The sequence below is a fragment of the Diceros bicornis genome, chromosome 15, assembly GCF_020826845.1.
Source record: "Diceros bicornis minor isolate mBicDic1 chromosome 15, mDicBic1.mat.cur, whole genome shotgun sequence".
Taxonomy (NCBI): Eukaryota; Metazoa; Chordata; class Mammalia; order Perissodactyla; family Rhinocerotidae; genus Diceros; species Diceros bicornis.
Window position 1 is genome coordinate 42,854,097 of NC_080754.1, and position 144,179 is coordinate 42,998,275.

The 144,179-nt window shown below is 38.2% G+C and overlaps 1 long non-coding RNA gene across 2 annotated transcripts; it reads left to right on the plus strand.

Moving 5' to 3' along the window:
* Positions 1–2,248: 2,248 nt before the first annotated feature.
* On the plus strand, positions 2,249–97,187 carry LOC131414943 (uncharacterized). Of its 2 annotated transcripts, XR_009222270.1 has the most exons (5): positions 2,249–2,479; positions 2,862–2,948; positions 6,427–6,482; positions 84,513–84,631; positions 96,937–97,187. It is a non-coding gene; the product is annotated as an uncharacterized LOC131414943 (long non-coding RNA). The 2 variants fall into 2 exon arrangements; XR_009222269.1 differs by lacking the exons at positions 2,249–2,479; positions 2,862–2,948 and adding an exon at positions 5,735–5,937.
* Positions 97,188–144,179: the final 46,992 nt, after the last annotated feature.

Here is a 144,179-nt window from a genome sequence, read left to right on the forward strand (position 1 = left end):
GCGTGCACTTAACCACTTGCGCCACTGGGCCGGCCCCTAAACATATTTTTAACTTAAGCTAGTTTGAGTAAGTTTCTCTTCTTAAGATACCATGTCAGTGTGTATCAATAATGACTAATTTGCTATGTGAAAGACATCGTTCCAAGCATTTTGTGTTCATTTATCTCATTTAATGTCTTTTAATCTTCATATTAACCCTAAGAGGTAAGTATTATCTTAATATTAAATTTGAGGAAACTGAAGCTTAAAACACTTAAGCAGAAGGGACTATTTAGGAATGGCAGGTTTACTGGCCCCTCTACACATGCACTTTTTACCTTTGTCACTTCCTCAAACCCTACTAAAATGACAGAAAGTGGAGTTTTTTAAAAAGGCTTAGCCACACCAGGACTAAGAGCACAAAAACAATGAAAAGGTGTAATTGATTGAGTAAATTCGAGAAAGCAGAACCCTAAACTTGCAGTGAGAAAATTTGAAAAGCAATTCATTTTGCCTTTTGTAACTGACCCCAAAACTCAGGAGAGACACCAAAAAGTGGAGGAGAAGGTAGGGCTAAAAACTAGAGAAATGGTTGATAGTGTTGAAGCAGCAGTTCAAGCCCCAGATCTGGAATCCTGCTCCACACATGGAGGTAACTGCTCCTCTCTCCCCTCTCCTCACCCCTCTCCAGCAAGATACTGGAGGTTTAGTCCAGGGAAAGGGTAAAATAGAGGGTCCTTCAAATGGGAGACCAGTGCTTTTAAGGGTGTGGTTGCTGCGTCAGAGCAGGGGATTTGGATACCATGTCTACCTCTCTTCACCTACTTGCCTTCCAAAATGCTGGCAGTCAGACTCTTCCTGTTCAGGCAGGAGACTGGAATGCTTATCTCTTAGGAATCAGCCTAGCCCAAGAGAAAAACTGAAAGATACCGACAGCAAGAATTCCCTAATGAAACAGCCCAGCCATTTCACTACACAGATGCCCAGTCAACAAGCTGCACCCACCTGTACACCACCCTTCCGGGCAAATTTCTAATACAAATAGCCTGTGACCACCAGATAGTACATATAAAATACTAGTGGAAATAAAAACAGCAACTTGGATTAAACTTTTTAAAAACTCAAAACATTCTGATTAATGTGCATATGAATATATGAGATATATTCGTGAGATAATAAACCTCTGGGGGAAAAAACCCAGAATGCTTTAAAGAAGTACATTCAGAGGACACAAAGAAGAGCTCTTGGATATTAAAATATAATAGAAATGAAAAATTTAACAGAAATTTTGCAAGATAAAGTTGAGGAAAACTTATAGAAAGTAAAGCAAAGAGGCAAAGCTATGGAAAATAGAACAGGCAGAGAATAGAAAGTGAACTCTAGAAACAAGAGAACAGAGAAAATGGAAGGGAGGAAACTAATACAGAAATAATTCAAGAACCTTCTCCAGGGCCGGCCCTGTGGCTTGGCGGTTGGATGAGCGCGCTCCGCTGCTGGCGGCCCGGGTTCCCATCCCGGGTGTGCACCGACGCACGGCTTCTCTGGCCATGCTGAGGCCGCGTCCCACATACAGCAACTGGAAGGATGTGCAGCTATGACATACAACTATCTACTGGGGCTTTGAGGGAAGAAAAATAAATAAAATTAAAAAAAAAAAAAAAAAAGAAACTTCTCCAGAACTGAGGCACAGCATTTCCACATTGAAATGGCTCATTGTGTATTCATGATAATGAATGAGAAAAGACCCACCACAAGACACAGCCGTGTGAAATTTCAGGATACTGAATGCAAAATAATAAAAAAAATAACAAAAGTATTCAGATTAGAAGTTCACACTTCATTGAAAATATCACTAATCAGTTTGTCGGTGAGACATGGAGGTTAAGAACATGAGCTCTCCACCCAGCTCACCTAGATTCTAATGCTGAACTCTGTACTGACAAGCCCTGTAACTCTGGGAAAGTTATTGCAACCCTGTCTCAACTTCCATATCTGTAAATTGGAGATTAAACGTAGTACCTACCTCACAGCTTTGTTGTGAGAATTACATAAGGTAATAAACATAAATACGTGCAGAAGTGTTACTGACACATAGTGCTGAGAAAATGTTAGCTTTTCTTATGGAGCCTGTTATTAGCAACTCTAGAAACTAGAAGGCAGTTGATCAAAGCCTTCATAATTCTGAGGGCACATGATTTCTAGTCTAGTTTTCTATTCCCAGCCAACTATTAGTTAAGTATGAGAGTAAACTTTTTAAAATTTTAGACGTACACAGTCTCAAAAATTTTACCTCTTATGTGCACTTTCTCAGGAGTCTGTGCTCTGCCCAAAGAAGAAAACTAAGAGAGAGAAAGACGCAGAATCCAGGAAAAAAGAAATCCCATGCAAAAGCCGGAAAGAAGACCCCAAAATAATAGCTAAGCTTCAGCCAGTCCAGATGTGGGAAGTCGGAAGGCTCATGGGAGAATTTATTTAGGAGGATGAAATTGATGTTTAATATGTATGTGCATATTGAAAGAAGATTTGCACAACTGGGGAAGTGTTTGTGAATAAAAAATTTACAAATACGTAGGAAGCCAAGAATAAACAATAACACCACTTAAAAAACTTTTTAAAAAACCAAAACTTGCTCAGAAAAGGAAAAGTAATAATAGTACCCAATATGACTCATCAAGGTCTCATGTTTATATGGTCATAATACTATACACACTGTAGTGATGTAACCAAAATTATGATAAAACTCTTTTGGGAGAAAGGGGAAAGAGTAAGGGTGTATGTGTATGCTGGGGATAGAGGCGGTGAAAGAAAGCTAAATTATAATTTTACATAGTAGAAAGTCAATAGATAATAGCTTGTTTGCTTCTTTCTTTCTTTGTTTTTAGAGTGGTGGAAGTATGGAGGCAAATATCCTAAGAATCAGTTAAAACGGCTGAATGTGGCTGCCTCTGGGGAACAAAAATTGGAAAGAGGTAGTTAGAGTTCTGCTGTTTTTCTGTAATAAGCCTTGTACAACAAATTGACTCTCTAAATTATGATCATGTGTAACTTGGATAAAAATGAGCACTGAGTTCAAAAACAAACATTGCCTAAAAAATTAGAGCACAATTAAGTTAAAATAGCAACTTGGATTAAATAAGACCCTTGTTCAAGGTCATAGAACTTGAAAGTGGAAAAACTAGAATTCAATACCTCCCCTCGACATATATAGATAATTCATTTTAAGGGATGGATAATACTCTATTGAGTGCATATTTCCTAATTTATTTAGGCAGTCATCTATTATTAACCATTTAAGTTCTTTCAAAATTTTCAGTATTATTATGTAACAGACATCTTTATGTCCTCAAACACTAATCTCTGACAAAATCTCTGATGATTTATTTTAGGTAAATATCTAGAAGTAGAACTCCTTTGTTAAAAAAGAAAAAAAAGAGTCTATGAACTCTTTAAGCCTCTGTGTATATATTCCCAAATTATTTCCCAAAGAAGTTGTATCAGAATACTCTGACACCAGCCGTAGAGGAGGGTAACTCCCTCAGCATATTCTCACCAGCATTAAGTATTAATTTTCAATCGATTTTGTCATTTAGTAAAAGAAGATATAATTTTACTGACTTATCAAAAGAAAAATTTGTTTCTGTTCACATGGGTAGCAGCCTAGTGGTCAGTAAATTTTCGTGACTTCCTGGAGGCATAGCACAGAGGTCAGTTATCAGCGTCCACTTTTGGGGCTCTTGCCTTCGATCAGGATATTTGGAAGAAAACATGCTATCACACAGTTATGCAATACAGACTTTATTATACTTAGTCTCATAAAAATAAGCTTTATTCTGACCTGAGGGAAATTAATGATCTTAGACTTTAGACATGGCCTTTCATTTTGGATGTAGTTGTGTATTTTATGACTGTCTTAAATTCACACAGTGCTTCTCTTTTGAAAACATTTATTCAGTATTCATTTAGCATACATTTGTTAAGTGTATACAATGTTCTAGAACGTACTAAGTGCTGGGTCATAGTCGCAAACAAAACAGTTTCTGGAGCTCAATCATTGTTTAGGATTTACAGAACAGCCTCAGAAAGTCTAGATAATCTCAGCAATTGAAGGAGAAAATTATGACTGAAAATATAAATGTCTCTATAGTATGAGAAATAGGGGTGAATAACTCGACTTCATGATTACCAGCCAAGAACTCAGTCTACTTAGAAATCTCTGCACATGAGAATATTTAAACTAATCGTGTTCAAGGGTATCATATGATACAATTAAACATATGGTATGCACATGTGACTCAGACACCAAGTAGTCTCTATTCTGTTTATGACAATGGATAGAAAAAAGGCTTTTCTTCATATGAAATATATAGAATGTCCCCAAACTCTGTTTTATCTTTATACATTCTCTGTAACTTAGCTTTTTGTCAGAAGGGAGATTTGATCCTAGTTCAGAAAACACAACTCAATACTGTTACATGGTCATTTCTGTCTTTGAACTGCATTGTCAATGACACTTCAAAAGAACAGTAGATAAGGGACTTGACACATACTTTAAAATGTCATCTCTAAATTGCACCTCCATGGTAAGAAGGAAAACCTCACAGAATTTTCACTCACCAGACATAGACCATCCTGTTGCTCTGCTTCTCAGCCTCAGTGACAGTTTCTCATTTGTCCGAAAGCTATTTCTGTGACAGAAACATACCTTCTCTTTATTAGGCAGAGCTAGAGTTATAACTCTCTTAAAAAAAAGAAAAAAACAACACTGCTTAGAAGCTATCTCTTGGCCGCAAAAGTTCAGATAAAATCACTTTCATCCTCTACTCTGCCCTCACAGTGCTCCAAGGACTTGGTTTCCCTTTGGAAAAATGGCTTAGTGATGAGAATAGAGTCTTATATTTGTAGAAAGAGAGATAGACAGTGAAACCATGTTGGGACAATAATTGGATAGTGTTATAAACATCAAGGAGCATCACTCTCCAGTCCCAACGCTAGTGAGTGGCAAGTTAAAGGAATCGTTATCTGAATATCCGGTATCAAGGGGCCATACCTCCCTACATACTTCAGTGAAACAACTCATAGATATATCCTTCTATTTTTCTAACCATTTCCCTATTTTTATGCTTCTTTTTATGTAGTACTGAAAAAAGAATAGTTTTATAAATCAGACAGACATGGGTTTCGAACTTCATGCCACTTAATAACTATGTCAACTTGGGCTTAAAGTCTCTAAGCCTCAGACTCCTCCCCAGTAAAAAGGGGGAAATGCCCTCAAGGAGGTGGACCATAACTCCCCACTCCTGAAGTGTGGGCTGTGCGTCGTGATTTCCTTCCAAAAAGTACAGTACAGAAAAGAGCAGCAATAAATAACGTTGCAGTGGAGAAATCTGACAAGCCCTCCCCCAAGGTTAACATCAACAGTGATGGGTCATGTTGATAGCATATACCCTTGATATCATGTGATGAGAATGGCACTTTTCCTCTGTGGTCTTTCTCCCAAAAAACCCATAACCTCAATCTAATTATGAGAAAAGCATCAGAAAAACCTAAACTGAAGGACATTCTACAAAATACCCTGACCAAAACTTTCTATCTTGCCTTTTTGTGAAGATCAAAACGTTTTTAGTTATTACATGTTGTTAGATAATTATATATTGTTCAGAATATACATTCTTACCCCATTGGCTTCAGACTTGGCCATGTGACTTGCTTTGACAAATGAAGTGTGATCGGAGGTGAAGCATGTCCCTCTGAGCTTCTGTCTTGTGATTTCGTCATGCTGTTTCCCCTCTGAAATCTCCAGTAAGGCCTCTCTGTCAGTCAGCGAGAATCCTAAGTGAAGACCATGAACTGCCCAGTGGCAGTTGACCTGTGATACACATGCAGCATGAGAGATAAATGTTATTGTTGTAAGCTACTGAGATGTTGGAGTCATCTTATGACAGCAAAACTGTGCTTAAGGTGAGGACCTGCTCTTATCAAGTGATGAAATTCATTCCTTTTTCCCTTGTTTCTCTCCCCTTCTCCTTCTTCCTCTGTATTCTTTCTCCTTCCCTCCTCCTCTTCTTCTACCAACTTCTCCTTCTCAGGTTACACTTAGCGATTTCTGAGTTTCTCTTTCCTCTAATGATTCTCTTTAGACTTGAGCATTCCAGCTTCTCTTCTTAAATTTGCTCTTAGCTGTTTACATCACTTTCATTTTTCTGGTATTTTCAGCCAGAGGCATCAGTGAATGATTGAGGCTCAGATAAAATCCTTTGCTACTCATCTGCCTTGCTCTTTATTCCCTCCACGTTGGTATCCTGGTGAAATCAGATTAAAATTAACATCCAGAAACCCTTTGGATGCGAAAAGAAACTACCACAAGGAAAATTAAGGGTGTTTTTAAAGAGTTTAGGAACTGATCATAGGCATGTAAGTCTCATACTTTTTTTTTTTTTTTTTTTTTAGCATCAGCTACCTCCTGAATCACTGCCCAGTTGCCAGCTGCAAGTCCCAGCTCCAAAGTAAGTCTGGCCAATTCTGAAATTCTAGTTGACTCATCCAACCTTCATGTTCACCCAGGACTTACTTAAGCATCCAAAATAACTTAAAATGTAGATCCCCTCATCCCAAGATATCTGCACCTGGTGAATGATGCGAAGGGAAAATGGGCAGAAAGGGCTCCTCTTAACCATGCCCAATTTTAATTTCACATGCATATAACTTGTATGGGAAAATAATATCATTAGATTCGTCGAACCTTCACAAAATCAAACTATCCAATCAACTATCTATCCAGAAATCAAATGTCCACAGCACAAAGCCAGAAGAACCTCAGAAGGGGTGGTGCTGTCAGACAACAGCAGAAGGAGCTGGTATTCTGAAGTCAGGCACAGTTTATGTCAGCTTCAAGATGAATTTCACTGGCACGGAGAGCAAGCGTTGCTCACTGCCATCAGGTAAATGCACACAATTTTTTCTAGTCCTGTAAAAAAGATTGAAGGGTTTGATTTTCCTTCTCAATTTGAATCTTAGAAGTCATATTGCCCTCTAGGAGTTCATTTCTCTCTCTCATCTGAAGATATAGGATATGTCTGTCCAGGCAGGCGCTCTGGGCATCTAGGAGCAAAATTTGAGGAGAAAGTCAGTCTGCAAGGTAGTTGGTTGTTCAGGGGTCGCCCGTGTTCTTCCTCCATGAAAAGTCCTGTTGACACTGCTGTGCTGGGTTTAAAGGAGACTACTGCACAAGGATGGAGAGGGAAGAACATCATAGGGTTTCAGGAAAATACAAAAGTTTTGGAAAAGAACCTGGTATAGGATACATTTTTCTGGTATAAAAACTTAAATGTATAGTTCAGAAAGACAGAAAACTGTCCAGTTGATTTTGCCACAATTGGCAACTAGACAAAATTTGAACAAATCTGATTCCAAATCCTATGAAGATCTGATGGTAATTGGAATTCTGTAACTTCTAGAAAGCTGACTGGGCAATTTTCACAATGTATAAGAATCTCGGCAGAATTTCCACTACTGTTCCTTTCTAGGCTAAGAAAGAGGGAGAAAAGAGGAGAGTGATGGATAGAATAGTCTACTTGGAAAACATTTAATTGCCTTACAGATTTTGTTTGAGTCAGCAAACTGGTCCTTAATTTTTCTGATCTCACTATGAAAACCTTTGCTCGTCATCACATTTCTGTCTTTTCCTATTCCTTGCTCAATTGTTTTTGTTTGTGTGTGTGATTTTTAGATTATTTTATAATCTAGTTTAAATCTTATTTTTAGAATTTCTTTATGGGAGCAAGAGCCGATTTGCTAAATACTTTATACCTGTTTAATGTGCAAAGTTCATAACACTGTCTTGATAAGAATTTTTTAAAATATATTTTTGAACACGACTTACACCATCTCCTTGAAGGCAAAGCAGGAAAGTCATGTACTAAATATTCTGATCACCATGTACAATTGCTATGAAGAATAAATCAATAGAAACAATTAAAAGTGTGTCAAACATAATAAAAAGAACAATTACCAATCAAACAGATGGTTATCATCTTGACTGTTTGAGACAGAGGTTAAGCCCAGAAAGTACAGCATTTGAATTCATGAGAGAAAGGAATGCACTCTTAAAATATCGAAAGGCAGAACCCAATACTTGTCAGAATGAATTGTTTCGTGTCTTGTTAGGGCTTGACGTAAGGCACTCATGAAGTCTAAATTAAAAATAATGAATTGCTAATGTGGTGTGTACTTTTGGCTAGGTCATTCATAGAAAATTTTATTATTTGGAAAACTTTAACATTCAAACATTAGCATATTACTTAAAAATATGGGGTATAGACAGAGCACTAATGGCTAAGGTGAGTTGCTTAGGGATAAAATTCCCTGAACTGATTCTAGCCTCAAAGTCTGTGGCTGGGCAAGATCTTTGAACTGAAGGGGAATGGGAAAATAGCCTGAGATTTTAGGGATATGGTGAATGCATTCTTTCTTGGAATGGGCACTAGACCACTCAGGGATATTATTTATTTCCTTGTATACTAAGTCTAGATGTTTCAGGTATTTGGGGTTATTTGATAAATAACATAATATGCATATAATAAAGAAATAATAAACACAAATAGAGAAATATGTGTTCTGGACATTTGTATTAGACAATAGTATTAGTCATATCATAGGACTGAACTGTAAATTTGTTTAAATTAAATGTACATATTTTTGTTAGTAACTTGCCTCGATATTGAATCCTCTTCCCCAAACCCCTCTAATCTCCCTCAAAAAAAAAAAAAGAAAATTCAGAACTTTTTATCCACTCTACCAGTACTCCTAAGTACTTATTTTAACTTCAATTAATCATTCCATCACTCATTTCATTGGAGTAGTGACCCCTCAGCTTTTCACTTTAGGAGCTACATTCTACCCATTCATGGTGATCTTCTTTGTGTCCTGATGGAATAAAAAGTAATTGGCACACCATCAAAAGATGAATGGATAATGAAGATGTGGTATATATACACAGTGGAATACTACTCAGCCATAAGAAACGATGAAATCCAACCATTTGTGACAACATGGGTGGACATTGAGGGTATTATGCTAAGTGAAATAAGTCAGAGAGAGAAGGTGAAATACCATATGATCTCACTCATTAAGTAGTAGATAATAACAACAACAAACAAACACATAGAGACAGAGATTGGATTGGTGGTTACCAGAGAGGAAGGGGGGAGGGAGGAGGGCGAAGGGGATAATTAGGCACATGTGTGTGTGATGGATTGTAATTAGTATTTAGGTGGTGAACATGAGAACATGATGTAATCCATGCAGAAATAGAAGTATAATGATGTACACCTGAAATTTATACAATGTTATAAACCAGTGTTACCACAATAAACAAACAAACAAACAAAAGTAATTGGCATGTTTGTGCCTTTGCTTGTGTGCTCCTTCCACCTGGAATGCCCATGGCTCTAAATTGAGTAAATGTTATTCATCCTTTAAAGCCTAGGTCAATGGCATCTTCTTCTTGAAGATTTTGCTGTACAGAGTAGGCAGTCAATAATTAATCTGTTTATTTACATTTATTAAAATATTGTGGTCAAATACGTAAATCTTTCAATCAGATTTTTTTTTTACAAAACTTACCTCATATAGTTGCTGATTTTTAGCCGGTGGTCTTGGATTTAAAACTAGCAGTGAGTTTCAAGGATTTTAATTGAAAGCTTTATACTGCCTCTACTAGTTACTAGTTAAAAAAAGAATTGTAGGCTCTTATGTTCCAATGGTAGGTTTTTTTTTTGTTTTTGCTTTTTTCCTACAGTAATGTTTTAGTTTCTTTCTTTTCTTTCCTATTAGTGTGGCAGAGTTGGCTTATCTTAGTGTGTACCTTATTTTATCATGATTGTGAGTTTTTAAGCATTCATCACATGATAGGTTAATGCATTGATGTATTATAATCATATCTGAGGGCATGTCATATCCAGGAACTGTTCTTATACTCCTTTATTATAGCTCTTTATTTATTTATTTTTTTTAGAGGACAAGTCACCCTGAGCTGACATCTGTTGCCAATCTTCCTCTATTTTGTATGTGGGTCGCTGCCACAGCATGGCCACCAACAAGTGGTGTAGGTCCACACCCAGGAACCAAATCCAGGCCCCTGAAGCAGAGCGCACCGAACTTAACCACTAGGCCATGGGGCCGGCCCCATATTACAGCTCATTTTTTAACAATAGAAGTAAGCATTTTTACTAAAGAAACTTTGGCTTCTGAGGTTTTTTTTTTTTTCATTTAAGACAAACTCTTTTTTGTGTGTGTGTGGAAGTTTGGCCGTGAGCTAACATCCATTGCCAATCGTCCTCTTTTTGCTGAGGAAGAGTGGCCCTGAGCTAACATCTGTGCCCATCTTCCTCTATTTTGTATGTGGGATGCCTCCACAGCATGGCTTGATGAGTGGTGTGTCAGTCCACACCTGGAATCCAAACTCATGAACCCCGGGCCACCAAAATGGAGCGTGCGAACATAACCACTACGCCACTGGGCCAGCCCCCCAAGACAAACTCTTTGACTGTTTTTATTATCATTTTGGTCATTACTGCTACTTCTCATACAATTTTATTTTTATAAATAAATTGCCTGAGATGGTGACTTTGGCGTCCCAGGAACCATTTATGCTTACTTTCTGGTTTATGTTAAGGTCATCAAACAAGTAATTCCCAATTAGCAAGGTATTAGTACATTAAACATGAAATGAGATTTTTTTAAAAAGTGTATGTTAGTGAATGGCGTCTGAGTTCCTCTTAGGGAGACAAATGTTTTTGAAAAGGAAACTGCCTATGGTGTGGAAGATGGTGACCGAGGATTATGGTCTGGAAGGAAATATATGGAAGTATTAGCTAAATGGTCCAGCATGGAAAGTTGTCACAAATTTGGGGGTTTTAGTGAGGAAGAGAAAAATGAGAGAGAGATTAGTCAGACAGGAGAAGTGCTCAAATTATATGGCAGGAGACTGGAGCCTTCATGAAGAGAGCCAGTGGTGAATAATTCCTGCTAGCAGGACTATTGAAGGAGTTTTAAGAAAAGGATTACCTAACATTCAGTTTTAAAATGTTTTCTATGCAATTTTGTGTGGTGACTCCTCTCTTTCATTGTCTTAAAATTTCAGAGAAGTCATCTACAAAAATAATTGACATCATTTTGGAGAAATCAAGGAAAAGTCTTTGCCCTTCCCTGTTTTGTATAAGAGCAAAAAGAATACCCATTGGGGATAACAGTAAGACTCAGAGTTCAGTGAGAATAGGAAATGAGAACTACTGGTGTCCATGAAAATGCCAGGTAATAGAAATCTCTCTAAAGATGGGGTGGTGGGGAAAGGGAGTGGGTTTTCTACTTCCTGAAGGGATAGAAGGGTTGAGTTGATTTTAGATTAATCTTAAAAAACAGTGTTAATTTGATTGACATTTGGGATATACCTATAAATGATAAATACCAAACCTATAAAAATTATTTTTGAAATAGAAGATGGTACTATCAATGCAAATATATTTTCTTTGTAGAAGACAGTGCTATCAATGCAAATATGTTTTCTTTGTCATCTGATTATGTCATATTCCTTATGTTCTCCATGTGTGTGGTTTGGAAGAATATCATTACTTTCATTTTCAAAATGCAGACACTGGGATGTGAAGAGAGTTAGTGATTTTCTGAAGGCCAGTCTGTAAGTTGGAAGTGGAATGGAGCAGAATCCAAAACCCATGGCTCAGGTTCAGCTCATGATCTGTAAATACTGTGGTGAGAATTGTTAATGCCGGGCACTTCAAGAGCTGTCTGACATTGGGCGTGTATCTCAGTAGCGTCATGCTTCATTTTTTGTTTTTTGTTTTTTAATAAAAAAGTAAATAATAACATTGAATAGTTTTGAAGATTAAATGATATAACATATGTAAAGCATTAAGCACAGTGCCTGCAACCAAGTAAGCATTCAGTGAATGCTAGCATTATTTATTTGTTTGTTTTTTGTTATTATTTGGAAAATAAAGATTAATATGAATAAAATTATCTACATTCCTTTCAGTTACTATCATTCCAGAAAACATTGTCTGTAAACATTTGAAAAGCATTTTTGGAACTGAATTTTAAAGCATTCTGGTTTTTCAGCCCACATCAATTTCAATCTCATGGATACTACAAGTTTGTTCTAATTGTATAAGGTCTAAATGGAAATCTGAAAGGACCCAGGGGCTCAGATCCTTTGAATCCTCCTGCCAGTTGATTATTATCCTGGGATCGAGTCGGCCTGGGCTCAGGCATAATCTTCCACAGATGCCTCACAAACTGAGAAATCAATAAAAGAATCCATGGCAGCTGATGGTACAAGAGCCAAAGTCAGAGTCTGCATGTCAAATTATAATACTGCCGCCCCTCCTTATCCCAGAAAATTTTCTTTAGCGTTAAGTATCAAAGTTTAGGACTTCCTCTGTCTTCTTGAATTTGGCTTATATATCATAGATTAGAGATGAGGAAAGGGACCTTTTATCATGGTAGAAGGCAACTCTGTTCTTAAAATTGAGAAAATTGAATCCCAGGGGTGTTAGTAACTTGCTCAAGTTCCACAGCAAGTCATGGGCTTCTTTTTAATGAAGTAAAAGTAGAAGACTAATACGGTCACCAAGAATGACAGGTAATTGACTTTTGTTAAAACTTTATTGACGTATAATTGGCATACAATAAACTACATATATTTAAAGATTATATTTTGATGAGTTTATGTATAGACTCATGAAACCATCACCACAATCAACATAATGACCATACCCATCACCTCAGAAAGTTTTTTCACGTCTCTTTGTGATCCTTTCCTCCTGCTTCTCCTTGCTCCCTGCATCCTCACCCCTGTTGTCCCAAGACAACAAATCCAGGGTCATATATTATGTTATTTTCTAATGTGAATTTTTTTTTTACTTCACTGTTTATCCTGAATATCTTTCCTATCCTAAAGCACAACTTTACCTATACTTAGGCTAATGCACCATGCACTCTCTGTACCCACTGAAATACAGGGCTCACAGACTTATGCAAAGTTCCAGACTCATGTATCTAACCATTCATGGGATATCTCCATCTCTACCTTTGATGCCCCACAGGTATCCCCAACTTGTTGCATCCAAAGTTGAACTAGTATCTCTGCTACCCCCTCAAACACACATAGGTAGAGGCTGGTGATCTGTATTTTTTTTTTTTTTTTTTTGCAGGGAAGGATTTACCCTGAGCTAACACCTGTTGCCAATCTTCCTCTTTTTTTTTTTCTCCCCAAAGCCCCCACAGTGCATGGTTGTATATTCTAGTTGTAAGTCCTTCTAGTTCTTCTAGTTCTTCTAGCTGCCACCCCAGCATGGCAACTGACAGATGGGTGGTGTGGTTCCACAACCGGGAAATGAACCCAGAACCCTGAAGTGGTGAGAGTGCTAAACTTTAACCACCAGCCCATCAGGGCTGGCCCCATCTGTATTTTTTTTAAATCTCCTCAGGTGGTACTAACATGCAGCTGGGACGGTGAACCACTGGCCTAGAGAACATAACCCCACATCCTTAGTACAGAACACAAAGCCTCCATGATAATTCTAGGCCTACCTCTCCAATCTGATCCTCTGCTGCTCTGTGGCTGACACTTTGTACCCCAGAATCGTAATATCTGCAGTTTATTGAACTTGACACATTCTTTCACCCTTTTGCATGTTGTGTTCCTTCTCTTTTCTCATATACCTAACAACTCTTATTCATCCTTCAAGACCCTTCTCAAGCAGTGTCCTTTGGGTGAAGATTTCTCTGACCTCTCCAGGCAGAGTTCATGACTCCTTCTTCTGGTCCTATTTTACCATGTATATTATTCTGTTATTGCATTTATAATAATGACTTTCTTAAATGATTATCTCCCTTATTGGACTGTTGGCAGAGCCATGTCTTGTTCATATTTTTTGCATAATGCGGATGGAGTTTTTCCTGTCTACCACCATTTCTCATTTTCTGCTCTTTGACTCAGTACAAATTTTTCTGATTTTGTAGGACCACTCTTTCTCCTCTACATGAAGGAACCGTGAACATAGCTCTAGGGCATCTCCTGCATATTATCTGTAACAGAATTGCAGGGATTGGCAACAAAAGCAAATAAAGTCAGCAATCTAGAGAATGATGACCGCAGCCTGAGTCACTGTTAGTTGATCAATTAAACAACACATATTTATTATGTGTCTGTTGTATGCTTGGCACTTACTAGGCATCCCAGCATTGCAGCAACATGTAATCTCTGCTTGAAGTTTCTAACTCTCTAGTTTGCTATTTTGACCCATATAAAGGATTTGAGGTATGTCAAGCATATTTGCAACTTAACTGATGAGTAAACAGAGCAGGTAACATTTACCCCCAAACCTTAAAATAAGAAGAATAAGCAATACATTATAGGATTTGTTTATAGGATCTTCTCCAAACCTCTGGCAGCTGCCTCCAATTCCTCCATTAGTCTCTTGTTAACATAAAGGTTTGATCCCTGTTAAAATGCAAATAACCTCAGAAAGGAAAACATTAAGTTATTGTTAATTAAATATGCCTTCCTGTTAATGAAATACATAGGAGTAGATTTTTAGGAAGACAGAGGATGAGAGCAAAAGAGTGTGGAAAAGAGACATTGGGCAAGTGGCAAAAAGTCAAAGAATAGAATGCTGAGAAAAGGAGCAATTCCACAGGGCTTCGTCCAATAAGCTATGAATCATTGTTCTGCATGAGCAAAATTAAGGTGGGTTGTTATGTGAGGATAGAAGAAGACTAAAATTTGACTATTTCTAATAATTTTCAGAAATTTCTGTGCTAATATGAAAAGTAAATATGTACCAGAGTGAACAAATCAAAAGGTATTGATGATAAAGCCACTATGTCAGAGACAACCAAATTATCCAGCGATAGGGATAGTTCAATAAATTATGGTATTTGCAAACATTGCACTTCTATGCAACCATTACAAATTATACTCTAGAACAGTATGTAATTTCTTAAAATATTATAGGATAGGAAATATGTTCAGGATAAATAGTGAAGTAAAAAATTATATTATAAAATAACATATAATATATGGTCCTGGATTTGTGAAAAAAAAATATATGCATACACATATATACATAGAAAAAGGTTCTGACCCTGATGTTAACATTGCCTCTCTTTATAGGAGTGGGGGAAGAGACTATAAACACTCATTTTAAGGAAATAAAATTTTTTTGCTTATCTGTGTTCTTTAACTTTGTTTTGAATTGCAATTTAAAAACTATTGTAGGGGCTGGCCCAGTGGCGTAGTGGTTAAGTTCACATGCTCCACTTTGATGGCCTGGGGTTCGCAGGTTCGGATCCTGGTCGCGGACCTACTCTCACTGCTTATCAAGCTATGCTGTTGCAGGTATCCCACATATAAAAAAAGTAGAGGAAGACGGGTACAGAAGCCCAGGGCCAATCTTCCTCAGCAAAAAGAAGAGGATTGGCAACGGGTGTTACCTCAGGGCCAATCTTCTTCACCAAAAAAAAAAAACACAAAAAATAAAAACTATTATAAACTTTTTAAAGTATGTCCAGTTAGAAGTCATAAAATTCTAATGCATTCTGTCAGCTCACATTGGATTATTAATTAGAAGGGAATATGGGGGTGAATATGTGCAAATCTGTACATGACTAAGAGGCCCAGTGAGGACTCTCTATAGAAGAGAAGTGCTGAAGTTGGCCAGAGGATCACTGTATGCAAGATCCTGCTTATATGACAAAAGAAACAAATAAACCCAGAGTACACACATAATTTAAAAATATTTAAAGTCAAATCATATTTGCAAGATGAACAACTCCATTCATGAAAATTAACACCTGTGCCAACGAAGAAAATTCAAAACACCTGACCATTGAAGATACTAGTGAGAAATGGTGCCAAGAGCCAAAATAGATGATATACGAATGTGAGGAAGATTCCACATGTAAGTGAAACTACACGCACCCTGCATGCTTCCGCTTCTAAGTCTGGGGAAATTAGCCATCCTAGTCACACTACTAGTGGAAACCATAAAAACCAAATGTAAAATTCAAAAATGATTGCATGGGAATATGTATTCATTATGACATTTAATCAACTTGTAATGCAGTTCATTATGTCCATCTGTACTTGTCTTATTTCTTCCCCCTTCTTGAACTCTGAGGATCAGATTTTGGGAGCCCGTTCTACTTCTCCAATAATTAATTCAAGGAAACAGTAGGTCAGATATTAAAATCTCCTCATATAGGTCTTGGATTCTCATTTTTTTATTAAGCTCACTAAGCGTCAATGGCATTATAAAACACAAAAGTCTAACTTTTCCACTAACTCCTAAAATGCCTGCTGCAAGCAGAATCAAAATTAACAAAAGAAACAACTCAGAAACACTACAAAGATCTCTGTGGTGCATTAACACTGGGAGGAATTTAAGTACCACATGCAAATATCAAATGACATTTGCAAAGAACATACCCTGTCTAATTCATCTGTGAGCTAATGTGGTAATTACAGATTTTATACTTTCCAACAAAATCACTATCAAGAATACAGCGGCCAGGAAAATTTCAATCATAGGGGAAAAGCCACAAAGAATTACTGAAACTATGACCTACTCAGATATAAAGTTCAGAGCGTTGATTCTTCTTATAATGACTGACTGATCCTTTTTCTCCTTGAAGATGAATGTGAAGAGTTGGGTACCTGTGTACAATAAATATCCATATCTATATCTATGTCTATGTCTATATCTATATCTATATCTATATCTATATCTATATCTATATCTATATCTATATCTATATCTATCTATATCTGTATACCTGTCTGTATATGTATCTATATATCTGCATATCTGTATGTCTATCTCATTTGGGCTTCAGTCTGACATATTGAGTAATCTGTTGCTATGGAAAATTGAAAATACCAACTCTAGGGCATACCCAGTTCATAACCAAAGACCACACCTTAACAAGCAAAGCCAGGGCCGGCCCCGTGGCTTAGCGGTTAAGAGCGGGCGCTCTGCTACTGGCGGCCCAGATTCAGATCCCGGGTGCGCACCGACGCACCGCTTCTCTAGCCATGCTGAGGCCACGTCCCACATACAGCAACTAGAAGGATGTGCAACTATGACATACAACTATCTACTGGGGCTTTGGAGGAAAAAAAAAAAAGGAGGAGGATTGGCAGTAGATGTTACCTCAGAGCCTGTCTTCCTCAGCAAAAAGAGGAGGATTAGCACGGATGTTAGCTCAGGGCTGATCTTCCTCAAAAAACAACAAACAAACAAAAAAAAAAACAAGCAAAGCCATACTCTAAAACAGTTCTGTTTAATAGTACATTCTGCAACGATGGAAATGTTCTAGAGCTGCACTGCTCAACACTGTAGCCACTAGCTACATGTGGTTATTGAGCATTTGAAATATGGTTAGTGTGACTGAAGAACTGATTTATTTTATTTTATTTTGGTTAAATAGCCAGATTTGTCTATTCCCTACCATATTGGGCAGCGTAGCTCTAACATAAAGAAGCTCACCAAATGACAGTGACGAAATGCAATCCAAGTAAGGAAGCCTCCATTTGCTTGCCAACTGCTTGCATATTAACAAGCTGAGCTTCTCCTCCTTTCTATAGAATTAAGCCATCCACATGGATTGGTGACAGGGAAGAAAATGAACAGAAGACACACAAGCTATTTGGGATGCTTAAGATTGTTTCTTGAGGGTGGGGACCGTTTATTATTTATCTCTGTGTATGCAGTAAATAGCACAGTGTCTAGAACAGAATAGGTCGTCAATGTTTGTTTTTAATATGTTGAATAAGGTGCTTCCGTTTATCAAAATGGGAGACAGGGGCCGGCCCGGTGGCGCAAGCGGTTAAGTGCGCGCGCTCCGCTGCGGCGGCCCGGGGTTCGCTGGTTCGGATCCCGGGCGCGCACCGACACACTGCTTGGTAAGCCATGCTGTGGCGGTGTCCCATATAAAGTAGAGGAAGACGGGCACAGATGTTAGCCCAGGGCCGTCTTCCTCAGCAAAAAAAAAAGGAGGAGGATTGGCGGATGTTAGCTCAGGGCTGATCTCCTCACAAAAAAAAAAAAAAAAAAAAAAAAAAAATGGGAGACAAATCCAGGCATCTGAATTCTGTAAATATAAAACAAACAAACAAAAATTAACTATGTTCTCCTATCCATGATTTGCATTAGACTAAATTTTGGCTATTTATACATACCCTGTAAATATTAACATATTGAAAATCAGACATTTAAAATTTTATTACTATTAAACTACATAGAATGTGTGCATAACAATATCTTCACAGAGATTTGGTTTAATTTTTTCCTTGATTTTTTTTCCATACCTGTATAAGAAATGGCTATATGAAAAAAAAAATCCCCATATTCTGTAAAACTCTGAATACTTTATCTATTATGTCATTTAATTTATGTTCTAGGTAAGATTCCAAGTGCCTATTTCACCTTATAACTTAGGGCAAGAAAAAAAGCTTATCTCAATTAACTGTCATGCTCCATTTTTGAGGAAAGCTATGTATTTATTAGGAGGAATATGTACCTCTTGGTCTTGGTAGCCAGGAATCTCTGAGGAACAAAATAAAAGGGACTGCTCATTGTTGGGAGACAATTGCATGGCTTTCTCATGTTGCTGCATGTCTTGCAAGTGAGACACTAACTACTCTTTGTTCTGGATTATCTTTCTAAGGATGTTTTTTATAGCAAACAGCCTTGAATGGTAGAGATATTGTTTCCCTCCAGAGCAAAGTACGGGCACGCTTATTGCCCATTATAAAAGATTTGGGTTCTCTGAGCTCAGAGTTCCTCTCCTGCAGTGCAACCCACTGTCTGTGGAGGCATCACCTGGCTCTCTTTGCACCACCCTGTGGCAGCTGGAGCTCAGGGACTCAGTGCAGGAAAACGTAGATAACTCTGGCTACTGCTATTGCTGTGAGTAAGAGCCCTTTGCCTCTGACTGAGGGATCTCATCAATTCTTCCAGCATCCAGGAAACTGTGGCAGGCTAACTGTTAGCTTGTGTGTAGGTAAAACCTCGGACTCTTCACGGTTCTTGACACTCTTACGTAGCGAACATCCCAGATCACTCTCTTCCCCTGGATTACATAGCTCTTAATTGTCATTTTATTGGCCTTATTTTATGTGTCTTTTAAAAGTTGGAAGTCAGATCTTTCCTATCATTTCAGAATTAACAGAATGATGACAAATTTTATGACTGCAACTTTCTACACATTTTTAAGGACAAAACAAGCTCTTAAGGCCTTCATTAAAACATGAGAGAGGGGGATCCGGGGGTGAAATCAGTCAGGAAAGCTGGAGCATGATTATAGAACCCTGAGCTCATTGTTACAAAAACTGGAGTGAAAATCAATACGAAGAAGAGATGATGGCTCATGCTCATAGCAACCGGGCCTGGAGTCAATACTAGAAACCACGAATTCAGGGCGGGATCGGTCATGGTAGCAAAACACAAGGCAGGGCGCATCGAAGGACGCAATCAACAGAGTGAACAGGTGGCCCACAGGATGGGAGAAAATATTTGCAAATCATATATTTGATGAAGGATTAATGTCCAGAATATATAAAGAACTCAACAGGAACAAACAACCTGATTTAAAAATGGGCAAAGGACTTAAATAGGCTTTTCTTCAAAGAAGGTATAAAAATGACCAACAAGCACGTGAAAAGATGCTCCACATCGCTATTCATTGGGGGAATGCAAATCAAAACTACAAGGAGATGCCATCTCACACCCATTAAAATGGCTACTATTGCAAAAAAGGTAACAAGCGTTGGCAAGCATGTGGAGAAAGTGGAGCTCTTGTGCACTATTGGTGGGAATGTAAATTGGTGCAGTCGCTATGGAAAACAGTATAGCAGTTCCTCAAAAAATTAAAAATAGAATTACCGTATTATCCACCAATTCCACTTCTGGGTATATACCCCAAAGAATCAAAAGCAAGGTCATGAGGAGATATTTGTTCATGTTGATAGCAGCTTTATTCACAATAGCCAAAGGTGGAAGCAACCCAATGTACATTGATGGGTGAATAGATAAACAAAATGTGGTATATACGTACAATGGAATATTAGCCTTAAAAAGAAGGAAATTCTGACACATGCTACAGCATGGATGAAACTTGACGACAATACGCTAAGTGACATAAGCCAGTCACCAAAAGACAAATACTGTGTGATTCCACTCATAGGAGGTCCCTAGAGGAGTCAAATTCATAGAAACAGAAAGTAGAATGGTGGCTGCCAAGGACTAGGGGGAGGGGGCAACAGGGAGTTGTTGTTTAATGGGTATAGAGTTTCAGTTTTGCAAGGTGAAAAGAGTTCTGGAAATTGGGGCTATACAGCAATGTGAATGTTCTTAATGCTACTGAACTGTATATTTTAAAAATGGTTAAGATGGTAAATTTTGTTATGTATATTTGACTACAATTTTAAGAAAACACAAGGCCGGGAAGAATACTGCTTGGTCAGGTTGTCAAAGTGGGGTGCAGCTCAGGAGTTTATAGCCATGAGTCCCAAAGTGAATCCCCATTTACGTCTCAGAGTCTCTTCTCACTCCATCTAGTCATAGTGGGCTCAGGGGGCATCTGGATTTTCCTCTTATGCAAAATTTATAGTCTGGAAGTCAATTAGACACAATTTGAAAGTGTGATAAACATTTTAAGGTTAGTAGCATCTCAAAAGTAGTAGCATCTCAAAATTATCCCCTTTTTTTACTTTAAAAATGACTTTTAGTTACACAAATAATATATAAATTCATCCCCTTGTAAAACATTAAAACATTACAAATTAGGTCAAAAAACTTTGATGACTGAGACAAAAGACCTCAGGTGTCTACGCCAACATCCATCTTCTCTTTTTGACTTGGTAATAAAACCCCTCACTTAAACTTGGGTTGTGGCCAGGTGAAATAGCGACAATATTTCCCAGCCTCCCTTATGATTAGAATTCACCACCTGACTAAATTCAGGCAAATAAGATGTAAATGGAAATGTTATATGACAGCATCTGTGAAATTGCCTTAAAGGATAGCTGGCACATGTGTTGTGTTCCGTTTTTTTTTCCATTCCTCCATCCCATTCCCTGGAACTCAGAAGTACTGGCTGGCACTCTAGCAGTCATATTGGGCCATGGGAATGAGGGCCACAGCCTAAGGATGACAGACAAGAAGGCTAGAAGCAGCCTATCTCCTTATCTTCATAGAATCTTCATCCTTATACTGTCTATCTCTGGACTTCCCTTATATGAGAGAATAAGTCACTATTAATTTGATTTATTTGTCACATAATGCTGAAACTAAACCTGATAGACTATGATCACTATCTGGGTCCCCTCTTTGAGCTTTCCCACTCTCATCTTAAGGTAACACTATCATCGTTTGGTGTGTAATCTTCTATACTTGTCCTATGGGTTGATGTGCACCCACAGAAAATATATAGTATTGCTTTTCGAGATTTTATGATTTAGTTTTCTTTTCTTACCAAAATGTCATCACAGTTTATAAACCGTACATATTGTTCTGCTACTCACAATTTACTTATTCTTAGGTTTAATATATTCAGAAGCATATGCTTTCAGATGTAAAAACATGATATGCAGCCTGAATTCAGCTCAGAATGTTTCCCAGGGACAACTGCCTTCATACACTACACAAGACCTACGACTGCTAAAATAATGATGATAATAACCTGATAAACAAATGTCTGGAGAACATGAAATGGCTTCTACTGGTAAAGTGACTTTAGAAAAGCAGTCCTGTTACTACTCTATCCTAGATTTGCTAAAAGTAACTTAAGATGATAGCTTATGGAGGAAAGTCTGATTTGCCCTATATAAATGGAAATCAGGTTGGAAATGGAGAAAGTATCCCATATGGAAGGGTCTTCTCTTCTAGAAGTTTAAGTCAGAGGACTTGGCTGCTTCAAAGCAGCTATTTAAATATTAGAATCCTATGTCAGTGTGGAGCTTAATAGGAGACTACAGCAGCAAGTCTGCTGCGACACATGCACATATTTCCTGTGAGCACTGAGGCGCGTCCTCCTGGAGTTGTTACAGTGGAGACATTCTGCCCAACAAACTAATGCATCTCCTCTGATTTGTGATTTTCAGACCATGACTTGGAAATTGCTAATGAAGCCTGTTTTGTGACAGACTAAAGCTAACTCTCCTGATATTTTTGTTTCCCACAATGCTTCTCATTGGAATTTCTGCAGAATTCCAAGATAATAGAAACTCAGCGCTAGGCTACAACAGGGCCTGGCACATTTAAGGTACTCAGTAAATGCTTTTTGAATGAATGAAAGAATGAATGAATGATTAGTTAATGAAGCAAACTAGTCTCTTAAAAGTATTTTCTCGGTTCTGTAGAATAAAGACATGCTTCCTTCCTTGCCCTTGTTTTGAGCTGGAAATTCAGTTATTCTAAAACAGAATGATCATCTTTCCTCACAAGGCATAGATCAGGCTCGTTGACATTTGCTTTCTCCGCATGGAGACTTTCTGTCATATTCAAGGAACATCAACAATTTCAATTCTGAGAATTGCTCAACCCAGTCCTCAGTAGAAAAAGATTCTCTTTGTGCTAATAGAACGCCATTGGCAATTTGTCTTTTGTATTGTAAAGAAACATAGAGCTTCTCTGCTAATGAATGAAATTATTCAACAATTTGCATCACACGCTGAAGTTTATGCACAGGTAGATTATACAGAGGGGGCTCTGACAAGCCATCCTACTTCTCCTTCAAGTCTAGATTCACTTTCACGCTTTTGCTGGCTGGCTCCCGAACACGGACCTCTCCCGGACTGTCTTCCGCTGTCAGGGTCAGGGAACAGATGCAGAATGCAACGTGTGGTCTCAGCCTGCATTAAAGAATCCTGCGCATGGCCTTGGCACTTTATTGTTTACAACATACTTTCCCATGACCCATCCTCCTCCTCACAACTGCCAAAGAGGACACTGAGGCTTCCATCATGGTAGCACTAACGCTCCACCAGGCAAGGCGCTATATGCTTTTGGCCATCATCTCATTTATGAGGCTTTACAATCTGAGGCAGGATCTCAACTCCATCACTTTGTAGATGTAACCTTGAGTAACTTTTTAAACTTCTCAAAGCTTCAGTTTCCCAATGTGTAAAAATGGGCAGGTGGTAATAGTATAGAACTTAGACTTGCCAGAAGAATAAAAGGAGATAATCTACATAAAGCAAATAACACTGCGTCCAGCACATAGGAAGCCATCCATGAAGGTTAACTGTTATTATAATGATTTCCACTGTACAGAATAAAAACTGAGGCTCAGGCTGGTTAATTACTTTGCCCAAGATTACACAGCCAGTAAGTGGTGGGGCCACAACTCCAAGGCATGTCTGATTGAAACCAGAATCTAGTGAAATCCACCAATGCTATATTGCTTCTCTGAGAATTAAAGTGGCACACCCTCATCGTCAGCCCCTGCCCAGGTGAATGTAATGAGTACTCAGTAGACTGAAGGCTGCCCAGCCCTCTGTCAGAGGTAATAGAAAACCGCTGAGAAGGAGGGCATTCACTTTTGCTCTGTTAACTGAGGGACTTGGGAAATGGTCTACTGATACTCTGCATCTAGGGGACTAAAGAACATGGGGAGCTGCTTGATGCCTCGAGCATTTTGACGGCCTTATGAGTTTGCAATTTCTCTAATCTAAGCCCAACCTTATACCTCCTCCCTCCCACCAAGCACTCTCCCTCTGGCTTCCTCCTGTCCTAGTGTCTTGGCAACCTGGAACTACTCTGCCCTTCAGGAATGTGGCACCAGGAGGAACTAGCCCTGGGAATCAGCTAACCAGCTGGGACCTGCTAGATTCATTTATGACTCTGAAAAAAATGCAAGCCATCCTTGGGTGCTATGTGCTAAACATTTATAGGCACTCAAGCCCACATCTGCCTGGCTCCAAGGTGGGCACTCTTTTCTACTCCACAACAGTACTGTTTCTAAGAGGATGTAGGGACAGGAGTGCAAAGTAGGTTCTTGATCATGAAGCAGCTACACAGCGGTTGGATTCATGATCACCAGCTGAAAGCTGGGGGTGCCAAGATGTCATGAGAATGGGTTTCCAGCTCCTTTAAACACAGAGGTCTCAATCTCAACGAGGGAGGGGCTGCCTTTATATTCGGCTTTCTTGGGAATTGACCCTATGCACTGAGTTGAAAAACTCCTTATTTAGTTATATATATATATGAAGAAATTTATTATATGGAATTGGCTCATGTTATTATGGAGGCTGACAAGTCCCAAGACCTGCAGGTGCCCCAGGAGTGGAGACCCAGGAAAAGCCAATGTTTCAGTTTGAGTCCCAAGTCAGGAAAAAGTGAATATCCCAGTTCAAAGGCAGTTAGGCAGGAAGAATTCTCTCTTATTTGAGGGAGAGTCAGCCTTTTTGTTCTATTCAGGCCTTTAACTGATTGGAAGGGGCCTACCCACATTGGGATGGGGCAATCTGCTTAACTCAGTCTACCTAGTTAAATGTTAATCTCATCCAAAAACACTCTCACAGAAACACCCAGAATAATGTTTGACCAAATATCTGGGCACCCCATGGCCCAGTCAAGTTGACACGTAAAATTAACCTTCGCATTTGGGATGGTTTGGGAAAAAAACAGATTGTTCTCATTTGGAATTGTTTGCTTCTTCTTTTTCCTCATGAATGACCTCAAGCCAAGGTGGGTTCCTTTGGAGTGGCTTTAGGCTGTTGAGACTTCTCCACAGTCCAAGGTAGCCTCTTAGCCTTGACAAGAAATGGAGACTCTAAGAGTTTAAGTAATTTGCCAAGATTACAAAGAGTAGAGCCAGCATTTGAACCCAGTTCTGCCTATCTCCAAACTTTTCACTTTTTCCATTCTTCCTGCAAGGCACCTGCCTCCTATTCTGACTAGTTTTCTATTTTCTGTTTAATCTCCCTGTCAACACCTGCCTCTGAGCACTGCCCATTACTCCTCACATCTTCTGAAGAAATGACTCCCTTCAGATTGTGAGCCTACCTATAACTGGACTGAGGTTGCCTTTCTCTTATTGGGACTTGATTTATTTTTTTTTATTTTTTTTTTTTTAAAGATTTTATTTATTTATTTATTTTCCCCCCAAAGCCCCAGTAGATAGTTGTATGTCATAGCTGCACATCCTTCTAGTTGCTGCACGTGGGACGCGGCCTCAGCATGGCCAGAGAATCGGTGCGTCGGTGCGCGCCCGGGATCCGAACCCGGGCCGCCAGCAGCGGAGCGCGTACACTCAACCGCTAAGCCATGGGGCCGGCCCTGGGACTTGATTTATGATTATCAGCCTCTCCCTGGCCATGACTCTTCTTTCCACTAGCTCCCCTTCTCTATCACCTCTTCTCTCTGCAACCCAGAATGCTGTGCAACTGGAGTTGTGCTGCGGATTATCCCAAACCTTCCTGGGAACTAAAGCTAAGAAATAGTAAAGCCAGGAGTCAAACCCAAGTTTTCATATCTTGAGCCCAATGCACTGGCCTCATGGCCAGGGATCTTCAAAGTGGATGTGTGCTCAAGATGATCCATTGAGGCAACAGCAAGAAATTTCTAGAATGTCTATTTTTACCTTATTTTTTTTGCTGAAGAAGATTTGCCCTGAGCTAATATCTGTTGCCAATCTTCCTCTTTTTTTGCTTGAGGAATTAGCCCTGAGCTAACATCTTTGCCTATCTTCTTCTATTTTGTATGTGGGTCACTGCCACAGCATGGCTGACGAGCGGTATAGGTCCATACCTGGGATCTGAACCCGTGAACCTGGGCCACCAAAGTGGAGCACGTCAAACTTAACCACTATGCCATGGGGCTGGCCCTTATTTTTACCTTATTGTTTTAATTTTTATTTTATGCATTCTTTATAAAATACGTAATGCATCATGTTACAGTAGTACATATATAATTTATAAATCTATACACCCTTATTGGAAAGTATTACTTTTTTTTAACAAATAGGGATGCCTGATTTAAGAAAAGTTTGAGACTGCTGCTCTGCATTGGTGCTTCAAGAATGTTAATGTGCATATAAATCACCTGAGAATTTTGTTAAATTCAAGTTCAAATTCAGTGAGTCTGATGCAGCTGAGAGTCTGCATTTCTAACGAGCTCCCTGCTGATGTCTATATCTTGGTCCGAGGATACGCTTTGACTAGCAAGCGTCTGTGCACCACACTGCTCTTCTTGGTCTAGTGCTATGGGGCTGCCATAAGTGGTCAATACATGGACATTGGATGAATAAGAACAAACAAATCAAAATATATGTGCTCAAAGATGATTTTCAAAAATTTCAAAATGTGTCTTATTTAAGAAAACGAGTACTTACTTTTTTTAAAATAACTATTAAGATTGATATGAAATCAGATTAGGTATTATATTATTACAAATCCATCCCTATGACAAATTTTGTTTGCTTTGAACCCCCATTTGGGATAATATTCTAGATTGAAGAAAACAACAGCAACAAAGTGACCAAGTAATGAGTTTAATTTTGAGCTCTGAAATAAACTTTCAGAGACCCCCTTCTTCTTCCTCCCTCATCCCTAGCAGCTTTCTGGGGAGTGTGTTCAGCCTAGGAAAGGCACTTCTTTTCCATAGCATTGCCCAAAGCCCACACTAACATTTCTAAATTCAGCCTCTCTCTTCCTGGGCTTGAGCACTAAAGGAGGTGATGGATCCGCTCATTGATTGGTAGCAGCTTCCTTCCAGCTAGTTCTAGGGAGTGAATGGGGCTGGAGGCATTAAACTTAATGAACACGTAGGCTACTGTTGGAAGGGTTAGAAGGCAGTCAGAGGGCATGTCAATCACCCTCCAGTTGCTGCAGTGCCAGGGCTGAGGGATGGCTGCATGGCGACAGGCAGCTGCATTAGGAGGCTAGTTGGGGTTATTTATGCCCAAGCTTTGGGGGCCCCAGAGTCATTGCAGAATGTAAGAGATAAGGGGCAAGTGCCCTGTTGGAGCAGCAGGTAGCTTCTTACTAAGGACTTTCTTATTTGGCTAATTTTTATTTTACTTTTTAATCTTCTTGGTACTTTAATTTTGTAAGGAAACAATGCATTGTTTTTAAATGACTGCTTCATTCTTCTGCAAGAAAGGAATTCATTTCTATGAACCAAAATGACATATTTGTGAATGGTCCTATTTAGTAGCTAGAGGTATTTTAAGAATCCACAAGTGGATGATTTAGAAAACAAAGACAATAATTTTTAAGAATGTTGCTACTTTGAAAGCCCAGTTTGCATGTATTTTCTATTGACTACATGGGAAAATTAAAAATATGAAAATCTAGGGGCCAGCCTGGTGGCGCAAGCGGTTGAGTCCGCGCGCTCCGCTTTGGCGGCGCAGGGTTTGCAGGTTCGGATCCCAGGCGCGCACCGACGCACTGCTTGGTAAGCCCTGCTGTGGCGGCATCCCATGTAAAGTAGAGGAAGATGGGCATGGATGTTAGCTCAGGGCCACTCTTCCTCAAGAAAAAAGGAGAGGATTGGCATTGGATGTTAGTTCAGGGCTAGTCCTCCTCACAAAAAAAAAAATACAAAAATCTCTTTGGGAGTGATAAATTCATAGCAGACAGATGAGAGTAAATATTTTCACCGAATTTTAAGCTCTTCTCCCCACCCTTTATTTTAAATTTTTGTGTTGTCTTTATAGTCACAGACTATATAAGAATTCAACTAGTAAACATTTTCAACAACTTCAAAAGCATTTGTAGATCTTTCTTCCTTACCAATTCTTGGTTCACATCCTTTATATTCTTAACTTGCACTTATATTAATATCAGGTCTAATACATTTATAATATATTTTATAAAATGGATTTATATTTTGTTCTATATTTGACTTACAATATTAAATACATTATTTCAACTAACTAGTTTCTCATAGCTTCATTATTCCAGATTTTTGGCAAGTCATTTTGGATTCCTTTAACTGATATTTCTTAAGCAATGTTCAAAAGACTATCTCCTAGGTTCTGAGAATACAGACGTGAATGGACTGTCCCTACCCTTAAGAACCCACGATTTGAGGGCCAAGCTTTGAAATATTTTTACACAAGAATTCCTTTCTCTTAATCATGGCTTCTCTTGTTTTTCATATACTTTGTTTTATCTATCTTACAGTTATTTCATTCTGTTAATCTGTTAATTGATGGGAACTATGATAAGAATATGCACAGACTCATCTTTACAGTATTTCTGAGAATTGGCTCATAAACTCCATATCACGAAAGCAGCTGTGGCATTAGATCCACATATTGTACCTCTCCTCTGAGCTGATAACTTCACTGTAGGCCAGGGACTCAGAATGTACCTCTAATAAAGTCAAGGTTCTGAATTCCAGCTCCTTGTGGGCCAGTTATCTTCACGTGACTTGTGAAGACCTCACACCCTGATCTTTTGTGGATGATATTGTGAATGTCTTCCACTGCTTGCACGGGAAGCAAGTGAAAGAGTTGAGAGTATTGTCCCAAATCCACCTCCACTGATAGAAAAACAAAACAAAGCTCAGGTCCTACAGTCAGGGAAATAATTTTTATCTAACTATGAGGCATTCTGCACAGCTTTTATGGCACAGAGTCAATGTTTTCTGGATGAATAGATGAAGTTGGCCCAGAGCCTGTTCACCGTGGTAAGGCTTAAGGGGCATGGGAGACCTGTCCTCATTAGAGGGAGAGAGGCCACCATGAGTGGAAATTACACAGGTGATTGCCTTCAGTGTGGGGGTTAGGAAACAAGGTGGGTTGCTAGGATCAGAGAACGTGAGCACCCCCCACCCATCCCCAGGACACAGCACAGGAAAGTTATTAACAACATCCCTGCAAGGCATTTTCATTGTCAGCCTTTGGGATCTGTGGTCACTTTCTCCTGCATCCAAAGCCTCAGACACAGGACTCTCTGGGGTTGCAAAGCTGCAATACCAAAGGGGAAGGTCTACAGAGGAGCCCTGCCTGGTCTCTGCTCTCTGCTTCTCTTTCTCAACACATCTCATGCTGTATTGTTATAGTTGGTTTGTCTATTTTCTCTTCTAAACTCTGAGCTCCTTGAGGGCAATGACTGAGTGATGCCAGTGTCTCACCTGGTACTTAGTAGGCCCTCAGTAAATATATGTGGACGCTGAACAGGGACTCTGGGAAGTAAGGGGTCAGCTGGCTAGAGGAAGGCAAAGCTAGAAGGTCTCTGTAGAGGTGGTGATGACAGCTGGTGGGGGCCTCAAGGAAGCCCCAAGGAAAAAAGGAATCTGCAGTGAAGTGCTTGTTGACTGGGGGCTGGGAGGGAGCCAGTGGCAATAGCAATGCCGAAGAGAGCTCTGGCCACAGCGCAGGAAGTACAAGCGCAGGCTCCTGTAGTGGCTTCTGGGGTTGCTCAGCACTGAGTGGACTGAAGACCTCAGGAAGCCACAGTGATGAGAACCCAGGGACCAGCAGCTAGAGTGGCAATGCAGGTTGGAGGCAGCTAAGACCCACTGGAATTATCCCTACAGGAATACATGGAACTCATATTGCCCAAATACTGATAGCATTCAGAAAGAAAGAATGTCAACTAAGTGATAAATTTAAGCTAACAGAAATAATGCAATGTAAACTGATAGAAAATTTAGAATACAATAAATATAATAAAATCACTGTCTTTCTCTATATGAGTGTAACTTTTCTCCTAAACCCTACTAGCCAATGGGTGACAGAGACTATGTTCTTTAACACATGAGCCCCTACATGGAGCCTGAGACCACTACTTGCTGGTCACTGAGAGTATGTGTCCTCTGTCACCCAGAAGATACCACTTCGGGTTCTCCAAAGCTGAGATGCAAAGCCTCGTTCCCGGAGACAGAGACATCCACTTTCTGCTCCAAGTGGTGGGGTTCAGGTGTATTGGTCCAGGCATGTATGTTGCAGTAAAAGTAGCATTGAACATGAAGTCATGTGATCTGGGTTTAAAGCCCAATCCTAACATTCCCTGGTTGTGTGCTCTGGTGAGTTCTGAGCTTCAGTTTCATCTGTATAATGATTGTAATAACACTGTTTAAGGCTTCAACTATTCAGACTTCTATGCTAACGATATCAGCTACAGACCTTTTCATTCATGTTATATTTGCTTCTTTAGCAGAGAACAAAAAAGAAAACACTATTACCTAAAAACTGAAATAGAAATAAAACTTGTTCATTTCAAAATTTCCTGATCACCCACTACTGGGTACAAAGGTTGGTTGCTTAGAGATAATAAGACATTAGTCTCTGTCTTCAAAGAGCTTGCATGTAAACAGCTAAATCAGAATTACATGCTTGCTAAGTAGAACTACAAATAATATAGCCATGGCAGCTCAGGGAAACAGTTTATCCTAACAGCACCCTGAGAGTCAGGGTGTAATAATGACTCTCATCTTAGTGGAACCTTGAACGCTGAAGTATGAGAAAGATTTCGAGGGTTAGAGACTCAAGCAAAAATGGCTCTACCACTGCCTTGCAGTGCGGCCTTTTGCTAGCTTTAGGCTGTATAGCTCAGTGACTAAAGGACTTGAGCCAGGTTACCTGCATCCCCATCCTGGCTTCTTACCCTGAACAAGTCACTGATCTCTCTATGCTTCAGTTTTCTCATTGGCAAAAGGGGGATAATAATGGTTCCGACCTTGTTAAGGTTGTTATGAGGAACTGAATCCATCAGTATATGCAAAAAGTATTTGAAACATTACCTGATACATAGTGTTATGTTAAGCCTTAACTACTGTTATTCTCAGTGCCCCTTGGTTTTCTCATATCTAAAGCAGAGATAACAATACTGACCTCACTGATTTGTTGTCAGGATTAAATGAGTTAGTTTAAGTACCTGGCACACAGTAAACATTAAAGATCCGTTCCTTTCCTCCTTTCTTAAGAGAAAATTTATTTCCTCAGTTTAAAACAGACAATAATATGCCCATACAAAAATAGCTTAATGGTTGCCTTTTTGGCAATTGTCATGGTGAAGCTTTAGAAATTTGTGAACCAACAGAAGTATTGGCTCAAGTTTTGCTAGGCAATATATTATTTATGTCCAACTTCCAAAGTTTATCAAGTTCCCAAAATTGACATGGCAATTTCCATGGTAGAGTCAGTGAAGCCTTTAAAGAGGTTTATTTTTGTCATCATTTCAGAAGAAAACGATCCTATCGATGTCTATAAAGCCTTGCAACACTCACTCCTTCCACCCACTCTAACGGCTTTCAAGTCTGTAAGCTTGTCAAGAAACTGTTGTTTTTCATTTCACTTTGGAACTCTCCAAGTTAACAAATGAGAAGGCCTACATTAAAGGGCATTTATAATAACAGTAATAAAACACTCATACATTTGGAGATAAACCAGCTTTAAAAATGAGTTTTGGCTGTACACTTATTCTTTCACATTAGCATATATTTTGAACAGGGGCCGCCACAAAGCCCTGCAAATGTTTGAGTGTAGGCAGTAGTATTTTTTTTATTATTTTCTTAATAGACTTTTTTAGAGCAGTTTTAGTTTCATAGTAAAATTAAGCAGAAGGTATAGAGATTTCCCATATAACTCCTGCCCCCACACATACATAGCCTCCCCCATTATTAACATCTCCCACCAGAATGGTACATTTATTACCATCGATGAACCTACATTGACACATCATGACCACCCAAAGTCCGTAGTTTACATTAGGGCTCACTTTGGTGTTGTACATTACATGGATTTAGACAAATTTATTATGGCATGTATCCACTATTATAGTATCATACAGAATAGCTTCACTACTCTAAACATATTCTGTGCTCTGCCTATTCATCCCTCCCCCTGGCCCACCCTCTGGCAAGTCCTGATTTTTTTACTGTGTCCATAGTTTTGCCTTTTCTAAAATGTCATTTAGTTGGAATCATGCAGTATGTAGCCTTTTCAGACTGACTTCTTTCACTTAATAATATGCATTTAAGGTTCTTCTATGTCTTTTTATGGCTTGATATCTCTCTTTTTTTTTTTTAGCACTGAATAGTATTCCATTGTCTGATGTACCACAGTTTATTTATTTGTTTACCTACTGAAGGACATCTTGGTTGCCGCCAAGTTTTGGCAGTTATGAAGAAAGCTGTTATAAACGTCCAGGTATAGGTTTTTGTGTGGACATGTTTTCACCTCCTTTGGGTAAATACGAAGGAACACCATTGCTGAACTGCATGGTAAGAGTATGTCTAGTTTTGTAAGAAGCTGCCAAATTGCCTTCCCAAGTGGCTGCACCATTTTGCATTCCCACCAGCAATGAATGAGAGTTCCTGTTGCTCCACATCCCTGCCATCATTTGGTGTCATCAGTGTTCTAGATTTTGGCCATTCTAATAGGTGTGTAGTGGTATCTCATTGTTGTTTTAATTTGTATTTCCCTGATGACATATGATGTGGAGCATCTTTTCATATTCTTATTTGCCATCTGTATTTCTTCTTGGTAAGGTTACTATCTTTGGCCCATTTTTTAATTAGGTTATTTATTTTCTTACTGTTGTGTTTTAAGAGTTCTTTGCATATTTTGGATAATAGTCATTTATCAGATGTGTCTTTTGCAAATATTTTCTCCCAGTCTGTGGCTTGTCTTTTCAGTTTCTTGACAGTGTCTTTTGCAGAGCAGAAGTTTTTCATTTTAATGAAGTCTAGCTTATCAACTCTTTCTTTCATGAATCATGTCTTTGGTGTTGTATCTAAAAAGTAATTGCCAAACCCCAGGTCATCTAGGTTTTCTGGTATGTTGTCTTCTAGGAATTTTATAGTTTTGTGTTCTAAATTTAGTTCTATGATCCAATTTGAGTTAATTTTTGTGAAGGGTGTAAGGTCTGTGTCTAGATTCCTTTTTTTTTTTTTTGCATCTGGTTGTCCAGTTGTTCCAGCACCATTTGTTGAAAAGACTGTCTTTACTCCATTGTATTGCTTTTGCTCCTTTGTCAAAGATCAGTTGGCTATGTTTATGTAGTCTATTTCTGAGTTCTCTAGTCTGTTCCACTGATCTGTCTGTCTGTTCTTTTGCTATATACCACACTGTCTTGATTATTATAGCTTTATGGTAAGTCTGAAAGTTAGGTAATGTCAGGACTCCAACTTTGTTCTTCTCCTTCAATATTGTGTCAACTATTCTGCGTCTTTTGCCTCTCCACATAAACTTTATTTATTTTCAAAATAATTAAATCTGTATTGACTTAATTTGAAGAACTATCATTTTTTTTCACAAAAGTGTGATTAAAAAATTACACTTAGGTAAGATAATAAATTTTAATAAATGTTGACACATTAGTCGGATAGAAAGTATTTCAAAGTTATACAAGTTCACAGTGTAAAGGAAAAAATGTGCCTAAACTGACATTTAAAATTAGACTGAGTATTGTTATAACTGTCATGACAGGTAATTCAATATGCCAACTGATTTGTCTGATCAATTATCACATGGTAATAGAGCCGAGTTTTTGACTTTCAGATCCATCCACACGGAGCTTCCAGCAATTCGTCGATTATAGTTCAGGTTTTCCTATCCCAGCATTGGATCCCACGGAGGTTTCTGCTCCAGTAGGTTGTGATTCTCTGTATCTTCCTGTCTGTCTCTCCTATTTTGCAGGCAGCAGTTTGCCCCGTGACCTCATCTTTCTTAAAGATCTAAGAAAAGCTGTTGATTTTTCAGTTTTTTCAGGTTTTTACTTGTTGTTAGAATAGAATGGCAGCTTCCAAGCTGCTTACATATCTGACCAGAAATCAGAAGTCAGCAGTACTATTTTAAATTCCAAATCTATTCCACCTATTTTTTCTCACTCTGAATTTCAGGTTTTTTTTAAAGGAGATTGACATTTTGCCCTTTTGAACAAGGGCCAGTGCCCTTTGTTTGTAGCATTTGCTAATTTGTTCCTCTCTACCTATTTTAACACCATTTCTCTGCCCTTTTGCTTGATTCTTATTCTTCTTATCAAAACTTTTCTTAGGAAAGGCTCTGTTATCAGTGGTTGAGTAGCGCAGAAGAACCAGAAACCATTAGAACTAGGAGTGACCTTAAAGATCACTTATTAGAACTATACTTGAGAGGCTTAACATTCTTCTACAACATCTGTAACAACCTATCACTAACTGCTGGCACGTGCTAGTGGTGTGGAACGCACCACCACCTGTAACCAGTATATTGAACAAGCACAACTCATGGAATGTAATTAAAACACGACTTTTTACTTCTCATTGTCACTTTAAAATGTACTCAGTGGGAGAAGTTTTCTCCAGCCTTTAAATAGAAACTCCAGCAGAACCCATGATGTTCCTGGTCGCTCATAGCTGATGCAGAGTGCTACAGTCTTTTTAAGTCACAAAAGTACATTCTCAATTCTGTAATTAACTATTCAATTTAAAGTGTTAGTCAACACTTCAATCTTCATACAAAGGCACAGACTTCTTCCCACCACACCCCACTCCAGCAAAGCCCTTTAGTGGAGTGATCTGCCCCTTTCTTCCTGGCCTGTCTAGCTAATCTTGGTCTCAGACCCTTCTGGAGTTGGAGTATAGAAAGAGGGAAGGGGGAAAGGGAGCAGAAAATTCTTACTTCATGGACTTACTGTAAACTACCGAAATCAAACTTTATTGTTCTTCATTTACAAAGACCTCTTCCAAGGCCTTCTAGCTAATTTTGTATTTATGATGCTTTGTTTTTTTTCTTAAAGAGAGTCTCTCAAATTCTATAAGTTTAAGACTCACAAAACCTGGATCCGCTCATGTGTCACAAGTTCTGACTTAAGCTGGCTCCACAGTTTGTGGTTCTGGCTAATGGTTAAAACTGATGGTTCCGGAGTAGATGGAATTGGTAGATGCTTCAGAGGCTCTCCTGCTGGGCCCCTGTGAGATGGCTCCCAGAATTCCACAAGTTCCAATTTTTGGCTGGTTGCTCTGCCTCCCTCCTCAGTTTCTGATTTTCCAGTGATCCTCCCTATCCAGACCCTCTACTACTTTCCCATTCATCCTCCAACAGAAGTCCTCTTAAGCAGAATCTTATTGCAGGTTCCACATATGTTTTCTGGGCTTCATGTACCTTTGACCTACCATTGGAGAGAGGACAATTTCATCCAGCATAGAACATCTCTTTCTTTTTGCGCTACCCGCTAAGATGGATGGCCAAAGCCTCTTCCTGGTCATACCCCAGTCCAAGGCTCCTCTCTGCTTTTCAGAGTGGTCTCTTTGAAGCCCATTCCCTCTAGGCTGAATGTAAAGGAGAGATCAACCTCTCCACATCCCCTTTGAGGAAGAAAGAGGATAGAAGCTCCCTTTAAAGAGATCTCTTCGTAAATCTTTCTCCATCTCCAATCTCTTGACCCCCTTATAGTCTCCTGTGGAGTCATTTTCTTTGCAAATCCATACTTCTGCCTAGCACTTCTCTTTGGAATGTCCTAAGTGTTATATTGTGGTGCTATAGTTGCAATTCCAGTTTAACATCTTGTCACACACCCAAGGGAATCCTCTCCACTTTTGGAAAGTGCTAATGATCCAAACTACTTCCTTTCAAATTTCAAAAATTCATCTTGCTGTGGCTAATTATGTTCAGGGTCACACAAAACAAGGTTAATTCCTCTTCTACTTGCTAGCTCTTTGTGGGAGGCTGAATAATTACCCCCCCTCAAGGTATCCACATCCTAATCCTCATAAATTGTGAATGTTACCTCATATTGCAAAAGTGACTTTGCAGATCTGATTAAGATCTTGAGATGAGGAGATTATTCTAGATTATTCAAGTGGACCCTAAATGTAATCACAAGTGTTTTTAAAAGAGAGAGACAGAGGGAGACTTGTCTACAGAGGAGAAGGTGATGTGATCATGAACACAGAGATTGGAGTGATGTTCTTTGAAGATGGGAGCAGGGGCCACCATCCAAGGAATACAGGTGGCCACTTAGAAGCTGGAAAAAGCAAAGTAATAGATTCTCCTTCCAGAGCTTCCAGAAGGAGCCTACTCTGCCATCACTTTGACTTTAGTCCAGTGAATCTGATCTCAGACTTCTGACCTCCAGAATTCTTAGAGAGTAAATTTGTGCTGTTTTAAACCACTAAGTTTGTGGTAATTTTTTACAGCAGCAATAGGAAACTAATACACCCTTCAAATACTTGAAGAGCATGGTAGCTTCTTGAGACCCTCGGTGAAGAAGCCACATTGCCCAGAAGGATTGGGGGTCCTGTTTAAAGATATTTAAGCAAAAAGCAGTGGACCTTCCTGGGACCCCAGTGTCATCCAACTTAAATAAACATCACTGTTCTAAAGTGGTTTCTTATGGATTTTTTTTTTGAGCTGTGTTTTCCCAACTAAAGCCTACCAGTTAGTTTTTATCAAGTCAAATTTCTACCCTGCCTGGTCTTTGGGGCCTTCCCCAGCTCTGAGAAAATGAAAATAAAGGAAAACAAAAATACTGATGGCACCAGTACATGGCTCCAATGCTGCAGACAGTTTCAAAGTTTCCTTTAACTGAAACTTCTTTTGTTCTAAGGAGTTCAGCAGGCTGCAATACTGCCTTCTGCTGAAGAGTTTTAAATAATCCCTGCCCCACACTATTTTTGGTATCCAGGACAATAGATTATTATAGGCAAAAGAAAAAATTCAGGGCCGTACTCCAAAAATAGGCCATCTCATTTAGAAATGAATTATTTCTCCCTTGGTCCCAGAGTGTCTTGCAGGGACAAAAAAATTCCCCAGAGGAGCAAAGCAAAGACCTTGATGGTATTTTGGGGCAGCAAGTTTGGGTTAATTCTATTTTGTTCATTCTTTAATTTGATCAATTTCCTGTGTCCATTTGCATAACTCTGCATTTTACCACATTCCCCCAATAACTGGATACTCTGGCAATTTTAACTTAGCACTCTTAATATAGCTCTTATTTTCTTAGCAAAGCCCAGAATGCTAAGAAAATTTCAAGCAGCAGCATCTATGTTCTCTGCCTTGCCATAGAAATTATGTTATTTGTGTTTTAATAGATGTATGAATTTATATACATGTTGTTATACCATTTGCAAACAAAGACACAGCAGTGACATAACAGCTCCAGGGTAGCCAGTGTTATGCTAAGCACTTTTGTTGGTGTCTCTAATTATTCTATATATAGGCAAGTTACATTTTATTCGCTATTTAACTTTTCTCAGAAGAACAAATTCAATTGAATTCACGTCAGCCTGCGTTTGAAGAGCACATACGATGTACTACTGGATGACATGCCTGACAGTGGTTGCAAAAAGAGCACGCACATGCTCCCCTTCTTAAGGAGCTCACGGGCAGGAAAGTGATACAGACACGCAAGAGAAACCCATTCCAAAACGTGAGGATAACTAAGATGCAAAGAGGACACAGATGAGGAAGCTGTCTCTTCTCTTTGGGAGGAGTAAGGAGAAGCTACAGTGAAGAAGTAATCTTTGATCCGGGCCCAGGGTTTTTGTTTTGCAACTGTTTTGTTTTGTTTTGTTTTGCTTTACAAGGCCAGGAATGCAAAGGGGAAGTATATTTCAGAAGAAGCTAACAAAAGGAGCAAAGACAGTAGATAGTCCAAACGCTTAGTGTATTTGGGGGAAGGCCTGTGCATCAACAGGGTTATAGACACTGCCTTCACTTTAAGCCCCCCAGGAAGAAGTGCCAAAGGTAAGCGAGGTGCAGTGCAGGGGACCTTCTAGACTACATTTGCCCACTTCCTTGGCGCTAATATACAGATATACGTGAGCAAGCAGGCAGAAAGATGAGACTCTTCATCTTCCAACACATTCATCTTCAGGCCAGTTCCTTGCTTCCATGGGCAGAGAGAAGGAAATGAGACACAATAGATAGAAGGAAGAAAATTGGGCTGGAAATCCAAAGACGTAAATTCAAATCTAAGTCACTAGTGATTGGATTTTTCGTTTTGACCTTCCCTGAGCTTCCGTAGCAATATCTGTAGAACGGAAATGATGTTAACTTCCCTGCCTGCTTTATCAGATGAGTGTGTACATCAGTCATAAGGATGAGCTGTCAGTTCTGAAATCCCATTATGTATTAGTCTCTTTACATGCATTACCTTAATTCTTACAACAATCCTCTGAAGTGAGAACAATTAATCTCATTTTACAAATGATGAAAGAGAAATAAGTGAGATTTTCTCCAGCTTTACTGAGATATAATTGACATATAACACTGTGTAAGTTTAAGGTGTACAGCATGTTGATTAGATACACTTACATATTGCAAAATGATTGCCACCATAATGTTAGCTAACACCTCCATCACATCACATAATTCCATTTTTGTTTGTGTGTGGTGAGAACATTTAAGATCTTCTCTCTTAGCAACTTTCAAGTATATAATACAGTATTGTTAACTGTAATCATCATGTTGTACATTAGATCCCCAGAATTTATTCATCTTATAACTAGAAGTTTATACTCTTTGACCAATATCTCCCCATTTCCCCCGCCACTCAGCCCCTGATAACCAGCATTATATTTTTCGGCTTCTATGAGTTTGGCTTTTTTTAGATTCTATATGCAAGTGATATCATACAGTATTTGTCCTTTTCTGATTTATTTCACTTAGCATAATGCCCTCAAGGTCCATCCATATTATTGCAAACAACAAGATTTCTTTCTTTCTCATGGCTGAATGATATTCCATTCTATATATTTACCACATCTTTTTTATCCATTCATTCATTATGGACACTTAGGTTGTTTCCGTATCTTGGTTATTGTGAACAATGCTACAATGAACCTGAGAGTGCAGATATCTTCTTGGTATGCTATTTTTATTTCCTTCAGATATATACCCAGAAGTGGGAGTAATGGATCACGATAGTTCTACCTTTAATTTTTTGAGGAACCTTGATACTATTTTCCATAGTGGCTGTACCAATTTACATTCCCACCAACAGTGCACAAGGGTTACCTTTTTTCCACATCTTTGCCAACATTTTTCTCTTTTCTTTTTGATAATAGCCATCCTGACAAGTATGAGGTGATATCTCATTGTGGTTTTGATTTTCATTTCCCTGATGATTAGTGATGTTGAGCACCTTTTTATGTACCTGTTTGTATGTCTCTTTTGGAAAAACGTCTCTTCAATTCCTCTGGTCTATTTTTTTTTTTTTTTTTGCTGAGTATTTGCCCTGAGCTAACATCAGGTGCCAATCTTCCTCTTTTTGTATGTGAGCTGCCACCACAGCATGGCCACTGACAGACGAGTGGTGTAGGTCCACCCCTGGGAACTGAACCTGGGCTGCTGAAGTGAGGAACGTGCTGAACTTAACCACTAGGCAACTGGGGCTGGCCCCCTCTGTCCATTTTTTGATTTTGCATTGTTTGTTTTTTTTCTATTGAGTTATATGAGTTCTTTATATACTTTGAATATTAACCGCTCATCAGATATATGATTTGCCTCCAGCTTTGTTCTATTTTTTCCAACTTTATTGAAGAATAATTGACAAATATAATTGTTTATACTCAAAATGTGCAACATGATCATTTGATATATATAGATACATTGTAGAATGATTACCAAGATCAAGATAATTGACACATCCATCACCTCACATAGCTAACATAGTTAACACTTTTTTTTGGTGATAGGAATACTTAAGGTCTATTCTCAGTAACTTTCAAGTGTACAATACTGTGTTATTAACTGTAGTCACTCATGGTGTACATTAGATCCTTAGAACTTCTTATACCTGAAAATCGTACCCTTTGACCTACATCACTCCATTTTCCCCTTCTCCAAGCCCCTGGAAACTCACATTCTGTTCTCTGTTTCTATGAAATTTTTTTTTTTTTTAAGATTCAACATATCTCTATCAAAATTCCAGTGGTATTTTTCACAGACATAGAAAAAACTATCATAAAATTTGTATGGAACCACAAAAGACCTCAAATAGCTAAAGCAATCCTGAGAAAGAAGAGCAAAGCTGGAGACATCATATTTCCTGATTTTAAGATATATTAGAAAGCATTAGTAATCAAAACAGTATGGTAGTAGCGTAAAACAGGCATATAGACCAGTGGAACAAAATAGAGAACCTAGACATAAACTCATGCATATATGGTCAAGTAATTTTTGACAACAGTGCCAAGAACACACACTGGGGAAATGATAGTCTCTTCAATAAACGGTGCTGGGAAAACTGGATATCCACGTGCAAAAGAAAGAAACTGGACCCCTATCTTACATGAGTCACAAAAATTAACTCAAAATGGATCAAAGACTTAAGTATAAGATCTAAAACTGTAAACCTCCTAGAAGAAAACATAAGGAAAAAGATCCTTGACATTGACCTTGGCAGTGATTTCTTGGATAAGATACCGAAAGCACAGGCAACAAAAGCAAAAATAAACAAGTGAAACTACATTAAACTAAAGAGCTTTTGCACAGGAAAGGAAACAATCGGTAATTTGAAAAGGCAAATTACAGAATGGGAGAAAATATTTGCAGGCCATATATCTGATAAGGGGTTAACATCCAAAATATATAAAGAATTCATATAACACAATAGAAGAAAAATAATCCAATTAAAAAAGAGCAAAGGACTTGAGTAGGCATTTTTCCAAAGAAGACATACGAATGGCCACAGTAACATGAAAAGTACTCAACATCACTAATCGTCAGGGAAATGCAAATCAAAACCACAATGAGATATCACCTCATACCTGTTAGAATGGCTATTATCAAAAAGAAAAGAGATAACAAATGTTGGCAAGGATGTGGAGAAAGTGAAACAATTATACACTGTTGGTGGGAATGTAAATTGGTGCAGCCACTATGGAAAACAGTGTGGAGATTCCCAAAAAAATTAAAAATTGAACTTGCATGTGATCCAGTTTTGTTCTTTCCCAAGGTTGCTTTGGCTAGTCAGGGTCTTTTGTGATTGCATACAAATTTTAGGACTGTTTTTGTATTTCTATGAAAAAAGCCATTTGAATTTTGATCAGGATTGCATTGAATCTGCTGATTGCTTTTGTAGTATGGACATTTTAACAATATTAATTTTCTAATCCATGAAAATGGAATCTCTTTCCAATTATTTGTGTCTTTTTAATTTCTTTCATCATTGTCTTATAGTTTTCAGTGTAGAGATCTTTCATCTCCTTGGTTAAATTTTTTTCCTAAATATTTTATTCTTTTTGATGCTATTGTAAATCAGATTATTTTCTTAATTTCTCTTTCTGATAGTTCATTGTTAGTGTTTAGAAGCGTAACTGATTTTTGTGTATTGATTTTGTATCCTGCAACTTTACTGAATTCATTTATTAGTTCTAACAATATTTTGTGGAGTGTTTAGTGTTTTCTATATGTAATATGTCATCTGCAAATAGAGACAATTTTACTTCTTCCTTTCCAATTTGGACATCTTTTATTTCTTTTTCCTGCCTAATTGTTCTGGCTAGGACTTCCAGTACTATGTTGAATAAGAATGGTGAAAATGGGCACCCTTGTTTGTTCCTGATCTTAGAGGAAAAGTTTTCCACTTTTCACCATTGAGTATGATGTTAGCTGTGGACTTGTCATAAGTGGGCCTTTATTACATTGAGGTATGTTCCTTTTATAGCCAGTTTGTTGAGAGATTTTATCATTAAAGGATGTTGAATTTTGTCAAATGCTTTTCCTGCATCTATTGAGATGACCATATGACTTTTGTCCTTCACTTTATTAATGTGATTTGTCACATTGATTTGTGGATATTGAATCATCCTCTCATCCCTGGAATAAATCCCACTTGATTATGAGGTATGATCCTTTTAATGTACTGTGGAATTCGGTTTGTTAATATTTTGTTGAGGATTTTGGCATCTATGTTTCTCAGGGATATTGGCTTGTAATTTTCTTTTCTTTAGCGTCCTTGTCTGATTTTGGTTTCAGGTTGATGCTGGCCTTGTAAAATGAGTTCAGAAGTGTTCTCGCCTCCTCTTTTTTGGAAGAGTTTGAGAAAGATTAGTGTTAATTCTTCTTTAAATGTTTGGTAGAATTTACCAGTGAAGCTGTCTAATCCTGGACTTTTGTTTGTTGGGAGGTTTTTTGATTATTTATTCAATCTTGTTCCTAGTAATTTGTCAATTCAGATTTTCTATTTCTTCACTTTCCAGTCCTGGTAGTTTGTGTATACCTAGCAAATTATCCATTTCTTCTAGGTTGTCCAGTGTGTTGGTGTATAATTCTTTATAGTAGTCTCTTATGATCCTTTGTATTTGTGGGACATCAGTTGGAATGTCTCCTCTTTCATTTATAATTTTATCTGAGTCCTCTTTCTTTTTATCTTGTTGAGTTTAGCTAAAGGTTTGTCTGTTTTATCTTTTCAAAAAATCAGCTCCTAGTTTCATTTGTCTTTTCTATTTTTTTAATCTCTATTTCATTTATTTTCACTTTGATCTTTGTTATTTCCTTCCTTCTACTAACTTTGGGCTTCATATGTTCTTTTTCTAGTTCATTGAGGTGTAAGGTTAGGTTGTTTATTTAAGATCTTTCTTGTTTTGTAATGTAGGCATGTATCGCTATAAAATTCCCTCTTAGCACTGCTTTTGCTGCATCCCATAAGTTTTGGTGTGTTGTATTTCCATTTTCATTTGTCCCAAGATTTTTTTATTTCTCTTTTGATTTTTCTTTGACTCATTGGTTTTCAGGAGCATGTTGTTTAATCTCCACATTTGTGAATTTTCTAGTTTTCTTCTTGTAATTGATTTCTAGTTTCATACCATTGTGGTCAGAAAAGATGCTTGATATGATTTCAGTCTTCTTAAATTTATTAAGACTTGTTTTGTGGCCTAACATATGATGTCTCCTGGAGAATGTTCCATGGGCACTTGAGAAGAATGTGTATTCTGCTGGTGTTGGATGGAATGTTTTGTAAATGTCTTGTGATTGTCCAAGCAGCCTTATTTGTTCTTAGTGGATCCCAGTATTTAAGGGTGTGCCAAGACCCATCAGTGTCCCAAAGGGGAGGATTGCAGTTAGCACCTAGATACAGGCTGGTTGCAAGCCAGACCCTCATACAGCAGCTGGAAAAATGTGTAGTTAGACTCCTTCCAGGTAGAAACTGGAAAGTGGGCATTTTCATCTGCTCTCTCTGCCCTAGGCCCAGGTATATAGCTGTAAGGGAAGGGAGATGTTTCTGAGTCCATTAAGAACTTCTTTGTTTGCTACAGTTCTGTGGGAATCTTGAAAGCAAGCCACATTGGCTATTAGCCAGGCAATCTGGGGGCCCATTTCTCAGGCAGCAGCCACAAAAGCTGACATACCAGATGTGTGTACAATTTCTTCCAGAGAGATACTGGTGACTTGGAGCAGGCTAGAGGGAGAGAGCAGAGGAGGTGCCTGCCAGCTTCCCCAATCTCTGGGGATGATTGCTGTCAGCCCTAGATGTGTGCTAAATTAGAAGCCTAAACCTCAGGCAGCAGCTTTTAAAGTATGCAAATAGACCGCTTTCAGAGAAAGACTAGGAGATGAGCATTTTTTTCCTACTCCCTCTGCACTGAGCCCTGGAGATATAACCAGTTAAGAATTGCTTCATTGTTTGCTACAGTCCTATGGGACTCCTGAATGGAAGCCCCATTCAGAGTCAGGTGATCTGGGGACCTGTCCCTTGGGTGGCAGCTGCAAAAGCTAGGGTGCAGACATGTGTATAAGCTCCTTCCAGGGGGATACTGGTGACTTAAAGTGGCCCATTTTGATATGGGTATTTTCTTGTTTGCCTGATGTGTAGGAGTCACTCAGTTTCTAGATTTGTTTCAAAGGGAATTGTTCTACATGTAACTGTACATTTGGTGTGTCCATGGGAGGAGGAAAGTTCAGGAGCTTCTTATGTCGCCATCTTTAAAGACCACTTTGAGAAATAAATGAGATTAAGTAATTTTTCTCAAGGCCACAGACCTAGAGAGTGAGGAGTTTGGATCTGAACTTACTCAGATTGGTTCCAAAGTTGATACCCATCTCTTCTTACCTGCAGGTTATCAAATGAGATAAAGTGTTTTGTTGTTTTGTGTTGGGGGAAGCAGGCTCCAAAGGTAGGTATTGTAATTATTGCCTAATTGACTACCAAGATTATTAAGAGATTCTGCAAACATGTTGAAAGTTTAAAATTGCCAGATGAAATTAAAATCAATAGAAAACAAAACTATTATGTAGCCATAACTATTTTGTTATAGTATACCCTGCGCTATATAACCTTTGGTACAGACTTTTCACTTCTGTTGTGTTTGCCACATGTTAAGTGTGATTGAATATGCAGACCTGATTTAGATTACCTAGTGGGGGTCCACACCATTGCTGAGAGTCCAAAGGAGTCTGATGGTGTAGGGGCATGGTAATCACTAACAATGAGTCACCAAGTGAGGAAGTCATTTCCTCTTCAATTTTCTTTCAATATATTTGGACTACATGAAAGAGGGAATCTTATTTTCATGCTATTTTCTTTAACATCTCCCTAACTCTTGATAGTCTCCCTTTTTATCAAAGAAAGGTCAAATTTAGGTTCAAATCTTTCACCAGGAAACTATCTAGCTAATATTTTTTTTATAAATTACCTCTGTTTTTGTTTATTTTCACAGTTATCTTCTATTTATGGCAACTGATTCTGGTTTTCTACTTATGGCAGTGGCATATCATTTCCTTTTATAACAAATTTATTTGAATAAAATAAAAAGAGTCAATTTAAAGAGAATATTAGGTAAATAATAGCCCACATGGTACTCAGATATGGCAAAAATCATCAAGATAGTTCACAAATGACTGAAGTTTGTGAAATTGTGTGCTATTCCAACCCCCTCAATTTATAAATAAGAATCTAAAGTGAAAGGCTAGGTATGGGCAAAATTTGAGCTACAACCCATATCCTATCTCTTTGTTGTCTCCATTATCTCAGCCTCCCTTCCCAAGTTCTGAAGATCTTTTCCTCCTTCCCATTCTTTTCTCTCTAATACTTTCTTTTCTACTAGACAGCTATTTCTTTTACTAAAATTTAAGTGACACTTGTCTCTATTGTATCCAATTCAGAATGTTGGCGGGTACATCTTAACTGGGTTGTCAAGAAGCTTTTCCATCACTTAAACCACATAAAAATCTACATTCAACTGAAATTCACGTGTTCATGACTGAAGATATTTTTATTTTATTAACAAATTATATAAAAGTTTATAGTACTAATTTTTTTATGTTATGTTCAAAACAGCCCTTATCCTTGATTTTAAGGAACTCAACTAAGGTGGGACGATTCATTATTAAACATCAGGAGTTGTGGTAGCCTGAGATAAATGGTGTGAACATAAATGCAGTAGTATTCAATTAATGTTTATTAAATGCCAACTGTTTGCCAGTCATGGTGCTCAACATTGAAGATACAAGATAAATTTAATATCCTAATAGCTATAATTTACTGGGCACATTTAATTTATTATGCCATTTACTTTTTACAATAGCCCTCTAAGATAGAAGACTGTTATACCTATTTTATAGATGAAGGAACAGGGGTTCACAGAGTTTAGGTAACTCGTCCAATGGCATGCAGCTAGCAGGTGCCAAGATCAGAGTTTTAATCTGTTAGAGGTAGATTAGAGGTTAATCCTTATGTTCTTTGTGTTACACTGTTATACCTCTCAGAGTCCCAAACTCCAGTTGCTTATAATTCAGCAAGATCTATATGTGGTTTCTGCCCTCAAAAAATTAATAGTCTATTTGGGAAAGAAAAAAAATGAAATATAAAAGCAACAAATAACAATTGAGAATATTCCAAATGCCAGATTAATGTAGTATCTGTCTACATGGCGAGTGCTCAAAACTGCATTTGTTACCACACAACGTGGGGCCTTCTGCTCGCCGCAAGACATGCCAATAGTCAAGAGGCAAGGTGGTAGGAAAGAAAGGACTTTTTATTACAGCTGGCTAACAAGGAGAAGATGGACGACTCGTGTCTGAAAGAACCATCTTAAAAGGGCACAAAATCTTACAGCAGTTATATGGGCCGGTGGGTTATAGGGGAGGGGGTTAGGAATGTTGACATTCTAGTGTTACAGACTGAGAGTCGACACACCAGATCTTTTGGTTTTCATTGATGATGGCTATTAGCATAGATTCTCTGTTGGAAGTCATCACATTCCTAAGGAACTCAAAAGAACAAAGTTATCATCTTATCAAAGCTGGGAGGTATATGCACAGGCAGGGGTTGTAAAATCAACAGCAGTTAGATCTCCTGGAGGGTGCATATCCAGCTTGGTTAGTTTGTCAGAGGTCATTTAAAGTTACAGCAGGGTTTATTTTCTACAACATGGCTTCCCTTATGTCAACCTTGTCTTGAGCCGGTATCACATTGACGGTGAACACATTGGAGGAGTTCTCTTGCCTCAACTGGAAAGGAAGTCTAGGGTTCAAAGAAGTAAAGATGATTTGGAAAGGTGTTTAAGGCAGATAAATGAGAATGTGCAAAGGAATAGAAGATTAGAAGAGAGAAGCCAGGGAATGGTAAACTGTTCATTATGGTAGAGCAGAGAGTATACATTAATAAGCAGAGGGACAGGAGTAGAAAGGTTGACCAGGACCAGGTCATGAAGAGCTTGAATGCCAGGCTTTAGGTTTTATTCTAAAGGCAAGGAATCCATTGAAGGTTCTCGAACAGGGGAAACGTGTAAGAATTATGCTTTAAGAAGATCCACCTGGCGAGAGTATGTGGGTTGAGTCAGGAGGAGAGATGACTGAGGAAGCTGCAGCCATGAAACCAAAACCAAACCAAAACCATCATCATCAAGTTATTATTGATCATCAATAACTTGATGATGATGAAGGCTTGGACTGAGTGGCAGCCATGAAACCAAAAGACAGGACACCCTTGACTGGTCACTCAGTAACCACCCAGAGATTTTACATCCAGGATCTCCTCCACGTTCTGGATCTCTAAGTTTCCTCTTTAGAAAAAGGCCATGATAAGGAGATTGGGGAGGAGATGAGCAGAATAGAACCTCACCAAGGCAGGAACATCAGAAGAAAGAAGCTAAAAATATCTTAAGATGATGTATTTCAGGGCTAAGTGAGACACCAATGCGGGTGACTCTAAAGGCAGTACTTCAGGGAACTAGCCGAAGGGGCTGGTGAAAATCCTCCCAATCACACACACTCACATAGGTATGAACTACACAAAGAGAAATATATGTAATGTAAACAATGATTGTTTGGTAACTTTCCGAAGGCCTTGCTGAAACCAAGACTAAGAAAAAACATCATTTCAAATCTTTGGAATTCTACCTCAACAAGGTATTATCTAGAGTGTGTTTGCTGCATATTGACAGGAAAGTATTATGTGGTTGGAAATGGCTGCCTGTTCTGACATGTAACTGCTGTGTAGTAATTTGCAGTCATGTATTTTGTGTTTGCCTTATTATATGACTGTCCGTTTATGAAGCGTAATTAGGGCCTAGTAAGCTATAAATAAGGTAGAGTTTACTTTCTGGCAAATTCTTTAATGTGACTGATTACCCTTGGCACAAAAACTACAGTTGCATGAGCTTCTTAAATAAAAACCGCATAATGATCTTTCCATCTGTCAAAGTCGCATAATTAAAGGGATCAGCAGCGCATAGAATTAGCACTTCAGGTTTTGTTCACAGGTTTGGACAGCATCCATCATCAGTTTGACAGATGGAATTGTTTTTTATTTCTCCATTTTGCTCTCATTTCTGCAGCTACATAAGTCCCTATTGAGGGCCGCTTGGAAGAGTAAGAAACATGGGCCTGGGGAAATTGACTGCCGGCAGGATCTGTTAGCTTGCTTTATTATTTATCACCAGACGTAAGCCAAGACTCTAACTGTGTGCCAGTACAGAGGAGATCAATCTGCCCTGTTATCCCCTTGACACAGGAGAAAGCTATTATAAGGGCACAGGAGGACACCTGGCATTCTCTAAGATGGAAAGAGGAAAAGGTGACTTCTTTGCTTCTTGGTGGCATTTTCTGAGCACCTGCTATATACTCGGCTGTTGGAGTTAGTACAAGAATTACAGATGAGTCATCACTTTCACCTGCATATTCTTGCTCTAGTTCTCACATTAAATAATAATAATAATAAGTATTATTAGTATAATTGCCAATATTATTGAGTTCCATGTCACAGGCAAAATCAACAAGCATTTTCACATTTTATAGATGAAGGAACTGAGACACAGAGAGCTAAAATCTTGACCAAAGTCATACACTTAGTGACAGACCCAAAATTTGACTCTCTACTCAGAATAGTCTACATAAATAGAAAAAATGTGGCTAAGTAGTTGGCAGCGTGATTTATTTCTTTCCCATACATAGAAGAATGTCCATAAGGAAAAGAGAAAATTAACAAATCCATTATTCAACTCAAGGTGGAAATACAGAAAATCTTCAAATCAGTAGAGGATTGTGTTCTAAAAATGTATTTGTAAATTAGCTGTTTGGCATTTATTCATGCAACGATATGATGTCTGGGATTTGTTTCAAAATAATGGGGGTGAGGATGAAATAAGATTGGTCATGAGTTGATAACTGTTCAAGCTGGGTGATGGGTACATGGAAGTTTATAATACTATTCTCTCCACATTTGTATGTGTTTTAAATTTTCTGTAATAAAAATAGTTAAAAATAAAAAGAAACTGATGAAAACCTAGTTGCTTCACTTTGGAGAAATGTACAGATACATATATGGAAATGCGTATATGGAACATTCCACATAAAATTCCCAAGAACCTTTGTTGCGTTAGCAAACACTACATTTATACAATCTGTTTCAAATTGTAAGATGGCTCACTCAGATGACTATCATATTGTAAGAATTGGTTTGAGGAGTAAAATAGTTTCTAAGTTCTCTTTCATCTCTAAGAGTCCATGAATATCTGCCTAGGTCCCTCTTAGTCTGGGTTCTCCAGAGAAACAGAATCAATATTTTATTTATAAAATATTTATATAATATATAATAATATTATATATAGATAGAAAGATACGGATATATACAAAGAGGTTTATTATAAGGAATTAGTTTGCTAGGGCTGCCATAACAAAATACCACAGACTGGGTGGTTTAAACAACAGAAATTTATTTTCTCACAGCTCTGGAGGCTAGAGGTCCACGATCAAGTTGTCAGTAGGTTTGGTTTCTCCTGAGGCCTCTCTCCTTAGCTTGTAGTTGGCCACCTTCTCACTGTGTCCTCGATATGGTTGCCCCTTGGTCCATGTCCTAATCTCTTCTTCTTAAATCGACCAGTCATAGTGGATTAGGGCCCACCCATATGATCTCATTTTACCTTAATTACCTCCTTAAAGGCTCTATCTTCAAATAGTCACATTCTAGGTACTGGGGGTTAGGACTTCAACATATGAGTGTTGGGAGGACGCAATTCAGCACATAACAGGGACCATCCAGGAAAAAGGGGATGGAAGTAGAATAGGAAATACATTGTAGATTTGATGACAATGGATAAGGAAACTCTTATCTGATAACTTCTATTTTCTCTAAAATGTCTTAGGCAATGTCATCAGCAGAAAATGGCAATGGTGGGAGGCGGGGAGGGGAGGTCAGAGAAGAATAGAGAATGTAAGAACTAGTAGTTACTATGGATGGAAGGTCAAGCTTGTTGGAAGAGCAGATTTCTGGGCAGTGTCAAGGACTCAACTGAGGCAAGTAAACAATATAAGTCTGCCTGGAGCTGTAGTTTTTCTCTACCATCTACTTAGTTGCCCTGTGAAGCCTCAGCAAAGGTGAGTAATGGATTCATTCAGGATGGGGTTTTGCTAGGGAGATGTGATTGGATAGGGACAAGGGACTAATTGCCATATTGGGCTGTGGAATCCAAACTAGATAATTATGGAGGTGAAGGAAGGTAGAGAATGATGGATATGAAGGAAGTGGAGAAATTAATGAATTAGAGGTAGGAAATTCATTTAGTGATACTGTATTTCCTAGGCTATTAGACACCCAGAAATACCCACTTTATTCACAGACAATAATCTCTAACGGACCCTGGAGCCACTTTCACTATAGAGCTGGCCATATCTCCCCAGAAAGGTTATTTCCACTCCAAACCCCTGAATCCAGAGGCTGAAAAACATCCCCATGATCTCCCCAAATAGTATCTAGTTAGGAAAATTCAAATCACTTTCCTGTGTTGGTGAGCATACTGGTGAGTCCTAGGTCCAACTTCCCACCTCCACCTTCCTCCTCATGCCCCATTGCTTATCAGTTAAAATGGCATCCAAAATAGCTCTGAAGGAGTACCTTCAGTTATCATAGATTTACAAAAGAGGAGGTTAGTGTGAGAAACCTTGTTCGTGCTAAGACTATAGATCTAAATGTCAAACGCTAACAGAAATTCACTAAAGAATCTGCTTTAAAAAAATGGTGGAATTTATTATTTTCAGAATTTCAATTACTCATTATTTAAAGTTTCTGGCTTCTCTCTGCATTGTAAACACCTACAAAATTTATTTTGCTCAAGTATGTCAAGTAAGGCTTTCTGACCAAACTAGACTTGATCTAATGACTGTAGGGATAGGCCCAGTCCCTATTGCATTAATTGGTAAAATATTTATGACCCACAGTATCATAATGTATGTGCAAATGTAAGTGGGATGTTGGGTGACCCAGACACTACTGAGAGTGCCTTGTCTAGGATTGGATTAATTCTTCTAGACCACGTTTTTTGATACTATTTGGTGCTGAGGACAACTGGACAGACACTCCAGGGAGGGGGCAAGACAGAAAAAGCTAGGAAAACTCCTTCAAGGCTGTGTGCATAAAATCAGCACTTAGCAGCTCACTTTCAGGTAGAAATAGCAAAAGGATATCAATTTGTGACTTGTCCACCATATGTTAGGTCTTTTTACATCCATCATTCTGTTAATCTTAACAACAACACTGCAGGGTAGATGTTTGCTGATTAGAAAACTAAGCTTAGCGAGGATAAGTGACTTGCCCGAAGTCATATGCCCAGTAAGTGGCTGGCCATGATTCCAACTTAGGTTTGTCTGGTTTTTGAAGCTCTTTCCCCCAACCTTTACATGCCCCCACCCTGTGCTTGAGAATAGCCCTTTCCCTACTTTCATAACTGCTCTTCTGTCTGCCCTATGGTGATTTACATCTCCAAGGCTGTTCGTCATATTCCTCATACCTGTTTTCACTTGGATAAAAATGTTGGAAGGGGCAGGAGACAGCACAAATTCAAAATTGTCCACTTAGCCCCTACTGTCTTTCTTGAGAAAATGGCCTGTTAAAGTAGATCATATTCAATTCACTTATTTTATTAATGATGCCTCCACCAATTCCATTGCAAGAGAGAAAGGACACAAGGAACTGACAGATTGGCTAATAATCCTGAATATTCATTTATTTGAGACTCATTTATTTTATTGTAATAATAAATCCAAAATGTTTGACTCGTTGTGACCATCATTTAAAAATATTTAAGAAAGACTAAGATAATATACACTAAAAGCAAGAGTGTTTGTAGGAAAAGTAGTGAACAAAGTTCGATAGTAGATTAACTAACAATATCCAACCTCTGCTAGGTCTAACAAGGCCTTCATACTGAAGTGTGGCAGCCTCAACAGCTCCTGAGAACTCATGAGAACTGCAGAAGCTCAGGCCTTGCCCCAGACCTCCTGAATCAGAACTTGCAGTTTAACAAGATTCCTAGCTTATTTGTACATACATTAAATTTTGAGAAGCACTGTTCTAACACATTTACTTTTAATAGCCAGCACACAAGTGTACATGGAATCACTCTTGCTGGAGTAGTTTTTGAAATAGTGGAAAGAGTAAGAGTTTAAGTGTCAGACAGACTCATATCAACACTTACTAGTTTTGTGATTTGGGGCAAGTTATTTAAACCTCTTTGAGTCCAGGAGTGTTTATCTATAAATGTGAGAAAAGGTCAAAATGAGGCAGAGTGGCAGTCAAAAGGAATACCAAGGCAAAAAGGCAACAGGAAGGAGAAATGGATTTTGACATAGGGTCCACTAGAATGAAGAGGTGGAGAGCAGATTGTTAAGAATACTCCTTCACCTGTTCCTGGAAATGTATACTTGTAAGATTTAGTTGACATTTAGGAAATAGATGAGATAAATTTTGACTTGGGTTTTACTATGCCTTTTTGCCTTTCAGCAGTTTAAGTTTTGGATAAATAGTCATATAAGATAGGAAAGCAAGAGAAATGATGAAACAGAGGTGACTTAAGGATAGACAATCAATTTAATGGAAAAGTTCTTATAAGCAAAACAAAAAAAATGTCTTACAAAAATACATCTGCATAATATATCTCTCACAATTGCTCTTGTGGTCAAATGAGTTGAGTTTTTTTAATATCAAAGTCTATGATTTTTTAGAATCTGATTTTTTAAATTCTAATGATTTAAAAAAATTTATCAGGGATATTTTTTCAGGCAGAATAATGGTTTAATCAAAATGTCTCTAATTTCTTTGATCTATTGATATGATTCCAAAAATGAGGAAATGAAACAGAGGTTCATTTACTTCAGCATTGATGAGACAGAACAAAATGTAGAAAATTATTATATTGGAGATACCGTTCAAGTAGTTTCCCAGTCAGACAATTTTTCCATAATTCCCTTGCCGAAATACAGATGCTGCAAGTTTTTCTTTGAATGAAAGCATTTCAGCAAATATTATTAAGATGGTGTTTTTTAAAATGAGAAAATGATGCTCATATTAATAAATTGTAAAATACTCTTCCCACTCTATCTGACATTGTCCTTGACGGTTTTTATTAGAATATTTTTGCACATATGCATTGCCTAGAATTCCAGGCAAATAACCCATTACCTAGAATTCCAAAATAACATGAAAAGAAAAAAGAAAGTCTTACCATTGTTTGATGTTTGTTGGGACAAAAATGCAATAATATGCTATATTTTTAATGGAGAATTTTACTTTGATCAGCCTGGATGTTAGCATGAGGATGTTGTTTTTCTGACCAAAAGAGTCCAAGAACATGAAACCTAATATATTTGAGCAGACCTGTGACAATCCTGTGCACAAAAATTTAAAAATAAAATGCCATTTTAAATACTGGCACCAACACACATAAAGAAAAACAACAAAAACAACTTTGTGTGACTTAAGGCACTTAGAGATTTTTGTGTGTGTGTGTGTGAGGAGATCAGCCCTGTGCTAACATCCACCAATCCTCCTCTTTTTTTGCTAAGGAAGACTGGCCCTGGGCTAACATCCGTGCCCATCTTCCTCCACTTTATATGGGACGCCACCACAGCATGGCCTGACAAGCAGTGTGTCGCAGTGCGTAGGTGCGCGCCCAGGATCCTAACCGGCGAACCCCGGGCCACCGCAGCGGAGCACACGCACTTAACCGCTTGTGCTACCGGGCTGGCCCAAGGCACTTAGAGATTTTGAAAAAGCTTCATTCTAATTTTAGCAAATCATCATATTTTGTTTAATCCCTAGAAAAAGCTAGAACAGAAAAATGATTCAAATAAAAATATATCAAAAACTAGAGGAATCATGGACCGGCCCCGTGGCTTAGCGGTTAAGTGCGCGCGCTCCGCTGCTGGCGGCCCGGGTTCGGATCCTAGGCGCACATGACACACCGCTTCTCCGGCCATGCTGAGGCCGCATCCCACATACAGCAACTAGAAGGATGTGCAACTATGACATACAACTATCTACCAGGGCTTTGGGGGAAAAATAAATAAATAAAATTATTAAAAAAAAAAAAAAAAAACTAGAGGAATCAGAGCAAGATTTATAGCATATATTTCAAAGAAAATAAGGAGATTATAGAAATCTAAAACAATACATAATTCATGACAAATCTTGGCATATTTGAAATGCCCTTGAATATTAATTGGATATTCAGATAGAAGTTTCTATAAATTCTGTCCTATGATGAATCTATGGAAAACTTTTTATATTTGTATAAGAATTCAGAAGTGTCTTTGCAAAGAGAAAGCTGTAAATTGGGGATTTTCTAATGTAAAGTATATCCTCCTATTGAAAGACTGAATTGAAAAGTTGGGAGTACTTCATAAGAATGACTTGTGAATTACAGGTACATTTTTTATAATTGAGAAAAGGGGGAAAGGTTGTATACCAACGGTGATTGCAAAATTGTTGATATGGAGCTTAAAGTTGCCTTAACAACAAATGCCATTATTTATGATTCAATGATATCCACAATATAAATGTACCAGTCATATTGCCCCACGAATTCTGTGGACCCAAAGTAATCTCTCTTAAGTGACTACTCCAGTCTTCAAATCTATGTGCTCACTAAGTGTTTTGAGATAGAGTTATATCAGCCCACTGACACCTCAAGTTTAAACTCTACAGGCAAGCAGTAGTTAACTATCCAAGTTATGCCAATGTCAGACTGTAGCCAGAAAGTTGCATATGACGAATAAAAATATTTATTTTCAGACAAGACAGGTATCTGAAAATATGACTTGTACAGTGATCAACCGTATATCTTTTGGGAATTGTATAATATTATAGGCCTATTAACATCTAAGTAGCATATGTTAAGAAATGGTTTAGATGAAAGTGATTGTTTGGCAGAAAACAGAAGACCATGTAGACAGTTGTGTGGGCTTAAGATTATATTGTCTAAGACAGAATTGCTAATGCTTAAGAGATACTGCTGTTTGCCTTTATGATAATAAAGAAACCTCTGTTATAACAGTTAATTGTTCCATGCATTCATATAGGTCAAAGTAAATCAAATTCTCTCCAAAATAAAATTTCTAAATATGAAGACTGAGATAAAATATTGATCCCCTACATTATCATACATATGGGCCATGTTGTTCGAGATCCTGGCTGTATCAGTTTCCTAGGGCTGCCATAACAAAGTACCACAAACTGGGTGGCTTAAAACAGCAGAAATATATTTTCTCACAGGCTACAAGTCTGAAATCAAGGTGTTGGCAGGGCCATCATCTCTCTGAAGGTTCTAGTAGGGGATCCTTCTTTAACTCTTTTAGCTTCTGACGGTTGCTGGCAATGATTGCCTTATTAATGCATCACTCCAATCTCTGCCTCTGTCTTCACATGGTCTTCTCCTCTCCAACTCTGAATCCAAATTTTCCTCTTTTTATAAAGACACCAGTCATTAGATTAGGGCCCAACCTAATCCAGTATGACCTTATCTTAACTTGATTATATCTATAAAGACCTTATTTCCAAATAAGGTCACATTTTGAGGTCCCAGGGCTGGGACTTCAACATATCTTTTTTGTGTGTGTGTGTGAGGAAGATCAGCCCTGAGCTAACATCTGTTGCCAATCCTCCTCTTTTTGCTGAGGAAGACTGGCCCTGGGCTAACATCCATGCCCATCTTCCTTTACTTTATATGGGACGCCGCCACAGCATGGCTTGATAAGCAGTGCATAGGTCTGCCTGGGATCCGAACCTGCGAACTCCCGGCCGCCAAAGTGGAGTGCGCGAACTTAACCACTACGCCACCGGGCCGGCCCCCAACATATCTTTTTTGGGAACACAATTCAACTCATAACACTGGCCAAGTGTTAAATAGTCCAGGAATAGTCATTAATTTATTCATTTACAAATATTTATTGAGTGTCTATTATATCAGGCACTGTTATGAACAAAATAGACCAAATCCTTGCCCTTAAAGAGCTTACGGCCTGCATTCAACCATATCCTATAGCTGTATATACGTTATCATTTAAAATGATATGTAGTTTATAATTTAGCAAAATCTTTTAGTCTACATTTCTGTGATCTTCAGAATCTTTAGAATATCCTGCCATATGTACTAAGTAAGTATTAGTAGCTACATTTTTTTTTTGCACAGGGAAACTAAGACTTAGGTTAGTACTTGTCCAAAGCTATCCATCTGGTAAAAGCAAAGTTGGAACCAGAACTGAAGTCAGAACATAATAGCATATAAAATGCTGGACGGCATCCACTTGCCATTTATAATTAATGACAAGGAGCATGACTGCGTATTAGGATGTTTTACAGCTCATCATATAGAACCATGATTAAAAAATAAAGGACACTAGCTCACAGAGCAAAATTTGTTTCCTTTTTGACAAATTTATTTTATTTTTAATTATTCATGATACTCCAGCAAATATTCTGTGGTATATTTTCAAAAAAACAGCAACACCTTAGAAGTGTCAACAGCCTGTTTTCACTGAGGAATAAAGTGAAGCTAGATTTTAATGTGAATTCATAGAATCATAGTTACATAAGAATTTCAGTGTTAAAAATGTTGCCAGGAATCTTAAAGCTCATGTCATTCAATTCCACATCCCCTCCACAACAGAGATCTAGAAAGAAAATCATGACAATAAATAATGAAAAGATGTGAGCATGGTGTAGTCATTCCTCTATAATTAATTTAGGTAATGGATGATATTTTACATATTCTAAACTATAATGAACAGTAAAAATATGCCAACATTTTTCTTTTTTTTTTTTTGGTGAGGAAGACTAGCCGTGAGCTAACATCCATCACCAATCCTCCTCTTTTTGTTAAAGAAGACTGGCTCTGGGCTAACATCTGTGCCCATCTTCCTCTATTTTATATGGGACACCCCCATAGCATGGCTTGACAAGCGGTGTGTTGGTGCACGCCTGGGATTAGAACCCTCAAACCCACGAACCCCGGGCTGCCACAGCAGAGTGCACCCGATTAACTGCTATGCCACCGGGCCGGCTCCAAAAATATGCCAACTTTTAATGAACCATCATCAGATCTGATGAGGTAGTAGTGGTGGCAGGGGCTGGGGAGATGGTGAGGCAATGGATGAGCCCAGATTCTATTCCACAATTGTGTGTGTGTGTTTAATTTTTCAGACTTGTTTCTGGCACACTCACTTGTGAGAAATGCTTTAGCTGACACATGATTCTTAGCCCCCTACAAGAAAGCTGCTGCCAGAGCTGAAACCAACTTTAAGAAACAGAGAAGAAAGCATTCAAAACTGAGACCAAGGGGATAGAGACATGGGCTCAAAATCAGCCAAATAAGGCAGATGACAAATGGAAGCATATACTCACTTAACAAGCCTCTGCATTATATAGCAAAAATAATGTCATGTTAGTGAATCAATAATAGGGGTGGGGGAGCAGAACGAATAAGCAGGAGAGGGAACTAGAAAGAAACAAAATTCTGGGAAGATAAGCTGCTGCTCGTGGGCAAACAGGATGCATTCTGATTAATTTAAAGAAAAAAAGAGTTACATGTTTTAATGACAGTGGGTCTTTGGGTCATCTGCATACACAATGGGAACATTTCTTGCTATTATTGTCCTAATACTGAAGGATCTCCTTATGAGCAAATTAGCTGCTTTGGGAATATGCATCCATATCTTGCAATATGAAAATTTTTCATTCTCTTGAAAACAACCAGAGCAGTGTTTCCTTATGAGAAACTCATCATCCACTGAGGTCTCTGAGGTCATTTTTGTCTTGCATGCAGGGAGCCAGTCATTCCTCACGCTGTAGTTGTGTGTCATTAGCTGGATCCTCTCATTTCTCACTCACGCTAAGGGCTTTTAAAAAAATTTCATGCCCCCATTCCTCACATCCACAAATCCCTTAGCATGACTTTTCTGTTGCGTTTTCCTGCCCACAATTCATTTCCCCTTCTTCTGATAATGGCCGTAAGCATGTCCCTTAAACTTTTTGCTCTTTTCCCCTTCTCAAGGGAAGATGCTCTAGAGGTGGGAAAATGAGGCCAATGTAGCCGATCGCAGCCCTCAGATCTCCTGGAACCAGCGATTCTTCACAGGGGGGACATGGCTGAAGTCAGGCCAGAGAGAGCTGGCTTTGGAACTTTTGCTAGAATTTGGGGGAATAAAAAGCTTTCTTTCTACTGAGGTTCCTAACCCAATAGGATATTAGCTTGGGACTGCCAGAGCCATTTTCATGCCTGAAAATAAGCCCAGCTAGAGAAAAGTAGAGGCAATAGATGAAGAGAGAAATATATCTGAAGTTAGTGTTTAAGAGCCTGGATTCAGCTATGCCTGAAAAAGACATCTCTCGACTTCGCAATTACTTTGAATAATAAGTTCCCTTCATGCTTAAGCCAGATGAAGTCCAGTTTTCTATTGCTTTCAGCCAAAAGATTTCTGAGTACTCAAGCATTTAAGACCCAACACAATTAGCCTCAAGTTCCGTAACTCTTTGCTCCAAAACTATATACTATCTGCCATTTCCTTTCCTCAGCCCCCATCGTACCATGTTCTCTCTGTCAGAATCATATTGATCTGGGAAAAGGAGAGGTATTGTTTATGAAAGATAATTTATTGTAAAGATATTTCATCCTTGCCCAAAAAATATCAATCAAAATAATAGTGTATGAAGCAAAATTACAAGACATCTGTTCATCTCCCTCCCCACCTCATCCCACTTCACGACTTACCCTGTGGGTACACCTAGACATTTTAAGTTCAAATACAAATGTGTGTGTGTGTGTGTGTGTGTGTGTGTGTGTGTGTACATAGGGCGCTGGGCAAGAGAGATAAATTTAAAAGAACAAAAACGGCTATTAAACAGAGGAGGTACATCCACATTTACTAGTGTCCTCATAATATTATAAAATTGAAAAAAAGGACACAAATTTCATATAAGTAGTATGATCCTACTTTAATTAAGAATCACCGCAAAGCAGCCTCTTCCGTAAACCTCTCTCACCTCTCAGTGAGAATTTGAGACATTATTTTCTCTTCTCCTGTAATTCTTTACTTGTGTATTTATTTAATTCTGCTTTACAATGCAGATAGCTGCCTACACATAGTTGACTTCTCTCTGGAAGGTAAACACTTTGAAGGCAAAGAATGAGTTTGATTCATCTTTGAATTCCCAGGATTTGATTCAGTGGTTAATTTATGTTTTTAGGTGAATTAATGAGTGAGTGAATGATAAATAAGTGATGAGATCTCATTGATAAGTGTTCTCTTAGGTTGAATTTAAAAATGGCTATGCAGACATTCTCCTGTACTTTAATTTAAGCTCATTGTCTCAGAGTTCCTCTTATATTAGCAGAAACCAGGCAGGTGATAAGCAGGCCTTTAGTTCCAATTCTTTTGGGAGAGCAGACACTCATCTGAGTTCATCCTGTCCTTAATCACTACAGAATGATGACAGGAAGGGGAAAAAAACCCTGCTAAGATGCAATTATGATATCCTCTGGAATTCCCGATATGGACTTCAATAGTTAACCATTTCTTTGAACCTGGATCCTGTGGCTTTCTAACCTTGATCCTGTTCCCCAGCTAATAAAAATCTCTTGGCTTGCTCTGTTACTGAATCTCTATCTAGTAACTTATACCTCATTTTTTCCCATTTGTTCCCTCTTAAGTCCTCTAAGGTTTGGAATTAGAACCTGAGTTTCAGAATAATGCATAGGGACATTTTAGGGGCCACAGATTTTTACCTGCTTGCTCCAATTTCTGAATATTGCTGATTCCTGGATCCGTATCATCCTGGCTCCATAAGTTCTTGTTTACTCTTCTCAATACTTACTGCCATATTGCACTGCCAACAACTCCCATTAATCTCCCACCTTATGAGGGAGGCGATATAGCATAATGGGTAAACAGTCAATGTTAGAATGAAGCCTACATCCAAACCCCAGCTTTGCCACATAACAGCTATGCGATCTTGGGCAAGTTACTTAACCTCTCTGCACCCGTGTTTCCTGTAAAATGGGATTTATAATCATATATACGTTATAGATAATATGAGGTGTTTTTAGTGTCCCCCTCCACCTGCGTTTATTTGTTCCTTTTGCCAATTATTTGCTTTTTAGCTCTCAGCTCTATTTCTTCCTTTTTGTGCTCTTCCTAATATCGTGGTTAGCAAGAAGTCTACAGACTTTCTAGATTCTCTTGACAACCTTCCTTTGGTTACCTTGTGCAAAAGGAGGCTCTGCTGGTTCTACAAAGGGCTGGGAAGTTGGGAGGAAGGGGGAAGCTATTATTTTTCTGCTTCTGCTGGTGCACTCAGCAGCAGCAGCTGTTAACTCTGGGCTGCAGGAGACTCTACAGCAGTTTCAGGAGTATTCAGCAGGACTACAAGCTCAACAAGTGCTGCTTGGTCCCAACCACAGCAGCAACGGCCGTGCCTCCAGCATATCTGTTATCATTTCCCCCAAGCTGAAAACATGACACTCATGCAAATATAGAATGAACATTGTCAGATATTTTATTCAATTTAGTAATTAATAAATGAACCAGCAAGGTGGTAAACCTAGTGCAAAAGAGAAAATTTGAAAATGGAGAGTTATATAGTCAATCACACAAAAGGATGATGAAATGAATTTGCTAAGAGATACAAAATGCTTACAAGGCAATACACCATAAGCCTCAATGTTATCTTTGCAACTGGACAGGAATTATTTGCATTCCTACCAGACAAAAATCTACAAATTACATGTAACATGTATCTTCACTAAGCTTGGACAAACTACATTCTTCTAAATATCCTAGGGATATTAGACAGTCTCCTCGTAAGATAGTGAAAAACATATATGCTGTCCAATTTCTTGCCTCATTTCCAATTTTTGGATAATGTTGTAGAGCAAAAATGAGAAAAGTGGTGTCCTTGTTATGCAAATAAAGCTTCAGGACAAATCTCTTCCCCCACTCAATCCACCTATAACCATTGTTATGCAGAAAACTCTTCAAATAGGTAATCTGGAGCCATCACTGTTTAAATGAGATGTGGAGTATTAGGGCATATTTAGTGTGTGGTCTATAATAAGTGAGAGTAATAATAGTTGCCATTATTTTTTGTTGTTGTTATACATTAATAATCAATTAAAATAGAATTTAGAGCTGTTTCTTCCATCTCTGCTCCAACTTTCATGGTTAACTCTAGTTTTAGGACCTGGTCCCTCTTGGGCTGTCTAATTCATTCTAGTTAGTCATGCCATGTTCTGGAATAGCACATGGATAAGTACAGAATTAACTGGTGAGTTTTCTTAAGTAATTATATTGGCACAGAAAGAAACATTGTCTCATTCATTTTGTCACTTTGCTGAGTCTTTAGGAAATACAACTATAAAGTCAGTACCAGGTGGAGGAGCTACGGCGAAGATTGTACTGTGCATTTGCCCAGAGACAATTGCCTTCCCACTTGGCCCGCAAAGTGCTGCCATGCTGCTCCATCTTCTCGCCACATTTGTATGGCGCTAGATCTAGCTCCATAATTCCTAGCAAAGCGTGAATACAGACAGGCTAGCATCTGGAACACATTCTTGTTTGCCTTATAGGAAAGGGTGATTGACTCTGGATTGGAAAGATTCAAAAAACTTTTGAAAACTCTTGACCCATGGTTCTATATTTAGTTCAGCAGTATTGACTCAATGTAGATGTGAAGAAATGTATTAAGTAATAAGAAACCACCCAGATCTCTGAATTGAATTACAGAATGTTAGCCACTTTTTTCTAACAATTTATTTCAGGGCATTTAAAGTCATCAGCACTTTACCTTTAGTCTGACTCTAATAGTTTTTTAGACCCTTTGTCTCTTGTCAGTCCAACCCCCATGGCTATGTGTTTGTGTGTGTGACCTTTGCCCCTGGATTTGACCATTCCTGTTCCTAATCAGGCATATAATTCAATGAACCCAAGATTTCCAGTTGGGAAGCTCAGCACCAGATTTGCCTTGATATTGGTTTCACTCTGATACATAACAGTGTTTTCAGCACACACAGCAATCCTAGCAACTAAATCTCAACTTTAGGTGCCTCCTCAATTCCCGACTTCCAAAAGGATGAGAGAATCCTGCCTTGAAGAGATTTCCCCCTTCAACCCAGTGCTGTTTCTAGTTCCCTTTCTGTACAGACAAACTTACTGGAATTCAGCTATTTTCCTGGATCTGGAATAATGTCTGCTGCTAGACAACTGTGGTTGTTCCTCACCTCCCTGTTGTGAAAAATACCCTTAAAGATCTTCCCTGTTTGCTTTTTGGACCATTCTTACTTGATTCTAGTGACCATGCTTTGCCTGCCAAATGAATTTCCTCCATGCTTGTTATTTTGACCAATCCTGAAGCATCTCTGCGGTGATTCACTGGTTCTGATCCCTCTTTTGTTCTCCTACATGAGCTCCATTTAGACGTTGATGATTTCCATAGGGAGAAGAGAGTAACTGTGATTGTTATTACACAGTTTATGGTGTATAGAGTCCTTAAACACGGGTTGCCTAGGTAACATAAATGAATGATTCAAGCTAGATGAGGAGTCAAGGACCAAAGTGCTGTGCAACTCTAGGGACCATCATCTACTTAGAATCCATGTAGATGGCATCTCCTCAAGTCATGCAAAGTGGTGGTCCTGATGGGGACTCATAGGCCACACGTGATTGTTGCCAATTCTCTTTTTCAAGAAACTCGGAATTTTTTTTTAATCTCACAATTTTTAAAATGTCAACAATTTATTCAAAATGTTTACAATATTGTGCTGGCTAAAGAAAATATGTCAATCAGCAGGATTTGACCCATAGGCCACCAGTGTGTGAGTCAGCCACCAAATGGTCTCTGGAGCTAAAGACTGTGGGAGAGGAGGCAAGTTGTGTTCTTCAAATCTGCCACCTTTGTCACGTTGGAAAATTGGAAACATGTTCTAATATTCTCTGATATTCTCCGTTGAGTAAAATTTTTCTATCATGTTGCGTTCTCATACTCATCAACATTTTTGTTCAGAGTAAAATCTTCTTATTTTTTAATCAGTCATTCAACATAGGTAGTTCCTTTTAAAATTTCTCTATCAGGTTTACGTAGTATCATATTTAGTATTGCTATAGTTTAGCTATCATATTTTGACAAAAACTCTGTATGTGGGTGTGTTGTGGTAGGACCATTACCGAATTCTGACTGGTTGAATTTGTTTCAGTTTGACTTCTTTGTAAAGTCTGATAGTCTTGGTACATTTGCAAGAGTACAGGTTACACTAACCACTCTTACTGAGAAGTAATAGCATATACCTTTATTAATACGTATTGTGTAACATGAAAATTAAAAACTTTGTACCTAATACTGTTTCTTAAGTCTAATATAAGACCCACAGTCTAACAATGTCTTTACACTTGGGGCCTAGAGTAGTTCTCCAGTTTTCCTCCAAAGTACCCCTAAATGACATGAGTCTGGGGGTTCCACCCATAACTGCTCATCTCAAGCTTAAAATACTTTTGTCATTTTATGTTTTATCTGTAAAAAATAATATTAGTTTTGCTTTATAATTCATAAGACATCTATTCATAATCAGGTAACCATGGATAAAATAGATTAACCCAGATTTAGGAATAACAGAGTTTAGGTGGGATTTTTCCAGGTAAAAAAAAAAAAGGATGTTCTCACTCAGTCTATCATACTGAAAAGGTTACTAAAGGTTATAAAGTAGAGAACCAGATATTAGAGTAAAACTTTGTCCCCTTTCTGAGGCAGGGATCAGCTACAGTCAGAACTCAGAGCTATCCTTAGATAGGGACACCTAATGTGAGTTAGCACCTGTCTCCTGGGAATCAGTGGTGACAGATGCTTAGTACAGTTTCCTAGTCACTATAATATCCGTTGATATGCAAAACTTTGTGAGGGGAGCCAAATTGAGTAGGGAGTTAAAAGAGATTTCCTCAGGAAGTAATGAGCCCTTTCTGGTTTTAAAGTTCAAAATTATTTTTAAAAATAAAAAAATCTTTGTTGGATTACAGTAGCCCCAACGAAGTTTGCTAATTGGGAAGCCTACCAAAGGCCCCGTTATCCAAGGGTAACTCACCATGAGGAAAGAGGAAGGTGGATTGGGCCCAGACATTTGTGGGAAAAGGTTGTCTTCAGCACTACATTTGGCTGAGGCTTGAAAGCTTGTCTAGATTCATCTACCAATCATGGACTTACGTTTGGAGCAGTGGCTGACCTTAGAAGCATAAACTAAGACAACAATAATATTGGGGGCCAAGCAGGGGACACCCGTGCCAGCAAAAGTGTCACTGTGCCTGGACAAGCAACTGTGAGATTAGGATCCCACAGCAACATGTTAACATGTTAACACCACAGCAATGGTGCTAGTAGAGTAACTGGATTTTCTATTTTTCGTTGCTTGGCGTTTGGAGAAGGGACTAATCACTATGGACAGAGTAGGCCCTGGAGTTCTTGAATGAGACAGAGGTGGGATGCAGAAAATGAACAATTGATTTGAAAAACAAAAAGTGCACCTATTTATAAAGCATATCTGTATTTGTACTGTAAGTTGGTAAAGAAGATTATGCCAGTTGCTTGTAGAGGACCTCGATAAACTCTAGTCATGGGATGTAAGCTGCCCATGACCACATGCCAGTCTGGAAGTGAGATGGGACATGCCTGGGAAGAGAACGAAGGTTTCTTTTACACAGGGTGAAAGGCCCTGGACTCAGAGAAGAACCTGGGAATGCCTGGAAGAATCAGCACAGAAGAATAGAGTAGTTCCTCTCTCCTGAATCCAGAGCAAAGGAGGGCATCCAGAGCAGGCAGGGCAGCCATAGAGTGCCGGGCTGCAGAAGCAGTTGGCTCAGACAGACAGACAGAAAGCAGCCACACTAAGCATCTATGCTAAGGCTGGGCAGCAGCAGCCACACAGAGGTGGCCAGGTTCTTAGACATCCAGCCTCCAGGGCCATGTTTGTGTTGTTGTCCATCCTCAAGAGAGAACACTTGAGATCCGCATCAACTAGTGAAAGGTTAGAGCAGACAGGACTCACCATCTGAACCTGAGTGAACGTATCAGAAGAGCCACTAGAAAGCCTGCATATCCTGATAAAGTGGGCAAGTGGGGATCTCAGAGTTGTCATTCTCTGGGGTTCTGGTGTAGGATGACGTTGTTTCTACTCCAAGCTGATGAATCTAGACATTCTAGCGATACATGCTTATTTGGTGTAAAATGTCTTCATCTAAAGAGTCTAGTAAAATTGACATTCCAGGAAGATGCAGCCCGTGGCCTCAAGGAAGCGCTGTCACTTTTCTGTGAAACCTCAGGACCCAGGTTGAGATGCATGCTGCAGGTACAAAGTTAATAGCCTGGGTTTTAATTCCTTCTCTGCTCCCTAGCAGCTGCAGGTAATCTCATTTCTCTAAACTCTAATTTTCATCTATAAAATGAGAAAAAGATTGTTATCCTCATAAAGTTGCTGTGAAATAAGGCAGGTAAAGTTCTCAGCATCATTCCTATCAATATCATAACAGATCATTTTATTTATTTATTTGTTTGTGTGAGGAAGATCAGCCCTGAGCTAACATCTGTCACCAATCCTTCTCTTTTTTGCTGAGGAAGACTGGCCCTGGGCTAACTTCCATGCCCATCTTTCTCTGCTTTATATGGGATGCCACCACAGCATGGCTTGACAAGCGGTGCAGCGGTGCATACCTGGGATGCGAACCACCGCAGCAGAACGCGCGCACTCAACAGCTATGTCACCGGGCTGGCCCCATAACAGATCGCTTTAGACTGTCAACTACCGTGGGGTATTTTTATCAATAGGTAGAACACATGACTTGTTGTATCAGAAATTTGAATCATTTGGGGAAATCTTGTACAATCAAAAACTTATTCCCAGGGAATCTTTCTGCAAAATCAGTTTGTGGTAAAAGATACAACCTCTTTCTGAAAGCAGTTTGTGTCAGCGACAATTAAAATCATTGGCTACTGCTAATAGCAGTCTTGGATGCTATGGGAGTCACTTTACGTAAATGCATTGTAAATTAGCAATGAGAAGGAATAGCAAGAGGTCTTTCCGAAAAAAAAAAAAAATAGAAGTCGTCAAATAGAAAACAGAAGTATTAAGAATTATAGTATGGTAAACCAGATGCGCTAGGCGAAGACTTGCTTTGACTGCCAGTCCGAGTCTACAAGCAGCAGAATGTATGAGGAAAGCTGTGGTGAGAATCCTGGTCTCTACTACTCCATCTCTCTCAGGCCAGAAAATGTTAAGGCATCTTGGACTCTCCTCCCTCCTTCACTGATACCTCTGAGCTATTAGTAAGGGTTTTTTTTCCCTTCAAAATGCCTCTCAGACCGTCTATTGTCAGCACTTTCCTGCCTGACTCCCTGCCCTCCCCTCCAGAGACCCCCTCGGGTCCACTTTATCCTCACTGTAAGATCTGAAGCCAATCCTGCCGGTAGACTCAGGGGATTTAAACAGGCATAAGCCATATAGTGTAAGGTTTCCTTCTCAGGTGAGCCTGTGCTGGTTCTAAATCCTCGAGGAATTGGAGGAATAAGCAGGAATCAAGAACAATCACGGAAAGAAGGAAATGATATAGGACAGGACTTCCTCCCTCAAGCCCTCCAGGGCATGGAAAGCAAACTCTGATGCCAGTTTCCATGATTGGGCCCTACCACCTGATTCTGGTTTTATTAAACTTAAAAAAAATAAAATCAATGTCACATCACTGTTTACTGAGCAGTATCTTTATACTACATGCTGTACAAGCCCTTTACATACATTATCCCATTCTGACAATAACTCTCACAGGCCAATTGTATTTTTATCCCCATTTAAAGTTAGAAAAAAACTAAGACTAAAACAGATACTACTTGCCCAAAATCTCCAATCAGAAAGAGGCCAGGTCAGGATCTGAACCCCAGTTTATTCAGTTCCAAAGCCCAACTCCAGGTGTTGAGTCTTCCTCACTTAATTCCACTTTTGAGTTTGTTCTCTCCTCAACTCGTGTCCAGATCCCTGCAAACAGCCTGATAACCGAGGTCCTGGCTTCGGTCCTCTCCCTGCTCCAAGCTATGCCATCTGTCCCCAGAAATGCTTGTAGCCTCCTCCTGGCCTCCTGTCTGAGCACAGATCAATAAGAAAGTATTAAAATCAGCACGGGGACTTGAAGTTAGCATGTGCTTCATTCCTTTACATTCTTCAATATGCAACTTTGTTCAGGAGCACCAGAGCTGCTGCAGTTCTCCGATGGGTTTTATATAGAATGACAAAGGGACAAATGACAATTTTATGAAATAATAAATCATTTTTCCCCATAAAACATATTCTTTATAGAAGATCATTCATTTTTATCACTGATTCTTTCAGCAGTTTCTTGTGTAATTTATGCAATTTTACCAGCTGAAAGCAGGAGTAGGCAAAGCACACTGATGCCAAATTTTCAGTGGAGATGACACAACAGAATCTGAGATCCGCCATAGCAGAAGGATCAGAACCAACAGTCAGTGTTGCTTTTTCAAGCTTATGAAAAAGCATGCAGCCTCAAACAGTGAGCAACCCGCTCTGGCTTTTTTACCATGGCTGGTTAAGGGTATAGGCTTATTTTTAATAAACAGTCCCAAACAGCTTTTGAAAGAGTAGAAGTAACTAAAGAATAGCCATAGAGGTACTTGTGACTTTTCCTTTCATTTAAAAAAAAAAAAAAAGACAAAAAACCTTTTAAAGTAACCAAATTAAACTTTTCTAAATTACAGAAGAGAAAAAATCGCCTATAATTCTACTCTCTAATACAACTACTATGAATGTCTTTATGTATTTCTTTTTATCATTTCATTTTTTTTTTCCTGGTTGAAATCATGTCCATAAAGATGCAAATAAGCAATTTATAGAAGAAGAAATATGAGTGGGCAATAAGCATGCCTCACTGGTAATCAGGAAAATTGAAATTAAAACAATGAGGCATCATTTATTGGCAAAAATTGAAAATATTCACTTTTGGATACAGGCACTGCTATATTCCATTTGTTTGAACATATAATGGGAAAGGTTGTGGGGGCGCAATTTGGCAGTATCTATTAAAATTCTATTTTGAGGTATTATCCTACAGAAACATTCACATAAGCACACAAAGATATATGTGCAACAATGCTCATTGAATCATTGTTTGCAGAATTAAAAAAACAGACACAATCTAAATCTGCATCAGTAGAAGAATGGTTAAATAAATGACAACATGTTCATGCTGGCAAATTCAGTAGATGTTTAAAAATATGATGCAATGTTAATAATAGAAATGTCAGTTAAAGAAAACATTACCAACACAGATCATTAAGTAGTACAGGCATGTTGTAAAACAATAGATTTGATATAATCTCATTATGAAAGAAAATGACACATGGAAATGTATAGAAGGTGAGAAGGAAAATGCACCATGGTATTAACAATGATTACATCTGGAAACAAGAGTAAGATTAGAGAGAGTCATAAAGAAAGATTATTACTTTTTTGAGTTTTTTTGAATTTTAATAATGAGATTATATACATGTATTTGAATTTTTATAGTGTAATTATGTACCTGTATTTGTCATGTAATGTTTAAAATGTTGGAATAAAGAAATTATAATATTCATATAGTTTTGGATATCATCAGTTTCATTCAGCATTATACCCAAGCATTTTCCCTGCTTTTAATAACCAATATTTTAATCATGTACAATATTCCATCCAGTGAATGTACCACTTTACTTAGTAATTCCCCTATTGTTGGACCTTTACATTGTATCAGATTTTCACTATAGATAATGTTGCAATATATATCTTTTTTAGAGATAGAGTTTCTAATTTTCTTCATTTAGAAATAAATTTTTATAAGTTAAAGCCCCAGATGGCATTACTTGATGGAAGATTGAGAATCCTATTGAACTGAAGAATCTAATTGAAACCAAGAGCAAGACCCTATTGCTCTCGACTCCTACTGCCAAGATCGCCTACTGCCAAAGAAGATACACTACAAATAGCAAGGGCTCTGTTTTATTTGGTCAATTTTTCCCTTTGTACTTTTATCTAAGTGGCTTCGATCTTAAATTATAAGCAATTCGTGTTTCTGCCATCTTGAATTTTGTGGCTAAACTCAACTCCAACACAGTGAGGTGAAGCAAGGCGGCAGGAAGGTGGCTGTTTTTCATCATAATGTGGCAGCACGCAGACTCAGACATCCATAACTACTTGCTATTCCAGAAAGCATTCTCCAGTTGATGAGGACAATGCTGTAGCACATCTTTTCCCAGAAGGCAATGAAGTTACTCAGCAAGAGTGGCCTTTTGTGGAAGAAAAACCTGAAAAAGATTGAGTAGCCCCAGGAAAGCTGTGTTTTGTTTTTGGAACAAGGTGTATCTTGAATTATTTGAACTCAATCTTGGTGAAAACCAACTGAATTAATGCAGTCCCAGGCAAACATTTTCACCTTTTGTTGTTATTGTTATTCTCGTTATCCCTGAATACCTGATCCTGCAGTTTTCTGCACACAGATCCACATAGGAATTTCTCTACTGCTACCTAACCACCATCTAGTCTCTAGTTCTGGGCCCCAAGCCACTTTCCAGGAAGACTATCTAGTTCTTCTTTGAACTCTCTGGAGAGAACCCCAGGGAAGCTTAAGTCACTAGCAAAATAATACTAATAGAATTAGAAAGGATATAGACCCACAAATATATAATGATTAACAATTATGTATAAGTCATTTATGGAGTCGTTCATCAAAAGGTGAAATTTATTTTCCCTCCCCTTGAAATTAGGAATGGCCTTTGTGGCTGCCTAGATGAACAAATGCAGCAGAAGCTGCAAGTCATCCAGAGCTATGTCATAAAAAACAATCTGGCTTTCCTTGCCTCCTGCCCTTTATGCTCACCCTTGGAACTCGACCACCACATTGTAAGGGAGCCCATCATTTTGGAGAGACTGTATGTGGGTGTCCCAGCCTACACACTGGTCTCCACTAATGTCTCAGTCAATAGCCAGCATCAACCACCACAGATGTGAGTGAACAAGCCTTCACGTTGGTTCTCAACTCTGGGCAATGTTGCCTTCCCAACTACCCTGAGGGGACATTCGACAATTTTTGGAGACATTTTTCATTGTTACAACTAGAGAGGGAGTTCTACTGGCATCTACTGGGTAGAGGACTGGAATACCGCTAACCATCCTACAATCCACTTTCCCCCACAACAAAGAATATCCAGCCCAAGACGTTAATAGTGCTAAGGTTGAGAAACCCTTCTTTAGCTGACTCCAGCCTCCAGTTTTTGAGCCACAACAACTGATTCTCAGTGAATCAGAGACAAGCTATCCCTATCAAACCCTGCCCATATCACACTTTTATGAGGTGATTTGTTTTGCTGCAATAAATAATTGGAACACCGTCAAATAAGGGGAAGAACTGAGGCATATCCTCAGGTCTTCGTGATTCTGAAGTTCGTGCATCTTCCCATGCTGCCTCAAAAGGAAATAGCAACAAAGAAAGAAAAACAAAGCAGCTTTAGCCAAAATTTGACGGAGACCCGGGCACAGGAGAAGAAAGTAAAGATGACTATTACCAAGAAGAGAGCAAAGGAGAATTTCTCATTGGGTAACTGTCCTCCATGTTCCTAACCTCAAACTCAACACCACTCCTCTCTTCCCTGGAAAAGCTATGGAGAGAACTCTCAGTTTGTTCTTTACAAATTCCACGTGAATATGCTTTTGAGGGTTTTTTTCTGTCTAATGACCCCCAAATACTTCTCCAATAACTTCTAATATCTGAGAGACCCTAAAGAGGCCCAACCTCCCTTAGTAAGCTGTGAAAAGATTAAGTTTTCACAACTACATTCTCCCTAGAAAGAACTGATCAGTCAGGATCTTTTCTCAAACCATATCACACTCTACTTTGTTCATAAAAATCCTTGAAATAATCAACTGGTTTCCTAAGTACCTCACTGCTTCAAAGTAGGACAGCATCCCAGTAATTCCACTTTTGATATCTGTCCTAAGAAAATAATCTGAAATTTAGACAAACATTTATGTGTAAAACTGTTCACTGCAAGATTATTTGTAAGAGTTAAAAACTGGAGAAAAAAGGACGTCAGCATCATGGCGGAGTGAGCTTTCCCGTGAATTCTTCCCCCACAAAATACAACAAAAGTAACAGCCACAGACAAACAACGGAATCCCAGACAGTCAAAAGCTGGAGCGGAGGGATCCACACTGCCGCACATCTGAGAGCGGAGCGTGCTGGGCCCCCGGAGGAAGTGGGGAGAGGTAAGGAGAACTCCGCTCCCTCCCCATCAGATCAGCGATCCGGTCCGCGCGGCTCCCAGAGAGGGGGGAGGGGCGGCCCTCGGCGGGAAACTGTAGCTCTTCGGGCGCTCTCAGCCAGTGGGAAACTCCCGCACAGAGGGCTCAGAGGAGCCACAGGGCTACCATCAACATCTGAGCAACCCAGAGAGCGGATAAAGAGGGGCAAACGAGAAGCCTCCCACGTCAGGGACCCAGAGGGCAAAAGAGAGAGCTCCCCCCTCCCCACAACCCGGAGTCTGCAGCTCGACCAGATCTAGCGGTCCGAGGCAGACCTGAATAAATTGGACTGGACCCGTGGATCGCAGTGGGGAAAAGAAACAAAACAAAACAAAACAAAACTGCGGATCGCAGCAGAAAAACTGGGGCAGAGCGCAGGGGGCTTAGACTACACAGCCCTTCACCACCACACAGTGGCGGCAGGTGGAAAGTGCAACCAGAGACTTCCAGGATGAGGAAAATCAAAACCAACACAGGAACCACAATGCAAAAATATATGAAATCACCAGACCAGAAACAAAATGACAAGCAACCAGAAATCAACCCCGAAGACACAGAAATCCATAAACTAAATGACAGAGATTTCAAAATAGCTATCATAAAAACACTCAACGAAATACGAGACAACACAGACAAACAATTAAATGAGATTAGGAGTTTCTTCACAAAAGAGATTGAAATCATAAAGAAAAACCTATCAGGGCTGATGGAGATGAAGAACACAATGGAGGAGATAAAGGAGAATCTGGAATCTTTAAAGAACAGAGCTGACAATATGGAGGAAAGAATTAGTACTTTAGAGGATAGGAATACAGATATACTCCAGATGGAAGAAGAGAGAGAACTAAGACTAAAAAGAAATGAAGAAAGACTCCGAGAAATATCGGACTCTATTAGAAAATGTAACATAAGAATTATAGGTATTCCTGAGGGAGAGGAGAGGGAAAGAGGAACAGAGAGCCTATTCAAGGAAATAATAGCTGAAAATTTCCCAAATCTGGGGAAGGAGCAGGAAATACCAGTAAGCGAAGCCAACAGGACGCCTATATATATTAACAGACAAAGGCCTTCACCACGACACCTAGTGGTAAGGCTAGCCAGGGTCAACGACAAAGAAACAATATTAAGGGCAGCTAGACAAAAACAAAAAATAACGTACAAAGGAACTCCCATCAGGCTCTCAGCGGATTTCTCAACAGAAACTTTTCAGGCTAGAAGAGACTGGAATGATATATTCAAAATACTAAAAGACAAAAACTTTCAGCCAAGAATACTCTATCCAGCAAAAATATCCTTCAAATATGATGGAGAAATAGTAACTCTCCCAGATAAACAAAAGCTAAGGGAGTTCATGGCCACGAGACCGCCACTACAAGAAATACTCAAGAAGGCCCTCAGGCCTGAAAACAAGAAGAGAAAGGGAACACAAAGCTTGGAGTAAGGAGAAAAGTAGGTAGACAAAATCAGAGAAATAGTAGATCTTTACCGGAATAGGTTAGCAACCACTTAAATACTAAACTCAAAGATCAAAGGAAGAAATTCACCAAAAATAAATTTAACCTCATCACTGTAAACACACAGCCACAACACAAGATAGAATAAGGTATAACAAGAGCAACTTAGAAGGGGAAGAGGAAAGTGACTGAATTGACTTAGTATAAGGAAATAGGAGGCTATCAGATAATGGACTATCTCATACAGAAGATTTTTCGCCCAAACCTCAAGGTAACCACTAAACAAATAATCAAATTAAAACCACATATGATAAACAAAGAGAAAACTAGAAGAATCATAAGACAGAACAACCAAACTGAATTGGCAGTCCAAAACAAATGGGACAAGAAACAAAGGAAATGCAAAAGAACCAGAAAATAAGTGACAAAACAGCAACATTCAACCCTCATATTTCAATAATTACCCTAAATGTAAATGGATTGAACTCTCCAATCAAAAGATACAGAGTGGCAGGATGGATTAAAAAGCAAGACCCAACAATATGCTGCCTTCAGGAAACACATCTTAGCACTAAAGACAAGCACAGGCTCAGAGTGAAAGGATGGAAGACAATACTCCAAGCTAATGGCAAACAAAAGAAAGCAGGTGTTGCCATACTCATATCAGACAAAGTAGACTTCAAGATAAAACAGGTTAAGAAAGACAAAGAAGGGAAATATATAATGATAAAAGGGACACTCCATCAAGAAGACATATCACTTATAAATATATATGCACCCAACATAGGAGCACCAATGTACATAAAACAACTATTAACAAACCTAAAAGGAGAAATCAACAACAACACAATAATAGTAGGGGATCTTAACACCCCACTTACAGCAATGGATAGATCATCCAGACAAAAAGTTAATAAAGAAATATTAGACTTAAATGAAAAACTGGACGAGATGGACCTAGTAGACATATACAGAGCACTACACCCAAAAACAGCTGACTACACATTCTTCTCAAGCGCGCATGGAACATTCTCTAGGATAGACCATATGTTGGGAAACAAAGCAAGCCTCAATAAATTTAAAAGGATTGAAATCATAACAAGCATCTTTTCAGACCATAAGGCTATGAAACTGGAAATGAACCAGGAAAAAAAAACTGGGAAAGTGACAAAAATGTGGAGATTAAACAACATGCTACTGAACAACCAATGGATCATTGATGAAATTAAAGGAGAAATCAAAAACTATCTGGAAACAAACGAAAATGATAACATGCCATATCAAACCATATGGGACGCAGCAAAAGCGGTCCTGAGAGGGAAACTCATAGCGATACAAGCCCACCTTAACAAACAAGAAAAAGCCCTAATAGGCAACCTTAAATTACACCTAACAGAACTAGAAAAAGAAGAACAAACAAAGCCCAAAGCCAGCAGAAGGAGAGAAATAATAAAAATCAGAGCAGAAATAAATGATATTGAGACCAAAAAAACAGTAGAAAGGATTAATGAAACAAAGAGTTGGTTCTTCGAGAAGATAAACAAAATAGACAAACCCTTAGCCAGGCTAACTAAGAAAAAAAGAGAAAAGGCTCAAGTAAATAAAATTAGAAATGAAAGAGGAGAAATTACAACGGATACCATGGAAATACAGAGGATTATAAGAGAATACTATGAGAAATTATATGCCAACAAATTGGACAATCTAGAAGAAATGGATAAATTCTTAGACTTATACAACCTCCCAAAATTGAACCAAGAAGAAATGGAGAATCTGAATAGACCAATCACAAGTAAAGAGATTGAAATAGTAATCAAAAACCTCCCAAAAAATAAAAGTCCAGGACCAGATGGCTTCTCCAGTGAATTTTACCAAACATTCAAAGAAGATTTAATACCCATCCTCCTCAAACTATTCCAAAAAATAGAGGAAGATGGAACACTTCCTGAATCATTCTACGAGGCCAACATCACCCTGATACCGAAACCAGACAAAGACAATACAAAGAAAGAAAATTACAGGCCAATATCGCTGATGAACATTGATGCAAAAATCCTCAACAAAATATTGGCAAACCGAATACAACAATATATTAAAAAGATCATACACCATGATCAAGTGGGATTTATACCAGAGACGCAGGGATGGTTCAACATCCGCAAATCAATCAACGTGATACATCACATCAACAAAACAAAGAATAAAAACCACATGATCATCTCAATAGACGCAGAGAAGGCATTTGACAAGATACAACATCCATTTATGATAAAAACTCTCAATAAATTGGGAATAGAAGGAAAGTACCTCAACATAATAAAGGCCATATATGACAAACCCACAGCTAACATCATACTCAACGGGGAAAGACTGAAAGCCATTCCTCTGAGAACAGGAACGAGGCAGGGCTGCCCACTCTCACCACTCCTGTTCAACATAGTACTGGAGGTTTTGGCCAGAGCAATTAGGCAAGAAAAAGGAATAAAAGGAATCCAAATAGGTAACGAAGAAGTGAAACTCTCACTATTTGCAGATGACATGATTGTATATATAGAAAACCCTAAAGAATCTGTTGGAAAACTGCTAGAAACAATCAACAACTACAGCAAAGTTGCAGGGTACAAAATCAATCTACAAAAATCAGTTGCATTTCTATATGCTAATAATGAACTAACAGAAAGAGAGCTCAAAAAGATAATACCATTTACAATTGCACCAAAAAGAATAAAATACCTAGGAATAAATCTTACCAAGGAGGTGAAGGACCTATACAATGAGAACTACAAGACATTATTGAGGGAAATCTACGATGACATAAAGAAATGGAAAGATATCCCATGCACGTGGATTGGAAGAATAAACATAGTTAAAATGTCTATTTTACCTAAAGCAATCTACAGATTCAATGCAATCCCAATCAGAATCCCAATGACATTCTTCACAGAAATAGAAAAAAGAATACTAAAATTTATATGGGGCAACAAAAGACCCCGAATAGCTAAAGAAATCCTAAAGAAAAAGAACAAAGCAGGAGGCATCACAATTCCTGACTTCAAAACATACTACAAAGCAATAGTAATCAAAACAGCATGGTACTGGTACAAAAACAGACACACAGATCAATGGAACAGAATTGAAAGCCCAGAAATAAAACCACACATATACGGACAGCTAATTTTCGACAAAGGTGCTAAGGACATGCAATGGAGAAAGGAAAGTCTCTTCAATAAATGGTGTTGGGAAAACTGGACATCCACATGCAAAAGAATGAAAGTGGACCATGTGCTATCGCCATACACAAAAATTAACTCAAAATGGATCAAAGACCTGAAGGTGAGACCTGAAACTATAAAACTCATAGAAGAAAATATAGGCAACACACTATTTGACATTGGTTTTAAAGGAATCTTTTCGGATGACATGCCTACCCAGACTAGGGAAACTAAAGAAAAAATAAACAAGTGGGACTTTATCAGACTAAAGAGCTTTTATAAGACAAATGAAATCAGAATCAAGATGAACAAACAACCAACCAGCTGGGAGAGAATATTTGCAAAACATACATCTGACAAGGGGTTGATCTCCATAATATATAAAGAACTCACACAATTGAACAACAAAAAAACAAACAACCCGATCAAAAAATGGGCAGAGGAAATGAACAGACACTTCTCCAAGGAAGATATACAGATGGCCAATAGGCACATGAAAAGATGCTCAACATCACTAATCATCAGGGAAATGCAAATCAAAACAACACTAAGATACCACCTCACGCCCGTTAGAATGGCTATAATCACCAAGACAAAAAACAACAAATGTTGGAGAGGATGTGGAGAAACAGGAACCCTCATACACAGCTGGTGGGAATGCAAATTGGTGCAGCCTCTATGGAAAACGGTATGGAGATTCCTCAAAGAATTAAAAATAGAGATGCCCTATGATCCAGCCATCCCACTACTGGGAATCTATCCAACGCACCTGAAATCAACAATCCAAAGAAGCTTATGCACCCCTATGTTCATTGCAGCATTATTCACCATAGCCAAGAAGTGGAAGCAACCTAAGTGTCCCTCGACTGACGATTGGATTAAGAAAATGTGGTATATATATACAATGGAATACTACTCAGCCATAAAAAAAGACAAAATCGTCCCATTTGCAACAACATGGATGGGCCTGGAGCGTATTATGTTAAGTGAAATAAGCCAGAAAGAGAAAGACAAACACTGTATGATCTCACTCATATGTGGAATATAAACCAACACATGGACAGAGAAAACTGGACTGTGGTTACCCGGGAAGTGGGGGTGGGGGGTGGGCACAAGGGGTGAAGGGAGTCATATATGGGGTGAAGGACAAACAAAAATGTACAACCCAAAATCTCACAATGTTAGAAACCATTAAAATATCAATAAAAATGTAAAAAAAAAAAAAAAAAAAAAAAAAAAAAAAAAAACTGGAGAAAAAAACTTTAAGGTCTGACAATAAGGTAATAACAATGTAAATTTATAGTATAAATCTACAGCAGAATATCATGCAACCATAAATGAACTGTTCTATCCTGGGCCCTGTTTCTAATCTTACTTAGTATATCTTCCCTATGCAATTGGTCTACTCCCATGGCAACAGTGACCACTCCAGTTTCTTAAAACTAGATCTCGCTTCCAAGTTCAGGCCCACATATTTAAATGCCTACTGCACACCTCTGCATTGAACACTTTCAATGTGTTCAAAGCCCATTATCGTTCTCCAAAATTTCCTGTCCTACATTCCTTATGGGTGTGACTGACAACACCTTCTACCACATCCCAAGCAAGAAACATGGGCAACATCCATGATTAATCCATCCCTTTTCTGCATATCCTATATTCAATTATTCCTGGATTCTTTATTCTGTTAAGCCTCTCCTAAATTTCTGTTGAACCAGTCTCAGCTCTCTAACCCAATTGCTACTATTCTACCCCAGGTCAGAGTCACCTCTTACCTGAATTCCTACAGTGGATTCTAAATGGATCCCACTTGCTCTTTTCTAATTTGTTCTTCATGCTGCAGCCACAGTGATCCTTCTAAGATGCAAACATGATCAACATGCCCTTGCTTAAAGCCCTTTATAACTCACCATTTTTTTTAGGATAAAGCTCAAACACTTTACTAGGTTATGAAAGGCCATTCATAAGTCCCTGCTTATCTCTCCAGCCTCTTCCCAGACCACTCTCCCTCTCTGAATCTCTTTGCACTTTATGCTCCAAACAGCTATACCATTTGCAGTTTTGTCAATGTACACGTTCACACTTTTGGACCTTGCACACACACTACCTCCAACTAGATCACTTTTTATCCCATTCTTAATTTCAATTGTTACTAACCTGGCTAATGCCTACTTTGCCCTCCTTTCAATTTCCGGAAACTGTCAAGCTTTCTTACCTCTAGGTCTTCTCATATGCTGTTCTTTGTTCATAGAACTCCTCCTCGACACAGGCAAACAGACAGACAGACACACACACACACACACACCCCACATCAACCTAGAATAGTGGCCATAAAAGTGCTTCTCAGATCTCCTGGCGTGGAAAACAAAATTTATTGATAGCTACAGCTTCATTGCTCTGAATCCAGGACTGCCTTCACACCAAGGCCACACTTCCCACAGGCTGCTCCAAGTCAATGGCAAGCCCATTCCTGGGAGACATGAGACTCCTCTGATAGTGACTTTGGCTCAAAGACTTCACATCAGCCTTGTCAAACTTTCTTAGAATTGTGCTATGGTCTGAGACCTTTCTTCCTTCCTTTCCTGTCTCCTTTAAAGAAATCAGACCTGTGTCATGGTCTGATGACTGTCTTAGCTGCCTCAAAATCTCTCCCTGTAATCCCTCATAGGCATTCCCCCAGTAAATATCTTGCATGTCTAATCCTGTCTTGGCATCTACTTCTCAGAAGACTAATGCAAGTTGTACTGAGAGTGGTCCAAGAAAACAGATGGGGACTTGGGACTGGTTCACTCACTACCTGATGGGCATAGAGGACAACATCCTATTTGGTAGGTGGGGCATGCATTGTCATGGATAATCCTTGGCAAGAGGTGACAGCTCAACCGATAAATATTTCACTAGTGGTGGCCTGGTAAAGTGTGGTAGAGAGGCATACTGTTGCAACAATTCACTGTTTTTGAGGAACTTTCCTGGGACATGGGCTGTATCATCCTGGCCAGGACCACAGGAAATATGGCAAGCTCACTGCTAGGGTAGCCCTTAGACATCTGGAAAAATTAATGGCCCATGTCCAGTGACATCAAAATACCTGAGTTTTCCTGGTAGGTGACAGAGAAAGGAATAGAGGCTGAAGGAAGGGGGCATGTTGCAATAGATATATTATGAAAGACCAGAAGACCAACAACAGACGTTCTAAAGAAGGTGCTGTGGACACACCGTTCACTAAGGCCGTTAGGAATCTGCCACTGAGAGAGGCACCAGCATCACTAAGGATCCAGTAGTAGCTGTCCTCTGCGGGGCAGTGCTGATGGAAGAAAAAACAGTCTCAGTATTGGGCATTTTAATAGCCATAACAATGATGGTTCCCCAAAGTAATAGAGGCCAGATGGCCACCAGTAGCCAATTATTGTTAATGACCAGAAGAGATGGAGATTGCTGGTAATCAGGGGGCCCTTTTAATCTTGAAACTCAGATCTCCAGTACCGGAACATTTTGTTTCATATATTATTTGATAATTTACTCCTTCCTACACTATCTGTTCTTTTTTTCTGGAACTCATTACTTTAGTGGTTTTTCTGCCTGGATCGACCCTCAAAAAGTCTTTATTCTATACTTTTATCCATTCCATCTCTGTTTTTTTGTGTTGTACTTTTTGTAATTCTTCTTTAGCTTTCTCTTCACCATCACTTTCATTGATTTGTTATTGTTGTGGTTGTTACTGTTATTGTTTTGCTGGTTCTCATTTTTTTTTTTTTTTTTTTTTTTTTTTTTTGTGAGGAGATCAGCCCTGAGCTAACATCCGCCAATCCTCCTCTTTTTTTTTGCTGAGGAAGACGGCCCTGGGCTAACATCTGTGCCCATCTTCCTCCACTTTATATGGGACGCCGCCACAGCATGGCTTACCAAGCAGTGCGTCGGTGCGGGCCCGGGATCCGAACCAGCGAACCCCGGGCCGCCGCAGCGGAGCGCGCGCACTTAACCCCTTGCGCCACCGGGCCGGCCCAATGGTTCTCATTTTTTTACTCTAAGAGTTCTTTCTCAGGGAGCTGGGCCAGTGGCGCAGCGGTTAAGTGCGCCTGCTCTGCTTCAGCGCCGGGGGTTGTAGGTTTGGATCTGTGGTGCGCAGGGACGCACCGCTTGTCAAGCCATGCTGTGGCGGTGTCCCATATAAAGTAGAGGAAGATGGGCACGGATGTTAGCCCAGGGCCAATCTTCCTCAGCAAAAAGTGGAGGATTGGCATTGGATGTTAGCTCAGGGCTGATCTTCCTCACACACGCAAAAAAGTTCTTTCTCAGTCTGATTGTTCTTTTTGTATATTATCTTGCTATTATTTCATGGACGCAATATCTTCTCTTATCCTTCTAAGGATACAAATTACAGGGGGTTTTTAAACCTGTTTTTTTTTTGTCTTTTTTGTCTTTGTTCCCTCTGAGGATTTAATTTGTTTGTTTTCTGTTTGCTTTGGCCCTTCTATTTGCAACTGGAGTTTTTGCTTAATTTTCTAGTAATCCTTGGTGTACCATGCATATTTAAGAGAAAGGTTCCAAAAACATGGTTGGAGCTTTTTTAGGGGAAGGGGGAGAGAAGATAAGCTTTTAAATTGGTAGGCTTCATTTTAGAGTGATTGAGCAGGAAGATAGCTTTTTAGATAGTGGAGCCCCTTCTCAATTTTCCAAGAAAATAATCCTCTTTTCTTCAGCCTGGTTAGGTAAATGGCTGGCTGTTGTTATGGGAAAAGTGTTGCAGGGGACCTATGATTTAGGATACAAACATCTCTCAACCTTATTTTCAACCTTATCTACCATCCACTGTGCCTGGACTTCATTTCAGTGTCGCTCTCTGCAGTCACCTAGGTTATAGTTTCCTTCCCTTGCTGAGTTAGTTAACTATTCCTCCATCTGCTGTCTGTCTTCCAAAAATTTATCATCTCTCATCTGCTTTTGTCTTCTCTCCTGATCCATTTGTACTTTAGTTCTATGCTTTTTAAAAAATCTTTTACTAATATTTTAGAAGTGTTTCCATAGCAAGAGGAGATAAATGCATCTCTTCAATCACACTCGCATCTTTTCCTCCCTGGTTTAAATGCTACTCTCATCATACACTAAAGTTGGCATATAATTGGCAATATTTTGAGGCATTCTAATCTATTCTACTGTGCTCTCTAATTATGTAACAGTACCAGACTTCTAATTATCATGACTTTAAAATATATTTTCATAGCTGGCAGTATAATTCCTAGTCATAATTCTTCTTTTTTAAAATTTCATAATTTTTCTTGGCTGTTCTCACACTTTCTAGATTAACTTTAAAATCAAGTTATATCAACTTTAATTTGAGCAAATTGACTTGTTTCTATCGCATCTCCACATTCAAGAACTTTGTATGATTCCATTTATTCAATAAAGTTTTATGTTTTCTTTCATGTCAATACTGATCAATTCTTAAATCTATTCTTCGGTGTTTCATGTTTGCATTTTATTTTGAAAAGAATGTTTCGTATTATATTTTCTAACGTGTTTTTGCTGGTATAATGAGAAACTACTGATTTTTTAAAATTCATTTCATAATTTAAAATTTTACAGGTTGCTAATTTTTTCTCATATGTTTCTGCTTGAGTCACTTAGGTTTTATAGGTACATAGTCATATCATCTGCAAATAATGATAACAGTTGTCTGGCTTACAAGATTTATTTTTCTTCATTTTCCTGCATTATTGTACTAGCTACCTTCTGAAATACATTTAATATTGGTAGTAATAATGGACATTATTATCTTGTTATAGATTTTCATAGGAATGTTTCTGGTGTTTTTCTGAGTTTGTCTACCTACTTTTCTCCTTCCTCCAAGCTTTGTGTTCCCTTTCTCTTCTTTTTTTCAGGCCTGAGGGCCTTCTTGAGTATTTCTTGTAGTGGGGGTCTCGTGGCCATGAACTCCCTTAGCTTTTGTTTATCTGGAAGAGTTACTATTTCTCCATCATATTTGAAGGATATTTTTGCTGGATAGAGTATTCTTGGCTGAAAGTTTTTGTCTTTCAGTATTTTGAATATATCATTCCAGTCTCTTCTAGCCTGTAAAGTTTCTGTTGAGAAATCCGCTGAGAGCCTGATGGGAGTTCCTTTGTACGTTATTGTTTGTTTTTGCCTAGCTGCCCTTAATATTGTTTCTTTGTCGTTGACCCTGGCTAGCCTTACCACTAGGCCTTTGTCTGTTAATATATATAGGCGTCCTGTTGACTTCGCTTACTGGTATTTCCTGCTCCTTCCCCAGATTTGGGAAATTCTCAGCTATTATTTCCTTGAATAGGCTCTCTGTTCCTCTTGCCCTCTCCTCTCCCTCAGGAATACCTATAATTCTTATGTTACATTTTCTAATAGAGTCAGATATTTCTCGGAGTCTTTCTTCATTTCTTTTTAGTCTTAGTTCTCTCTCCTCTTCCATCTGGAGTATATCTGTATTCCTATCCTCTAAAGTACTAATTCTTTCCTCCATATTGTCAGCTCTGTTCTTTAAAGATTCCAGATTCTCCTTTAACTCCTCCATTGTGTTCTTCATCTCCATCAGCACTGATTGGTTTTTCTTTATGATTTCAATCTCTTTTGTGAAGAAACTCCTAATCTCATTGAATTGTTTGTCTGTGTTGTCTCGTATTTCATTGAATGTTTTTATGATAGCTATTTTGAAATCTCTGTCATTTAGTTTATGGATTTCTGTGTCTTCGGGTGTTTCTGGTGTTTTATTGTTAATAAATTTGTCAATTTCAAACAAATAACTTTTACCCCTTTAAAAACATGATAACAGTTAACGAGAGCTTTTAGCAAATCCTCCCACCACCACCACCCAAGCAGCTCTTGACTCTTCCCTTTACTTTCCTCTCTCCCGTATCTAGTCATCACCAAGACTTCACAATTCTACCTCCAAAATCTCTCTTAAACCTGCCCTGGCTTTCCTCTTCTTCTGCCACTGCCTTAGTCCCTGCTGCCATTCCTTCCCTTCTATCATATGAACTTTGAACTATCTGACATCAGTGCCAAGCCCTCCAATTCATTCTCATACTGCTGCTCAAATGAACTTCCTGAAATGCAAAACTGATTATGTCACCTCCCTACTTAAAATCTTTCAATGGCTCTGTAATTGCTCTTAGAATAAAATTCAAACTCCTTAATATGATTTACAAGGAACTGAGTGATCTGGCCCTGCTTACCTCTCCAGCTTCATCTTTCGCCACCAGCCAAGTCAACCTCTACACTCCAGTGGTAGTCTATTTTCTCCCACCTTGTAGTCTTTGCTCACATTATTTCTTCTACCCCAAACACCTTTTTTCCTTCTTTGCTGGCTAACTCCTATTCTTCCTTCAGCAAGCCCTCCCAGGCACACCAAGCTGCGAGAGATACCTTATCATGATATATGGTCCCCTTAGTACCTGCACTTCCTTAACATGGCCCTTTTCACTCTGTGGTACAATTGCTTGATTGCTGCTCTGTCTTCCCCACTATAATGTGAACTACCCAAAACCAGGAACAGTATCCCTCACTTTCACTATTTTATGTCCAGTGCCTGGTAGAGCACCTGGAATTAGTGTTCAATAAATATTTGTTAAATAAACTAATGTTCAAAGAAGAAAAAATATTGGATAGATCATTGTATATTTTTCTTTGAGAACTACTCACTGATGGTAATAATAATATTTTTTTAATGTTGCATCATCCTTATATGTCTGAAATAAAACCTAATTGACTTTGATATAATTGTCTCCTAATACACTACTAAATTCAATTACCTATATTTAATAGGTTATTTTGCATCTCTCTGTCCTTCAGATTATTACGGGGTTTTTTTTTTGCTATCTTTGTCAGATGTTATTATTATAATTGCAAATATTATTATAACTTGATTTTATTATTATTTTTCTTGATTTTAAACTCCTTGAGAACTCTCATTCAATAGTGTAGCCCCAGAATCTAATAGAGCAGGTACCCAACAAATATTTGTTAAATGAATAAATAAATTGATTGGGAAGCTTTCCTTATTTATTCTGTGAGTTACAACTGAGGATATAACTTGAGAATTAGTTGTTCCTTGAAAGTTAAAATGACCAATAGCCAACACACACTAAACTTAAAACCTTTCGTGGAGCAGGAAGTAATGAGAAGAGAGGGAGTTTGATAAGTTCCTCTAATTTTCTCTGCTTTTTGGTCTATTCATATTTTCTAGTTTCTCTTATTCAATTTCTATATGTTTACTATCCAGAAAATCATCCATTTAGTCCAAATTTGTAAGTTATATTCCTCTATCATAAACTATATTTTCATTGAAAAATACCAAAGCACAACAAAGTGAAAATCACTGAGAATTCATATAGATATATAGACATAGATTCTTCATCCAATCCCAGCTCCCATAAATAATCACATTTGTTGCTAATTCATTACTGATTATATAAGGTTTCTTATTTACTCACTCAAATACTCATACACATGTCAATAATCTTTTACTTTGTGGCCTGCTGAGAAAAGCCTCCCTATTATGTCAAAGCTACAACAATATTGTCTTCATATTTTGTTCTAATACTTTCAGGTTTTTTTTAATATTTAGATATTTAATTCCTCTAAAATTTATTTTTGTGTAGTAGGACTCTAACCTGACTACTTTTTGCCAGTTGTCCAATGCCGTTTATTGACTAAATCCCTCCTTTATTTGGCTGGAATTAAGTGCCCCTGTTATCAGTTCGGTAGCTATGTAGTCACTTACTTATTTCATTGCATTAGTTAATAGTGTGCTATTATAGTAATGTTGGCAACCTAACATTGACAGAATATCTCTCTTTTAGAACCGATATTCATGGAAATGTGCTTAGAATGCCATCACTGTTGGTTTCTGCTTAATCCTCTGGGGCCAGATTGCCTGGATTTCAATCAGTGGTGTGCTGGAACCTCCTGAAACAGGCTGGTAAGAGCAAATTGTGTGCATCTCCTTCCAACTCTACTCACAGTGTCGATTTGTTCGTAGCTTGAAACTGATCATGGTGGAAGTCCTTGCAATCACTTCAGATCAGGGCTTTTTGGAGGGAGGGGGCAGGGAGTGTGGGAGGAGAGCTGTGTGTCAATCATTGCCAAGCATTTACCAGCAATTTACCAGCATTTACCAGCAATTTCCATTTACAGTAACATTCTGAACTACGACTTCTTTTTCCAATAACAATATATACAGCTTTTAACAACTCTTTTTATGTCATAAGACCATTATCATTAACCATCTTCCCTTGCCCTTCCAAGTCCCAACTGGCGTTGGGTTTACCTTAGCTTTTCCATTGTCATTTTTGTAACATTTTTATTTTCTTCTGTTATCTTCGTTCTTCCATGATTTGTATATAAACTATCTATAAGATCCTAAAAGTTGAAAACCAACACATAGTGATTATGTGATTATGTGTATCTAATGACTAGATAAATTTTTCAGTTTTTTTTTTTTAACAGTTTTAATGTTAGGTCACCTGTGCCATCGAGGAGAATATTTTTGGGCCAAGTTCAAATTTATTCCTCTTGTTTACGCTGTACTGAGTGACCCAAGTCATGCCTCAATTTAGATGGTTGCCTCTTTGGATCATGCCTTTCTTGTATAGTTTTCTTTTGTGTTTTTGCTTTCATGGAATCTGATTGCATTTGTCTGTATGCTTTTATCATATAAAGTATTCCCAAGCTCTCCATCATGGTATATATTCTGTCATATTCTAAGCTTTTTTTTTTTTTCCCGGAGCCCTCCCACCTCTGCACTCTGGACTGTTCTCTAAGCCACAGGTAGAACTCTACTTCCCCTCATTGTTCCTTGACCTCCCATTTTAGTTCATGCCCTTATTTTAACAGAGTACATCCTCTTAAAAAAGAAATCCCAAGAAAGACAATATCTGAGTCCTTGCATATTTTAAAATATTTTTGTCCTGTCTTCACACTTGTTGATAATATGACTGAGAAGAGAAGTTTAGTTTGAAAATCACTTTTCTTCAGATACTTGAAGGCATTTGCTCCATTGTCTCATAGCATCCAGCATTTCTGAGAAATATGATTTCAGCTGGATTCTCATTCTTTTGTAGATTGTCTTTTGTCATCTTTGGAAGTTTTAGAAGCTTGATTTTTCTAGTACTTCGCATGGATATGTAAAATTTTAATCTTTTATTCATCCATCTTGTGCAATACTTGAACATTTTCCCTTTAGGAAATTATAATTTTATAATTATAACTAATTTATGTTTATAATTTAATAATATCTTTTCCAGTTCTTCTCTGACCTTTCTTTTTGGGTGGTCTGGTAATCGGATATTGGACTCCTAGAAATGACTCTCTATGTCTCTTAATCTTTCCCACGTGTTTTTCATAGTTGTCTTTTTATTCTACATTCTATGTAAGTTCTTTAACTTTATCTTTCAAATCTTACATTATTTTTTTAAATGTAGCAATATATATTTAATTTTCAAGAGTTTTATCTTGCCCGAATTTGCCTTTCCCATAGAAGACAGTACTAGTTTTATGCATGCAATATAGTCTTGAATTTTCCTGAGGTTAATAATTGGAGTTTTCTTTTTGAAGTTCTCTTCCTTTCCCTAATTTATTTCTGTTTTCCCTAGAGACAGTTTTTCCGTGTATTCTCTGGTTTTTCTATCACACAGCAGGCTTTCCTCAAATGTCTGGTGATTCTTGTGTTTTCATTTAGTATATTTAATAACCTATTAATGTAATTTGGATTTCCTCACCGATATAAAATTATTTGAATAGTTTTTAATTGGAAGAGTTCTTTCTGTTGATATTCTTCTGTTCTGTTGGATTAAGCTCTTCTTATACATTACTATTTGATTCCATTGATGTCAGGGGCTGTGACCTGTACAATTTTTGCCCTTGGAGATAAATTAAGATGCAATTTGTGGCTTGTGTAATCAATATTTATAAATATTTCATAAATATTATACATATATTCAGCTTTAATAATAATATATTCAAAATATTTAAATCTTATTTAATTTTTGTCACCTTAATCTGTTCATGACTGAGACATTTCCGCTAAATTCTCCCTCTACAACAGTGCTAACAAAGATTTTGTTTATTATCCATATATTCCATTTTTAATTGATAAAATATTAATGAAGGATCAAGAGTAATATTTCAATTTTTTAGTATTTCACATACACATCACTTAGAATGAACATATATTTGTCATATTGATGCAGTTTAAAAAAATAAAAACAATGTTTTAGTTAGTTAATATGTTTAAATAAAATAAATATATAAAGTTGAAATCCTCAATTCCTCAGTTTCTTGGTTGTTCCTAAACCAAGCCCATTCTCCCATTTCTTTCTCTAAAGACAACATGAATGAATTTGTTGTGTATTCCTTCAGTTCATATATCTATTCATTTACTACATAAATATGCAAATATGTGTAGATAAAATATATAATATTTCTTTGTATTTTTAAAATTTATCTAAATTATATTATCTGTCTTTCTACAACTTTTTAAAAATTCATCATGTTTTAGAGTCTTAGTTCATTCACACATTTTGATTATTTTCAATGGTGTTTTTTTTTCTTTTTTTTTTAAAGATTTTATTTATTTATTTTTTCCCCCCAAAGCCCTAGTAGATAGTTGTATGTCACAGCTGCACATCCTTCTAGTTGCTGTATGTGGGACGCGGCCTCAGCATGGCCGGAGAAGCGGTGCTCGCCCGGGATCCGAACCCGGGCCGCCAGCAGCGGAGCGCACACTTAACCGCTAAGCCACAGGGCCGGCCCTCAATGGTGTTTTTTTCTAGAATTGTCTTGTCAATCCATGGGCCTCTCTACTTCTGGTAAATTTCTGAATCAAATTTTTATTGTTGGAATTACATGAAATTACAGACAAATATGAAGAAAATTAATGTTTTCAGGATTTAAAAATCCCATCTAGAACATGATATATTTCATTATTGATTTAGGTTATTATAATTTGGTTGCCACATTAAATACCTAGATTTTGTTTTGTTTTCCTCAAATCTGAGTCTGTCTTTTAATTGATGAGTTTATTCCATGTGCATTTATTTTGATTACATATACGTTTGTGCTTGTTTCTACCACTCTACTGTGTTTTCAATTTACCATGTTTTTTCTTTCCTATATTTACTGAATAAACTATTATTTATTATTCCCAAATAGTTGGATGCCTTAAAATTATATCTGTAAACAGTTCCTTCAATAAATGTCTATGAGTGGCCAACTTTCTTAGTTTTTGAAAAAATCCATCTTTCCTCACTCTTGAATAATATTTTATCTGGCAAGTATTCTCTCCACTTTGAAATATTAGTCCATCATCTTGAAACATCTATTATTGCTCTTGCAAAGTCAGCTATTGTTGCTCCTTGGAAGAGAATTTGTCTTTTCTCTGGTTGCTTTTAAGATTTTTTCTATACTTTAGATATTCTGCAATTTCACCACAATGAGCTTAGGTGAAGATTTGGAATTTTTTTCTTTTCTGGTTTTTTTTTTTAATTTTTTAAATTGAGGTATAGTTGACCTATAACATTGTATTAGTTTTAGGTGTACGACATAATGATTCGATATATGTGTATATTGTGAAATGATCATCACAGTAAGTTTATTTAACATCCATTGTCACATGTTACAAATTTTTTTTTCTATGATGAAAACGTTTAAGATCTACTGTCTTAGCATCTTTCAAATATACAATACAATATTGTTAACTTTAGTCATCCTGCTGAACATTATATCCCCAGGACTTATTTTTCTTATAACTGGAAGTTTGTACCTTTACCACCTTCACCCATGTTTTTATTATTCCTACCCAGTACTGACTGTGTCTCTTCAATATCAGGACTCATACCTTTCTTTGTTATTATCCCTGTGAAGATTGCCTCTCCCCCATTTTCTCCTTCTACAGCTCTTATTACATGTAAAACCATTTATCTTTATCCGCCACGACTTTTAACTATATATTGGTATTATCTGCTTCTTATTCTCTCTTCCCAATAAGTCACCTCTGTCTAATTTTGTGCATGATCTCCACAAACAAATCTTTAATTTTGATATAATCAATTAAGCACTTTTAATGAATGGCTTAAAAAATCAGTGGCTTGGGGATGGCCCAGTGGTGTAGCAGTTAAGTTCAGCACACTCTGTTTCAGCAGCCTGGGTTCTCGGGTTTGGATCCTGGATGCAGACCTACACCACTCATCAAGCCACGCTGTGGTGGTGACCCACAAACAAAATAGAGGAGAATAGGCACAGCTCAGGGCAAATCTTCCTCAAGCAAAAAGAGGAAGATTGGCAATGGGTGTTAGCTCAGGGCCAATCTTCCTCACCAAAAAAAAAAAAAAAAGGCCTGTTCTTTTGAATTTTATATAAGAACTACTTCCCTGTCTCTATGTTGAAATAATATTCTCTCCTGTTACCTTCTATTAATGATATGGCTTTACATTTCACATTTTGATTTTTAATTGATCTAGCCTTATCCTTTGTGTATGATGTTAAGGAAATATGTTTACTAAGTCTTCGTTGATTTACTGCTATTCAGTTTTTCTACATCTGAGACCTATTTTAATAATTTATAGTTTTCTAGAACTTATTCATCTTGTGTAACTGAAACTCTATACCCATTTAACAGCATTTTCCCTTCTCCCCAGCCCCTGGTAACTACCTATTCTCTGCTTCTATGTGTTTGATTATTTTAGATACCTCACATAAGTGGAATCATAGAGTATTTGTCTTTCTGAGACTGGCTTATTTCACCTAGTGTAATGTCCTCCAGGTTCATCTATGTTGTCACAAATGGAAGAATTTCCTTTTTTTTAAGGCTGAATAATATTCAATTGACTATATATACCACATTTTCTTTACTCATCTGTCAATGAACATTTGAGTTGTTTTCATATTTTGGCTATTGTGAATAATGCTACAATGAACCTGGGAGTACAAATATCTCTTGGTGATCCCAATTTCAATTCTTTTGGATATATAGTCAGAAGTGAAATTGATCAATCATATGGCAGTTCTTTTTTTTTTTTTTTTTGGTGAGGAAGAATGGCCCTGAGCTAACATCTGTGCCCATCTTCCTCCATTTTGTATGTGGGATGCTGCCACAGCATGGCTTGATGAGTGGTTCATCAGTCTGCACCTAGGATTTAAATCTGCAAACCCTGGGCCGCTGAAGCAGAGTGTGTGAACTTAACCACTATGCCACTGGGCTGGCCCCTGGCAGTTCTATTTTTAACTTTTTAGGGAACCTGCATACTGTATTCCGTAGTGACACATTTTGCATTTCTACCAACAGTGTACAAGCATTCCAATTTCTCTGCATCCTCACCAACACTTGTTATCTTTTGGTTTTTTGATAATAGCCATCCTAAAAGGTGTGAAGTGATATCCCACTGTGGTTTTGATTTGCATTTCTCTGTTGATTAGTGATGTTGCACACTTTTTCATTTTTCAAAAAATAATAATTTATAGTTTTATTCTTTTCTCCATACAATCTGTTTGAGATTTTCAACTCGAAAGTTGTATTAATTTTAATTACCTTCTTACCTATTTTATATACTCTTTGCAGTTATAATTTTTGTTCATTTTCTTTCTTTTAAATTAGATTTGTGAGAGAAATTGTCTATTTTTTATTGCTCTCTGTTGTTTTTTCTGTCCAAAGTTCTGACTCTTAAGTTGATTTATCAGTTTGACTCTATTTCTATTTCAAAATTATTTTTTATGACTATGATTTATAATTGTTTTACAATTCATTTATTTCTTGTCATAAGTTTTTTATTTGCTTATTTCATGCTGGTTTGTATTTGATTTTTCTTAACTTATTCAATAGAATATTTGGCTCAATAATTTATTTCTTTCTTGTTTAACCCTAAAAGTATTTACAGGCATGGATTTACCTATGAATAAAGTTTTAGCTATGTCTAATAATTTTTTAAATGTTAGGTTCTCATTTCCATTACTTCTAAATAGTCTTGAGCCTTTGAATAAGATGAATATTGGAGCATATGTGTCTAAATTTCCCACTCCTGAAAGTTCTCCCTGAAGTACCTATAGATCATTAAAATTATTGATCATTATTAAGCAGTATTAATGACAGAAACCCAAGATGAAAAAACATTGTTTATTAGAAAATGTGAGAAATTATGATAGTGTATAGGCAAATCAAAGTAAATGAAAGCTGACTCTAGCATATGACTTGTCTGATGAAGTTTGTGAAACTCAAAGGTGAAGAAGGAATCCTATAAGAGCAAAGGTAATAGATTGCTGGATGTTGCCAGTAGTTTCTTTCTCCTGCTGGAGGTGGATGTTTGAATTCACTGTTAGAAGTTGGAGCTCTCTGGTTTTGGAACCAACGCTTTGGTGGATCTTTAGCTTGTGATGGCCCTCTTTTGGAAAGAGGATGTTGAGAAAATAAAAAGCTAACTTCTATGTTTGTGTGCATATTAATGTAAAAGATCGTCTTCATTGGGTCAGTGTGGCTCCTGTGTGGGAGTGGAAGGGATATATATTCTTTTTTTTTTCTTCCCGAGCCTGAGACAGACCTGGAGGCCTAGATTTAAAGTAGTAGGGACAGTGGTAATGATTTCACAATGTATATGTATATCAAATCATCATGTTGTACATTTTAATTATATACAGTTTTGTCAGTTGTACCTCAGTAAGGCTGGGGAAAAAACTAAATATAAAATAAAGCAGTGGGGACATAATTGAGAGCATTGCAATCCTTGGGAGGTCAGCTGACTCATGCTATATGAGACTTAGCAGAGGCTAAGGAAAGAGCCACAAAGTGAACAGTAATAACAACTACTATTTATTGTGTTTTTTTAATGTGCTGAGAACATTCTAACTGTTGTCTCCTGAGTGCTACCTTAGCCAATGAATTATAGCAATACTCACATTTGCTAACCATTTTGAGTTTACCTATGAGATACTTGTTTTTTCTCCTTATTTAAGAAACATTCATGTAGCACTTACCGAGTGCCAGGCAGTGGCCTGAGCACTTTATAAACAATTCGTGTAATCTTCATGATGGCACTATTATTTTTCCCACTTTAAAACTGAGAAAACAGGCAGAGTAAGTGTAAGTAACTTGCCCACAAACTAGTAAATGGTGGAGATAAAATTCAAACTCAGGCAGTCTGGCTACAGAGGCCACACTGTTAACCACTGCACTCTGCTACATGTTAATTTTCCACATAGTAACTCTTTTGTCTAATACTACAGATGGATATTAGTTACGCTTGGAGGATTTAAAAGAATGACACGGGTACGCACTTTGGGAAAAATATCAAAAGAAAGCTACACTAGCACAGACAAAGCAAGAGAGATGCCTAAGGACAAGATGACAAGACAAATGGATGAGGAAGGCCGAGTAGTGATCTACAGCAGCACAAGGTTGTCAGTGATAATTGGTATCAAGCAGTGAAAAATCCAAATACTCATAAATACTAAAAGAAGAGAATGCAATGAGAGTCTAGGCTTTCTAGAGTTATATCAGATGGGCATTGAACATTTTAGCTGATTATTAAAGAACTAAGGGACATCTTTGTTACATTTAGGCTCACCTAAAAATATTTTTAAAGGAAAAAAAGAAAGATGATGTCTCCAGAGTATTAAGGGGTAAACAATGTGAATTAAAATTTATTTATTTTACTAGACTATCATTGACAAATGAAGGTAAATGAAGGATAGTCTTAAATACTCAGGAACTAATGAAACTTGTCTGAAAAATCTTCCTGAAGACACAGTTCAGACATTTTAAAGATGAGTCAACAAATTAACTCACAAAAGGTAAAGACACAGTAAGAAAAAGAAAACTGGCAGGAAGTTTTAAACTCACTAAAACACAGCAGTAACTATGGCTACAAAACAAAGTAATCATTATAATTCTTGAAATTAAATTCTATAATGTAAAACTCATGTTTTTGATGTAATAGTATAGAATGGAATAAATATTTATGGAACAAAAGAAATCTCAAGAAAATATCAATGGGGGAGGACTTGAGAAGGGAAAATGGTGAAAGAGAGGGGTAATGTAAGAGTAGGAATGCCTTTAACAGAGGGTCAAAACAAAAGAAAATTTCATTTCTGAAGTTGATACATTGAAAAATATGTTTTAATCACATTCATGAAAGATACAACAGGCATTTTAAATGGAGGTTTCAGAAACATAGATTATATTTTCATTAAAGCAAATGTGTACCAAGTTTTTTTTTAAATTGAACATTGAGAAATTGATTCTAGAAGTATTTTTAAAAATTCATTTATTTAACACCTTTTAATTTTTTAGAGGGATGTATCAAAAACTCAGGAGACAGGCTTATTTAAAGTGGGAAATGTAATTTTGTAGATTTCTTTTTACTTTTTTTTCATTATAAACTATTTGAATCATAAAAGTTGTTTGTAAGATCACTGTGTGTGATTTGTAAGAGAATGGTTTGAAGGAGATGATAGCTAGGGTTAGGAGGTAAAATTAGTAGCTAGAATCGGAGGATGGGTTAAAGCTAGTGTTTTGGTCTAGCACTTGGGGTTAGGTAGAGATTAAATTCAGTGTAGAGTGGGGAAAGTATCAGAAAGTGTTCTGAAGGTTTTTGACTTGTAAAGTTGATTTATTAAAGGTATATTTTGATTCCTATGTGTGTCCTTACTACTGTTGAAAGATATTTGCACTGAGTATAGAATTCTGGGTTGACAGTTTTTTTTCTTTCAGCACTTTAAAGACGTCATCCATTGCATTCTAGATTACAGAATTAGAGAGAAGTCTGCTGTAATTCTTATCTTTGTTTTGCTATGTGTAATGTATTGTTCTTTTTTTTCCCTTTAGCTACCTTCAAAATTTTCTCTTTATCTTTGGTTTTAGCAGTTTGAATATTATATGTCTAGATATATGTAGGTGTGTTATTTTGTATTTATCCTGTTTGGACTTCTCCGAGTTATTGGATCTGTGGATCTTTCATTGTTTTTTGGAAAATTCTTGACTTCTATCTTTTTGAATATTTTTTATTCCATATTCTGTTCTCTCTCTCTTATCCTTCTGAAATTAAAATTATACACATATTAGACTTTTGATGTTGTCCCACAGCTTTTGATCCTATGTTGTTTTTAAGAATTTTTTACTTCAGAATTTTTATTACCCTATCTTCAAGTTTACTGATTCTTTTTTTGGCTTAGCTGTGTCTGCCTGTTAAATACATTCTTCTTCTCTGTGATTGCATTTTTATTTCTAGCATGTCCATTTGACTCTTATAGTTTCTGTTTCTCTGCTGAAATTTGCCATCTGTTCATGAATGTTGTCTGATTTTTATACTACAGCCTTTAACATATTAACATGTTTTAAATTTCCTGTCCAATAATTCCAACATCTGAGTCATTTCTGAGTCCAGTTTGGTTGATTGTCTTATATCTTGACACTAGTAATTTTTTTCCTCTTGTTTTTTTGTGACATAATTTTTTTATTGTGTGTGGGAGAATAGAGTCTAAAATAAATATTTATGTCTTTAAAGGCATATAATATTTATGCCTCTTATGCTGCTAGATGATTACTATGAGTGGTTGAGCAAATCTAGTCAAGAGTTGGGCTGGGTTTGGGTTTTTTTGTTGCTCCTGTTAACTTCAGTGCACCACCAACTTAAAATTCCTCTAGCATTACCTAGTGCTTAGGTTGGAAGATAGTGTGCCTGTGAGTTTTTCTTACTAATTCTGCTCTACGCTCATATTTTGATCTTTGCTGTGTACCTGTGCTTTAGAGGAGAGTCCCTCTGCATGCTCTTGCCTTGTTTCCAGTAGTAGACAGCTGTTGTTTGATACTTGGTTCTTGTCTACTTGGTAGTTAGTGGAAGGAGTGTTACATTTTGTCTTGGTCCACCCTGTCTTAAGCAGGCCTTGGATCCTTGGGTTTGTGAGATGTGGCTTCTCCGGTGATCTTGCCCCTCCTCCCGTGGCAGCCAAATTCCACTTTTTATCTTCGGGAGGTCTTGTGTGGGAGTGAGATTTCTGTTCCCTCCCTAAGTAGAATAACTCTAATGGTTTGGGCCCAGAAAAGTTTCCTACCACCGCTACCAAACATAGAGGGCTTTCTTTTTTTAGCTTTACCCTTTGCCTAGCTGCAGTACATCTTCACCTGTGTCCTAGAGACAGCAAAGTTTGCTTCCCATCCCTGAGAGGTTCAAGGCTCTTGTTCTCTAGGTATGTAGGACTCAAACAGTTTGTGCACAGGGGAGGCCACTCTCTCTCTCCAGACCTGCACTACCTACTGACAGAGGCTTTCTCTGGTCTCCCACTCAATCTTTCTCATGAGTACTCCACAGAGGCATGTGAGAAGATCCTGTGAGTTGGTGCAAAATCCCCTTGTATCCGTGGTCTCCAGGGATTTTATGTTCGCACACAAGCCTACGTTTGGCCTTTAACAATATGTTAAAATTTTTCACTGAATTCTTCTTGTCTTCTTGAGTGGTACCTGGCGTCTCTTCCTGCTGTGCTCTGCCAAAGGAGAACCAGTGTCCATGGCCCATCTCCTTGGAGGAACCTGTCTTTCCCTAGATTTCAGACTACTGGATTGACCTGAAGTGTCAGTTTTCTGACAAGTTCGAGGAAAGTTATGATTTTATGGTTTATTTGGTTTTTCTGTTGTTGTTAGAATGGGAACAACACTCCAATTTCCTACATCCTGGACAGAAGCAGAATAACATTTTCTTACTATTCTTTGTGGTTCTTCTGTTTTAATATTTTCTTGCTGTTTCCTTTATCATATCTTCCTTGATATTTTTATTGTTTCCTTTCATTTTTTTGCTTTATGTTTTAATAGACATGATTCTTGTTTTATTCTTTTAGCGCAGTGGTTCTCAACAGAGGTGTACCACCCCTTAGGGAGGGCATTTTGAAAATTTGTTGGGGCAATTTTGTTTGTCCCAGTGATTCAAAGGGACTGTTGTTCTTTAGTGGGTAGATAATAAATAGTAGATGGTGAACATCCTGCAATGTGAAGGAAAGTTCCACATATTGAAGAATTTTCTTATGCCCACACAATTTCAAACATCCCACTGGATAGTCATCTAAGTAAAACTATGGCAGTTTTATAACATATATTTATTTCATATAGAAACATAGTTTTTAAAATAATTTTAGTAAATACTGAATTTTGTAGAATATAACTACTTTCTTTTGTTCAGAACTTGACCAAATTCTGGTCACTATTTTGGAAATAACTTCTTCAGTGGCAATGTTGCTTGTAAAGTTTGAGTCACCAATGCAACATACCTCTATCAGTCTATCTTTCTAGCTTTGGCATTCAGTTATTCTATGTAGTGTTATGGACATCTAACTACTTCATTTATGTCTTCTAGTGTTGTCATGCATGAGCATTTACATGTTGAAATAATTATTTGTTTTGTAAGCCACTGAGATTCTGGGATTGTTTGTTACACACATAACCTAGCAAAGCTAACAAATACAGCTTAATTCTCTAGCACAATTTACATTTCTTAGAGAAAAGTTATGAGTCAACCTTCTGTCTCTATCAGTCCTGTCCCACCTGCATTCTATTAATAGAACATTGCTGATGCTTCTAGAATGTGAATGACATCGTTCTTTGTTTCTAGATCTGCTGCAGGTGTATCTCTGGTCTTTTACTATTAACTGGGTTAGTCCCATGGGAACCTTCGGGGGTGGGGAGAGGTATCTTATGCTGTCTTCTCCAATTTAATACAGAAAACCTCCATATTTGATGTACTAGTTACCTTGGTTCACTGTGACTCAATCCTCTGGGTAAAAACTCAAGAGAAAGAGAAGGCAAGTAATAGAGACCTAGAATAATTTCCATTTCCTATGAACATAGGAAAGATAAAGAGATGCAAACAAGAAATAAAGAAAGGCTCCCCTGAAAAGACAAAATTGGCACTTTATGAGACCTTACTGGTTTATTCATCACAAACCCATTTTTTAAATGTAGCTTGTTACTGAAAATACAGCCCCATTCAAAGAGGCTGAAAAAAATTCTCTGGAAAGCCAGATGGTCTTTTATTCATAAAATTCTATCACTTCAGGATATTATAAAAGTTTTGAACAAATAAAGGCCATAAAGTATACTGAATTTCAACCTGAAAGAAGATATTTTTAAAATGTCAATATATAAACTATCATGCACACTAGTCAATGAATATGGATAAATTGCTTTGACTTTAAACAGCTATAAAGAGTACATTGGTTGTTTTTTCAATTTACAGTATTTCTTTTTCTCTTTAGTGGCAAGGCAAAGGACGGATGACTGAAATGAGTTGACAACAATTAAGAAATAAAAGAAAAGTGACAGCTGGATTTACGACCTTCAGGAATTTAACATTTTCTAGACATTTGTGTATGACATTTGACGTGGTAATACCCAGAGTTCTCAGAGCTATAGGAGATTTTTGTGTGTTTTAGCTATGAAAGAACTATCTGTCTCAAAAGGAAAAACATAGAGTGAAAACTATGACTAGGAAAGTAGAGAATGAAGGGAGGGGGGAAAGGAGGGAGGAAGGGAGGAAGGGAGGGAGAGAGAGAAGAGGGAAGAGGAAAAGAAGGAAGGAAAGAAAGAAGGAAGAAAAGAGAAGGGAAGAAAGGAGAGGAGAAGGCAAGACAGGACAAGTAAATAAGGAAGCAGGACAGATATTTGCCAAATAAGCTTATCCAAAGTCTTATGACAACTATATTTTCCCATTGCAAAGTGGTTGCTCTGAAAGTAAGTATCTGCAAAATGTTATTTTATCAAATGTTGCTGTTGCTTTTAGAAATGGAGTTAGTGTACAATAGAAGTCTGAACTCTTATGTAGTGATTGAAATGCCTTAAATGGAAACAGTGTAATTGAAATGTGTGATAGAATGCCTGACAGTCATAACTTGCAATCATCATGTGATGAAAATCTTGCTTCCAAGTGCCTTGAATTTTAAATTTTAATACAGAAATTTATAATAATACACAAATTTTCATTTCTAATTTGATCAATGGTGAATTATGTCTTTTATGGTTTTATTTGGTGAAAAGACTCAATTCTTGTCTCAAGGAATACTAAAGTGTTTTTTATTAATCCAAAATATAAAGGCAGGATATAGAGGCCTGTGGAGGAAGATTCTTTGAAAGAAATGACAAAGGAGGGGGGTAGATAAGTTCCTTCTCAGGCTGTTTTCTCTTCTTAACTTCTGGCCCTCTAGCATCAGTCTCTCCTTGCCTTCTGGATTTTCCACATCTTAGAGATCAAACTATTGGTCAATGCAATATAAGGGATAGATAACTTGTCTTTTTAGCTCATAGCTCCTCAGCTTAAGAGGAATTATACTCCAGGAACTGGAATCAAAGAGTCACACCTTGGAAGCCTTATCTCCCCTGGATCTCATATAGATTATGAGATTCTAGAGCTTGAGCCAGAGCCTAATGCCATAATGAAATGGGACTTTTTTGGGTGTTGGGAGGGGATAAGTATATTTTTGCATGTGGAGGAAATACAAATAATTTATGACAAGAGTGCAGACTGTGATAAAGATGAAAGTAAATTCTTTGACACTCCTCCCATTGAGTGGTCGGGTTGTGGGGAGTTGTCTATAGCTACTTCCCTTGAATCTGGGCTGGCCTGTGACTGCTTTAACCAATAGAATGTGATGGAAGTGATGCTATGTCACCTCCAAGCTGAGGCTTTATGACACCTGGCACTTTCCCCTTCCTTTTTTTTTGGAGTCCTAAGCCATCAAGCAAGAAATCTGATTACCCTGAGGGGACCACAGTCTGAGGAAGCTCACCTTAGCCATGTGGAGAGGCTATGACAAGAGTGAAAGAGAGATGACTGGTCAACCCCTAGTCATTTTAGTTCCCTGCCCCACAGAATCATAACACATAATATTTTAAATTTGTTCATTAAAGCCATTAAATTTTGTAATAGTTTGTTACACAGTAATAGATAATTGGAACACTAGGTGAAAGCATTTTTTTTGCTTCTATGTTCTTCTGCCTTATTCCTGCCAGGAATGTGGACACAAGATTTAAAGATCTAAGAGAACCTTTGAGATTGTGAGACAAAAAACCAAACAAACAAATAAATGCCTACATAGTAAAGACATCAGAGTGGAAAGACAGAAAGAGCCTAGGTCCTTGCTGACATTTTTGAGCCATCCATACCAGCCAGCTCTTGACTGGCTCTTCTGGACACAAATACAGCCCTATCTGCTTAAACCAATGTTAGTTTGATGTTTTGTTACTTGCCACTGAATACATTCAGAGCTGATAACAACTATCAATAAATATTTGTTGATTGGTTGACTGAATCAGTTTCACTGAATCTCTTGTTTTGCAGCCTCATCTTTTCTAGGTTTACCTTCAACAGTGTGGTCTCTTTGGGATTTATGGATGTTATGCAAAGAGAACACTTCCATGGTTGGTACTTTTCTCAGAGATGCTCAACTGTGATTAATCTCCACTCATCTCGTTTTTCCAGCCTTTATTAGAAAAATGGGTTTTTTTCTAAGCACCACTTTGGATCTTCAGTCCTAAGTGTGTGACTCTAAGACGTTGGGTTATTTTACATTCAAAGGCGTCCTATTTTTGCCTCAGTTTTAAGTGAGAATGAGATCCGTCTGAATGAGGGGGACTTTTAGCCCAGTCCTAAGTTCCCATTGCCTTTTCTCTCTGACTTTTAAGCTCTTTTATTTAGTGTGGCTTTTCTCAGCAAAGCATGAAAAAGAAATCATAAAGAACAAAACAAAGATCTCTCCTAGTTTTTAGATACTGATGTCTGTGAGACAGTAATTAGGCAAAAAGAAGTGGCAATCACACCAATCACACCAGAGAACATCTCACTACTGACTTGCTACAATGTGTCCTCTCTCCCCCATTCAAGTCCTAGGTGGTGGGTATTCATAGAGTGAGTCATAAAAAATGCTATAGTTTCTTTTGCCTAAAATTTTAATCTCTCATAGCGTGAAGGGAGAGGATGCATTGAGGTATAGAGGCAGAGCACAAGAATTGGAGTTAGTCAGGGCTGGGTTCAAATTTCTGGCGTTATCTCTTTGTAGGCTGTGTCATCACGAGAAAGTCCTTTCGAAAGCCAGTTTCCTCTTCTGTCAATGACCACGATCAGGTCTTAGAGAGCATGTTTGTTGTGAAGATTGAATGAGGCAATACATATATAAGCGCCTACTCTAGAACCTGGGACATAGAAATGACAGCTGCTGACTTTGCTATAACAGGAAGTGAAGTACTTAAAACTTAGTCCCCACCTATAATAATCTCTTTTTAAAATGAGTTTTGGGGGCTGGCCCAGTGGCTTAGCAGTTGGGTGCATGCACTCCGCTGCTGGCGGCCCGGGTTCAGATCCTGGGCGCGCACCGGCACACCGCTTCTCTAGCCATGCTGGGGCCGCGTCCCACATGCAGCAACTAGAAGGATGTGCAACTATGACATACAACTATCTACTGGGGCTTTGGGGGAAAAAGGAGGAGGATTGGCAATAGATGTTAGCTCAGAGCCGGTCTTCCTCAGCAAAAAGAGGAGGATTAGCACAGATGTTAGCTCAGGGCTGATCTTCCTCACAAAAAAAAAAAAAAATGAGTTTTGGGGATTACCATAAGTAAATTCTTCAATCCTTTAAACAAATCTATGTTCTGCCTTTAAAAAGATGAATAAAATAATTATAAACCCATGAGAAATAACGCTAAAACACTAAGGTGCCTACGTTTGGTGCAATTTATACGTCAAGTCCTCTAAATGGAAGTATTGGAAGAAGTAAAACCACCCCTTTGGAAATATTGCATCAGCCAAAAGCTAAGAGTTGCCAAATATGGAGTTGAAGATAAATTAAGTAAATGGTAAAATGAAATAAAGAAGCAAGCCCAAAATTATGATACCTCAACAAATAAAACATAAGAAATATCTAATGAATCCTGATGGCTAAAGTGACTGAGCAGCCATTGTGACTTCCTCAGTTTTTCCGGTATACAGTCTCTGAATATTTGTACTTTTAGAAAATATTTTATGAAAAGTATCACATCCTCTTGAAGTGCACGTTTTCATGGAGTAAAATCAGCTGCAGACTGTACATTTAATAACCGACTGCAAGAGACCCTCTAAGAAGACTTTTTGTTCTGCAACTTAAATATTTATTTGGGCTTGTTCACCCATATAATCAGGTAAAGATTTGCTACTTAGTTCAGAGAAAATTCTACTTAGTTCACAGAAATTACCTTTATAAAGATAGGCCATTGCTGTTAATTGATATTGTGAGACCAAATGATTTGCTTCAGAATCCAAGTCTGCATCACAGTATCACAGTTGGAATGTTTGCTTCTTATACTGACAAGTTCTGCTGATGTTTATGCCTTTTGGAAAAGGGGATTTGAGTGAGAGGAGGGGAGGAAACTTCATTCGTTCATGTTTTCCAGGATTAGAAAAATGAACACTGAATAGGACACTTTGAAGATAATGTCTTTTTTCGTAGTTTAAAGTGACTTTTTGAGAGATTATCTTTAGAAATAAGAGTTGGCAAAAGACATAATAATTTGCATATATTAAACATGCACTGGGTAAAATTCTTCCTTTTGGAAGGAAGTCTTTTATATATGAAAAGCCAGGCAAAAATATACTTAAAATATAAGAGTTTACTGATTGATTCTTCCTTATTTTATGGGTTGAAAGGCTTTACTTATCCACATTAGTCATCAAGTAAGTGATTTTTTAAATGGCGTATCAGTTTCAGTAAATAGGCTTCCAAAGTAGTCTTTTAGTGGAGCAAGAACATCTTTGTGCCAGCCCCATTTGAAATCCTTACAGTACACAATCACAGGAAGCCAAAAGTAACGAAACACCCTAGAGAAACTCAAAAGAAAAAACACCACCAAAATTAAACTACTACTTTTGAACACCTCATTTACATAACAGACAGTCAAAGAGTAGAGAGCTAGCTTTTGCTCCTTTATAGAAGTCTTCAAGCCTTCAAAAGTCACTTATAAAATCAAAAAGAAATTTTGAAAACAGAAAAAAGAAAACCCATGTATTTAGCACCTACTATGTGCCTTGTCTGTTATAGGTACTGAAGTTGGAGAAATAAAGGAAACCAGCCTTGACCTTGAGAACTACTAGTTTAATGACAATTGCAGGTGCAGTTTGATCTTGCTTTCTTTGGGTAAGATCAACAACAACAAACCGTTATTTATAGTTTTTTGTTTTATTACCCTATCAAATCTCTAGTAAAAAACAAAGAAAATAATAAAGACTTCCTGGAATAAAAATTTTCAAACCTTCAGACTATAGCCCAGCATCAGCCTCTCCCCATGTTCAAGGCATCTTGAAGAGTCACCTTTCTCTAGAGCGTGGTGTGGGGGAAGAGGGAGAATCCCCCTCTGCCCTTTCCCTTAAGGTTCTTATGGCTGGCCAAATAATTAACAAGACAGGTTAGCAGGAGAAAATAATACCAAGTTTAATAACATGTATACATGGGAGAAAGCAGGGACACTGCGTTTCTCAACACAATAGCAGAAATTCTCGTCTTAAATATCATCTTCAGCTAAAGACAAAGGAGGATGTTGGGGGTGGTGGGTGTCAATTACAGGAGATTACCACTAAAGCACTGTAAATAAGAGTAAGGTTATTATGCAGATTTAAGTCCTCACCTTCCACATTGATAAGTTTCTAGAAATGAGGTCGTCCCCCCTCTTCCCCATACAGAGAGGGAGATATCTTTACAAATGGAGATTTCCCTTATAAATGTAAATGTTTGTCTGGCAACTCCTCGCAGGGCCATCCAGAGAACGTGGCCAGAGAGACAGAACTTCCGATAAGATGGGCTTGTTGGTGCCTTTCCTATTGTAACATCTATTTTACATTATATTACAGCCATGAAATGGAAGATCTGTTCCAGGAAGGAGTTACTGTGTCAAATTCTTTAGGCAGTTAGTGGGGGAGGTCAAATGTCCATCAGAGAAAACAATTGAGGTAAAGAGATATATTTCAGGGTGGCCAAATCTTGATCTCCCGCAGTGGGAAGAGAGGAGATTTGAGCCATCCCTCAGCAATTGCCTCTCCAGGCCTGTGCTCTTCCCCAACTCAGTCTCAGCAACTCTTGGACCATGAATAACTGGCTATTCTCACAGGATGAACTGCTGTTATTGTTGCTCTAACTTAAGTAAAAAAAGAATTTCAAATAGGACTATGCCTAAGACTTCCTTCCAATCAAGTAACTCAGGATCTCTGGAGTGGGCTCGCAGCATGGGATGTTTTAAAACTGCTCAGGTGTCTCCAACATGCACCCTGGGTTGTGAGGCGCTGTCTACAAGAACTCCACAGAAGGTGAGCCACAGTGTGCGTGTGAGAGGAGGGGGATGGGAAAAAAGTCCAGGCGGTCTTCGGAATTCTAGGCCTGGCACAGAAATCCCAGATGGGTTTGGCACTTTGGATTTGGTTCTTTTTGAGATCTGTTCACCAGTGTTTGGTGCAACATGTCCCCTCTGCCCCTTTATTCCACCTGTAGTACTGTTGCTGGAAAAACCCGGGACCCTGTCACTGTAGCTGAATCAATGAACACAATGACCAGGGGTCGAGGAAAAAAAAAATGGTTTAATTTTGCCAGCAAAATGAGGCTGTCGTGAGCTCATGCCCCAAAACTCACAGTCCTGCTCACAGACATTAGGAGTTGGGGTTTTTAAAGGAAAGTCTCTAGGAAAGAATGTACTTTTTATGACTGTGATTAGAATGTTGTGGAGTTCCCAGGCCTCCTGACACCGAGACAGCTGTTATCTCTGTCTATAGCAGGAGATTTAGGGCTCCATCCATCAATCTTCCCAAGTCACCAGAAATTGGGCCCTGGGGAGTGGAAGGAAACTGCCACCAATTAACGATTACAAAGTTTATAAGGTTTTAAATTTCAAGGGGAGGGGAGCTGTGGCTTTGCAGTCTGGTGTCGTCCCATCAGCCTGCCTTTGGCCGAGATAAGGGAAGCTGCAGGGGTCCTCCGTTTGTCTGTCCCTGTGATGAATGGTGGATTCGGCGCCAGGAACCAAGAGTTGGGGAGCTTCATGATAATTTCAGGATATCAGTCTCCCTGTAACAAACCTCAATAACTGGTAATTAGCCAGCATTTCAGTTTGTAGCCACCTGGGCTTTTAACAATTTATTACCTCCATTTGTCTTGTGGAATTCAGGGACACAAAGGATAAAACAACCAATATCTACATGTGAATTTAACTCAGAGAAGCAGGGATAAGGAAATGGCATACGTGCTTTTGTTTTTTAACCCTGTGTATGCTGGGTTCAACCTAGGGGAACCCATATGAGGGCCAGCATCAGTACTATTCTTCAGGGTATAATTTTTGCCCAGAATAATCACTCGAAAGTGCAGACATACATACATGATCCTCAAGGACTAACAATTTTCAGATATAATACAGCTTAAATTCACATTCAAGAAGAGAAACAGTTTTCCTAAATTCAACAAAATCTGCAGAAATTGCTCTGCCACAAAGGGAGAGATCAGTATACAGAGTTGCACAGGTAACTAAAAGAAAATAAAGAATGAGACACATTACAGAGTCCTGCCAAACAACAGAACCATGCTGATGGCCACTCTGAGTCACACACAAACAGAAGCTTTAACAGTGAAGCATTTTGCTTCACTGGGGCCAGCCCTACCCCTTCCGGTCTCTGTAGGCAGAAGGGGGCACTAACAGCATTTATTGTTTTCTCTGTCCATAACCCCTCAGGGCTGGAGGTGAGGTGGGTGCTGCTGCACAAGTCACATTACTGAGTTTGTACTTTCTGCTACAGTTTACACAGCAGATTAATCTCAAATATTCACAAAATGGTGGAATACAAAGGGTGAAAGGATGTAGCTTCCCATTGTGTTAGAATCGGAATCTATTAGAGGCACCCTTTATTTCCATGGCCTGTAGACAGGAAGGAAGCTATAGTCTAGTGCCTTTAACAAAAGAATCCACACACTATAGTGTAGTGGGCTAATTTACTTAAGGCTTTTGAAGAGTTCATTTACAGAAATAGATTAAAATTAACACAAATCTGGGAAGTCCACCTATAGATTAAATGAACAAACAAGATTCCTTATAGCAATACATTGTGCAAGATTTGTGGTTATTACAAACATCACAATTAAATGTTTCTTCCGAAGAGATTTTTTAAAACTTTGTAGTTAAACAGCTGAATATCACAGAGGGCTTGTTCTTCTTCCCTTGAATATGAAAAAAACAGAAACTGTGATCATGATGACAGAAACAAGGTGAATAGTTTTAAAATTATATAAAACATTTGCCACAATTATCTAGTCTCTAACTCTCTCTTCATTCATTGTGCATACTTTTGTGGTTCCTGGAATATTAATATTCGTTATCATTCTTTATCTTGCTACAAAGGGCAGTAAACAGCATAGCTCTGAAATCGTCAGAGTTATTTTTTTGTCAAGAAGATTATTTTCTTCAAGGGTTTCTTGTCAAATGCCATTATGATCTATGTTATTTTAATTTTAACCATGACTAATTCTAGTTTTGAGGCTTATAATTTTGACTACAAAACAGAAAATTAGTGAATAGCAGCTAGATAAAAGCAAAGTATATAGAGTGGCTAATGGCAAATATGAAACATTCCTCAGGCAGAAATTAAAAAGTGTCTCCTGGACATGTGTCTTTTGGACAATTTTGGTATTACCAATTTTGGTGTTATTTTGTAACAAAATAGGTAAAACAAAGTTAAACAGTTTCTTTACTGAAGAAATTTTCAAAGCTTTTCATATGGTAATATGCATTATGAATCTTCAAGAGACAAATATACTACATAGCCATTCTCAAGCTCACTTGATTAAAAATACTTTTTTTTCATGAGATAATCTTCCTTGACTAGTTTTCTGGAGAACAAACATAGAGAAATTGTGGGTTACCTTGCTGTTCAAATGTAGTCCATAGACCAGGAGCATGGGCATCACTTACTACATTAGAAAGGCTGAATCTCAGCCACCACTCACACTTACTGAATTAGGATCTGCAAGATTCCCAAGGTGAAACTTTGCATATTCAAGTTTGAGAAGACTTGGGTTAGAAGATAATTCTGAGTCCCAGGTGGCAAACACTTATGTGTAGATAAGCACATTGCACAATCATCTTTCTGCAATGTAAAGGAAGGGGTCCAGAATATGCCATGCCAAAATATGCCACTTTGGCATAAGGATTATTTTGAGCTGAAGGCAGTTGAGAATCAACAGATGCAGGAAGAGTTCTCTGCCCTCTCTTTATCTACCTAAAAGCAGGGCATAAATTTTCATTTGAAGAAGGTGCCCACCTCCCATACCAGGGAGAGAAGAAATACTCTTGTCATCTAAGACGACGGGGTGACACCAAGATGAGTTTGTATAAACAGACCTTACTAAAATAGCTCTTATTTTCCATTAGTTCCCCTATATGTTTCTTAGTCACTTCTCCACAATTTATTGTCCCTTGAAGCCCAAACCCTCTTTCCTTTGTTAAAAGGGTATATATGTCCCAAGTCTAACTGCTTCTTTGAGTTTTAAGTCTTTTCTGTGAACTCCTATGCACATAAATATTAATAAAAATTATGTGCTTTTTCTCCTACTAATGTCTTATGTTAGTTTAATTTGAAGGCCCCCACTTACTGAACCTAAGAGAGTAGAAGAAAAGTTTTTCCTCCCCAACATAGGCTTCATGAAGGCAGGAATTGTTTTGCTCACAAATGTATCCCAAGCACCCAAAACAATGTCTGTGGAACATCATAGGTATTCAATAAATATCTGTGGATGTAATGACTTATTACCCCATCCAATGCTATGATTAATTAACCATTATGTACTTGCCATAGTATTCAATTTTAATGGAACATTATCTAGATTTGATGCCTCAAGGAGTGGGTCATGGGCTTGAGAAGAAATGGTAGTCTTTCCAGGAGGCATCTCCACAGAGTAACTTACAGCCTCCCAGATAGACTAAATTCATTGCATATATTATGAAGGATGTTTAAAAAAGAAGACTATGGGAAAATAACTAATGAATATATATTCTATAGGTCATGAAAGTGAGATTTCCTACAAGTCTTTTATCATTCTAATACCTAAATTGATTGTATTTCAGCAACTTCCCTCCAAGTTCTCCAAGATCAATTTCACTTTACTCTGTGAGATTGTCTTTCTGGAACGGTTTCTGTGGTGTGTGATCTTCATTCTGGGCCTCTTTCTTCTTCCCTTCTTTAATTCTCAGTCACATTCCTATAGATTGCAAGCTTTAACTGCCACATGGTTTCTAACACTAATGTGATTTGCAATTAAGCTCCTGATGATCTTTATAACTTGAGATAATGGACTTAACTCCTATTAAGAGTAATTATGGAACAGCTTTGATGTGGAATTATAAAATATGGACACATTTCCTGATTCAATAACGTGGAGCTTTCATATCTAAAAATGCTATAAAAGCATAATTAAAAATAAATGTGTAGTTAATGGAATTAAGGGCATCTTTATGTGATGGCAAATACAGTACTGTTTATATCAGGTCTGGAGACATACTTAAGAATCTCCTTCTATCTACCATCACCACAAATGAGTTCCCTCATAATATTAATATAGACTCAAACTTGGCCGTTAGTAACTCCTTAAGAAATCCAATCCTTCACCTCTGGCCTTGCATTCTCTTCTGGTGTCTGCCTTCTCCAGCTACTCCCTGCATACTCTATACTCTAATCTACTGGGCTGTTGGACATTCCTCAGAAGTATTTCATTCCTGTGGACCTTTGCTCAAGTCATTCCCTGGAAAACCCTGCCCAATCTTCCTTCTGCTCATTTCTCTGCATATATTCCTATAAAGTGAATTCATGTAAAGTATAAACCCTTCAGAGGATAGCTCAACTATTAACTCTAGGAAGACTTCTCTTAACTTCTCAGGCTGAGCTCCACTGTACTAGGTGGTTGTCTCTCATCTAGATAAATCACTTTATGTCTGTTTGGGAACTTGTTGGATTCCTATCTCAAACATATATCCAATTAGGTCTTGCTACATTATGAGCTGCTCAGAGATGGATGTCATGTTTTTCATCTACATCTTCCTAGTACCTAACATCACAGACTCATTCATTCATCAAATAAGCATTTTAAGGAACTCAAAAAATGAAAGACCAGTGAACGAATGATTTGATCAAAAAAGGATGTAAGCAATGCAACTCTTCTAAGCAAGGCATATCCAAATCCAATTTAGTATGTCATTCCTTTCTTCATTCAGTCTTCAAACGCTTTATATAATGTTACATTAAAACAATAACCACCATTTATCAAGCATCCATCATGAAGCAAGCACTGTGGTAGGTATTTTCATACAGAGAGACAGATTCCTTTCTCTGAAGTATTTATGGCTTTCCCAGTTCAAAAAAAAGAGAAAAACTTTCTTCGTAGTTTGTGTCTTTCAAAAAACTGCTCCATTTCATCTAAGTTGTTGAATTTATGGGCTTAAGTATTCCTACTCAAGCAGATATTTGTACGCCTGTGTTCATAGCGGCTTTATTCACAATAGTCAAAAGTGAAATAAGCTAGACACGAAAGAACAAATATTATATGATTCCACTTATATGCAGTACCTAGAGTAGTCAAATTAATAGAGACAGAAAGTAGAATGGTGGTTGCCAGGGTCTGAAAGGAGGAGGGAATGGAGAGTTCGTGTTGAATGGGCATGTTCAGTTTGGGAAGAAGAAAAAGTTCTGGAGATGGATGGTGGTGATGATTGCACAACAATGTGAATGTATTTAATGCGCTGAACTGTGCACATAAAAAAGGTTAAAATGATAAATTTTATGTTATGTATGTTTTACCATAATAAAAAATTCCTCATGGATTAAACTACAAAATATAATAAACTAAAACAAAAACACTCGAAGAAAATATGAAATATTTTAAAGTTTGAACCACAAAATACACAACAAATAAAATCAAAAGATGGTAGAAAAGGAATAAGATACATAATATATAAAGAATTCCTTCCAAACAATAAGAGGAAGCAAATAAGCCAAATAGAAAATGGACAAATGATTTGAACAGACAATTCAGAGCACATATCTCGAAACAGAACACATCCAAAAATAATTCCACGTTGATTAAGTATTGAACACGACAATCTAGCTATAAAATATTAGTAGAAAATAGAGCACATTTTGGAAATGCTTGCTATACAAGATACCAAATCTGGACGCTGTAAAGGAAAATATCAACAGATGTGACTACCTAAAAATTTTAAACCCGTACTGCAAAGGCACCATAAAAAGTGTAAAAAGACCATCTAAAAAGGCCTGTGATATTACTAACATTAACACAGTGCAGTGCATAGAGGAGATGCTTCATAGATAATAGTTAATGAATTATAATTAAAATTTACCTGAACTTCACCTTCCAAACAGCTAGGAGCAATCTTAATCCAAGGGCATCAATAATGGGCCTTCAGAATCTCATCTGATTTTTTCCTTTCATACTTAAGCTTATAAAACTTGCTATTTGACTAAAAAAATGTTGAAACTATAAAAATATAAAAACAATAAGAAATGTCTCAATATTTTTCATATACACTTGATTGTTTTAATATATGCATATTATCTTATTTTAAGCCACCCACTAATAAAATGATCCAAACTAAAAAAAAAGTAAAAAGATGATAGAAGATTAATATGCAAATTATATAAAGAACATCTATCAATTAATAGTAAAGGAAAAACAAATCAAATAGAAGATAGGCAAGAATTTGAATAAACAATTCACAGAAGAAATACATATGATTAACAAACATGAAATAATATATAACAAATATAAATAATCAGGAAAATGCCTTTTAAAATATTAATAGAATAATTTTCACCTATTAGAATAGCAAAAAATTGAAAGATAAATAATATCCACGTTTGCAAGTTCCTCATCACTATGCAGGAAACATAAATTGGTACAGAATTTTTGAAGGGCAATGATAGGTTTGATCAATATTTAAAATTCGCATATCCTATAACCCAACAATTATTTCTTGGTACTTATTTGATATATGTACAAAGATACTTACTACAATATTATTGTAAAAATAAACTATTGAAAATCAAACAATCATCAATAGAGAAATTCTTAAATTATCAGTTGTTCATACTATGGAATACTATGTAACAGTTAATAATAATAAAATAGATGTATATGTAACATCATGGAAATCTCATAGATATGTTAGCTAGTAAAAAAATTGCTGAAATATATTTACAGTATTTGACCCCATTCCTATAACAAATGACAAACAAACCATATTTGGTCTGTTTCTGGGTGGTGATCAAGGGAGGCTTTCTCTGCATACATGATTTTTTCCCCCAAGAATGTATTCATACATTGTCCATATATTTTATTTATACAATAGATGGAATGCAAACACTTATATGTTTTTAGAAGTAAAATTTTTAAATAGGGAAACATAGAAGATTCAGAGGCTCTGAGATTCAGAGGTTCTGAAAGCTCATAATATGCATTTCACAACCAAGAAGGCCTGAGTGAAGGCTCCAGTAAAACTCTGCAGTGGGGGTCTGTCCACAGCCTTTCCCCACCTCAAAACAGGAGAGGCTCCCCAGGGCTCTGGTGGATTTTTGGTTACTGTTCTTTTCTCCCTATCTTCTTTTTTTTTTTCCCCCAAAGCCCCAGTAGATAGTTGTATGTCATAGCTGCACATCCTTCTAGTTGCTGTATGTGGGACGCGGCCTCAGCATGGCCGGAGAAGCGGTGTGTCGGTGCGCGCCCGGGATCCGAACCCAGGCCGCCAGCAGCGGAGCACGCGAGCTTAACTGCTAAGCCACAGGGCTGGCCCTCTCCCTATCTTCTTGATTGTCCCCAGAGCACTGGATCAAGAATGAGACAGGCCTGGGAGGGGATTACTCCAAAGCAATGAAAATCTCCCACAATCCTTCCTGATCCAAAGTCCTGCCTACCGTCTACCAGGCTCTGTTACTTAGCATTGGAGCCCAGTGGCTCTTGATATGGCAGCACTACCATCACCAGCCACACCACGCTGTGGGGGAGAGCCCAGCTGCCCGACACAGACACCTCTATTTACATGCATTGCTTCATTTAGCTTCCTGACTTAATTATTATGTAAGAGCTATTAATATGCCCATTTTACAGGTAAGTAAAACAAACACTAGCTTAAAGATGTTGAGTAATTGTCAAAGTTCACCTGGTTAGTGAGTCATAGAGTTAAGATTTAAACCCAAATTCAAACCCAATCAATCCAATTCCTAACCCTGTAGACTTAACTATCATACAAGGATTAGTATGGGCTCATAACAAGGAAACACTTTTACTTAACAAAATGCAACCTACGGCTTACAACTTTTTAATGTAAACTGTTTCATTCTGGGGATATTTTCATGACAAGAGTAACATGAAAGAGCAGGATAACTCCCACAAACAGTGTGAATGGACTTGACTGATTTCATTCTCTCAAAATCTGACAGCAGGACCATGTCATCATTCCTATTTTACGGATAACACCAGCCAGCAGTTTTAAAATCAGCTTTGAGCATATTCGTTTAGGATTCATTATGCTGGAAAACCTTTCTCTTAGAGCCATCCGTGAAGATAAATTCTTCTCGAAGAAACTCTCAGAAAAGCCTGTGCCGAGAAATGGGCCTCAAAGCGTATTCAGATTTTAAATGCCTTAAAACTTAGGGTAAATAACCTTTCCCCATCTCCAATACAGGGACTGCCATGCACCTTTCTAGACTCCTGTCAGGAAAGCACACTCCTTTATATTCGCTCCAGGCTAGAGATCCCAGAGAAGCAAAGAAACTCTTTAACCATGGCCCAGCGCAAGGAAGCATCGCATCTGCCGCCTAGACATCATCTCCCTGCATCTCCAAGCATATAAAACAGGGATTTAATGAGAAGAGGAAGCTGGAATAAATGAGAGAAGCCTCCAAATTTTAATGACTTAATACTTTTACTTCAGAACCCATAAACAACTCCTACCATCTGGCCTCATTTTATTTTTTATCACACCGGAGGGAATCTCAGCCTACTACATGATAAAAAAAAAAAACCAGGATCAAGCTCCTCCTTTCTTGCCAACCCCCACTTCCTGCTCTGAGCAGAGTCCGCAAAGCAAATCTTTGCTATTATTCTTGCAGAGAAAGAATTCTGGCATGGATGAAAAAGAACTGAGAGTAAGGCAAGCACAAAAGCTGTTTTGTTTCTTTCAAATCACGTAATTTATACTTCTGTGTATGTGAGCAAAGCTGTTTCGGGCAAGCAGATCTGAGCAGGGACGTTGGGGCCTTGGCACTGTGTCCCTCAGAGTAGCTCTGAGATCACTTCACCTCACTCTACGTTTACTGTCTCCATTCAAACAAACAGAAGAAATAAAACGAATCAAGAGAACCCCGAAAAAAGGGAAAAGAATTAATTAGACAATAAGGACGGTCACTCTGTATTCTTTTTAGAACCTACATCACTTTAAAAATACCTTTTTAGGGCCTGCCCGGTGGCTTAGTGGTTAAGTGCAGGCGCTCCGCTGCTGGAGGCCCAGGTTCGGATCCTGGGCGCGCACCCACGCAGCGCTTGTCCGGCCGTGCTGAGGCCGCGTCCCAGTACAGCGACTGGAAGGATGTGCAGCTATGGCATACAACTATCTACTGGGGCTTTGGGGGAAAAAATAAATAAATAAAATTATGTAAAAAAATACCTTTTTAATAAATGAGCAGTATACAAGTTATACGTTGAATGACAGCAAGTTGTCTCAAGTTTTATCGAGTTCAGCCCTTAGTTCATGGCTATGACACAGACTGGGATTTTCAGACAGGACTAACTCTTACCCAGGGGTGAATTTGACACATAATGTTCACACTCTAGAGGAGGGAAAAAAGCAAATGGAAGAGTTTAATCTGTGGAATGAGTGAATGAGTAGGTCAAAATGCCCTTCCGTGGTTATTGCCTGTGTTCAAATTGAATAACACTTGGCAATATAGTTTTAGTTTATGGGCCAAAGTCTCATTTCTAGGGCTCCTTTTTCTTTTGCGTTATCAACATATCATTTTATTGCCTCGAAACCAATTCAGTCATGTATAAAGGAGGTAGCCTTATTGATTCCCCAATTTTCTATCCATGCCATAATCTCCATAAAGAGGGTTTACCTAGTATGGTAATATGAAAAATAGCTAACACTCACTGAACGCTGAGTATGGGCCAGGCAGAGCGTAAGAGCACTCTCCATATATTAATTCACTTAAACCCCACAATAGCTCGACTAAATGTTTATTATTATTATTTTATGTGTGATGAATCTGAGCTTTAGAAATATTAAGTTGAAGTTGCACAGCCAGTAAGTAAGAGTGCCCAAGTTTGAAAGCCGGAGTCTGCTTTTTGAAACTGTGCTCTCAAAATGATATATTGTATCAGAAAGAAAACAAGCTTTGGAGATATCCAGACCCTCAGGCCAAATCCCTGTTTAGTCATTTACTAGCTGTGTGACATCAGAAGAATTGCTTCACCTCTCTGAGGCTCAAATTCCTCAGCTATAAATAGGTAGAACAACAAGACCGTCTTGCAGGATTATTGGGAAGTTTAGAAACAATTTAGCACAAACCGTGATTCATAAGAGATTCTATATACATTGAGCTATTGTTTTAGTTATTATTAATAATATTTAAAAGTTCAACAATGAGGCCCGCCCGGTGGAGCAAGCGGTTAAGTGCTAGCGCTCCGCTTCGGTGGCCCGGGGTTCGGACCCTGGTCACGCACCAATGCACTGCTTGGTAAGCCGTGCTGTGGCGGTGTCCCATATAAAGTAGAGGAAGATGGGCACGGATGTTAGCCCAGGGCCAATCTTCGTCAAGAAAAAAGGGGAGGATTGGCATCAGATATTAGCTCAGGGCTAGTCCTCACACACACAAAAAAAGTTCAACAATAGTAAAATGCCCACTCCATTTCAGTAGCTTGCTGACAGTTTGGAATATATGATTCTAGGGCTTTCTTCTCAGGTCTGCTCTTTAAAAGCCAGCGAATTTTTGAACATTTCATAATAAATAGGTCAAATTACCTTCCTACCTTTTCAAAAGAAAAAAAATTCAATCAAGTACATTCCTGCTTTCATCCCTAAGGGCTAAAATAAAAGCTGCCATATCAGCAGATATTTTATTATTCTAGAATGTTTTCTCCTAGAACTTTGTGGAATGCACTATTCTCTTAGAATTACATTTCCCTTCCCTTTTGAGAGCACGAATGCAATGCCATAGTGTCAGCCACTGCAGGGCTGCAGAAATGTTAATTTCTATTCTGCACATGAAAATTAAATTTAATTATTCCCCAACATGTCAAAAGCATTCATCAAGTTAGGCTGGTTTATGCTGAGCAGAAACTGCGAATAAGATTTAATTTGGAAATACTTGTTTCCGCAAATCTTCCTGAACTCTGAGGAAAAATTACTATTTGTGGCAATACATATGGGAAACCTACTGTGCTGACTAAGAGATGCCGTTTGAGGCGAGAAAGCTGTGAAATGCACTGCACTTATTAATTTCACCACATCATAAATCTTTCACTGAAAGTTATGGACTACAAAGCTTTGTCCCTAGGAACCAGCCCCCAGGAAGTTATGATTGCATTAAAAGAGGCAGTAGGGATTTACAGAACATATCAACCTTATCAAATATGATAGAATCCTTTGAGAATAAAAAAAAATTGCTGACAGGCAAAAATACAGTCATCGTGCATGTCTGGGCTGTTTTGAAAATGTCGCATAAAATATCAGAGGAAATCATATACCAAGGCTGTAGTAAGTTGCTTTGAGCCTGAGTAACTCAAATGGACAAAAAATATACAGCTGAGGAAAGAAAGAAAGGGGATATGGGAGCAGGAGATATGCCTAATAGTTGAGCCTAGACGGACTTAACCGTTGGGCGGCTTTAAAATCCAATTAGTTCTACTGCTTACTATGTATCCTTGAGTAAGTTTATTCCTTTATATAAGGCACAGTTGCCTCATCTGTAAAATAAGGAAATAATATCAGCATCGTTGGATGGTCATGAGGATTAAATGAGATAAAATATGTAAATTGCCCGTAGGTGAGAGGTCAATACATGGCAGCTCTCATGTTTCTTGGTTGCATTGTTGGTAGAGTGAAGAGAAGCTGTGAGGAAGCAGCACCTGGAAGTGATTTCAGTGAGGACAAACTTGATTCTAGCAGGGCAGGCAGGCAGAGCATGTCTGCGAGATGAGGATTTGACATCAGTTTCAAACACATAAAATTCCAGATACATATAGAACCAAGCACTGGAACACACATTTCTTTGGTCTTTGAGATAAAAGTTATTATCAGGAGTTAAATAAAGCAGATCCTTAAATCGGCCAAATATTTTTAACTAGGAGAAGAGCTACAGTGTATTTATGCCATTCTCTACCAAATATTTGAAAAACATGGAGGAATTGTGTATTAGTTAGGGTTCTCCAGAAAAACAAACCAATAGAAGAGATATTATATATACTATAAATAAATATATAAATAATATATATAAAGATAGAGATAGAGATAGACATTTATTATAAGGAATTGTCTCATGCAATTACAGAGGCTAAGAAGTCCCATGATCTGCCATCTGCAATCTGGAGACCCAGGAAAGTTGGTGGTAGGGTTCCAGTCTGAGCCTGAAGTTCTAAGAGCCAGAAGAAGCAATGGTGCAGTTCTAGTCCAAGTCTGAACGCCTGAGAACTGGAAAGCCAATGGTGTAAACTTCGTCTGAGTACGAAGGCCTGAGAAGCAGGAGTGCTGATAAAGTCCCAGTCTGAAGGTGCAAGACTGATGTCCCAGCTCAAGTAGGACAGAAAGACTTTCCTCCACCTTTTTGTTCTATTCAGTCCTCAGTGGATTGGATAATGTCCACGCACATTGGGGAGGGTAATCTGCTTTACATCAGTCTACTGATTCAAATGCTAATCTCTTCCAGAAACACCCTCACAGACACACTCAGAAATAATGTTTAACTAAATATTGGGCACCCCATGATCCAGTCAAGTTGATACATAAAATTAACCATAACAAGTTGTGTGTAAAATCCAGAGGAATTGTGATTGGTGACAACATTAGAGGAGTCCATATTTCATGAACATACCAGGAAAAGAAAATTGGAGTTTTCTAAACATTTCTGTGGTTATAGTGATAGGTACTAACAATAGCATATATTTTTCTTGATAATAATAAGGAAGAATCCTTTACATTAGTTAATTAGCTAATTATATTAGGTAATTGCTTCACACAAAAGTGCATTCATGTCTGACATCTTATTGGAGCTTCTAACAGCCCTGTGAGGTAGACAGAGTCCTTCATATTATCCTCAACTTACAGATGAGGAAAACAAAGCTTGGAGAGGTCAAGTGGTTTGCCCAAGCTCACCCAGCCAGAAGTGGGAAAGCATAAAATAGGTAAAAGTTCATTTGACTCTCATCCCAGTGTTGAGGAAGCCTATTATTAGTCTTAAATTTTTAAAAGTTATAATACAACATGTTCTTTTTCTGTGACTGTTCATCTATAATAAAACAAAATTTAAATAGTAATTAGAAAAATATCCTATTTATATTAAAGTTTGCCTTTGGGACATCAGTTACTTTGGTGTGATCCTGCCAACACATCTCTTGATGCTTTTTTAACAAGATAGAATTTCCCATAAACAACATGCCAAAGTCTTGATACCTAAAGTAATTACATGGCATGTCAATCACGATCTCTCACTTCTTGCCACTGCTGATCCCACTTCAAATGCACACCTTTGCAGGGACTGAAAACAGAGTGATGTCACTAGTCTAGCCATGTCACTAGACTTTGAAGATAAAATTATGAAGTGCCAAAAGGAGATGGCAGGTTATAAATGGGTGTCATTTATTCACATCTCAGGACAATATCTGCAGACTCTAGGAATTCTGATCATAATTTCTTAAAACCATATATTAACAACAGTATCTGGACTTGCCGGGTTTGTGTTTCTGACTGCTGAAATGTAACAGGGAGAGTAAGAACACAAACACACATGCACATACACACAGTCTCACACGTGATTACAATTAGTTTTGGTGGCTGCCATAACTCCTCCATAAAGACTAGAAGTTGATTACGAATATAGAAACAGATAGTCATGTGGTTATTATTGTTCAGAAAAGATCATGCTGGTAAAATGACTTTCAGTTAAAAATCAGGCTACTTTGTATCTTACATTTAGAAGACTTAAGTGTTTCATATACACTTAATACTTATCATTTTAACTCATTTTCTTTTTTTTTTAATTTTTATTTATTTTTCCCCCCAAAGCCCCGGTAGATAGTTGTATGTCATAGTTGAACAGCCTTCTAGTTGCTGTATGTGGGACACGGCCTCAGCATGGCCGAAGAAGCGGTGCGTCGGTGCGCGCCCGGGATCCAAACCCGGGCTGCCAGCAGCGGAGTGTGCGCACTTAACCGCTAAGCCATGGGGCCGCCCCTTAACTCATTTTCTATCTTCCACAGCTTTTAAATTGGACTGTTTTATGAACTTCAGTGAAAATAAAAAGCAAAACACTATTTATCTCTTTCTCTCTCCTTGCTGTATCCTCTCACACGACAGTAAGTGCCAAAAATTCTCAACGTTATTAGAAGTTGACTGCTCTGCATGTCTACCTGACTTTTTAAATGCTTATGTAATTTATGCACATACGTTATAGAGCCTAAATTCACATGACTCAGCTGGAAGGGACTTTAAAGACCTGATTTTATAGGTAAGAAAACTAAGGCTCGAGGAGTCAAGTGACTGTCCCAAGATCACACAGCTGGCTGGTCAGAACTGGCACTAGAACTTAGCTTTCGATCCGAGGATTTGTCCACTTCATTTATATAAAATACTGTAAATGTGGATGTTAGTATTTTTCATTAATTAAAAGTAGCAACGAATGCAAAAGGCTATGATTCTTCTCTCAATATAGGTTGGAAGGGTTCGTCTTAGGAAATAATGACTTGTTCTTCATATTACCCAGAAATTGACCACTTACGTGACATGTGAAGGCTGAGCTTTACCCAGATTTCCTACATTTAAGCAGTTGAGCACTTCATTTTGAGGTGGTTTGGTAGGGCCTACCGTTACTAGGCTACCTCACCTCTCTGGCTAGACCATAATTGAATCCTTTTGATTAAAAATGAGATAGAAAGATTTTCACTCTTTTTACTCCGTATCGCATACCATGCAAACAATATCTAGATATTTTCTACATTAATGACAGCCCTCCAAAGCCCTGTTTGATGGACCAAATAATTCCAGACCCTGGAAGGAATATAACTTGTGTGGTGAAAGGGGAGAACATAGGAGTTTGTTAGCAATGTTCCGTAAGAAAAACTGTAGGAGTGTTCCAGGAAAGTGGGGGGATAGTTTGAACTCTTTTATACTTTTACTGTGGCAGAAACTGTGTCTATGTGCCATTCAATAATAATAATTTTTACCATATTTGTGGTATACAGGGATGAGTTTCTGTCTGATTTATTTGAACATATACATGTGTATGTATGTGTATCACAACAGTAAGCAAGCAGGACTTCTAAACAGAGGTCTAAGTAGAGATCTGTGGGTATCACACATTTTCCTCCCTCACTGCAGATATGCAATCTTCCTTTTTGGAAGGAGTACGTGGCTTGGCAGTACTTTGCTTCAGAGCAGTAAATCATGGCCACATCTGTCTATCCATCTTCTTCTGACAAGAAGAAAAAAGTCGTTGTGTAGGGGCTCTTGAGCCCCACAGAGAGGATTGTTTTCACTGGTCTTCTATAACAAAAGGATAATAACACATGTCCATTTAGTGCTTGTACATTCAAGCTTACATTTTTCTTTCGATCAAGCATATTTCTGGTCTTATTTGCCATTCTTTTCCTCAAGCTTTTTGCTTGCTCATTATTTACTCAATGATTGCCTAATATGTTCCAGGCACTTTTCTAGGCGTATTAAGATGAAGATATATGGCACCTGTCTTCAAGTAGCTTGTTGTCTTATAAAAGTGACAGGCTGGTAAACAAATATTTGTCTTTGTATCCCTAGTATAAACAACCCAAACTCTAAAGGGCCCACGGCTTCAGCCCCTCTCACATTACTCTTGGGTTATGTTCTACTCCTGGTCCATTGAGGTGTTTGCCTTGTTTTAAAGCAGCTATGCCTGTTGAATGTTCTCTTTATGAATGATCTATCATGACGTGTATTTGGAGCAGTGGAGGGCTTCTCAGCTTGAACTTGAAACTCAAATTCACTGGGATAAGAAGTCCCAATGTTTGCTATGGTTTTAAATATTTTATAAAATATGGGAATTAGTTGTTAATTGATAATTTAAAACAAACATGAGCCTCTTGGTTTTAAAAGTATTTTGTAAAGAAAATTATTTTAAAATTTTTGTTAGAAACATTTCATACAAAAATAGTATGATAAGCTCCCATGTACCCGTCACATAGCTACAACAGTTATAACCAGTCTGCTGTTCTTATTTCATCTATACCCACTCCAACGCTATTTTTTGTGTGTGTGAGGAAGATTGGCCCTGAGCTAACATCTGTTGGCAATCTTCCTCTTTTTGCTGAGGAAGACTGGCTCTGAGCTAACATCCGTACCCATCTTCCTCTATTTTGTATGTGGGATGCTGCCACAGCATGGTTTGATGAGCAGTGTGTTGGTCCACGCCTGGGATTCGAACCTGTGAACCCCGGGCCGCCAAAGCAGAGCACACGAACTTAACCACTACACCACTGGGCCAGCCTCACTATTTTTTATTTTTTAGTGGAAAGAAAGTGCTGGAGCATTTTAAAGCAAATCCTCAGCATTATATTATTTCTCCCATAAACATTTCATAGTTTTAACAGAAAGGGATTTTTCTTAAAACACATATACCCACGAAATAACATTATCACACCCAACACAGTTAACGATAATTTCTTAATATTATCTAATACCTTGTCTATGTTTAATTTTCTCCAGCTGTCTCAAAAGCTGTCTTTTTACAGTTGATAAGGACCACATATTGCACCTGGTTGATTGTTCTTGTAAATCTCTTTCAATGGATATCAATGTACTCTCCCCTTTTTTAAGTATCATTTATTTTGGGGAAGAAAACTGTAGAATTTCCCACATTCTGGATTTGGTTCATTGTATCTTTGCAGTGTAAATTAGCATATTCTACCTTCTCCCTTTTTTTCTCAAAACTAGTATTTATATCTTCAGGCTTAATTAGATCAAGTCCTTTTTTCAGGGATATTTTATAGGCGGTGCTGTGTAATTTCTATTGCTTTACATCATGTGGCACATAATATCTGCTTTGTCTACTTTTGATGACATTAAGATTAATGGCAGGGCTCAGGTTGTGTCAACTCAGCTCCACCCATTATAATTTTCCATTCACCATTCACCTAATGGTTTTAGCAGCCACTGTTGATTGTTACCTGGATCCATTATTTTATTAGGTATTGCAAAATAGTGATTTCCTAATTCTACCCTTTGTCTTGAATTTATTAGCTGTAATTCTTTTATTAAATAAGAATTTTCCTTCAATAGCTACTTGGGTACCCTGAAATATAGTTCATGCAGGAAAGGAAGAATAAATGCATGATCCTCTACCTTTATTTAACAGTTTTCAGAATAATGAGTCGGTGCCCTATCTTTCTTTTCTGCTGGGTCTCCATGGTGGTTTAAAATACCACAATATTGTTTTTTGTCTCCATGTAGCACTTCTTTATTTTACATGGTTCCTTTTCTATCACATCCTGATCTGATTTCAAAAAGGAACATTCTCTTAAGTCTTAAATCTTCTTGAGTCCATAAATTATGAATCTCCTAAAGATTCTTCTGCGTTGTATAAGTCAGAAAGGAAAAGAAGCCATGCTAGGTTTTTCAATCAGTGGACATGTAATACAGAATATTGGTTATAAAAGTGACAGGAGGTCTAAAGAAGTAAAAAGGGGAAGATATGGGTAACTGCAAGAAGCTACTCTCCATCTAGGCTGAAGGAAAAGGAAAATGGTGGTGTGCAGTGCCCACAATAACTTCATCACTAAGCCTGCTGGAGCACCTGCGACTGACCTGGGAGCCACTGCTGCTACCACATTGCGGGAAGCCTGGAACTCACATTTCCACTGATGCTGCAGTAGCTCAGAAGACTTCTCTCCCTGTTGCTGCTGGAACCAGAGTGCCTGAGCACTATGCTGATGGGGATGACAGAGCACTCCCTTCTGCCACTGCCGCTGGGCAGCACTGTCTGAGAGGAACCCACCAGCATGCATCACCTCGTGCAGCTGTCACTACTAAAGGAGCCACCAAAAACCTAAAATCAGATGAAAGATGGCTTCTTCTTTTACTCCTGCCTCTCAGTCTAATCTCCTGCAGTGCTTCCCATAAATAGAACCTAACCAGAAGATCCACGCTGGCAAGGGAGCCTGTGAATGTAGTTTTTGGTCTTCTATTCCTCTGCAATGGAGAGCAAAGCTTTAAAGGGCAGGATGAAGCTGGCAACAGACAGACCATTGCCCACACAGGCTTCTTTTAGTAAATCCATTAGCACAGAGGGAGTCAACTCCTCTGTCTTCAGTAATACATAGAGCTGCAGAATTTTTTTTCAAAAGTCCTATGATTTTACTTGTTTACTGTTCCACAAACAGGAAATTTTGAGTCTTCGTCAGATAGTTATAGTCAAATAGATATTACATTTAATTTAGAAATTACAGAGAGGCCTTTAGTTTCAGATCAATGACATAAAATTTTTAAATGTATAAGTATTGACCTCAGACCAATTTGGAGATCGAACTATCTGGGCAACAAAAGAAACCAAAGCCATAGCCTTTAGTGGGAGCTTCATGGCTATAAAATGACATGGATGGGATCTCTAAGGAAAGGTCCCTGCCACACTGGATCTCTGTGAAGTGATAATTTGCGTCTGGATCCAGGTTGGCCCTTTACACATGGTGAGTATGCTCTTATTACAGCCAATCTGTAAACATGAGGGAAGCCAAAGAGATATCCCAAAGAGTTCCTCAGACCATCCTTACTATCCAGATACAGCTCAGAAAACCTTTGTTCCTCAGATACATGTGTCATGCGAGTGGGCCTGTTCCTACTTAGTTACCTGGAACAAGACCATAGATCTCCCGTCTTTTTCCTGTTATCTAATCAGCATTTTACCTTATAGCTGTTTCTCCAAACGCCTGGTAAGTAGATGATACTTAGCCTTGGTTTCCAAGGCTGCTAAAACATTTCCTCATTTGTGTACTTTCTTTTTTTAGATTTTTAAATACGAATTTAAGAGGAGAAGCTAGGAACCTGTGCTTATAAAATAACCCTGCTGCAAAATATACCTATACTGTAATTAGTATTTCTACACTTACCTTACATGTTTCATTAGTTATAAATTGATATAAAATCTATTTTTAAATGTTGCCATCTATATGAAGTATTAATATTTATTTTTAAAATTTATTTAATAAAGTAAATAATAAAATATATTCCTTTAGTAAATTTCATTTATTTATTGAAAAGGTAATATTTTCATGTGTTTAAAAATACAAAATATAAAAATAGTAAATAGTGAAAAGTCTCCTTCCCATTCATGTCCTCCAGCCGTTCAGTTCCCTTCCCCAGATTCAGCTCTTGTTTATTTTTCCAAATATATTTTATGCACAATAGTATACCCATATATCCTGTTTGCAACTTGCTTTTTTTACTTAACAATATGTATTGGAAATCACTCCATATCAGTAATAAAGAGATGTCAATTCCCCCATGTATAGAATGAGTTCCTAGAAGTGGAATTGCTGGATCTAAGGTTATATCTTTTGTAATTTTGATGGATGTTTCAAAATCATCCTCCATAGGACGATTTATACTGCCCCATCGATACGTAAGAGAGTATCTGTTTCCCCACGTTCTCACCATCACAGTGTGTTATCAAACTTTTGATCTTTGCCAGCTGAAAAAACTGTCACAGTGTCATAAAAGAAATTGAATTTCTTTTATTGTAAATGAGGGTAAACATTTTTGTATGATTAAGTACTGTTTTTATTTGCTTTTCTGTGAACTGACCATATTCTTTGTTCATTTTTTTTCAGTTAGATTAATGGTTTTTTTCTTGTTAATTTGTAGAAGTGCTTCATATATTAGGAAAACTAGCCCTCAATTTGTGAGCTAAGTTGCAAATATCTTCTTATTTTATCATTTGTCTTTTGTCTTTGTATATGGTCATCTTTGCAATTTAAAAAATATATGAAGGTGAATTTATCAAGCTTTTCCTTTATGCTTTTGAGTTTTATGTTATATCTAGAAAGAGCTTCCCCACCGTTTGATTTTTTTTTTTAATTCTCCCATTTCTAAACATTTAAACCTTTATATTTAAATATTTCATCTATTTGGATTTTTTCCTAGCATGAGGCTTACGGTATGGTTTCAATTTTATTGTCTTATACAGCTACCCATTTCCCCTGAAAAGATTTATTGAATAACTCATCTTTTCCCTATGGATTTGAGCACCTTTATAATCCACTAATTTATTTGTGTCTATTTCTGGACTTTGTGTTCTGTTCCATTGACCTATCTGTTTATTCATATGCCTTATGATATTAGTTGAAGTATTGTTACTTTATAATATCGTCACTGTCTGTTAGGCTACTTCTCCCTTGTTAATCCTCTCTTTAATACTTTAAAGGCTTCAGGACATTAAGAGATTTCAAAACTACAGATCTAGGCCATCTTTTGTATGTCCATGCAACAGGAAAGACATTGGATGAGTCACAGTTCGTGCAAGCATGGAGTCGGTATCCAATGTCCAGGCTCTTTTGCTGGATGCTGAAAGAATCCCAGTAAACTGGTGATTCAAGATGGTGCCTTTTGTAGGCACCATAGTTTAAGAAACTTGGAGAATGTTAAATAAATGTTTCTGTGTAAATTCATCCCCATTCTGCCTCAAACTGAAGAAGCAGAAGATAAGGGCTCTATCATTTCAGGGAGTCAGGCAGAAAAACCAGCACAGATAAAGAAAGAAAAGTGGATCTAGCATTTGGATCTAGAGCAAGGTGTCTTGATCTTGAATCAACACTTTCCTGAAAATGGAAGCACGGACAAGTCAACTGTCTACTATATTATATTCCCAGTTGGGTAATCTTCAATCATCTTCCCTAGTTTGAGTGTGCACATGATTCAGTTTCAACTCTGATTTATTAAGTTGTTACTATCTGCTCTGGAAGAAAAGCAATACAGAGAAAAATTCTTGCAAAATCTTGGAGTAGATTACCTCAGTGAAAAGCCGGTTTTATCACTTACCAGCTGTGGGGCTCAGGCAAGGTGCACTAACTGGCTGGGCAACCCCCTCCTCTTGACCCATTTTCCTTATCTGTAAAATGTAAATAATAGTAGCCCTACTTCACTGGGTTGTCTTGAGAACTAAATGAGATCCTATGCTGGCACTTAGTGCAGTGCTTGGCCCATATTAGGTACGAAATAAAATTACTGTTAACTATAATGTTGATCATCATATCACTTATTTTAACAACCGAGCAACTAAATGGTGAAAATTTGTTTTTATTTTCACTTTACAGAAACCAAGGTTTTATGTCTTTCCCAATTTCCATAGTTAGGCTGTTACTACAAGAAGGGTGAGATTCAAACCCTGTTTTGAGTACATTCCTATGAAGCCAACTATCTTTGTGGCTCTAAACCCTAAAATTACATGTTTTCTAAATCTAATACTGACAAATGTAGAGATCTTCCAGCTTTTTCTTGTGCGTCTTCTATTGATTACTTCTCCAGGCAAGATCGACTGACTTCACTGACCCAAAATCCTTGGTCACATTTAAAACCGACCTGTATTCCCTTCCCTCAGTACTTTATTATATTTCCTCAGTCACTCCCTTTAGATAGCGAAACATAATGCCACTAGTTGTAATTGTATCTTAGAATATCTAGTTAATTTTGAGGCAAAGCCCTGAGGCTTTTTACAAAGGTCTTCAGTATTTTTGTTTTTTGTTCACACTCCTTAATGAAATAATAAAAATGAAATCACCACTGGAGTTTTAACACCAAAAGGACTGTCTTATTCAGCCTTCTGTTCCTTGCTATACCTGTAACAAATAAATCTTCCCCCTTTAGAGATGAAGAAATTCAGCATAAAAAATGACTAATTTCTCAAAGCTATAGTCTAAGGTCGAGTTGAGATAAGCCCCAGGAAGTGTCAGCCTTCCGTTCTCCAGCCAGTAGAATACTTAACTTGGCTTGTTGACCCAGAAAATGCTGGCCCACCTGTAATGTAATCTTCTGAGGTAGTTCAAGAGACTGACTTAGTATTTCAGTGCCATGCTGTGCATAAGAAGATTACCTGGCCTCTAAGAGCTCCATGTGGAATGATAGATGCAGGAGCATATGGTTGAATGATGAAGTTTTTAGGATTCATGCTGCAGGACTTTTTGCAGGTTATCTATCTATCTATTTATCTACTTATTCATTTGTTTGTTTATCAATACATCTGATAAACACCAAGCTTCTGGGGAAAATATGGCTAAGGCTAATTAGTACCCACTGACTATGTCAGCATCACAGGACTCCACTGGAATCTAATCTGAAAGATTTACAAAACATTGGAGGAAATAGACAGAAGGAGTCAAAGATACAAGCTCAACTCAAACTAGTCAAGTAATTGGGAGCATACTGGCTCACATAAATGAGAAGTCCGTGACTGAGCTGGAACAGGTGCCCAGTTTTTGGAATAGGTGCCACTTTTGCAGTGAGTCCAGCAAAAGTCCCAAGTTTCACTCTAATTGAACCAACTTTGTTTATATGCCTATCCATGAATCAGTGGGCCAAAAAAGGGAAGATACAGTTTTGCCAGGTCTTGGAGTTGGAGTTAAAGTCATCTTTTCACCCCACCCCACCTCATGTCCCAAATTATGTGATTTGAGAATAGAGGAGAGGTGGTTTTCTATAGTTTACTGAAAGTGACATTACCAGAAGGAGATGGAAGGAATGCCAGGCACGCAAAAACAAATGTTTACCATACATGATCAAAAATGTGATGACACATGTTCCATTATTTTATTCATTCACTCAAACATTAAGAAAACGGAAAATATTAAAGCACAGTCTCTGCCCTCAATGAAATCATAGCCCTTGAAATAATCATATCAGTACATTATTATGATAATTAGGTTCCATTAAAGGTACACACACAAAATAAGCTATGGAAGTACATACTAGGGGGTATCAATTATATTTACAGAAGGCTTGGCTATTATTTTGTTATTAAACTTCACATTAATGTCCACAAGTAACATGCTAGTACACATAAATGTAGAGAAAACCAAAACAAAGACCTCACTCATAAATCTTGCTAAGGTGACTAACTTTGTTTTAGATACGTCTACAATCTAATATGGAATCAACAGCTGAGGTAGTTTTTTCATGATCTGCCATTGCTTGATGCTTCTAGGAAAGAATAAGCTGGCAGCATCTACACTGAGAATTTGTTAACTTCCTACACTGCAATTTACTTCTTGATGTACAATGCCACAACTACTATTAAATTTCATACCATGGCAGGTAGTTATTTATTAGATAGGAAACTGCTCTCTTTAAAAAATGTCTTTCACTCTTCCACCGCTTGGAAAGTACTGCAGTTTAATTGAAAATTGGTCTAGTCAATCTGCCGTGGGCTCCTGAGAAATAATTTGTGTGAATAACTATCACCAAGAGCTTCCCCAAGGAGACGCTTTCATTAGGGCTGAGAACACTTTCTGATGATTCTAGTAATTACCTTTCTTTGAGTTACTGGCTCACCAGTACTGTTGTCATAAAGTGTTTTGCTGATTTTCTTTCATGCCTCTTGCCTTTATAGCTCAAGATCCCTTAACAGAAAGAGAGAACTATTTAGTCAGGACATGAGTGTTGATTAAGTACTACTTTGCGTGAAGTGTTTATTGAAATGTTTATAAAACAAACTCAGAAAATATTCTTCCAGGATGTAATAGGACATGGACCCTCATGCTTCTAACTCTCTAAAGAATTTTCTTTGATATGGTTGTTATTATTACTGAAATAAGGCTGTGGGAGTGTGGAGGGAGAATCCTCAGATTGGAGACAGGAGATCTGGGTTTGAATCCTGGCTCTCCCTAAACTATAAGGTAAGTGAAGATAATAAAACCTATGCTTTCCCATGGATTATTATGAAGATTTAGTAAGATAGTGTAGAGAGAAATACATGCATATTGCCAAGCATTGTTCATGGCATTAGAAAGTGCTCATACATGTTTGTTGAACCTGAATTAATGGTAAAGCAGTTGAGTTAGACTTCCAACTTTCTTATATTTGCTATTTGAATGGCAAGAGTTCACTAACACTATATTTGTTCATTCAGTTACTGAATTCAACAATAGCCACCTCCATTTACTTTATACGATAATGGATACTTGGATTGTAAAAAAAAGAAAAAAGGAAAGATACAGCAGTTCCTTTACTGATGGTTGGAAAGGCAAGGGCATGAATATTTACATCATGTTGAGTATAGTAAGAGAGGTGTGCACAGGATCCCTGAAACCATGAGGAAGAGTTTACCAGATGGACAGAGTTGAAGCAAGATGAGTAGAGACCAACAGACAGAGAACAAAGCATATGCTAGGCATGAGGAAAAGTGGTATGGTGAGAGAATGGAAAGCAGATCAGTATGACCAGAAAGAGGCTGCATGAAGAGGAAAACCAGGAGGTGAGGGAATAAAGATCAGATCATGAAGGCTCTGGTGTGCCTTTCTAGGAGTTTGAACTTTATCTTTTAGGCAAGAATATCAGAATCACTTGCAGATTAGCTGGTGGTTTAGCTCAGAGTTACTTATGAAGTTGAAAGTCAAGATGTTGACCAGAGCTGCTGTCACCTGAAGGTTGGATTGGGGCTGGAGAGTCTGCTTCCAAGATAGCTCATTCACATGGTTATTAGCAGGAGAACTCAATTCATTGTCACATGGACCTCTCTTTAGTGCTGCTTCAGTGCCTTCATGACATGGTAACTGGCTTCCCTCAGAGCAAGAATACTATTGTTTAGATTTGAGAAAGAGAGAGAGAGCAAGGAGGAGGCCACCATGCTGTTTATTACCTGATCTCAGAAGTTACACAATTACATATCCACCATATTTTATTAGTAAGTGAGTCACTGAGTCCAGTCCATACTCAAAGAGAAGAGAATTATGCTACGCCTTTTGGAGGGAAGAATGTCGAAGACTTTCTGGAGAATATTTTTAAAACCACCACAAGTGGAGATCCTGCTATCCATTTTCACACCTGATAGATGCAATTGGGCTGCCTGCAAACCTGCTTGCTCATATTTCACTTCTCTGTAGATTTCTGGGGCCATGCCTGTGAAGATGCCCCGCAACATTGTTTTGGGCACCTCTCCCCAGATTGAAGCTGTTCTTGCCATACCCATCTCACATTTCACTCTTTAATTCCTCAGACATGATCTATCTTGATGCCTGTTCAAATCTCAAGATATGACAAATATCCTGCAGATCTCTTCAATGAATCCATGGGAAAAGAGAGCTATGAAGATTGCTGAGTAGGTTCAGATACAGCCTATGGGTCACAGTTATTAAGCTCTCAATAGTTTTGTGGGAGGAAGGGAAAGACTTTCCTATTGTTGGTAGTTGCTAAGTCATTATCTCATTCCAGATGTTTCTAGCTTTCTATTCTTAAAACCAGTTAACTATCGCCATAGTTGTTCTGTTTCCTGGAATCCTTATTTGTATAATTTGTGTTTTAGTCTTATTGCCCCTGAAAGCAGAGGCGAAGACAAGAACCAGAGTCCAAGTAGCTTATCTAGGAGGTGATCTTAAGAATCAGGAATGAAGAGCTGGTGAGATTGAAGTAGGGAAGAGAAAAAGTCAATGTAAGAGTGTTTTGTCAAGGTCATTGTTGGGAGTGTTGGGATCTAAATTTTACTGAGATTGTGAGACATGTACAGAATACTTCCCAGAATTTTCTAGCCAAAAGACAGGAAGCTGGGGCATTTATCCCCTGGCTCCTGTCCCCTATTGGTTCAAGGCAGGCCCCCACGTTGTTCAGTTCTCTGTACTTTTGGATTGTCCTCCTGGTGGCTGAGTGGAGTCCTGCAGCTTTGGAAAAGGTACAAAAGCTTCAAGTGGGATGCTGCCCATGAGTCTCCAAGTTCACAGGAGCTGCCCACTGCAGCTGCAGCTGAAGTCAGAGGTGGCTGAGGGGATGTGAGGCAGGACAACAAAAGCCTGTGCTATGACTTGTAAATGAGCTCTGAAGGCAGCACTTCAAGGGATATGTTTATCCTACAGATGTTAAAACAATCTTTGGAGCAAGGGCATTGCCTCTTGAGGTAATTGCTCCAAAAGAACAAGATTTATTTGGATCTCTAAGTTGTGAAGTTTATGTATTGTTTTGAAGAGGTTTAATATCACACCTCCTACGGGGTAGCGCAAATCAGAATTGTAAAGTGTAGGAAATACATATTTTCTTATTTAACAGATTTCATTTTTTAGAACAGTTTTAAATTTACATAAAAATTGAGCAGATAGGACAGAGCATCACCATGTACTCCCAACTCCCCCACATACAGTTTTCCTTACAGAAAAGTAAGGGAAAGTGTGTTAAAGTAAGATTATTAACATCTTACTTTACTGCCGTACATTTATTACAATTAATGAACCAATATTAGTAGATTATTGTTAGCTAAAGTCCATAGTTTACATCCAGGTTCACTCTTTGTGTTGTACAGTTCTATGGATTTTGAAAAATACACAATATCCTGTCTCCACCTCTATGATATCATACAAAATAATTTCACCACCCTAAAAATTCCCTGTGTTTCATCTATTCATCCTTCTTCCCTCCCCCAAGTCCCTGGAAACCACTGATCTTTTTACTGTCTCTATGGTTTTGCCTTTCCACAACATCATATAGATGTAGCCTTTTCAGACTGGCTCCTTGCACTTAGCAATACGCATTTAAAGTTCCTTTACGTCTCTTTGTGGCTTGATAGCTCACTTCTGTTTATCACTAAATAATATTCCATTGTATGAATGTACTACAGTGTACATTTGTCCATTCACCTACTGAAGGACATCTTGGTTGTTTCTGGTTTAGGGCAATTATGAATAAAGGTGCTACAAATATTTTTGTGCAGGGTTTTGGGTGGACATAAGTTTTCAAATCCTTTGGGTAAATACCTATAAGTGCAATTGTTAGATTGAATAGTAAGCTTATGTTTAGCTTTTAAGAAACTGCCAAATTGTCTTTCCAAGTGCTGTACCACTTTGCATTCCCTCCAACAATAACTGAGAGTTCCTGTTGCTCCACATCCTCACCAGCATTTGGTGTTGTCACTGTTTTGGAATTAGAAGTGGTATCACATTATTGTTTCAATTTGCAATTCCGCAATGATATGTGATGTTGAGTATCTTTTTATATGCTTATTTGTGTCTTCTCTCTTTTTTTCTTGGTTAGATTGACAAAGGTTTATCAGTTTGTGGATCTTTTCAAAGAAGCAAGCTTTTTGTTTCTTTGATTTCTGGTTTACAATTTCATTGATTTCTTCTAATTTTCATTATTTCTTTTCTTCTACTTGCTTTTGCTTAAGCTGCTCTTCTTACTCTAGCTTCCTAAGGTGAAACTTAAATTATTCATTTGCATCTTTTTTCTTTTTTAATATATGCATTCAGTACCATAAGTTTCCCTGTAAGCACTGCTTTTGGTGCATCTTACAAATTTTGATATTTAGTTTGAAATATTTTTTGAATTTCCTTTGCAACTTCTTTCATCCACTTGTTATTTAGAGGCATGTTGTTTAATCTCCAGTTATTTTGGGATTTTCAAGCTTTTTGTTATTGATTTCTAGTTTAGTTCCATTGTAGTCTGAGAGCATACTTTGCATGATTTCTATTTTTTAAAATTTGTTAAGATGTGTTTTATGGTCCGGAATGTAGTTTATCTTGGTGAATGTTCCATGTGAGTTTGAGAAGAATGTGTAGTCTGCTGTTGTTGGATGAAGTCTTCTATAAATGTCAGTTTGATTCAATTGATTGATGATGCTGTTCAGTTCAACTATATTCTTACTGGTTTTCTGCCTGCAGGATCTGTCAATTACTGAGAAAGGAGTGTTGAAGTCTTCAATTACAATAGTGGATTTGTCTATTTCTCCTTGCGCTTCTATTGCTTTCGCCTCATGTATTATGATACTGTGTTGTTAGGTATACACACGTTAAGGATTGTGGTATCTTCTTATAGATTTGACCCCTTCATCATTATGTAATATCCATCTTTGATAATTTTCCTTATTTTGAAGTGTCTGCTTTTTCTGAAATTAACTATTCCAGATTTCATCTGATTAGTGTTAACATGGTATATCTTTTTCCATTCCTTTACCTTTAATCTATCTGTGTATTTATATCTAAAGTGGGCTTCTTGTAGACAACATATAGTTGGGTGTTGTTTTTTAATCTATTTTAACAATCTCTGTCTTTTAATTGGTGTATTTATGCCATCACATTTTAAGTGATTATTGATATAGTTGGATTAATATCTGTCATGTTTGTAACTCTTTTATATTCTTTCCCTTCTTTGTTTCTTGTCTTCTCCTCTTTTTCTGCCCTCTGTGGTTTTAATTGAACAGTTTATATTATTCCATTTTTCTCTCCTCTTTTAGCATATCAATTATACATCTTTAGATTTTTTTAGAGGTTGCTTTAGAGTTTGCAGTACACACTTACAAATAATCTAATTCTACTTTCAAGTAACATATTACCACTTCATGGGTAGCTCAGGTACCTTATAACAGGGTATTCCAAGTTCTTCCCTCCCATCCCTTATAACATTGCTGCCATTCATTTCACTTATCCATATGCTATAATCACCCAAAACATTGTTGCTATCATTGCTTTGAATAAACAGTAATCTATTAGATCAATTAAGAATTAGAAAGTTGTATATCAATTATACCTCAATAAAAAAAGAATTAAGATAATAAAATATTTTTTTACCTTCATTTATTCCTTCTCTGATGTTTTTCCTTTCTTTATGTAGATCTGAGTTTCTGACCTATATCATTTTGCTTCTCTCTGAAGAACTTTTAATAATTCTTACAGGGTAGATGTACTGGTGAATTCCCTCAGTTTTTGTTTGTCTGAGAAAGTCTCTATTTCTCCTCCATTCTTTAATGATTTCACTGGATACAGATTTTTTATATTGGTAGTGTTTTCTTTAAACAGTTTTAACTTTTAAACAGTTTCTTTACACAGAAATATTTCTTTAAAATATTTTTTTAAATATTTTGCTCCACTCCCATCTTATTTGCATGGTTCCTGGCAGGAAGTCTGATGTCATTCTTATCCTTGTTCCTCATAGGTAAAATATTATTTTGCTCTGGCTTCTTTCATGATTTCTCTTTGTTTCTGGTTTTCTGAAGTTTGATTATGATATGTCTAGATATAGTTATTTTTTGGTATTTATCTTGTTGGGTATTCTATGAGTTTCCTGGATGTGTGGTTTGGTACCTGTCATTAATTTTGAAAAATTTACAGCCATTATCACTTCAAACATTTCTTCTGTTCCTTTCTCTTTCCTCTCCTTCCCATATTCCCATTACATCTGTTTCACCCTTTTTCTAATTGTCCGCCTGTTCTTGGACGGCTGTTTCATATTTTTTTCATTCTTTTTTTCTCTCTGCCTTTCGGTTTGGGAACTTTCTACTGATGTATCTTCAAGATCACTGACTCTTTCCCCAGCAGTGTCCAGTCTCCTAACGAGCCCATTAAAAGCATTATTCATTTCTTTCACAGAGTTTTTGCTTTCTAGCATTTACTTTTGGTTCTTTCTTAAAGTTTTTGTCTCTCTGCCTACATTATTTATCTGTTCTTATGTGTAATCTACTTTTTTCGTTAGAGTCTTTAATTATTGATCATAGTTGCTTTAAATTCCCTAGTTAATAATTCCAAAATCTGTGCCGTGTCTGAGTCTGGTGCTGATGCTTGCTTCATCTCTCCAGATGTGTTGTTTCCTTGTCTTTTAGCATGCCTGGTAATTTTCTGGTGAAAACCAGACATGATGTATTGAGTAATAAGAACAGAGGTTTTGTGATAATCTGCCTAGGAGGCAGGCTGTGTTCAATGTTTGCTGTAGCTGTAGGTGCCAGAGGGTTGAGTTTCCTCGAGTTTTCATGTTTTTTTTTTTTACTCCCTTTTGTCTTTGTGCTTAACTAAGACCTCCTTCTTAAATTGAGTCTGTGTCTTGTAGTTCTCTCAGCTGTAGTCCACTAATATTATACTGGAGTCCTGTTGATATGATGCTTGATATGATGGTAAGACATTTTCTATAATCTTATGATAAAATCTCATTTTTCAAGTGGGCCTAAGTCCTTGGGCTGCAGTAGTACTCCTTAGCTTTTTTTCTCCTCCCCTTACCTGATAAGGGGATAGGAAGGCTAGAGGGGGCTGAATCTGGCCAACTGCCCCTCTGTGAGGTCAGATAAGACTCTGGTAACAGTTTCCCTAGAAGAGCAGGCTTTTGTTATGGAGGAGCTCTGAGCATATTTCAAAATGGTTACTTTTCCTCTCCCCCTGCTTTAAACACAGAAGGGAATTTTTCTCTCATCCTCAAGGTGAGAACCTGGTGAGATTGCTGGAGGTAAAACCCATGAAAGTGTGGCGATCTCTCTAAGGGTGGGCCCCTAGGAGTTTTTAACTCTCAAGCTAGTCCATACGCACTCTCCAAAAATTCACCAAAATTACCATGGGAGTGTTCTACCTGTTTATGGCTCCAGCAGCTCCTGCTTCAGATAAACTGATCTCAGCTGTGATTCTCTGTATTCACCATTCTCTCTAGATTTTGGGAGGCAATTTGCTCTGTGACCTCAATTCTTTGATGGATCTACGAAAAGTCATTGATTTTCAGCTTTTTCAATGTTTTCCTTATTGTAAGGATGGAAATGATAACTTCTAAGCTCTTTATACGTCAGAGCTCAAAAAATATTTTAACATCTTTATTGAGGTATATTTTACAAATTATAAAATTCACCTATTTCAAGTGTACAATTCAATGATTTTTAGCAACTTTGCTGAGTAAGGCAACCATCACCATAAGTCAGTTTAAGAGTATTTTCATCTCCCAAGTGGAGGAGTATGTTTTTGATATCTCCAGCCCCTTTATAGAAACTCTCCCACATGTCCAGGCCTAAATGCCTTTGCTGATATTCCGCCAAAGTTTTATTCTATCTGGTAAAATACCATGGGCTGGAACTTTCCTAATTCCCAGCCTTGTTTACCTCAGAGACTGGATTTGGGGTTAGAAGACTCCACATTGCCACTTACTGTCTTTATTACCTTAGGCAATTCACTTAAACTTTGGAGAATTTCCTGAGGAAAGAACGCAGAAATTGTTTATCCTGATATTCCCTGCAACTAGCAAAGTAGTAGACACATAGATGATGATCAATAAATATTTGTGAATGAACAAATGTGGAATTGGTTTCAAGATTCATGAAATGGTGGGATTAGACAAGATCGGGAGCTGTGTTCGTGGATCTATGTGTACATTTTTTGAGGGCTATAGGAATGCCCTGATACTGAATGAAAAATTTTATCAGTATAGCCTTCATGAGATTTTCAAAGGATTCAAGGCACAAAGGGGTCAAGAACAATGGACTAGATCATATCCAAGGACTTTTCCAACTCAAACATTCTGTCAGTCAAGGTACACTGTATTTCCTGTTTCTAACTCAGGATTTTGATAACCCAGATGTTATGTAACTGAGAGCCTTTTGGCATTTGGCTCTAGTTATTAACAAGATTTCCTCCTACCCCACACACCTGAATTTGTACAACATTGGTAAAAGGTGTATTCCATACTACTTAGGCTCAGACTGCAAGGTGCTAGTTCCCTCAAGTCTAAATTTTGGTATCTCACCACCTCTAGCTGACCATGAAAAAGACAGAGGTTGGAGGATTGAAGGGAAAAGAAATGACTAGGTCTGAAAATCAGACCCTGGCTTAATTTATCCAAATAGCTGCATGTGTGGAAGAGGTAGAAATGAGAGTTAAGTTTGCCTGGCCAGCCTCAAAGAACCAGGCTCTGTTTAGACCCGCTTATCACTTCGAAGCTGGAAACAAGAAGTAGAACCCCGGTTTCGTCCCTTAAAAGACCACCATAAATTAGATTGCAATTCTTCATTTTTTAGAGGACAAGCTGGTAGGTGAGCTAAGAAGAGTGTGGACAGAAGACGCAGGTCTGATGTGGAAAGAAAGAGCTGAAAATTTCCCTCCCTCCTACCCTGGACATTGGAATTTACTTTGATTGATACGCTGTCATTCATCACTCAAGCATGATTTTTGCCTTGAGCATGACTTCAATCTGATAAATGCTTTGTTGTTCTAACAAATGCTTTGTTGTTCTTGCTGTACATAACCTTTCCTTAGGCCAACTTCTGTAGCATTTCCACATATCCTTGGTCAGACATGTAGTCATTGCTAACACCTAAACTCTTGATACATTGGATTTATAATCATTTTTTTACTCACTCATGCCAAATACACACACACATATGCATATATATACACATATACATAAATAAATACAAAATTAAATATATTTTGACTAGTACGTGGTCAATAAATATTTATCAAATGAATGAACAAATGCATAAAAGAATCATTGCTAGCTTAAAGCATTTAGCTTGATAAAGTGACTAACACTTCATCATGTATTGATATGTTTATTTAAATCAGTCTTTTTCCTCCTTACCCCCAACAACACATGATAAGATACAGAGCAGTAGGAGGAAAGGACAAAGGTCAGATACATTTGGGGATGTAAGAAATCAGGATCATAAGAAAAAATTTTCATTGCTTTTGCCCTCAGATACCAGGAACCATGGTGAAGTATTGTCTCATGGATTATCACAATAGTCCGGTAAAACATGTAAGGCATGATTATGTGTATTTTTCAGAGGAGCTAAAACTAAGTGAAAGTAATGGACTTGCTAAAGGTCAAAGAGCCAGTAAATGATACAGCCAAGCCATGAGTCCACCATCAACTCCAGTTTAGCACACAGCCAGCCTTCATTTCACCCAGGGCCTGCTCAGACTGAATCTAGGGCTCAATGCACAGAGTAGGCTGTCAGCAAAAATATGTGGAATACAAGAATTTAGTTAGGAAAGCATTATTGCTCATACAGTTTGCAAACCGGGGAGACATGGCCTTCGGCAACAAACAGAAAGTAAGCACAGGGAGAACAAAGAAAGGGGGCTGCCCTTAAAGAAAAAGTTCCTGCCCAGGTTCCCACTCAGGTCTGCTTATGCAAATGAGGGATGCAAGCAGCTTAGCCCTGGTTGGTTACGTCCAGGTGGCTGTTAGGGGCTTTTGTAAAATCAGGAACTCTGGCAGAGTCAAAGCTTAAGAGTGCATTCTGTGGGGCATTTTTTGAGAACAGAATGTATGACTGCATCCTGGTCCCATCATGGCCGCTTGACTCCATTTTGTTTTGAGGTCCTATTAGTTACAGAGTCCACCTTGTTCTCAGGTGTCTTTTTGATTTCATTTTATTCCACGTGGCCCAGGCTGGCCCACAAAAACAAAGCGGAGGAGAGATTTTCTTTAGCTCCTGGCTGCATGGTAGCCCATCTCTGAGGGCTCAGCTGAGCTATGGTGGTGGCAAAGACTTCTGACTCACGTATTTTATGCTAAAGAGACCTGCAAAACAGCTGGAAGTTTATTCTCTCTACTAAGAAAAGCGCTTGGCTGCTGAACCCACAACTGTACCTCGTTTTCATTTGACATTCTTAATTAAGATTGATTTGCTAATAGTCTCTAAAGATGGCAGTACAGTAGGGGGTGGGTTCTGAAATGATCTTACTCATAAATGGATAAGTCATTAGTATTCTAGGAAAGCCTTCTACCCATCTGTATGGCTGGGATGGGAGGACCAAGGCACAGAAAGGAGTTGGTGAGAACTTCTTCACTGGTGAAGAACCTAGGTTATTTTCCTTGATAAATCAGGATCAAATACATAGACCTATGCTTATCAAACCATAGAATCACTTGGAGTGCTTGTTAAAAATGTAAATTCCGGGTAGCCCTCCCTAGAGATTCTGATTGCATAGTTCTTGGGTGTGGATCAGAAAAATCTGCATCATTAACAAGCACTGCAGTTGATACTATTGTAGGTGCTTGATAGGCACAGTCCAAATCTACAAAAAAGGAAGTCAGTGTTCATCTAAATAACAACATATTTATAAATATTATGGAATTATATTCAGCAAACAAAATATAGATGCAATCATATTAATATCTGTAAAGCCCTATATTTCACAGGACCACAGTGGTAAAACAAAGGCAGGATCAACTTTTGCCTGGAAAATTTGTGGAGGAACCATAAGCTTTCCCTTTTGACAATATTTCTACAACTTGACTTCCACAATTCTGTGCAATTCAATTAATTAAATACTTTTGTAGCATGTACCACATGCTGGTACCCAAATAAATCTCTGCCCTCTCATCCATCAAGCCTAGTAAGGGAGACAGATACAGATCTATATAAAAAACTTCAATTCAGGAGAGAATATGGTTACTGAAAACCAATATGATAGACTAAAGAAGATGCTTGAAAATTTCAGTTGTTGGAATAAGTCCTTGCAGCCTAGTCCAGAGATGAGTTCCCTAAAAAAAATAACACAGATTGGCATTGTCCCTGGAATCCATGTGTTCAGTAAATATTAAATGGACAAGTAGAATTGGCTATTTAATTAAATAGATAATTCATCACAAATTATCTTTGTCAATTAGTTTTTAACTTTTTTTTGTGTGTGAGGAGGATCAGGCCTGAGCTAACATCCATGCCAATCCTCCTCTTTTTGCCACGGAAGACTGGCCCTGAGCTAACATCTGTGCCCACCTTCCTCGACTTTATGTGGGACGCTGCCACAGCATGGCCTGACAAGCGGTGCATTGGTGCACACCTAGGATCCGAATCCGGGCCGCCAGCAGCGGAGCACACGCACTTAACTGCCATGCCACGGGGCCAGCCTCAGTTTTTAATTTTTTATTTGCAGTGTACGCTTTCTACAAACCATATATATTATGGGACCACCTGGCTCCATGTATACACAACCCCTATACATATGGCCAGAAGTGGTCTCTGAGGACTTCTTCTAGGGCTTCCTAGAGAACAATGTGAAAACCAGTATCAAGAAAGGAGAGGGGCTGGTCCGGTGGCATGGTGGTGAAGTTTGCATGCTCTGCTTCGGCAGCCCAGTGTTCACAGCTTCAGATCCCAGGCATGGACCTATGCACCACTTATCAAGCCATGCTGTGGCAGGCACCCCACATATAAAGTAGAGGAAGATGGGCACAGATGTTAGCCCAGGGCCAATCTTCCTCAGCATAAAGAAGAGGATTGGCAACAGATGTTAGCCCAAGGCTAATCTTCCTCACCAAAAAAAAAAAAAGAAAGAAAGAAAGAAAGGAGAGGGAAAAAAAGAGAAAGAATTGAAAGCATAGAATAAGTTGGCAGAAATAAATCCAAACATATTAGGAATTACATTAAATAAAAATGAACTCATTTCTGCTTCCAGCCAAAATGGAGTAAAAGAGGGACCAAGTTTATTTTACCCACCTTAAACAACTAGAAAACCAGAAAAAAAATACATGAAACCATGGTTTGTAGACATTGGACAAGAAACAACACAGGACTGATCCCACGAGGAGGAAAACGAGCACTGTTTCACCAGATTACTGCCCAGTGGCAGTTTCCATGCTGCATGTTGCACAAAGAGGGGGAACCCAAACAGAGCTCTTTGCTCCTGCTGAGTTGGGGAGGCAGAGGTTGAAGTTTGGAGAGATCACAGTGGCTAGAATTTGAGAGGACGAGTACCATAGATGAAAGAGCTGGACAGGAGAGAGAGAGAGAGAGAGAGCCCCGAGATTTGCAGAGGGTCCCCTTGAGTCTTTGACTGAAGGCTGATATGCACGATATGAGAGGGAAAGAGAGTGTGGTAAGAGGATCTCCAAGGTGAGGCACCTTGACAATATATAAAAAGAGCCATGAAGGGCCAGCCTGGTGGTGTAGTGGTTGGGTTCATATGCTCCGTTTCGGTAGCCTAGGGTTCATGGGTTCGGATCCCGGGCACGGACCTACGCATAGCTCATCAAGCCATGCTATGGTGGCAACCCACACACAGGATAGAGGAAGATTGGCACAGATGTTAGCTCAGCGACAATCTTTCCCAAGCAAAAAAGAGGAAGATTGGCAACAGATGTTAGCTCTGGGCCAATCTTCCTCACCAAAAAAAAAAAGAAAAACAACAACAACAACAAAAGAGCCATGAAATTGTCATATACCTTGACCCAGGAATTCTACTTCTGACAAATGTTATGTACATGCACATGTCCACAGCTGCATTATTTATCATGGGGAAACACTGAAAGATCTGTCTAAAAATTAGGTAATGATTATGTAAATTGTGTTCTATAAACTAAATGATAACCTGGGGTCCTTGAACACAAAGAATCCATGAACCCTAGTGCTGTACAGTACATTTTGAGGACATATACGTTTTGGGGGCATATCAGTGGTTCTCAATCCTGGACACATTAGGATTGTCTGTTTTGTTTTGTTTTTTAATGCTGATGCTTGGTCCCTTCTCCTGAATTTCTGAGGATGAGACTTGGACAGTGATCTTTCTAAAGCCCACATGTTATTCCGTTTATTTGAGATTTTTCTTGTTTGTTGAGATAGGCCTGTATTCCTATAAACTTCCCTCTTAGAACCGCTTTTGCTGTATCCCATAAATTCTGGCATGTCGTATTTTCATTTTCGTTTGTATCCAGGTATTTTTTGATTTCTTCTTTGATTTCTTCATTGACCCAGTTGTTGTTCAGTAGCATTTTGTTTAATCTCCGTGTATTTGTGGTTTTTCTGATTTTCTTCCTATAGTTGATTTCCAGTTTCATACCGTTATGGTCAGAAAAGATGCTTGGTATTATTTCAATCTTCTTAGATTTATGGAGACTTGTTTTGTGGCCTAATATGTGATCAATCCTGGAGAATGTTCCATGTGCATTTGAAAAGAACGTGTATTCTTCGGTTTTTGGATGGAATGCTCTGTCTATATCTACTAGGTCCATCTGTTCTAGTGTGTCATTTAAGGCCAATGTTTCCTTATTGATCTTCTGTTTGGATGATCTATCCATTGGTGTAAGTGGAGTGTTCAAGTCCCCTACTATTATTGTGTTACTGTCTATTTCTCTTTTTATGTCTGTTAATAATTGCTTTATATATTTAGGTGCACCTACATTGGGTGCGTAGATATTTACAAGTGTTATATCCTCTTGTTGGATTGTTCCCTTGATCATTATGTAATGCCCTTCTTTGTCTCTTTTTACAGTTTTTGTTTTAAAGTCTATTTTGTCTGATATGAGTACTGCTACGCCAGCTTTCTTTTCATTGCCATTTGCGTGGAGTATCTTTTTCCATCCCTTCACTTTCAGTTTGTGAGTGTCTTTAGGTCTGAAGTGTGTCTCTTGTATGCAGCATATATATGGGTCTTGGTGTTTTATCCAATCAGCCACCCTATGCCTTTTAATTGGGGCATTTAGTCCATTGATGTTTAAAGTAGCTATTGATAAGTATGTACTCACTGCCATTTTTTAACTTTTTTTCTCAGTGTTTTAGTAGTCCTTCTCTGTTCCTTTCTTCTTCTATACAGAATTGATGGTCTCTTTAGTTTGACCTCTGTCTGAAAGCTGTACTCTTTAACTCCCCTCCTCCCTCCTTTTATGTTTTTGATATCATATCTAACCTCTTTTTTGTGCATTTGTATCCATTGCCCTCTTATCATGGAAATAGATAATTTTTCCTATTTGTGGTCTTCTCTTTTCCCCTTAAATCAGTCCCTTTAACATTTCTTGTAGCACTGGTCTCTTGGTGGCAAACTCCTTTAATTTTTGCTTGTCTGGGAAATTTTTGATCTCTCCTTCCATTTTGAATGATAATCTTGCTGGGTAGAGTATTCTTGGCTGTAAGTTTTTTCCTTTTAGCACTTTAAATATGTCATGCCACTCTCTTCTAGCCTGTAAGGTTTCTGCTGAGAAGTTAGCTGATAGCCTTATGGGGTTTCCTTTGTATGTAACTTGTCTTTCTCTGGCGGCTTTTAGGATTCTCCCTTTATCTTTAATTCTAGACATTTTGATTATGATGTGTCTTGGTGTGGGCCTCTTTGGGTTTATCTTGTTTGGGGCTCTCTGTGCTTCCTGTACCTGGAGGTCTGCTTCCTTCCTTAGGTTAGGGAAGTTTTCATCTATTATTTCTTGAAATAGATTCTCTGCCCCTTTGTCTCACTCTTCTCCTTCTGGGATACCTATAACATGGATATTAGTGCGCTTGATGTTGTCCCAGAGGTCCTTTAGACTGTCCTCACTCTTTTTAATTCTTTTCTCTTGTACCTGTTCATCTTGGGTAATTTCTTCTAGCCTTTCGTCCAGCTCGCAGATCCGTTCTTCTGTATCCTCTACTCTGCTTTTGAGTCCCTCTAGTGAATTTTTCATTTCTAGTATCATATTCTTCATTTCTGATTGGTTCTTTTTATATATTCCACTTCCTTGTTGACATTCTCACTAGGTTCATCTATTCTCCTCCCCACATCAGTGAGCATCCTTACCACTCTTAGTTTGAACTCACTGTCAGGTAGGTTGCTCATTTCTGTTTCATTTAGTTCCTTTTCTGGGGTTTTGTCCTGTTCCCTTACTTGGAATGTATTCCTTTGCCTCCTCATTTTGCCTCTGTCCCTGTGCTTGCGTCTACGTATTAGGTAGGTCAGCTATGTCTCCTGCTCTTGGATAGGTGACCTTATACAAGTGATGCCTTAGGAGGCCTGCAGGGTGCTTCCCTCAGTTCACATTGTTCCAGGGGTGACCCCTATGTTGACTACGTGTGTCCTTCTGTTGTGGCCTGTTTGCTCTCCCTGTATGTGCCCAGGTAGGCTGAGTTATGCTCCTGGTCAGCTGTTGTAATGCTCAGCTGTTTGTAGTTGTTGTGGGCCCTTCAGTCTCTTTATCAGGTGTGGGGAGCCCCAGCACAGTTGGCTGTAAGTTCTAATACCACATTTGTGTTGCAGTATTTCTTTTAAGTGAGTAGGCCCCCAGCATGGCAGGTTGTTAGGCTCAGGGGCTTACAATTGCTATAAGCCTCCAGCCTTTAGGTCTCTTGTCAGCTCTCTGAGGATTGCAGCTGGGTGGGGCTGGCCTCAGGCACAGGAGCACCCAATTGTTTCAGGCTTTGGAAGGTGGGGCAAACCTCCTATGTGGGTCTTTGAGAAGCACAAGTCTTCTGCAGCTGACAAGCCCTGCCGCCCACAGGTCCACACACACAGTCAACACAGTCCTGCCCCATGTGCGCACCTCGACCTCCCGAAGTGGACCCAGTCTCTCCACGGCAGGAGCCTCACACACTCCACCACTGCCCCACACTCTCCACCCGCTCCTTGTGCATGCCCTGCCCCACTGAAGTCGGCTCAGTTGCCAGGCTGCAGAGAATCCAGTCACCAATCTATGCAGGCCCACAAGTTGCCTGAGGGCTTGTTGTTTGGTGGGGCCAGTCTCTAGTGTGGGCTGCCTGCCCTGGCTGAGCTGGATTAAATCGGTGCTCTAGTGGATGTGGCAGACCTGGGCTAGCAGGCCCCAGGGAGAACTCCAATGGCATCTGTGTCAGCACGCCCACACCAGGCCACAACAATGGCTGCCACCAATGTTCCAGTCCCTGGAGAGGTCTCACCTCTCACCGAGATGCACTCAGGGCCTATCAGGTGAGTCTCTTTTCACCAAAGCACTATGCACCTTTCTTTCTGGTGATTTTAGGATGCTTTCTGAAACGGGTGAGTTTGCGCGCAGGCCCTTTAAGAGGCGGTTTTAATTTCTTTGTGAACCAGGTTTTCTGGGGGTACTCCCCAATGTTTTAGTAGCAGGCAAAGTCAGATATTATGCCACTGGTCTCGATTGTGCTGGGTCCACAAAATGCCTACAGCGGGGGCGTTCCCCGGCTCAGGGTCCCGCTCCTCCAGGGAAGGCTGCATACCTTTGGGCTGCTCCCAGGTGGCTGTGAAGCTGGCGGCTTGTGAGGGCGGCGTTTTTTCTCTCCAGAAGGGAGTTTCTGCCTCTTCCACCTCAACCAGGACTGTCCTTTGTTGCAGGAGTTCCGCTTATCCAGTTTTCAGTTCTCTCTCAGGGGTAATTCCTCCACGAGTAGTTGTAAATTGGCTGTGTCTGCGGGAGGAGGTGAGTTCAGAGTTTGCTTTTGCCGCCATCTTGACTTCTCTCTCCCCCCATGTTATTCTGGAATTTTCACCTAAAATATTAGAATTACTTTCATAGATAAAAATAGTATGCAGTCATTAAAAATACTTATTGCAAAGATTATTAAAAAAATGGGAAAATACTTATGTTGAAAAAAGTACAATGCTAAACTGTATATACACTGTGATTAAAATTAGGTGAAGAATGTATATAAAAGTGACAATATCAGAAGGAAATATGGCAAAATATAGCCAAGAATGGTTTTGGTAACTCTTGAGTATCTTTCTCTTCTTTATTTTCCAAATTGTCTGATTCATATTTTTGAGGGGTGGGTGTCTTTGAAGGATACACAGCAAGCGGTGGGTCAGGAAACCACAAGTAGATTGCCCTCCTGTGGAGCCCCGTGTCCTTAGCCTCCTGATATTTCCCTTTCAGACTCAGTGTGCCACTGAGTCATTGTCCCACCTGCATCAACCAGAGAGCCATCTTGTTAAAACTAAAAAATACGATGGCCTAACTTAAGGGTTTCCCTGCAGTTTGTCTCCTTCTAACCTCTGCCCTTTGGGATGACCTATAGTATTTCAGACCTCCCAGATTTAACATTTCTTTGGAATCACTGTTATAGATTAGCTATTTTTCTTTCCTGAGGAGACCTAAATTAAGAGATAAACATTTGGGATCCTAAACTCTTTTCCCAGAGAACATGGAAAATCTCCGTGTTTGGAAGCTGGAAAATCGCTGATGCTAACCATCACAAGGCACCAAGCATGCAAGTTTTAACTACTTCAAGACTAATAGACTGATTATGACCTCTCTCCTGCTGGGCCCTAAGAACCTCCAGACATTCTTCTTTTTCAGAAGTTAGATAATAGCTCCTGTTGTTTCTTCTTTTAATTTCGTAAAATAGCAAATCCCTGTAGTCCTTAGTGATTTAGCCAAGTAAGCAATTATAGGCGATTGCTGGGTCCATCTGCTTTTCTCCAATAGATTTGAAAATGAGAATGAGTAGGTTCAGTTTTTCATTCTTCCAAAGAGTCAATCAAACTCCTACTGCTTTCTAAGGTCATTGGATACCTCCTGCAGGCTCCTTCGAGAACTCTGGTTGGGAAGCTTCTCAAAACAGCAGTCCTGTTTTATTAGTGAGGTCTCCTTTGGTTGCA